The following is a 144,179-nucleotide window of genomic DNA, read 5'->3' as shown; positions in this document are numbered from 1 at the left end:
CTGGCAAATTTTTAAAAATTGTTTTGTAGAGTCAGGTATCCCACTATGTTGCCCAGGCTGGTCTCAAATTTGTGAGCTCAAGTGATCCTCCTGCCTCGGCCTCCCAAACTGCTGGGATTACGGCGTAAGCCAGCACAGCTGGCCAGGACTGGGTAACTTTTAAACAACAGAATTGGTTTCTTAAAGTTCTGGAGGCTGAAATTCCAAGATGAGGGTGCCAGCATGGTCAGGTTCTCCGGAGGTCCCTCTTCTAGGCTGTGGACAGCTGACTTCTCCCCATACCTTCACATGGTGGGAGCAGGGGGAGGAAGCTCTCTGGGGTCCCTTTTATAAGGGCCCAATCCCATTCATGAGGGTCCACACTTATGACCTAATCACATCTCAGAGTACCCACATTGGGAGTGGACTTCAACATATGAATTTACGGGGGACACATTCAGTCCCTAACAGAGAACTGCAGACAAGCATCCTGCCACACCTAGGTAGCTTCTCCCAGTCTTCCTCAATCTCCCCCTCTAAATATGCCGCCCACTGCTCCACATCCACCCCTCTCCTGGTCCTTTGCAGTCTAGCTCACAGTGCCCCATAAGACACCCTCAGCTCCAGCATCCTGTGGAAGGGACAGCACCCGCCTGCTTCCCGTGGGCACCCAGCATTAGTAGCAGGCACGTGCACCTGCTCCCCAAACACCCCCTGGGTGAGCAAGCAAGTGAGGTAGGAAGGCCCTTTCCAGTGTGGGCATTGGGTGCTCCTTTGATCTTAATCGATTTCATTGCAGAGGCAGGCCTTTTCCTGACCTTGTTAGCAAATTTCTTACTGCAGGCACCATAATTGGAGGGTTGTCAGAGCCTTGGAATCTGCAGACGCCAAAGGGACACTGAGAGGAGGAGGCAGGCATAGGATGAGAAGATGGCAGCTCCTGAGACCCGGCTGACTCACCCTCCTCTATGTTTTCTGCCTTTGGACTCTGTGGTGATGCCGGACATTACCAGCAGGATGGAAGAGAGAAGAGTATCATGTGCAAGGGCTGGTAGTGATCATTGTCACCTGCCTCTGGAGGGGCTAAAACAGGCCTGCAGGTTGTCTGGCTCCAGTGCAGGGCCAGGGTGCGTTCTGAGGCTGGAGGCAGGACCTCAGCTTTAGAGAGGGCAGGGGCCTAAACCTGGGATAAGCATCCATCTTAGGTCGGGCTGGACCACCTCAGTGGCCCCCCTAGCAATCCGATCACTGGGAGGCATCGTTCTCATTACAGCACAGATGCAGGCACCCATCCGTGGTACCCTCAGCCCAGGTAAGGTCTAGAGAGGCCTCTCCTGCAACCTGCAACTTCAGCTCCTGTGGGTTCATTCTTGGCCCAGTTATTAAGCTTGTCAGTTTCTTTCTTTCAGGTGTGGCTCCCACTAGACTGTAAGCTTGGTGAGGGCAAAGACCACATGTTATGGTCTGAATATGTGACCCCCTCAAATTCCTATGTTGAAATCCTAATCCTCAAGGTGATGGTATTAGGAGACAGGGCTCTGGGAGGTGATTAGGTCATGAATTGGAGCCCTTAAAAAATGGGATTAGGCGGCTGGACACAGTGGCTCACACCTGTAATCCCAGCACTTTGGGAGGCCGAGGTGGGTGGATCATGAGATCAGGAGATCGAGACCATCCTGGCTAACATGGTGAAACCCCATCTCTACTAAAAATACAAAAAAAAAAAAAAAAAAAAAAATTAGCCGGGCGTGGTGGCGGGCCCCTGTAGTCCCAGCAACTCAGGAGGCTGAGGCAGGAGAATGGTGTGAACCCGGGAGGCGGAGCTTGCAGTGAGCCGAGACCACACCACACCACTGTACTCCAGCCTGGGTGACAGAGCGAGACTCCGTCTCAAAAAAAAAAAAAAAAAAAAAAAAAAAAGAATGGGATTAGGCCCTTGTAAAAGGGACCCCAGAGAGCTCTCTTCTCCTATTTCCCCGATGTGAGGACACCAGGAGAAGTCAGCAGTCTACAGCCTGGAAGAGGGTCCCCGCAAGAACCCAACCATGCTGGCACCCTGGCCTGGGACTTCCAGCCTCCAGAACTGTGAGAAATAAATTTCTGTTGTCTATTGTAAGTGCTATAATAATCTATAGTGCTTGGTTATGGCAGCTCGGAGGACTAGGACACCATGCTGTCTGTCCTGGTTTGTGCTGCAGCCCCAGAGCCTAGCACAGTGCCTGGCACCAAGTCAATGCTCAGGAGATGCCCCAGTCCAGGAGTCAAAGGCAACACCAGTCCACGGCAGTGGGTGACTCGGGGCCCCAGGCGCAAACCCACTTCCCAGGGCTGGAGGAAGCTGACTCGTGTTTCCTCTCTTGGTGCTATAGTGACCCATCTGGAAGCCCCGGTGCTTTGACCAAACACACAGCACGTTCGGAGCCTGCCTTGTGGAGACACTTTGAAATTTTCCCAATACTATCGTAAAAATTAAAAATTCATCTCGTGAAAAATAAAAGGCAAGTGTAACTAACAGGAGAAATTTGGCTCCATTGCCTGAAGGTTGATGAGGAACAGCTTAATGTGCCACTGGAGAACGTTTCCACCGTCGTGTTGTGCAGAGAACACACTGACTGCAAAAGCCTCTTACCTGAAGCTCTCAGATCGATACATTTATTCATGTCCCTCCGCTGGAGAATAGCCCTCCGTGGAGACCTGGACTTTCTCCTCAACTGTGGGGATGCTTTCAACTCAGTTTGCATGGGGAGAAGTCCCTCAATCCTCATTTTCATTCCAACTTCTCTTCTGTGGCCTCTAAGTAATAGATTGCTGGGCTCCCTGTAATAGATTGGAAAGTTAATCCTTTTTGGCTGCACCCACCCCCTTCTTACAAGCTAGTGATAGGATAAAAAAATTCCATACCTTAGAGGTGATGGATACGTGGAGAGGCTTCATGTGGTTTATCGGCTTCTCTACCTGGGGCAGATTTTATAACTTTGCACTAAAATACCCACAGTGCTAACAGTCCTGCAGCCCTGGGCATTTCTCTCCTGTGACCCCCATCCATCATTTCACTAAAACAATTTTATCATGCTCATCTGGAAGTGGCCCGATCGTTGAACCAAAGGCATAAATGCACACAGGGTTGTTTCACCCACACTGAGACACATAACAACACACTTTGAAGCCCTCAGAACCCCCATGACACCCGAAGCCTCACATCCTGAGTGAGTTGCGGCAGATGGAGTTCCCGGTCCCAGCTCTCTACTACGCGACAGCCTCATGCTGAGCAGAGCATGCTTCCCTGACCCTTGACTTTGGTCTTGGACATGAGACTTGCTTTGACCAATGGGCTGCTGTTTTCAGTCCCAGCATGCACAGAGCCTGGAGTGTGCTTGGACAGTAAGATCTGCTCTCTCATGCTGGTGATCTACAGTGAGAACATGCTCCAGAAGCTGCTCTTCATTCAGCCAGGGCTCCAAAAGGAGACACATGGAGCTGACCACATGCCCTGGGGGGCTGCTGATCAAAGAAGGATATATGACATGTGGGCCACTCTGATCCCAACCTACAGCCTGGACCCTGGAGTCCAGAGTCTGGAGCCAAAACTCCAAGCTAGCCCAGTGGAGTTGCAGCAGACCCCAAAACCAATGGGACAGAGAAGAAGCCATTGTCGTTTCAGGTTTGGAGTGGTTTCTTACGCAGTGTTACTGTAGCAATAGCTGACTGATACAATATTCAAGCTCATACAAAGTCTACTCATATGCTCAGAGCACACACAGGCACTCATGGAACACTACCCCACCTCCACACACACCTTTGTAGTGAGCATATAAGGTCATTGTCCCAAGAGCTAGAATGGTCCCTCTCCCCTGCCCACCTATGGCCCACTTTCCCCAGTGCTGCCAGAACCACCGTGCAGGCACTGCCTGGTCTTCCAGAGGCCAGTTGTGTCTTTAGCATCCATCACTGTGCAGCTCAGAGCTCCACGCCCTTTATCTTGTCAAGTTGTTTTCATGTCCTTTCTGCCAAGAAAGTGTTGCTTTTGAAGCCCTGGCAGCTTGATCCTTTTTTCTACTCCAGGTGTTGAATGCCCGTCAGATTTGTGACATCCCATTCTCCCAAGGGGAAAAATTACAGCTGGGATGTATGCAAACGAATTCTCAGAACACGAATCTTTCATGTCCTTGCTGTTGGCGGCCCCTCTGCCAGCCCTGCTTCTCCTATTGCAGCTGCTGCTGCTCCAGCAATGAGCCGGAAACGGATCCATCCTTTCATCTGAGGGTAATGGGTAACCCCTGCTCTTGGTTGCAGCCAGCAAGGGAAAAAAGTCGGGACTGGAACACACTCAGCCTTTCCCTCATCTCAGAGCCTGGAGCAAGGGGGCTGGGGCCTGGGCAGGCTGGCTTGGGATGAGCAGCCTCACCAGCTTCCTAAGGTCAGAGCTCCAGCAGGCGGAAGCAGTGTCAGCTCAGGCAGGCTTTGGAGGGGCCTGAGAAGCCCATCAGCCTTACTGTGACCCCTTCTTAGGTCCCCCTCCTGCTAAGGAGGACTTGATGCTGTCTACAGAGTGGACGGTGTCCTGGCACACTCTGGAAGCAGAGGAGGTGCTGGAGGAAACAGGCCGAGAGGGTCTGCATGGTGGAGGCCGCCACAGTGCCCTGTGCAACATTGTGAGGACAGCAAGCGTGACTGGGTGTGCTCCCCCACCCCAGGAAGTTCAGGGAGTGTGTCCCTGGCAGAGAAGGTTTAACTTGAGTCTTGATGGATGAGTAAAAACTCCTGGATGAACGGTGAGAGAAAGGCATGCAGGGAGAGGGAACAGCATATGCAGACAGCACAGAGGATACAAGAGTCTGACTTAGAGACTCTTAGAGAACTGTGAGGAATGCAGGGGCCCCTGGGCTCCGGATGACCTGGGGAGGGTGGAGGGAAATGGGGCTCAGAAGTCAGCTGAGACTGGATCCCTAAAGGGCCAGACTGATGGATTTGGGTGTTTGCAGTCAGCAATAGAAAGCCACGGAAAGATTCGAAGGGGGAGAAGCAGGCCCAGGCTCGCTTTCACATCCCATCCAGCTAACCACAGAGTGGAAGCGGATCAGAGAGAGGCAGGCCTGGGCGAGGCAGGCAGCTGCAAGGGCTCCAGGAGGAGGTGGCCAGGTTCGGCCTGACAAGGTGGCCTCGGCTGTGGAGGGAGCAGATAGAGCCGCCTTCCCTCCTCCCTCAGCCTCTGCCTGCCTTGGTTCGCTCACCCCCAGTCACAGCTCTCGCCGCTTGTGAAGACAAGCAGGTGCCCGCTGCCTGCTGAACTATGAAATCGGCTCAGCCTCATCCTCAGCATCACAAGCGCCACATCCAGAGAATTGCCAGTTCAACACCTCTGAGATTTGTCTCTCCCCTCCTTTGGCTGACACCTTCACTGGGCCCCTCATCAGCGCCCATCGTCCCTGTCTGGGGTGACTGACTCAGGCCCCTGGGGTTCCCACTTACTCCTGGAACCTGATTCTTTTTCCTTCAGTCAGCAACTATTTTTTGAGCAGGCACAGCAGGCCAGGGCCTGGGGTGCTACGGCTGGAAATAGCAACCAACACAGAATGGGGCTATGTCCCCCTGGAGCCTCCCTCCAGGGAAAGGCGGGTGGTAAACACGTTGCTGCACAACTCTGCGTGCAGCCCCCCTAGAGGGGAGGGTGACAGAGGAGCGCAGCACATCGGGCTGAGCCGCATGGCACCAGGCAGGGCGAGGAGCGGCGTGCAGAAGGCTCTGCATGGAAGATCATAGAGAAGAAGGAAAGGCACCGAAGATAAGGCTGGGGGCCGAGACACGAACAGCATTGGGGCCACGCGGGGGATTGGAAATCTGCCTAAAAGCAAAGAAAAGCCACCAAAAGGCTTTAAACCACGTGGTGTGTCCGAGGGCCCAGGGCAACACGTACAGGCGTTGCACCTACCACTGGGTGTTAGGCCGGTCACCCCAAGCCTGCCCCCAGGAAGCAGAGAGCCCTCTGTGGGTCTGAGGCAGGACACGGTGACTTAGGAAAGATCTGGCACCTCCTGCCTAGGTGCTCAGGGTTGGGAGGGCAGAGCAGGCACTGGGCACCTCGCTTGCTCTCCCATCCTCAGGCAGGGACAGGCAGCCATGGGGAGCAGTGATGTGTGTCTGGCCAGCGAGGACATAGGACAGCCCAGTGCTCTCCAGCCCCAAAGGGGGTCAGAGAAAGGCAGTAATCAGGGAGAGGTGCAATTGACCCTGAGCCACTCCAGGGTTAGGAAAGGCCAGGACGAAAGCAGAGACGAGTGCACCACCCAGAGGAATTGAAATGAGCCAGGTCCCAACACAGAGCCCCCGCCCCACCCCAATCCCATACATGCAGACCTTGATCCCTCAGGCACCCAGTGTCCCCAGTGGATTGCAGTCTGGAAATCAGTCCCAGGGTCCTCCCATGCAGGCCCCGCAGTCAGGAATTCTCAGTCACCCACCTGCTGTCCAGTCTTCCCTCAGGACAGGGATAAGGGAGAGCCAGGGAGTCTGCAGGCCTTAGCCCGACCAGCCAAGACCTCCTCCAGCCTCAGTTTCCCCATCTGGGAGGTGACACAGGCATGCTGCCGTGTCCCTGTGGAGGCACAGTTTGCTCTGACCCCCCTGCCTCTCCTTCCTGGCTCTCCCTTCCCTGGAGCCTAGATCCCAACATCTCACGCCCCACAGCCGCACTGTCAATGCCCACTCCTGGCTCCCAGACCACAAACTTGAGATTCTTTAGAGTCTGGTCATTTTCATAGTTGGAAATTATTGAATTCAACAGTGTAATTATTTTAAAAATATAAATAGGCCAACCACAAACATGTGGCGGCAGCAGTATATTTTCCCCTGCCCCTTGTTTCCTGGAAAGCCTTCATTACCATTGCTAAAAATATTTGCCCAGGGTTCATTAAGGGTCCAAGAAAGAGTGGGGCCTGGGTCCCCAGGCCTGAGTCCCTCCACTGAGCAGTGCCCTCGCTCTGTCCTAGAGTTGCCAAAGGTGACAGGGCCATGGAGTCTGCTTTAATGACCTGCTGATGAGGCCACTGGCGCTGGGCTGGCAGTGGGGTTGGGATGAGTTGCAGTCCAGACGGTCCCTGCACTCACAACAGCTGAGATGCTGCCCAGGAAGGGACCTGCCCAGGACGCTGTCATTGGAGCCATCCCTTAGGATGTCATTCCAATTTCTCTTGCACTCCATCCTCTCATGAAAGCCGGTCTGGCCCCACAGAAACAGAGGCCCCTGCCCCTCTGGGGACCGCTAGCTAATAGCTGGGAAGGCCTCGCTACTCCCCTACTGCCCAGGGGGCACCCCTTGTCTTATCTTGCCTGAATCAACCTAAGAGTCTTCCAGAGTCCCTCTGTGAGGCCTGAGTGATCCATTCCCATGGGAGGGGCTCTGGGACTGAGGGATGCTGGCAAGGACATCCTCCAAGGGGGTCCCAGGAGGTGTTGCCTTCACTCCCACCCCCCTAGTTTTAGGGTTGAAGCTTCAGATGATACATAACACTCTCCCCGTTCCCAGGCCACTGTCTCCTATGTCCAGTCTCCCCTCCCCCAGCCTGGCATCCTGCCCCAACCCGGCCTCTGCCCCTCCCCACCATCTCTAACACAGGGGCCACTCAGCTTGTCCCTTCCCCTGGCTCCCTCCCAGTCCCCCATGCCCTGCCCCCAGGACCACCTGTGACTGATCTCCAGCACCCGCTTCCTGTGCACACAGCCACAGGCAGCCTGACTGTCCCAGGACCTCACCTATGCCAACACACATCACCATCTAATTATAGCAGCCCTGCTGTGAACGCCTGTCCCATGACAGACACCTTCCATGCATCATTTCTAACCCCCTCCACAGCCCTCACAGGTGGACGCCCTTATTATCCCCATTCTGCAGGTGAAGAAACTGAGGTCTACAAAGGTGAATTCACTCTCAAAGCCGCCAGCTACGAAGTGATGGGGTCAGGATGCAAACTTCAGACTTTGTGGCTGCGGCGCTGGTTCCACTTTGCTCTGCTGCCTCTTGGATAGCCTGGCCCGGTAGGTGGGTGCATGCCCCTGAGAATGGGACCTTGGGAACGACACTGGGACTTCTGCTTGTGCCTGAGGCCTCTGCAGCACCAGGATACAGTTCACATCTCAGGACAGCCAGCAGAAACCAGGCTGGCCACTCCCAGGCAAAGTGTAAATCCTAAATGCCAGCTGCTCTGGTGTAACAGAGGGCAATGGAGCAGGCCCCGCCTCCCTGAGCCTTCATCCTGCCATTCACCAGGCCAGGGTTTGCTCAATTTCACCCACAGCTCCAAAAGCCCAAATGCCTGGAGAAGCAAAGCAAAGATGATTTTGCTCTGGCTGCAAGGTCAGAGCCCAGCCCTCAAATATCAGGCAGCTCAGGGGCCTTTTGCTCCCAAGGAGAGGTAGAAAGGCGGTTTCCAGTCCATCACGTCATCCACAGTGACTGATGGAGGAAACAAAACAGACATGTTCTCACTGAGAGTGTGTCCTTTCAGATAACTTGTGGTTAGGATGTTGTTTTAGGCCGGGGCAGCATAAATCTCAGGTGTCTGTGAGCAAGAATCCTCCTTGAAGGTTCGGTGCATCTGCAGCTGCCCCGGTGTCTGTGCTTCTCAATCTGTCCAGAGCGAGTGGGCAGGAGGGACCATGCTAACTCCGGAACAGCTCTTTCTGCAGGGCTCCTTGGTTGCAGGGGAGAGTCGGAGGCCAGGAGGCTTGGTGCTAACAGCTGGGGGTGCTTCTCAGATCCATGGGTGGGCATCAGAGCAGACACAGTCACAGGGAGATCGTCCTGTGCTGGAGGAGAGAGTCCACCATGGCCTCATGGGTGAGCCACCACTGCCGGTCCCATGGCGATATGCAGGACATGGGAGCATGGATTGAGCACCTACTATGTGCAAGTTCTTTGTGTACATTCCGTTAATTAATCCTCACAATAACTTGGGAGACTGTTACCATTTTACAGAAAGAAAAGCTGAATTCAGAATGGTGACGTAACTGCCCCAAGGCCTTGAGGCCAGTAAGTGATGCTGTTGGTCAGGTTTGCATCCAGCTGCAAAGGAAAAGTCCAGCCCACAGTGGCTTAAAAAATAGAGGGCACATAAGTCTCAAATAAGCCTAAAGATAGCTGGTGGCATGTGGCAGAAAGGCTGGAGAATGTCAGCCCTGTGGGAGGAAGTTTCTAGGATTCTAGGCCAGGGCTGAATCTGCTTCCCCGTGAGAGGAAGAGGCCTCTGCGTAAGACCTAAATAAAGCGGGAGTGTTTCAAATGGCGGTAGTGCCCCATGACGGGCTCCATGTGAGTCACACTGAGGCAAAATCCACCCAAAAGGGGCAACCACTGTGGGGCGGAAAGGATGTCACTTACCCCGCACTTGGCAGACATTTCCCACCACCGTTCCTTGAGACCTGTCCATCAGTCAAAGACATCTGCTCTACAATTGCCCTGATATGCCCAGTTCTGCCACAGCCCCTCTCCAATCCGCTTTCCCCTCTACAGCGAACAAACATAGCCTGACACGTACTAGGGTTCCTCCTGGAAGGGTCTGCCTCCTTTCTAGAGTACACCCTCCTGGAAGTCAAGCATGGAGTCACACTTCTCGCCACACCCCAACAAGGCTCAGTAGACAGATGTGTAAACAGCTGGCCCCATTAATTGTTGATTTTTAAAGCAGTCTCACTAAAAAGGCAGTTCAAACGTTTGACTTACAATGCTGACCTCTGGGGAAGCACTATGGTAATCAGGGCATACTTTTTTACCTCTTTAAAAAGGTTTCACATGTACTATCTGGTAATGACTGAAATATTAAAATAAAAGCAAAAAACAGAATTCCATTGTTTACATTTTTATACATAGATTTCCAGTCTTTCTTTCATACATATACAGACAGAGATTTTCTTAGTTTATTTTCTGTTACAACAGGATACCTGAAACTGGGTAATTTATAAAGAAAAGGAACGTATATCCTATAAAGGCTGAGAAGTCCAAGGTTGAGGGGCTGCATCTGGTGGGGACCTTCTTGCTGTGGGAACTTTCTTGCTGGTGAGGGCTCTCTGCAGAATCCCCAGGTGGTGCAGGGTGTTACATGGTGAAAGGGCTGAGTGTGCTAGCTCAGGTCTCTCTTCCTCTTCTTATAAAGCCACCAGTCCCACTCCTGTGATAACCCATTAGTCCGTTAACCCATTAATCCATTCATAAGGACAGGGCCCTCATGACCCAGTCACCTCTCAAAGGCCCCACCTCTCAATGCTGCCAAATTGGGGATTACATTTCAACATGAATTTAGGAAGAAACACATATTCAAGCAATAGCAATTTTTAAAAAAGAAAACAGATCCTACTGCCTATTCCGTTTTGCCATTTTACAAAAACATAAAATGCATCCTAAGCATCTTTCCATATTAGTAATTGTTCTCCTTCAACAACATTTTGGGTGACTGGATAGGACTCTATTGTACACATGCTCTATAATTTATATGACCCACTCACAATTGTTGGTTTTCAATATATTTTTTTATGTCTCACTATTATAAACCATACTTGAACAAATGGCCTTGTAGATGCTTCTCTGAACCCATCTTGAATTCTTTCTTTTGGATAAGTTCCTAGAGGCAGAATTGTTAGATCAGAGGGTAAGTACCTTTTAAAGACTTCAGTAAGTGTTTTCAAATTGCCCTCCAGAAAAATGAAAATAGCTTCTCCTCCTACCAGCAGTAGACAAGACGGGGAAAGACATCTATTTAAATACCAGCCACCTTCTTGGTTCTTTCCTCTTTTAAAAAAAAAGACAAAAAATAAAACAGAATTTACTCTCCAGGAGCCCTAGAAGGTTAATTAACTTATTTTTATTTATTTATTTATTTTTGAGATGGAGTCTCGCTCTGTCGCCCAGGCTGGAGTGCAGTGGCACGATCTCAGCTTACTGCAAGCTCTGTCTCCCGGGTTCATGCCATTCTCCTGCCTCAGCCTCCTGGTAGCTGGGACTAAAGGCACCCACCACCACACCTGGCTAATTTTTTGTATTTTTAGTAGAGATGGGGTTTCATCGTGTTAGCAGGATGGTCTCGATCTCCTAACCTCGTGATCTGCCCGCCTTGGCCTCCCAAAGTGCTGGGATTACAGGTGTGAGCCACCATGCCCAGCCTAATTAATTTATTAATTTTGTGTAAATTACTTGCAAAATCAAAACATCACTGAGAATATTGTAATGTGCTCAGAACTGGGCTGAGGAGTGGTCCTGGTAGACAGTGGGTGGGTGAGATCAGGGATCAAAGGCACAGCACTTCTCCCGTAGACCTGTTCACATTTAGGAGGAGATTAAAGGTGGGATATGGGGACTGTTGCAACTTGGGGGCTTCCCTGGGGATCTCCCAAGTTTCTACAATGTTGGTCATATCTGTGGACCTAACTAATAGAGGCCTCCTCTGGCCCTACCTGTGCTCCAAGATTATGATCCAATGATTGGAGGGACCTACCAAGGGGCAAGGGGTCTAACTTCAGGACTCCAGAAAAGAGTACCTGGAGATGACAGACAAGGCTGCTTTGTTGTGTACAGTCCTGGGCAAATATTATTTGGGCTTCTGTGTATATAAACAATTTAAGTCATCTAAAACCAGTGGCCCAATCTCACACAGTCTTACAAAAGAAATGCCATGCCAGCCAATAGGAACAATCCCCTTATCAGGCTTCCCTCCTGGAACCAGGCCCTGGGCCCCAGAGATGACCTCATAGGTGGGAGTCCTATAGCTCCTTGGGACATCTGGTTCACCCAGCACATGGGTGACAGAGCAGAGGGTAAATAGTTGAAGCATACCTCAAAGGGAAGAAACAGGGTTCAGGGCCCAGGGCCCACATGGTTCCCTGTCCAGGCTTTAGGCTCCCTGCACAAACAGTACACACAGCCCCAGGTGTTCCCAAGCATTGGAGGGAAATTTATAAACTGTTGAAGAAGGCTCTCTGAAACTCTAGACCCAGGCAGGGTCCCTGCTTGTACAAGTCTAAGGACAATGTGAAAGACAGACTTCCCTAGCAGGCCCATGGTGGGTAAACCAACCATCCTTTATATATAATAGGCAAACACAGACATAAGCATAACCAATTACCATGTGGTGGATGTTTCCCTGGTGCCCCTCCCATTCTGTCCCCACCTCTGTGCCCCAGGAGGCTGGCCTCCGTGGTGTGCATTAACCAAGCACCTTTGTTCCAAGATGTCCCCTTCCAACAGAGACGGTAGATATTGGCTGTGTTTTTTCCAAAGCTGTAAATTCCCAAGACCCTTGAGCCAGAGAAAGCAATCAGGGGCCATGCAGAGTGGGAAGGGAGGGGCTAGCAGCTGCAGCCAAGAAGAAATCAGACCCCATTTCATCAGAATCACCATCATTTTTCCATTAGTGACTCCCTTGTTGATGCAGACAGCTTGGCCATTTCTGATGGGGTGGGGAGTGAGGTCTGCAGCTCTGGCTGTCGGAGGGTTCCCTCATCACACAAAGGTTGAGAGCAGGAAGACACCAGCCACCAGTGCTGCCAGGAGGACTGGCTCACATCCAGCCAAGGACTGCAACTGTCGAGGCGCTCTGAGAAATTGGCCAACTCGTCCACCTGGGACCCCATCACCATCTCTCCATCACATAAAGAGATTCTTTCCAAGACCTACTGACTCAAGTTGAGTAAATCCCAGAATGTGACACTAGAAGAGTTTGGAGGGGTGTAAAAGGTCCATACTATATAGTCCAACCTCCCCACCCACCCCAATTTACAGAGGGGAGGCTTTGCCCCAGCCCCCTCCAGGGCTTTCTCTCCTCACCCAGTTATTGCTGTGTTCTCACTTTCTGCCTTGGCCATAGTGTCAATGGCCACCAGAACCTTAGTGCTCCATGCCAGGTACTATGCTAAGGGCACTACACAATAACTCTGGCAGGTAGGTCACCTTACCTCTGGTGCACTCGAGAAATGTGAAGCTAAGTAACTGAGGCTCAGAGAGGCTACCCAACTTGCCCAAGATCACACAGCGACTCCTTGTTGCTACTGGGATTTGAGCTTTGCTTCAATGCCCACATTGCTTTCAATATGTGATACTTAGTGTTTTCCCATTGACTGTGACTCAGCACAGTGGGTTTCTAGAGAAGTGAGTCACTTGTTCTAGAATACTATCCCTGTATCTAACCCAAATCCCCTCCTGGGCCAAGGGAAATCCATCTCCTTTTGGGCCCTTGGCTGACATTAGATCTGCTAAGTAATCAACACGGACCATGGGATGCTTCCCTGCACACACATGTGCTCAGCCTTGGCCTCCAAAGTGTTGCTGTTCCATATCCTCGCCACTGTCCAGGCCTCCTCCACCCTCGCTCAGAACCTGTTACTAGCAACCAGTCCTGACTCTGCACTTCTGCAGGTAGGGTTCCATTCTACATGCCCCGCAGGTGAGACAGCATGCCACCATGAGGACACGGTTTCCGCCTTCCTTTCCTTGGCGTCTGAGGACCCCCGATCCCTGCAAGCTAGCTGTCCCGTCCGATTCCCTATCTTTCCCTGTGGTCCTGAATTTGCTCACTTCCTCTTGCCTGGGCCCAGCTTCAGGGGCTCACTCTCCTAACCTGGGGACCTTTCCTAGCAGCCCTTGGGGAACAGGGTAGGACAGAGGTTTGAGCACATGGGCTTTGGAGTTAGTCACCTGCCAGCTGCTGCTCTGCCAGTTGTGATTTGCTTTTGGAATTTGGGTGAGTGACTTGACCTCCCCAAGATTGAGTTCATGCTGCTAGCCACACAGAGCTGTGGTGATGGATAAATGAAATAGCACATGTAACAGGGCTTTGGCCCAGGGCAGGGACTCACCACGTTGAACTCTTGTTTCCTTTAATACGTGTCTCAGAGGAATGCAAAGAGGATTAAATGGAATCATAAAGTGCCTAGCACAGTTCCCAGGTCCAGCAGACACTCCATAAACAGAACTTCCTGCTTTCTCCCCACCACCTCCCCCTCCATTCTGGTGTTTGTTTTAGAGCAATATGGTGGAGCTATTTACTAAGGAGCGCCAGCTGGGGTGGGAGCAGGTGACGGAGGTTTGGGCTGGGCAGATCAGGGCTTCAACCTAGCTGGGATTCTGTGCATCTGGGCTCGGGGTGGCTCTGAGGTCAGGCCGGAGGCATTGGAGCAGTGGCCACCAGCCCATTTTCCATCTCTGCCTGTCCTCTGAGAAGCCTCCCAAATTTACCTCCACCCTGTGCTGCTCTTTAACTAAAGACTGTTTAGTGGATTCGGTAATCATGTACTCTCACTAAAAATAAACCGGGCCACACAGTCCCTGAGAAAGGAGAGCTCGGATTAGAGGTCAAATTCCTTCCCTCCTTGTAGGGTCCAGAGTACCCAGGGAGAGCAGCAGGGCAGGGAGTCCCCGTCAATCTCGCTCGTTGGGGAGGGCGCTGCAGGAGGAGCAGTGGACAGGCTCCCCACAGCCCACTGACTTCCATGAAGGTCCATAGCAAAGCAGTGGCGTTTTCTTCTCAGGGCTGGCTCTATCTCACAGCTGCTTTTCATCTCCCCACGGTCAGCTGCCATGAAAGACTTTTTGCTTTGGCCCAGTCCCTGCAACATAAACCCTTGATGGATATTGCAATGGTCACCTCACTTGGGATCCCATCGTTTTTTTCAATTTTCCGAGGGGCCACCTCTAGCACATCATGGTGCAGAGGACAGGAGCCACATAGGGGCATCTGAGCAGCGTATGTTCAGCACTGATATTTGTCATCATCCAGTTCTGGTCTCTCACAGCTAGGTGCACTTCTTCCAGAAGGCAGTTGACCAAAGAAGTTGAGCACGTCGGTTTGGGAATGAAACGAAACTGAACATGAGTCCGGCTCTGACATTTAGACACAGTACCATGGGCACCTGCCCCTCTGGCCTTAATTCTGCCATCTGTCAAATGAGAATTCTAGAGTAAAGACATAGAGAACCTACCTCAAGGGGTAACATACATGTCAGATGAGCGAATACATGCAAAAGCTCATCATGGCTCTGGCACTGGATGAAGATGGCAGTGTGCATTCATTATCACTGTGAAGACTCTTACTATTATAAAGTGGTTTTGAGTAGGGCTTGAGGGAGAGCATTCCTTTTGTTTTTGGATCCCAATTAGGAAGTTACTCCTTAGGCAAAGGGGGATCAGCCCCCGACCCCACTCCCGTCTTCCTACCTTGCATCTCTGTTGCATGGGGTTTCAGAAGGGAAATAAGAAGGCATTTCCAGCAACATGTGCAGGTGGCAGACACCATGCAGGGAGCACTGGAGCACAGCAGAGATGCTTGTGATGGTCACATCATTCGTGATGGGGCTGCCATAAGAGAATGACCTCCTGCACCTGAAGGCGAGGTCCCGGGGCAGGACAGGACACGGGGACACACGGGGAGAAGTTTCTGAAAACAACACAGCCAGAGGAGGGGCAGGGGCCTGAAGGAAGGAGGACCTGGCAGAGTAGTGAGGGCCTGAGGGACACAGAGCAGGATAGGCATGACCCACGTGAGGGAGGACATGGAGTATCTTAGTTGGAGCCCAGGTGCTGGAGGCAGACCACCCTCATCAACTCTCAGCTCCACCACCTACCGGCAGGACGGTTGGGGCACCAGTGTGAGCCTCCACTCTTTTTCTATGACAGGGTGCAATAATAGAGCCTTTCTCATGGGACTGTGGTCAGGATACAGGGTGCACAGCCACGGAAAGCCCCACAGCACCAGGCATGGTGGTGAATGGAGCCACGGGTACATCCAGGTGTGAAAAGCCACCAGCCACGGCCTCTTCTGCCTTTGATGGCAACCTCCTCCTGCACCCCCACGCTGCCTCCCTTGGGCTCGCCTGCTCTTCCTCTGTACCTTCCTCCTTTCCTCCCAGCCTCACCCAGGAGGTCGAGGCTGCAGTGAGCTGTGCTTGTGCCACTGCACTCCAGGCTGGGTGATAGAGTGAGACCTTGCCTCAAAAAAACAAAAACAAAAACAAAAAAATTACCCAGCCTCAGGTATTTCTTTATACTGATGCAAAAACAGACTAACATAATTAGTAAATGTATCCTTCAAATAAAGACACAGAGAAAGAATAAGCAGAGGCAATAACAGAGAAAAAGGCCCAGAAGTGAGGGGACCTGATATACCCAAAGCATAGAGAGAATTTCCATCGGAGTGGCTCTAAGAATAGAGCCATGAGAGCTCAGTCAAGAAGTGTGGCCGGGTCAGTTCACCCTGGCTCAGGTAAGCCTGGGAAGCCATCGGGCGTTTGCTATGAGCCTTGAGAGCCTGTGAGGGTTGCTGGCAGATGGGTGCCGGATCTGGTGGTGTTCAGAAAGAACACTGAGTCAGGTGGAAGGCACATTGCGGAAGCCACAGTGTCAGCTGGAGAGGAGCGGGGCAGTGAGCCTCTGCCGCAGTCGCGGCAGAAGACAGGGCTGTGTGGATGAGGATGATGGCCCAGGGAAGAGAAGCAGTGCCCGAGCCCAGCAACATGTGACAAGGAAACGTACAATTTGCTGCCGGCTGCTGCCACACAGAGCAAATCAGATTGCTGCTGAACAGCCAGGCCTGGGTCTGGGGACAGACAGCGCTCGGCCTTCACACTCCAGCCAGCACTTCCCACGGGGGCTGCTCAGCCCTGCCCTGCTCGGGCACAGTCCATTCTAGTGGGTGGGGCTGGAGCCGCCTGCCTTGACGAGATCTCCCTCTAGTTCCCCAACTCGTGTTGCTTCCCAGGGCCCCGTTGGAGCTGACGATTTTAATGGAAAGGATTGTGAGCTGCAATGTGAGCTGCAATGCACAAACAGCCATAGGCGCTTTGTGTTCCGGATCCGTTTGGAAAGGGAGCAGGCAGAGGAGGCCCAGTAATGAACAGGTTTTCAGTCACTTTCTGGACACCATACTGACGCCTCTCCTCCTGGATCAGGAGTCCATAGAACTAGGCCTCGATTTACCCTGGGGGTCTCTGCTGTGAGCCCGCTGCCTTCTCTAAACCTCAGCTGCCTTAAAATGAATCTCCAAGGTCCCATCCTGAGTGAATAACCCCACAACTCTCACTTAAGGGACAGCAAACTGGCTCCTGGATTCCACATCCCAGTTCCCTGACAGGGTCACTAGCCAGGGCTTAAGGACAGTCAGAGCTGCAAGGGTAAGGCTCAATTGCTCCAACTTCCACTGAGATGACCCTGGTGCCCAGGCCCCTCCCCTCCCCATCCCAGCAGGCTCTACGACTCTGCGGAATCTGAGTGTAGCAGGAAAAATGCAGCAGGCCTGGACCCGCCGCCCCACTCCACACATCCAGGAAATGGACCGTGATACTCATAATAGTACATTTTAATGGTCTGCCGCATCAAAGGCAGAAGGAAGAATCACTCCTGCGGCGGCAATGAATTAACTCCTTCTTTTCTGGTCTCTTCCAAGTCTTTCAGTTAAGTGAACTGGGGAGGGAGGGTGCAGGTCTTGGTGAGGAGGAATAAAGGGGGCAAGACAATAAGGTTCCAGAGTCTGTAGCTGCTTTACATTCAATCTGCTGGGAGTTTCTGTATTCTACTCTATCTATCAATATGTACGAATGACAGCTTTTCATCAAAGCCAACTCATTTTCCTTCCCTGGACTCCCTCCATGTCTACCAGGAGGTCAGCTTCACACCCTCAGTACTACCCAGACCCAGGATTAATAATCCTCCATCAGACAGGAAACCTGATGACTGACATTAGGAGTACAGTAAGGGAGAGCCATAAATTCTCTTAAAACGAAAATAGCTCTTGAGTGGATCCTAGGGCCCAGAGGGAACCCGGAGATCATCTGCTTCTCTTGAGGTCCAGAGAGGAGAGGACACTCACTCAGTTACTCACACATCAGTGTGGATAAGGGACCAGAGCCTGAGAGATACTATCCCTACCCAAGCACCCTCTTCCTGGGCAATGGCACCCTTTCGGTCTGATGGCCCTTCCAGTCATGTCCCACACAGTGGTGTGCTGCCAATGTACATCACATTGATTTGTTGCATTTGCAAATTTCTGTGGTGTAAATACTCCCTCCATGCCAAATTCTAAGCTATTAATGGGAGGTCACTGGAGCAGACTTGGGAAGAGAGGCCCATTACATAGAATCTTCATCGGGCAGATGCAATAGATGTAAATAACCTCAAAAGCACAGACCATAGTCAAATCATCAGGATAAGTTTTGAGTAGTTATTACTTTTGTTTTTAAAATAATTTATTTAAGTATGAGTTTACATAATTTAACTTTTATGACTACATTTAATAACCAGCTCTCAATATTTCTGATAGTTTGACAGTCAGTTCTCATGAGGCAGTAATGGGTTGACTCTGGCACAGCACTGTCTCCATCGCAGTAAGTCAGTGGCTGTATGTCACTTGTATTAGTCTGCACACCTAGGAAATGTCCATTGCGCTGACTTCCTGGATCCAGTAGGCTCAGCTGCAGATGGGCATTGGCCTGGTCTGGAAGGAAACGCCCCTTCGTCCAGCTTAACTGTTGGCAGATACTTTATGTTCTCATTAATTAGCCTAAGTAATTGCTCAGCTCCAATGCTATACTGTCTTTTGCCCCCTCTCCAAATGAGCTTGGGTCCTTGAATTCTATGTCCAGTTCCCTGCAGGAAGGGCGACTTGGGTTCTAACCACTAGTCTTTAAGACATAGAGTCTCTTCCATCTGATTATCTCTAAGGTGGTCCTTTATCAAATAATGGCTGCATCCCACCCGTCCAAAGGAACATAAGACTTTCTTTTAAGGGAAATAGAAAAAGAACCATGAGATGCCCTTCCTTCAGATGGGAAAGGGTCTCCAGGTCCAGATGAGGCAGGATCCAAGATGGCCCTCAATGATTCCAGCCTCCTGGTGGTAATACCCTGGGTAGCTCGCTTCTGAACTCAGTAGACTGGATGCAAATATTGTGAAAATGACAGAGGAGGGCTTCTGAGACTAGGTCATAGAAAACGTGAAAGGCATCCGGCTTCCACCTGCATCCTGTTGGGTCACTCTGGGAGGAGCCAGCATCATGAGGACTCTCCAGCAGCCCCATGGTGACGCCACATGATGAGGTGCTGAGGCCCCCGGCCCACAGCTGGCCCTGAGAGTAAGCTTCCTCAGAAGCGGGCCCTCCAGCAGCGTCCATTCAGCCCTGTGCCAAGCTCTTGTTTGGGGTGGATATAAAATAAGTCAAAGCATGACCCCTGACCTCCAGATACTGTCTCCACAGCGCAGGTGTCAGTTAGGAGTCGGTTCAGCTGTGTGGTCCCCACTGTTGCTGGCAACACATAACAGCTTAAACAAGATAGGCTCGTATGTCTCTCAAGTAAACAAAGTCCAGAGGTGGGCAATCTATATCTCGTATGACACTCCCCCAGGCCACACAGGTGCTCCTGCTTAGGGACCCAGGTTCCTTCTATCTTGTTACTGTACCACTGACAGCATAAAACTTTTTTTCCCGTAAGTTATTGGGGTACAGGTGGTATTTGGTTACATGAGTAAGTTATGTAGTGGTGATTTGTGAGTTTTTGGTGCACCTATCACCCAAGCAGTATACACTGCACCCTATTTGTAGTCTTTTATTCCTCAATCCACCCACATTCATCCCCCCAAGTCCCCATAGTCCATTGTATCATTCTAATGCATTTGCGTCCTCATAGCTTAGCACCCATATATCAGTGAGAACATACGATGTTTGGTTTTCCATTCCAGAGTTACTTCACTTACAATAGTCTCCAATCTTGTCCAGATCACTGCAAATGTTAACTCATTCCTCTTTATGGCTGCATAGTGTGTGTGTGTGTATATATATGTATGTATGTATATATGTGTATATATACTATATATACACACACATTATATATGTACATATATATGTATGTATATCATATGTGATTATATAGTTGTGTATGTATATCATATGTGATAGATATATCTCACAGTTTATCTACTCATTGATTGATGGGCATTTGGGTTGGTTCCATGATTTTGCTATTGTGAATTGTGCCACTATAAACATTATTAAATTTATTGAGGTTAAATTTATTAAATTTATTGAGGTTCATTTTATGACCTATCATATGGTCCAACTTGGAGAAAGTTCCATGTGCTGTTGAATAGAATGTGTATACTGTGGTTGCTGGATGAAATGTTCTGAACATATCTGTTAGGTCCATTTGTTCCAAGGTATAGTTTAAATCCATTGTTTCTTTGCTCTAAAACTTTTAGAATTCTCTTCTTCCTCAAGAATACTGACTATTCTTAAGTTTGGTTGTTTAACATAATCCCAGACTTCTTGGAGACTTTGTTCATATTTTCTGTCTTGATGACCTGCCTAGTGCTGTCAGTGGAGTACTGAAGTCCCCCACTATTACTGTGCTGCTGTCTATCTCATTTCTTAGGTCTATTGGTAACTGTTTTATCAATTTGGGAGCTCCAGTGTTAGGTGCATATATGTTTAGGATTGTGATATTTTCCTCTTGGATAAGACATTTTACCATAATATAATGTCCCTCTTTGTCTCTTTTAATTGCTGTTGCTTTGGAGTTTGTTTTGTCTGATATAAGAATAGCTACTCCTGCTCACTTTTGGTGTCCATTTGCATGAAATGCCTTTTACCACCCCTTTACTTTAAGTTTATGTGAGTCCTTATGTGTTAGGTAGTCTCCTGAAGGCAGCAAATGGTTGGTGAGTTCTTATCCATTCTGTGGTTCTGTATCTTTTAAGTGGAGCATTTAGGCCATTTACATTCAATGTTAGTACTAAAATGTGAGGTACTGTTGCATTCATTGTGCTTTTCATTGCCTGTGTACTTTTTTTGTTTTTGTTTTTGTTTTTTGCTTTTTAACACGTATTTTTGTTCTATTATGATTTATGCTTTACAGAGGTTCTGTTTTGATGTGTTTCCAGGATTTGTTTCAAGATTTAGAGCTCCTTTTAGCAGTGCCTGTAGTGGTGGCTTGGTAATGGCAAATTCTCTCAGCATCTGTTTGTCTGAAAACGATTGTATCTTTCCTTCATATATGATGCTGAGTTTCGCCAGATACAAAATTCTTGGCTGATAATTGTTTCATTTGAGGAGGTAGAAGATAAGGCCCCAATCCCTCCTAGCCTGTTAGGTTTCTGCTATGAAATCTGCTCTTAATCTGATAGGTTTTCCTTTATAGGTTACCTGGTGCTTCTGTCTCACAGCTCTTAAGATTCTTTCCTTCATCTTAACTTTGGATAACCTGATGACAATGTGCCTAGGCGAAGATCTTTTTGCGATGAATTTTCCAGGTGTTCTTTGTGCTTCTTGCATTTGGATGTCTAGGTTTTTAGCAAGGCCAGGGAAGTTTTCCTCGATTATTCCTCCAAATATGTTTTCCAAACTTTTAGAATTCTCTTCTTCCTCAAGAATACCAACTATTCTTAAGTTTGGTTGTTTAACATAATCCCAGACTTCTTGGAGATTTTGTTCATATTTTCGTATTCTTTTTCTTTGTCTTTGGTGGATTGGGTTAATTCAAAGACCTTGTCTTCAAGCTCTGAATTTTTTTCTTCTACTCATTGAATTCTATTGCTGAAACTTTCCAGAGCATTTCGCATTTCTAAAAGTGTGTCCAAAGTATCCTGAATTTTTGATTGTTTTTTCTTTAAGCTATCTGTTTCCTTGAATATTTCTCATTTCACTTCTTGTATCATTTTTTGGATTTCCTTGCATTGGGTTTCTCCTTTCTCTGGTCCCTCCCTGATTAGCTTAATAACTAACCTCCTGAATTCTTTTTCAGGTAAATTGGGGATTTCTTCTCTTCTTGGTTTGGATCCATTGCTGGTGAGCTAGTGTGATTTTGGGAGGGTGTTGAAGAGCCTTGTTTTGTCATATTACCAGGGTTGGTTTTCTGGTTCCTTTTTACTTTGGATAGGTTCTGTCAGAGGGAAGGTCTAGGGCTGAAGGCTGTTGTTCAGATTCTTTTTGTCCCACGGGTGTTCCCTTGATGTAGTACTCTTCCCCTTTTCCTATGGATGTGGCTTGCTGTGAGCCGAACTGCAGTGATTGTTGTCTCTCTTCTGGGTCTAGTCACCCAGTAAGTCTACCCATCTACCCAACTCCGGGCTGGTACTGTGAGTTGTCTGCACAGAGTCCTGCGATGTGAACCATCCATGGGTCTCTCAGCCATGGATACCAGAGCCTGTTCCGGTGGAAGTAGTGGGGATATGCAATGGACTCCGTGAGGGTCTTTAGCTTTGGTGGTTTAATGCTCTATTTTTGTGCTGGTTGACCTCCTGCCAGGAGGTGGCACTTTGCAGAAAACATCAGCTATAGTAGTAGCGAGAGGGCCCAGCAGTGGGCGGGGCCCTAGAACTCCCAAGATTATACACCCTTTGTCTCCTGCTACCAGGGTGGGTAGGGAAGGACCATCAGGTGGGGATGAGGTAGGCATATCTGAGCTCAGACTCTCCTTGGGTGGGTCTTGCTGTAGCTGCTGCAGGGGATGGGGGCGAGATTCCCAGGCCACTGGAGTTGTGTACCTAGGAGAATTATGGCTGCCTCTGCTAAGTCAGGCAGGTTGTCGGGGAAGTGGGGGAAAGCAGGCAGTCACAGGCCTCACCCAGCTCCCATGCAAACTGAAGGGCTAGTCTCTCCCACCACTCCCCCACCAATAACTCCAAGTCTGTTTCCAGGTGGTGGGCGAGAGGGGCTTGAAAACTTGCCCCAGGCTACCCAGCTGCCAGCTGCGAAAGAAAAGGGCTTGGTTCTTCCCCGGCCTGTGAAGTCTGCACACTGGATTTGCGCCCTCCCCCGAGTTCTGGCCACAAGGCCTTACAAAGTTCAGCTCGAGAATTCCTTTTCCCTGTGGAGTTTTGCTCCCTGCTCCTCTGGTCACCCTCCCTATGGATCCCTGTGGTGCCAGCAGGAATGACATGCTAGGGGACCCAGCAAGCTCCCAGGGCCTTTCTGCTGCTTCCTCTACGCCTGTATTTCGCTCGGCTCTCTAAATTGGCTCAGCTCCACGTAAGGTCGGAAATTTCTGCAAACAGACCTTCAGCTTCTCCACTTGGGGTGTGTGTTTGGGAGGAGAGGGTCTCTCTTTCCCACTTCTGCAGTTGGGGCACTCACAGTATTTGGGGTGTCTCCTGGGTCCTGCAGGAGTGGTCTGCTTCCTTCAGAGGGTCTATGGGTTCTCTAAGGATTGCTGGTTTGTGCAGCATAAAACCTTTTCCTCCTAGTCCAAGATGGCTGCTAGAGCTGCAGCCATTGCATCTTTTGGGCAGAAGGAAGAAGGAGGACATAAAGAATGTCTTCTATTAAAGACAACACATGTTGCACACACCCCTTTGGTTCATATCCCATTGGCCTGAACATAGTCCAAAGTCCAGTTTTTTGTTTGTTTTGTTTGTTTTGTTTTGTTTCATTTTCATGGCAGGCTTATACCCAGGTAAAACTTGGGGGTTCCAGTATTAAGAAAGAAAAGATGGGTTTGATGGGTAATTTGCAGTTTCTTTCCCAGAACCTGGCGGAGGCCTCACAATTAGTCGTGTCTTCCAACAGACACACCTAATGGGTCTCTATTCCTCTTGGCAGTTGGCTAAGAGGGCCAGTGTTCTCTTTCCAAACACTTCCTCTGAGGCACATTCCAGTATTATTCTCCAATACATCATTCTTCCTGTCTCTCCCCGTGAAACGCAGAGTCCACAAGGGCAGGGGCCTTGTCTGCCTGGCCCTGTTTTGAATTCCCAGCTTCTGAATATCTGCTGAATGAATGAATGAATGAGCCAAGGAGAGACGCTTTGACTCTGTGCTATGGTCAATAACAAGTTCGCACAGGTGCTCCTGCTTAGGAAACCACACTTCAAACATTTGCATGCCTATGGCCTAAGGCTGAGACCATTTTGGAGGCATCTGAAAGCCCTTTGCTGAGAGCAGTGTGCAAACATGCAGTGTCCTGTTCATCCCTGCTTTGGTACACGCAGTGCCTGACTCATAGGGATCTTCTCTGCCATATAAAAAGATGCCAGGTATTCTTATGAGGAAAACGAAACAAGAGCAAAAAAGGAACCTGGTTTTAAAGCTCTTTAACTTTCCCCAGGGAGCCAGTGTCTATTTCTATATAATATCCCAAGCCCCAGATGAAATATGCAAACCATACTCATCATGTCAGATAAGTGGTCTGAAGGGTTTTGCTTTTGCATACTCACTTAGAGGTCACAGAGACCTGGATAAGGAACGATGTCCAAAGAGTTGCAAACACAAACCATATTCTAAAAAAGAGAAAAGGAACCTCTGCAAGTTTCTGTAAAAAGTGTCCGTGTCTTGCAAGAGTAACCAAAAGTTGTGGTATTCCAGCACCACCAACAGAAAAGTGAGTGATTCACACACACACACACACACACACATGCATGAATAGCTCTAAAAAGTCCAAGAGGTAGATGAATAAGGAAATAAATAAAATGTATGAAAAACAGATAGACAAAAGACTATAATAGACGGAAAACCACTCAACTCCATTAGAAATCAAATTAATTATTTTCAACTTCAAACTGGCAAACATTTTTAAAAATAATACTCAGTGCTGGCAAATATGTAGTGAAGTGGTCAACCGCACAGCCGACTGCACACACTGCTAACAGAGTGCACAGTTGCATAGTTTTCTGGAAAGCAGTTTGGAAATGTGCATCCAAAACCTCAAAAATGTGCACAGTAACTTTGACTCAGTAGGTCTTTTCTAATAATTTGTCCTAAAATACTCATTTATTTATTCAATAAATAATTATTGATTGCCTGATGTATGCCATTTGCAGGGCTAGTTACTAAATATTGAGGGAGGAATTAACAAAACATATTCCCTGCCCCTGTGAACTGCCACTTGATCCAACAGTCCAACTCCTGGTTATCTACCCAGAGGAAAATAAGTCATTATGTGAAAAGATACTTACAGACTCATGTTTATAGCAGCACAATTTGCAATTGCAAAAATATGTAACCAGCCCACATGGCCATCAATCAACGAGTGGATAAAGAAAATGTGATTGATATATATATATATGTGTGTGTGTGTGTATATTATATATACACCATGGAATACTACTCAGCCATGAAAAGGAATGAAATAATGGCATTTGCAGCAAGCTGGATGGAATTAGAGGCCTTGATTCTAAGTGAAGTAACTCAGGAATGGAAAACCAAACATCGTGTATTCTCACTCATAGGTGGGAACTAAGCTATGAGGATGCAAAGGCATAAGAAGGATACAATGGACTTTGGGGATTTGGGGAAAGGGTAGGAGGTGGGTGGGGGATAAAGACTACACTCTGGGTACAGTCTGGGTACAGCGTACACCGCTCAGGTGATGGGTGCACCAAAATCTCAGAAATCACCACTAAAGAACTTACTCATGTAACCAAACACCACCTGTTCCCCAAAAACCTATTGAGATAAAATAAAATGAATTGTAACATTCAAAAAATTAGATGAGGAAACATACAATAAACAAATAAAGCAACAAATAAATAAGTATCCATTGCTATTGTTGCTGAGAAGGGTGCTGTGTTAACGTGGTGGATAGACAGAATCACTGGTGATGACGTAAGTTTTCTCTGAGAAGGTGATGTTTAATCCAAGTTCTGAAAGGTGGAGAACCAGCCATGAGAAAGAGTATTAGGGTTCCAGGTGCAAATGTTCTGAGTTTGGAAAGCTCTTACAGGGCTCAAGGAACCAGAGAGAGGTCAGGATGGCTGGGGTAGCAACCAAGGGAGCATGAGATACAGGCGGAGAGGAGTCGGAGCAGGGAAGGGAAGCTGAGATGTCAGTTGGACGTTATGCCATAGACAATGGGGAGCATTGGAATGTTCTTGAGCAAGAGAGTAACACAATCACAGTTGTACTTTGGGAAGCTCAATCTAGGCATTTTATAAAATCAAAGAGGCAAAGAAAACCAGACTGAAGGTAGGGAGCCTCACTGAGAAGCCATTGCCATCCATGGCTGGGAGTCTACAAGGGACAGATAGAAGGGGAGTTTTGAGGAAGAATCATGTGATTTGGCCATTGATGGCCCTGGGTGGCCAGGAAATGGGAGGAGCTGGAGATGTCCCCACCCGTGCCTAGTAGAATGGTGGGTCAATGAACAGCCAAGGAAACCACAGGATGAGATGGCTCCGGGGAAAGATGAAGAATCTCGATTTGAACATCTGGGACCCTTCCAGATCACTCCCCAGCGTGGGGCCTTCATCTTCCCTGGACTCACCCACCCAGGACAAAACTCAGCATTTCAAAGTTCAGCCCGACAGAAAGACCGAGAATAGAATGGGAAACCAATTTTCTTTCCTTCTCCACTCCCCATTTCTTTCTTTTCATGATTCCAATTAAAAATTCCAAAGTCAAATGTTTCCTCAGGGCATTTTTATTCTGGTAAAATTGGGAGAACCCTCCTCCCATTCCCCTTTTGCGGTTCAAGAAAAGCGACATTAATATGCTTATACCAAGATTGTCTTTTCCTGAGAGACTGCAGAGGCTCCGGAGCCCTCAGTGGGGAATCCCAGCTTGACTTAGCACTTTTCCCAAAGGGTTACATTTGTTGGCAGTGCTGTCTCAGAAATAACTCCCTCGCCGGCAATGGAAGTCTTTTTATAAAGGATGATGGCGGGGACTTTCCTGGAGGGGAATTATTCCTTGAGGCAAAGGTGACCCCCACGAGGCCTTCCGGTCCACTCAGACATCTCTGGGGAGGGAGTGAGGCTGCCAGGCCCGACTGCCTTTTGCTGCTTTCTCCTCATGTAAAACGGGGTGTTTAATGCCATGCTCATTTCTCTGGAAATCTTGTGTGGGCCCAGGCAGGCGGTTGTAATGTAGGCATGGCCGCTGCCGAGGATAGAAATGAAGCAATTGTGTCCCATGGCTGGGCCCACATTAAGCACACTTCAGAAAACAAACACAGCTCGCTGGGAAGGCCCATGCAGGCGACAGCCACGCAGGCCTCCTGAAGCGTGTTCCCTGCCAGGCCGAGAATTCTAAGGAGCACCAGTGCGTTGATTTGGGCCACTTTTGTCACGAAAACGTTTCGTCGTAGAGGAAGATGGTTCTGAACGGACCCACCGTGTAACTCAAGTCTAAATCTGCTTGCGGAAGTCCTATTGAAACGGGCAGTATTCGGGCTGGGCCATAAATCAGTTTGTGAAAATATAATTCCCTGCCGGCTGCTCTGAATAAGGCTCTTGTAAGACGATTGCGTAGTCAGGAGGAGAAATGATTCCCTCTTCCATTCGGAAGTTGTTGGGTTTTTTTTCCCCCTGGTGATTTTAAATCTTGCATGAGGGTAGATGTAAAGTAAGAAATGAGATGTTTACAACATCTTGAGAAACAGATTTTTAATACTGCAAAACCCTTCTGATCACAAATTCAGGTGATTGTGAGATTTCATTAAACTCCAAAACTCACACCGAAAACTCGCATCCTCAGCAGTTAAGGGAGACTGGTGCTAAGGATGCCCATTTAAAGAAAGGAAATCTTCCTGCTCCAGCTGCCGAGATGGCTGCAAAGCCTTAATAGAATTTCTTTCCGCGGAAAGAACTGGAGGCTTCCCCTGACAGAGGCCCAGCCAGCAGGCGACTTCTCCAGAACCACATAAAAGGAAATTAAAATGTGTTATTTTCTGGGGAGCACCCGTAAGCGGTGGAAGCAGATCTTTGCTTTTTTCTTTTGTTTTTAATTATGAAATACTTCAAACAGAGAAAAGTATAGAAAAATAATATAAGACTATCCTCCACCAAGATCAAGCATTTGCCATAGTTGCTTAAAATCAATATCTCTCTCTCTCTCTCTCTCTGTCTCTCCTAAATGGCTTTAAACCAGCTAAAACCACCCATTTTTCATTATTTCCCTCTTCCTCAGAAGTAACCCCTGCCCTGAAACGGTGCAGGTCATTCACATCCTGAATTTAGTCTGTTTACAACAAATATATGGCTCCATAGCTATATGGACTCTTACGTGTTTTTAAAAATTCACTTAAATGGTAATCATTCTGTATGTATTAATATCTTCTTGAAACTTATTTTTCCCCTCAAAATTATATTTTGGATGAAGAGACACACCATGTTCTTGACTAAAGGACCATAATCATAAAGATGTCAGTTCTACCTAACTTAATTTACAGATTGAATACAATTGTGGTTTTTAAAATACCGCTAGGTTTTTTTTTCTGGACCTCAGTAAGTTGATTATGAAGTTTATTTGAATGAACAAAAACACAAAGCTAGCCAGGAGAACCTAGAAAAAGAAGAGCCATATGGGGCCAGCACTACCAGACATTAACACATACTGCAAAGCCTGTAATTAGGAGTTTGGTATTGGCACATGAATAACCAGACAGACCAATGGGACCGAAAGAAAGTCCAGAAATAGATTCAACTGCATCTGGAAAGTTATTATATGAGAAAGCCAGCCTCACAAATCTGCGTGAAGAGATGATTTCTTTTTAATAAGTGGGCTTGAGATAATTGGACAGCCATATGAAAAAAGTCAGCCCTGGAACTCACATCACACGCTGGGGTAAAATCTAAAATGGGTCAGACATTTACATATAAAAACAGAAACCCTCTAGGTGTGAGAGAAAACTACGAGAAAGGCTTATACAACCTGAATGTGGGGGAAACTTTCTTACCAGAAAGACTATTACATTTGAGTGCACTGAAAGAAAACCCTTTTGCATGGCAAAACCACCCCCAAGCAAAGTAGAAAGATAAACCATGCCTGGGTGGAGATCCCTGGGACTCCTGTCTCTAGGTGGCATCAGAGAGGGTCTGGGTCACCCCTGGGTCAGTGGGCAGTTGGGTTCACTTTCTAGGCTGGAGGCCACGGAAGTGGTCTAGTTGAGCACATGGGTCCTGGGGCCCAGTTATCTGCATTGGAATCTGGCTCCCCCACTTTTTAGCCATGTGACCTGGGGGAAATTATTTAAGCTCCCTGGACCTATTTTCCCACACATAATGAAAGGCTAATACCAGTGCCTAGTCCTAGGGTTGTGAGGAGGAATAAATGAGTTTATCTGCATGAAATGCTATCAACACTACTATCAACACTATTCTAGAACTCAATGTTAGCTCTTACTTCCTGAGGCCCACAGCTTCCTACGAAACCAATGTCCGGGCAGTAAACTAGCTGCAGGGTTCTTTTCCCTCCAGCCACTGGTTTCCAATCTCAGGACTCTGGAGACGGGTAGCTGTGGAAGATCTCTCAGGTCGCCCCTCCAGCAGCCTGAGTTGGCCAGGGCTGCCTTTCTCAGTCATGGACTCCTGAGGATCTTAGGAAAGCTAGGAGCCCTCTCTTTAAAATCTGTGCATGGCCGGGCACAGTGGCTCACGCCTGTAATCCCAGCACTTTGGGAGGCTGAGACGGGCGGATCACAAGGTCAGGAGATCGAGACCATCCTGGCTAACACGGTGAAACCCCGTCTCTACTAAAAATACAAAAAAATTAGCCGGGCGTGGTGGTGGGTGCCTGTAGTCCCAGTTACTTGGGAGGCTGAGGCAGGAGAATGGCGTGAACCTGGGAGGCGGAGCTTGCAGTGAGCGGAATTGCACCACTGCACTCCAGCCTGGGCGACAGTGCGAGACTCCGTCTCACCAAAAAAAAAAAAAAAAATCTGTGCATAAGATTTCAGGGATTTCCCTTTTCCCTGAAAGTCTGACAGCCCCAGGATGGAGGTTTGGTGACCATTATTTTTGAGCCAAAAATGATGACTCGTGGCCTGCCGTATGAGACACAGAGAAAAGGACAAAGAAAATGCTTTAAATCTGGACCACATGGCCACTGCATGAGCTGGGAGGATAGAGCCATGCAGGGAGCTCACCCTCTCTCCAGGGAAGGCTGTCTCTAACCTCGCCCATAGCTCTGAGGCTTCCTGGGCACGGAAGTGATGCTGGTGCATATTTGAGCAGCTCAATCTTGAGAATGTTCGGGAAAAGTATTGAGAGTCCCTACTGGGGGACAGGGACAGGGCAGGAATGGGGACACTTTCCTGGGAACTTGGAAGGTTTGAGATGCTACCATGAGGTCCTATTGTCATTGTCATGAAAAAGACAATAACTACGGTGACAATGATGGGGAAGAAAGAGAAGGAGATAGGGAAGAAGGAGGAATCGGAGCAGGCAGTGGGCACCTGCAGAAGGGAATTTTCTGGGACATTTTGGAGCTAGATTATGCAAGGCAGTGGGGTCAGGAGGTCTTTAATGCTACTCTGAGAAGGCTGGGTAGGGTACCCCTGGAAGTTTTGGAGAGAGGACTCAAGGGCATAATGTAGCAGAAAGATAATCTGGCAGCATCTAGAGACCAAATGTGATATAAGTTGGAAATGGAGTGCTGGGCACGTGAGACTCTGTTTAGAGCAGCCAGGCAGGACTCGGTGCCCTGGTGGGATTGAGAAGGATGCAGGTGGAGGTGGGCGCCCTCAGGGGCTGGCCGTGTGCTGCAGTTACCAGGATCATAGCTGCCTTCCTTCAGACTTTAGGCACCCTGCATAATAGCTTACCAAGCAACTAATTCTCGAAATTGTACAGGGAGCACATTATTATTCATATTTTATAGATGAGTTAGCTGAGGTAAGAAGAATTTAGCATCAATTTCCTGCACCCAGCAGCTCAATAACATGGTACTTAGCAGACTGGGATCTAAGACTGAAGATCACCCCTGTAACTCCTTGCTGAATGACCCTGGGCAATTTGCTCCACCCCTCTAAGCCTCCATCTGTAAAGATCAAATTGAAATAACATGTGAAATGCTCAGCAAGTGCCAAGTACACAGTAACCACTCAAGAACTATTGCTTAGCCTGGTATGGTGGTGCACACATGTAGTCTCAGCTACTTGGGAGGCTGGAGGTGGGACTCCAAAACACTGAGGCTACAGTGAGCTGATATAGCGTCACTGCATTCCAGCCTGGGTGACAGAGCGAGGCTGTATTAGTCCCTTTTCATACTGCTAATAAAGATGTACCTAAGACTGGGCAATTTACAAAAGAAAGAGGTTTATTGGATTTACAGTTCCACATGGCTGGGGAGGCCTCACAATCACAGTGGAAGATGAAAGGCACATCTCACGTGGCGGCAGACAAGAGTAGAGAGCTTGTGCAGGGAAAGTCTCATTTTTAAAACCATCAGATCTCATGAGACTTCTTCACTATCATGAAAACAGCATGAAAAAGACCTGCCCCCCACAATTCAATTACCTCCCACTGGGTCCCTCCCACAACACATGGAAATTCAAGATGAGATTTGGGTGGGGACATAGCCAAACCATATCAAAGACCCTGTCTCAAAATAAAATTTAAAAAAAAAGCTATTGCTATTGTTATCATCAATATTATTCATGCTGAATGGACACTACCCAAGACCAAGGTCAGAACTCCCATTGTCACTTCCTAGCTGGGTGTCCTTTAGACATACTTGGGCCCTCTGAGTCAGTATCCTCCCAATGAATGGGAGCCAACTCCACCCCACCTTGCAGTTACCAAGGATAACATTCAGAGATCACTGAAAAAGAGGGCCCTTTAGTCTGTCTCCCAAAGATGAACTTGTAAAGCTAAATCTAGTTTAACATATAACTCCTGATTTCCCAACAGCCAGTAGCATGTGGCTGCTTCCGCCCTACAATGGAATTGGAAGCAAATCCTTCAAACAACTTTCCTGTTTGCTCTGCAGCAGGAAGACAATGAATACCACTTAAATAGACTGTGCCAGGCCTCAGGATTTTGCTGGGTGTCAACCTTCCTCCATCAGGACTCACTTCTGTTTAAGCTGATGCAGATTTCGGACTTTAAATAGAAATGATAAATTATTGACTATCATGGTGATTGATTCTCAGACTGTCTGCTGACCACCAAATTGCTCCGATTGTCTCCTGAATGAAAATTCCATAAGTCATTAGTGTGAGCCTGCACCAACATTCGTCATGTTAATGATGCGGCTGCAATCACTCCTTGACACTAATTACCTTTTCTGACTAATTTTGAATGCAGAATTTTGCTAATGACTGAGACCCACTGTAAAAGGCCCCATTTTCTCCAAGTGTTCCATAATCTATGGTACCTTCATGCTCATATCACAGTTATTAACACTGCACCCGATCCTGCCTGCTCCTATGTCGGCAGCCTTTAAATAGAGAGAACTTTATTCCAGGCTCCTTGACATAAACATAGTTTTATCTGGAGAATTCCCCAAAAGTGAGTTTCTGGAGAGGCAGGGTCTGCATGGATAGATTTCTAACTTGTAGAAACAATCACGAAAAATGTTTAAGCCATAGATCTTTCATGGCTATGGGAAGGGATGGGCAGCACAGCCTACTCACCATGTGCTAGCTCTGTGCTTGGATTTTTCACACACACTGGTGTATAAGGTCCTTGCTATGACTCTGTGAGACAGCTGTTATCAGCTCATTTTACAGATGAAGTACCTGGGACCTAGAGATTTTAAGTGACCACCCCAATGACACACGGCTTGTAAACAGTGATTACAAGAGACTGGAGTTGTGGCAGGCAGTGTTGGCTATCAGTGATCCCCACCTCCAAGTAGAATCTCTTCCCCATGAGTGTGGCCAAGATCTGGTGACATTTCTGATGAATAGAATGTGGCAAGACTGATGGGTCATCATTTCTGAGATTCAGTCCCAGCAGACTGCTGTCCATCTTGCTCCATTTTCCTCTGTCCACATGCTCAGTCCCTCGGAGGGAAACCATGTTGTGAGCTGCTCCATAGAGAGCACTGTGTGACAAGAACTGAGGGCAGCCTCTGGCTAACAGCCACTGAAGAACTGAGGTTTTTACTACAACAGCTTGTGTGGAATCAAATCCTGCTGAACATGAGTGGCCTTGGAATAGGATCCTCACTGGCAGAGCCTTCAGATGAGACCACAGCCCCAGCCAACATCTTGATTCCAACCTTGTGAGAGGCCCTGAGTCACAGGACCCTGGTTCTTGATCCATAGCAACTGTGAGGTAATAAATGTGTGTGATTTTATGCACCTAGGTTTTGGGATAACTTGTTTTTACTGCAAAAGATAACTAAAATAAGGATCAAACGTAGGTTGGAATGATACCAAAGCCCTTGTTTGCTTCCCTCTATAAATTTTCTTAAATCACAGCAATATTATTATATAATATATGACAACCATCTGTATTGATTTTTTTTGGTTCAGAATTCTAACATAAGTAATTAAAATTAGAAGCCCATCTTCACCTTGCCTTCAACCATCTACTTCTTCCCCAGAGGAAGCACTGTTTACAGTTTTGCATATCTTCTCTGATCTTTCCTATATATCTACATACACACACATAATTTTATTAAAACATAAACAGGGTTCTATGCATATTTTTCTGTGATTCACTTTTTTTACTTAATAATGTATCCTGAACATCTCTCCAAGTTCGCGTATAAAAAGCTCTTCCTCGTTCTTTTCAACAACTGCAGAACATTCAGGAGGATGGATTTGCTATCATTTCTTTAAACACCATCCCTACTGATGGACAATTGTTTCCAACAAACTGCAACAAATATCCTTATACATAAATGTTTGTGCATGGTATAATAATTTCTGCAAAAGAGATTTCTAAAAATGGAATTGCTAGGTCCCAAGATATATATTTTTTAAAGTTTGGGTCACTTCTTATGCATCACATTGCATCCTCAAATGAAAAACAAAACTAAAAAGTCACCAGGTCTCATCATTGCTCCAAGATATATGGCATATATACTCTGTGAATCTCAGATAGTGCACCCACGGGAGGTCTTGGGACAGAGGCTGGGCATCCCAAGCCTTGCAGGCAACAAAATTCACAGGGTCAGCCCTCTTTCTCCTTTAGATAGCTTAGAGCATCCTGAAAATTATCCTTCTTTTGATTTATTTTTTTGGGGGGCGGTGATAAATCAAACAGAATCCAAAAGGTGAAAGGGGCAGAGACCTACATCATGGCAGCCAGCCTTCAGGTCCAGCTGTTCTCAGACTTGCTACAGAGCCTGGGCTGAGTCATTGTCCCTACCTAGCTTCAGTTTAGCAACTCATTGAGGGGTTGGACAAGAGGGCTTCCAGGCCCCTCCTGCATGAGGTTGTAGACTCGGTTCAGGAAAGTTGTAAAGAATTGCCCTTCTGTATCACTGGCCATGGGACCATGTGCAAGTCTCTTATCCCCTCAAGCAGGGAGATTAAAAAACAGCTATTTGAGAGGTATACATTTAATCCACACATTTATTAGGCAACTGGTGAGCCAGGCACCAGAGTTGCAGAGATGGGTATATGTGATCCCCATCCCTAAAATACTCAGAGGCCAGGGAAAAGGTCAGACTCTAGTAGCAGGAGCCTGGGAGCCCAGTGCTGTTCCCCATCAAAGCAAGGTACAGAGGTTGTGGGGTTGGGCACAAAGGCGTTGAGCTCTTTGCTAAATCCCCTGCACTGGCACACAGCCAAACAGAAGGAAATGGCATTGTTTTATCCAGTTCTCTGGTGCCTTACATTTGAATGTGCAATCAGGATGGCTTTGATGTTGATTCTTGAAGAGAAGTCCTAGGGAATCTGCAGAAGGGGACATTGTCAAATCCACTCAAAATCTTCAGCCTAAAAGATGAGAGTCAAGAGCAGGTGTGGTCTCCAGGAAAATGACTCCAGTTGATTTTCTGTTCTAGGCAAAATGGAGATTAGATATTTCCCAATGAAGTTTCAAATGCAAAAACCTTAGCAACAACAAAATCATGAAAACAGCATTCCACACAATGGAAATGTAGAATCTTGAGATTTGTTTAAGCTTTGCAGAAAGTGGCCTAAAGTTGAAGCACAACAAATACTCAAACCAGTGAATTCGGTGTCTCCAGATTTATCCTACTCAAAGTGTGGTCTTTAGCTCAGCCACATCAGCACCACTTGGGAGCTTGTTAGAAATACCATCAGGCCCCACCTCAGACCTACAGTATCAGCATCTGCATTTTAACAAGATGCCCAGATGGTTTGCATTAAGGTTCTGGTCATCAGGGTCCTGGTTGACCAAGGTAGAAACTTCTGCCAGATTCAGCCAGGCCTTACACCCTTGGAGAACTAGTGATCTGTGATTACTCTTTGGCAGTTAGTGACAAGCGGTGGTCCCGATACCTCTGGACTCAGCTACCAGGCATTCTGGGACCTCAGGTGAGGACTGACCAGTGGTAAAAACACAACGCTGGCAGCTGGCCCAGCCACAGAGGTGCGCACAGAGAGACAGTCTTCCACATATAAAGGGTCACGGCAAGCTCAGGCTTGGTTTGGGCTGGCATTGATTCGGATTGAACTTCCACACTCTGGGAGGAGGCCCAGTGCAGGTCTGGCTGTTGTTTGTTGGAACACCTTCATCTCTCATTGTTACTTCAACTCCCTATGCTCAGCCACATGAAGACCCACAGGGCACCAAAGCAATGCAGAGGAGGGCACGTTAGCTCATCTTCCAAGGTCAAAAGCCCATGAAGCCAAACTGGCACCAGCTACAACCAACAGGAAGCCCAGTTAAGTCTGAAAATACAAACTCCCGGCCAGGTGCGGTGGCTCATGCCCGTAATCCCAGCGCTTTGGGAGGCCGAAGAAGGTGGATCACTGATGTCAGGAGTTTGAGACCAGCCTGGCCAACATGGCAAAACCCCATCTCTACTAAAAGTATAAAAAAATTAGCCGGGCAAGGTGGTGCACACCTGTAATCCCAGCTACTCAGGAGGCTGAGGCACGAGAATCACTTGAACTTGGGAGTCGGAAGTTGCAGTGAGCTGAGATTGTGCCACTGCACTCCAGCCTGGGTGACAGAGTGAGACTCTGTCTCAAAAAAAAAAAAAATACAAACTCCTCTCCAAGGGATAATCTGCCCTTCTCTGGTCTTTGTTGGTCCAAGACTGATGTTCCTTCTTCTTCATCTTGCTCCTGAAAATTTACTGGAGAACAGGCACCCTACAGGCCCAACAAATTTCAAACAGGAAGCATGCTTAAATCTGCAGTTGTCATTCATTCCTCCAATTCCACAACTATTTACTGAACGGTGGAAGCAATCATAATAACGGAGGTGGCCATAGTTGCTACCATGCACTGAGCATTTGCTGTGAGTTACCTCCCTGCTCTCCTAGTGGCCTCTTAAATTTTGAGGGTAGGGTATTGGGTGTAAAATCTCCCACTCACCTCCTCTGGCTCCTGCCAAAAACAACACATATGAGGAATCACTGGCAAGGATTCTCATTGCCAAATGTGAAATACAGTATGCATCTTCTCCACAGCTAGGCAAGCACCCAGCAGTCCCTGGTGCAAAGCTTCTTGGGAAAGCCGAGCTAATGCGTGGGCTTGAGGCCTGAAAGAGGATTCCTGCAGTGCACTCCCTCCTGTGGAGAGTGGTTCAGTGGAACAGATGCTGAGTCCATGCACCCACCCTGGCCCGGGAACAAGGACGGCTGGGTTGCCAACCCTCCTGACTGCAGGTGAAACTGAGCATGGCTGTAAACATGTATCACCTTTCAAGAAAATGACTGTGTCTGCTAGTAAAACATGACCCAGAGAAGGCCAGACTCTTCCAACCAATTCAGCAATTTCTCCCTTTGTGGGAAAGAGGGAATCTGGATGGGCAGAGAGGCCAGAATCCTTCCCGTGTGGCCCCACCTCTATGAGCAAGACTGAGATATGTTGGGGATGACAGATGCCCTAGGAGATGGTGCCAGGACTAAGCATGGGACACGCTAGTGAGCAAGATGGACCTACGCACCTCCCAGAACCCATTGTGTGTTAGCAGACAAACGCAGTTCGGGTTAGCAGCAAAGCTTCCCCAAGAGTCTATGGAAATTTGAGCGGCATGAACAGAGGTTGGTGGGACAAGCACAGCATGGCAGCCACACTCTGTGGGTTCTTCTAGAGTTCCCACAGAAAAAAGGAGGAAAAAGCTCTAGTGAGGTATTGATCAGACCCCACTGATATTGGGGTCTTTCCTGAGGTCTGGGACTGCAAGTAGAGACAAACTTGTGTTTAGCTTTGTCTGCAAGAAAAAAGATACAGGAAGCACTGGGCTTTTCTACAAATGTGGAGAGATCTGTCCTGGGGGAAGAGGGGAGCTGGGAGCCATGGAATGAAATCCCAAAACACTGTATGAGTTTCTTGTGGCTGCTGTAACAGATACCACAAACTTGGTGGCTTAAAACAACACTAATGTATTTTCTCACAGTTCTGGAGGTCAGAAGGCCAAAATGGGCATCACTGAGCCAAAATCACAGTGTCATCAGGGCTGTACGCCCTCCAGAGGCTCTAGGGGAGAAAAATTCCCAGCCTCTTCCAGCCTCTGGTGCTGCAGCTATCCAGGGCCTGTGGCTTCATGGCTCCAGCCTCTGCCTCTGTGGCCACAGTGCCTTCTCCTCTTCTGTCTTCAAACCTCCGTCTCTCACAAGGACACACTCAGATAATCCAGTATAACCTCCCCCAGCTAAATGAGATGATTAACCTAATCACATTAGCAAAGACTCTTTTCCCAAATAAGGTAACATTTACAGGTTCCAGGGATGAGGACCTGATATCTTTGAGGGGCCATATACAGCCTACCACAGAGACCAGTTTGGGATCTTGAGAAAGGGCTTTCCTGCAACCTGGGCTGTCCAAGGTCAGAATGGGCTACTCCCCAGCAGTGGGCCCTGCAGCAGATGCACTCAGCCACCCCCTAGGTCCCTTCAGCGTTCTTCTCTGGATGCCAAATGCTGCTTACTACAAACCTACAACTCTCTGCCTGAGGACTTCTTGCTGCTATAAGAGCTCACTTAGCTCATGGACTGTATGTGCCAGAAGGGCTAAAGAATAAGTCTCCAGAGGCAGCCCTCAAGCCATGAATGATGAGACATGGAGGATCAATACTCCAGATTCCACGCCCCTCGGGTGCGGTAACTCTGAACTGGGTTCCATATTGATGCTCAGAGTTTTTCAGTGTGAGCTCCAGTTGCCCACAGCTAGAAAATGGCTTGATAATACAACTTTTACTGACTTATTTACCTTTCCTCACTCACCTCCCTACTGAAGTTACCTAAGACCACCTCCTTAGGAAAAAAAAAAAGAAAAAAGCTACTTATGAGGGTCTTCTCTCAGGGGATCCCAATTTAAGACAGTTTGTGTTAGAAGTGGTCCTGAAATTGGATCTTTTGCCATTGTGATGGCAGAAGGGTGCCTCTGTGGGTAGTCAGGTGACCCCTGGCATGCTGGGCATCACAATTGCAGAGACACTCACTCTGCTGAGTTGGGATAGGGGTATGGGTGGGACTGGATGCACTGGCTAGCAAAATAGCTCTAGCATAATAGCTGTAGCTCCAGAGGGCCATATGGCAATGACAATATAAGGATTGCTAACTGTCACTGACTGCTATCAAAATTCTAAAGGAAGAAAATGACAGGCTCAGGCCAGCCATCTAGCTACTCAGGGCATGGTGCAAAAGTTAGGTGTCCTCCAGAAGAGCATTAGAACTATCCTTACCCTGCATAGCCAGGGGCAGGCCGTGGTGAAAATCAGGCTAAGAATCTGATGGTGGAGGGGCAGAGTTACAGAGGCTGGATTCATGGCCCCAGCAAGCTTCCTATGCTAAAGCCAAGGCCATGATGAGGAAGAAGTGGGTCCTGGAAACCTAGAGTTGGGGCACATGGGAGGGAGGAACTTAATCCTGCATATGCCCCTGAACTGTTGGGGCCAGCAGAGGCAGTGCCCTCCTTTTTGTCCCCATCTCCGGGGAGACCATGCAGGGCCTCATTTGACTCAGGTGCCTTGTGCAATGATGCTTGCCCTTATCAGTAGATGCCCCCTCCCCTCACGGCTTCTAGACTGCTAATGAAGGCCAAGACTCAGGGGTTCAACTGGGAAGCACTGACCTGCCCTGGGAGGAGAGGGCTATCTCATCATGGTGGTGTAGGACCTGGCAGAATGAACCAACATGAACAACGAGGACACGTCTAGGAGCAGATAATGAAGGCACTGGGCCAGGAGGGGGTAAGCGTAATGCTGGATAAAAGAGAGTTTATCAATGTGGGGCACTGTCCCATGACTTGGGATCTAACATCATGGTACGGACACCAAGAGATGGTCTTAGTAACCTGCTGGGACTGCTGCTTGAGGCTTAGGAAAAACTGGGGAGGAGATGTGAGAACTAGCTTGGTAGAGAGTCTAGGAATGGGTTACAAGGCTCCCAGAGGGGAGTACGCTAGACTAGATTAATTATGTAAGACGAAAGAACCCGCCTTCACTAAAGTGATAGTGAGAGAAGCGCTTCGTCCCTGAGAGGTTCAGTAGTGGTGACCCACCATAGGCCAGGGTGGATGGTAGGGGTGCTGTGATGGAACCAGGTTCTCCAGCATCTGTGGAAATGCTTGGATTCCAGAATCACAGAGGCCAGCTGGCGGCACTTAACCATCAGAAGTAGGAGATGATGTATTAACAGCAGGCAGCAAGGATGGAATGGCAAACAGGAGGCTTTGACCCACAGGGACCTGTGGGGAGGGCTAATAGACCACTGCACTCCTGAGGACAGGCCAGATGGGCAGCCGATGAGGGTACTGCTCAAATTCTAAAACCAAAAAGACCAAGAGCAGGTGTGCAGAAGCCTGCTGTCAGCTGTAATGGAGACTTGTGGTCTCTCACCTGCTCTGCAGACCTAAGCCAGAGTCCATTGATTGTAGGAGAGGCCAGATGTCTGTGGCAGGTGATGTCAATGCTCCAACCATATCCCCTCACCCATACCCCTGTGGTGCATACTGGCCAACTTCCAACGCATTTCATTCCTCCAGGGCTTCCTCTGCTCACCAGAACCTGATTTATTATTGCCTGCTCCACATGATTGGAGCACCATGGAATTATCGAGTGCAGCAGGGGTGGGAAATAAACCCTACAAAGAGTCAGGGATCTGGCACATCAGTGAAGTTGCCAGTTCAAGAACTACCTGTTGTGCCTTGCAAAAAAAAAAAAAAAAAGATAGAGGCACAATACTTGACAGGCCTTCTTGGAATCTGGAGACATCCCATATCTGGGAATAGTGTTCTAGCACATTCACTGGATGGGGCAGATGGCTGCCAGTTTGAGTGGGTCCCAGAGTAAGAGAGGACTCTACAGCACATTTAGGCTGTGGACTAAGTGGCTCTGCTATGTGGGCCAGTGATCTGGCACATTCCATGGTGCTGGAAGTACCCATGGTAGATCAGGAAGCAGGATGGAGCCTTCAGAAAGCCTCCTTCTTTAAGTTTCTGTTTGTTTTAAAAGAACTAGGACCAGCCACCACCTTGAAGAATCAGTGATAGATGAAACAAACCTACCATGAGGCCCAAGAGGATCTAAGCAGTGCAAGGGGTGGACTGTAGCAGACGCTCTTGGTGTCCCCAAAGAAATAGAACTAATTAGAGATATAAACATGTATACATTGACAGAGAGAGAGAGAGATTGTAGCAAAACCATCATGATGACTGACATTTGACTCATGCAGACCAAGGTATTCCACAGAAAGGCCTTTAAACAATGCCTGTAGCATAGATCGCCCCTCATAAAGATACTGTCTGACCTCCTGAGTGGACAAGAGTTTTGCAAGGAAGTCTGAGGCATGACCAGCTGCACATGTTTTACCCTAAAAGCTTGCTATAGGAGGGATATTTTCTGGAGGGTGGGTGCAGGAATCCACTGTCTCTCAGCCATCTGACATCACTTCTGTTCATAAGGCCCTATTAAATGTTTCTTTCTGAGAAATTGGATTTGTCAGCTCTTTCTTCAGCCTCTCAACTCCCTTGGCCTTTGGGGGTAGGTTTGCATAGACCTGCTCACTGTGGCACAGCGATTTATTTTAAGGAATTGGCCCATATGCTTGTGGGGGCTGGCAAGTACAAAATTTATAGGACAGGCCAGCAGGCTGGAATATTGGGCAGGCGTGCTGATGGTGCAGTATGGAGTCTGAAATCTGTAGGGCAGGCCAGCACACTGGAAGGTCAGGCAGGAGTTAATGCTCCAATCTTGTGGCAAAATTTCTTCTTCAGGAAACCTCAGGTTTTGCTTTTAAGGCCCTCTGCTGATTGGATGAGATCCACCCACATTATCAAGTATCATTTCCTTTATTTAAAGCCAACTGATTGTACATGTTAACTACATCTACCAAATACCTTCGCAGAAACGCGTAGATTCGTGTTTAATAACCTGGTGCCATTCTCTGGTGAAGCTGATACATGAAACTAACCACTGTAGACCCTGCCCTCCACCCCCCTTGTCTGTGGCATTCACCTCTACCTCTACATGTCAACAGCTGCTAACCTCAGATACCTGGGATGCTCTGCCTGCATTAGTCAGCTCCAGCTGTCAGAACAAAATACCACAGACTGGGTGGCTAAGATAATAAATATTTACTTCTCACCATTCTAGAAGCTAGGGAGTCCAACATCATGGTACCAGTCAATTCGGTTCCTGGCAAGGGCCCATTTCCTGGTTCACTAATGACACCTTTCTGTGTCCTCACATGCTAGAGAGAGAGCAAGAGGGCTCTCCAGTCTCTTTTGTGAGGTCACTAATGCCAGCACAAGGGTTCCACCCTCGTGACCTAATCATCCCAAAGTCCCCACTCGCTAATACCATCACCCTGGGATCAGGTCTTCAACATATGAATGTGGGGGGTATGCAAACATGCAGTTTGTAATCCTTCCTTCCTCTGCCCTTTTTTTTTTTTTTTTTTTTTTTTTGAGACAGTCTCTCTCTGTTACCCAGGCTGGAGTGCAGTGGCGCTATCTTGGCTCACTGCAACCTCCGCCTGCTGGGCTCAAGCAATTCTCCTGCCTCAGCCTCCCAAGTAACTGGAATTACAGGCGCCCGGCTAATTTTTGTATTTTCAGTAGAGATGGGGTTTTGCCATGCTGACCAGGCTGGTCTTGAACTCCTGACCTCAGGTGATCCACCAGCCTCTGAAAGTGCTGGGATTACAGGCTTGAGCCACCATGACCGGCCCTTCCTCTGCCTTTCTGTTCTACTCAGTTCTTCAACAGATCGGCTGACACCCACTCACACTGGAGAGGGCAGTCAGCTTCACTGAGGCCGCTGATTCCAGTGCTAAGCTCAGCCAGAAACACCCACAGACACACCCAGAAATAATGCTTAGCCAAATACCTGGACAGTCTGTGACCCGGCCACATTAACACATAAACTTAACCATCCCAGGCTGGGCACGGTGGCTCACACCTGTAATACCAGGACTTTGGAAGGCCAAGGCCAAAGGATCACATGAAGCTAGGAGTTCAAGACCAGCCTGGCCAACATGGTGAAACCCCATCTCTACTAAAAATACAAAAACTAGGTGGGCCTGGTGGCACATGCCTGTAATTCCAGCTATTCAGGAGACTGAGGCAGGAGAATCATTTGAACCTGGGAGACGAAGTTTGCAGTGAACTGAGATCTTACTACTGCACTGGGAGACAGGGCAAGACTCTGTCTCCAAAAAAAAAAAAAAAGAAATTTAAATAAAATAAATAAAAATAATAATAATAATAAAAATCACAGTCCTCAAGGCACAGAACATTCGACCTCTAAAAGTCTCAGTGATCCAAAAGGCCAGCGCTCATTTCACAGGGTGAGAGGGTGAGGTTCGGAGAGGGTGACACGTGGCCCCAGATGTCCTTAGCTCCTGGCCAGCGCCAGTTGGCCTCACCTGCCTGGTTATTTATTCCAGAGTGGATGCACAATGACAGGAGTTCTGGTCTCTGGTCCAGTACTTACGATGCAGCCCCAGGTGAGTGACAACTTCTTGGAGCCTCAGTTTCTGCATCATCAACGTGAGAATAGTAGCAGTTCCTCTTTCATAGAATTATAGGGAACATTAATACATGGGACTCATCTATGAAAAGGACTCCACATGGTGCCTGAGGTAAGGAAGTGCTCAAATAAATATTAGACATTTCTTAAGGATTGATGTAACATGCCACAGAGAACTTCAAAAATACTACCAGGAACCATGCTTTTAATTTATAAGGCTTTCTAACCCACAAATACAGCTAATCTCCGCCCCCCATAAAATTCATACAATTTTCCAAAAATTTCAAGATTGATGGTACCCTTGGTCAAAGCGTCACCCGGGGCAGCCATCAAAATCCAGCACTTCCTGTCTATTTCATCCTGGGCTGATAGCCGGCTGCAAGACTGTGTGATTTGTTGGCAAGGGTCCTGGAGGGTCCATAAAGCAGAGGAGGCTGGGCAGAAAGATCTGTTTAATTCCCACATTCCAAGGGGTTGTTATTCAACTCACCCTCCTCCCTTCCATCCAAGGGTAAATCAAAAGCTGCCATCATTGGCTTCCATTCACCAGGAGACCCATAGATCAGCGGCCGGCACTCTGCACCCAGCCTCACCTCTGTCCCATGGTACTCCACACCCAGGAAGCAGCAGGCAAGTTTAATTAGTCCTCGAGGCTGTTCCTCATTAACAATCCATCCCCTCCTGGTTCCCAAACACCTTGAGATCTGTCTCCATTAAAGTCTGGGAGGAATGACCCCAGTTTGAGCTTCACGCTCATTAGCTGCTGAGACCAGCTGGGGGTGAGCTGCCGGCTATGAGATGAGACCTGTGGTTGGCTGTGAAATTAATGAATTTTTCTTCCTTAACCTCCTGAGCCTGCATGATCTACCCATGGCCAGTAAATAATCAAAGGCCCAAAGGACACGTTATTGCAATAAACACCCAGGGTTTTCTAGTTAATAAAGTATCATGAATTCTGCATTTTATCCAGAGGAACACATTTTTTAAAATACACTGAACAATAAAGCGGCACAGAACAGAACTGTGTCTTTCTGGAGAAGTCCAGAGGCTAAGCTATACATCTCAGGGCCTCGGCAGCAAAATCCTCAGTTGAGTCCAGGCAGAGCAGGAAAGAGGAGGGTTAACCAGGACTGCTGAGATTGAGGGCGCTACAGCGCTGCTCTGGCTGAACACACTCTCCAGTTGTTTTGTAACTGGTGGGCATAGCCAAGTTTCCCCAGACCGCACAAAGCCCCCAGTCTGCAGAGAGAGTCCATGGGTGGGGTAGGGGTTCTCAGAGTGGCCCCCGTGCTGGTGACTTCAGTGGAAGCTTTGTCTGAGATGGGGGGACATGAGGCCAACCCAACCACGCTAATGGAGGCCAAGAGAACAAGAAGGAAATTCATTTATTAAGGACCAGTTTGCACTGTAAGATATTAATCCTTCCCTTTTTAAATTCATTCCTTACCTGACTTCCCTAATAAAGACAAAGTGTTTGCTTCCTTGGGTACTTAATCTATGTCAGACCCTAGGGTAAGCATTTTACATATTTCCTCCCCAAGGCCGCATGGCGAGTCCTGTGAATTTGCTGCCTGGAAGGAATCCACAACCACCTTCCCTGGCCTTCCTCTACTAAACACTCTAAGTGGTCCATTGTCTAGACCTTGTTGAAATTGGGGTGATCATCCACCATGATTCTGGCCAAGAAGATGTAAGTCAAAGGCCCTAGGGAAGGCTCCCCTCCTTCCTGAGCAGAGTTGCTTATTCTTCTTTCTAACTGGAACATAGATGAGAGGCTGGAAGTAGAGCAGTCATTTTGAGGCCGTGAGGCAGCATGAGGACAGACCCAATATGCTAAAAATGGGGGACAGGGGAAAGACAGAAGGAGTCTGAGCCCTGTGGGGAAGACCTGATAGGCCATTGCAAGAACCCCAGACCTGCTGCTCTGGATTTCTCGCTAAGTGAATGTTTTAAAATAAACTTCACACCTATGCCAGCTGAGTGCTCTGTTATCCCTAGTGAAAAGCAGTTTTTGTTTTGAGTTTTTTTGTTGTTGTTGTTGTTTGTTTGTTTTTTGAGATGGAGTCTCTCTGTCACCCAGTGGAGTGCAGTGCTGTGATCCCAGCTTACAGCAATCTCCGCCTTCTGGGCTCAAGTGATTCTCCAACCTCAGCCTCCCAAGTAGCTGGGACTGAGGCACACGCCACCACACTTGGCTAATTTTTGTATTTTTAGTAGAGATGGGGTTTCGCCATGTTGGCCAGGCTGATCTTAAACTCCCAGCCTCGAGTGATCCACCTACCTCGGCCTCCCAAAGTGCTAGGATTACAGGTGTGAGCCACCACCACCATGTGAAAAGCATTTCTAACCAATACATCCCCACTCTCTAGATGCGGAAAGTCAAACCGGTGGGGTGACTGCTGAAGGCCACCTGGGAGCAAGCAGTGGGACTAGGATTCACTGTGACTGTGCATTTCTTGTCGCTTAGTCCTCCCTGCCATCACCCAGTGCCCCAGCAAGGAATCATATGCATACAATTTGCAAGTGTTTTTGATTGTCACCTGTCTCGAATGCATTATCTCAGAGACAAGGCTCAAACAATCCACGTATATAACTGACAGCTAGAATTAAAGCAACTGATAATATTAATCCTAATAATAGCTAACCTATCTCATTTAACCTGACAACAACCCTATGAGGTCATTACTTCTCACCAGGGGAAACTGAGGCACAGTGTGGTTAGGTAACTTTCCCAAGATCTCACAGCCAGTGAATAAACCGAGTTTCAAACCCAGGCAGCCTGGCCCCGAGGCCCCCATGCTGACCACTGCCATTGTGGGCAGGAGCAGATCTCAGTAGCTCATGGTGCACGCTCCCTTTGAATGTCACAGATGAAACCGCCTGCCCCACCACCCCTCCCCAGGATGCCCAGGGTTCTATCTGTCCCCCCGCACTCCTGTCAGTGAGGCATAGAGGCAGGAAGGGTGCAGACGCTGGCTGGACCATCTTTGGTCCCTTGTTGGGCTCTTTTCCTGAGGCTGACAGGTGGCCTTCTCACTTTGCTTGCCCTCCACTTATTCATCCTGAGCCAGCCTGCTTGCCAGACTGACTTGTCCAAAGTTGGGACCACAACAAGAACAGACAACACATTGATGCAAAGTCTACAGAGTCTTTATTTCACTCCAAAACAGAGAAACCGGAGTCCCCTTCCCTCTCTCTTGTTCTTTCTCTCCTCTTCCCTCCCCTTTCCTTTGCATCTTTAATATGCTATCCCATTGCATCTTTAAAAAGCTACCTCTGCAGGGCCACCCATTTATGTGACCTGGAGCTGGGAGGGCACTGGCACTGGCCGGCATCCGATCCAAGCTCCTCTTGGCGGCCATGAGCCACGTGACCTCAGATGAGAAGCCTCCTGCCTCACTTTCCTCAATGGGAAACTTCTTTCCATGAAACAGAAAACAAATAGATCGAAAAGCCAGCAGGGAAGGGTCCGAGGGAAGCCAAAGGGGAAGTGCAGCCAGGAAAACACTGCCAGCTCCGCAAGATCCACAGCAAGATCCTGGGTTCAGAGTGTCAGCCAGGGTCCCTTTCCAATCTCACAGTGGAAGAGCGAGCAGCCCAGAGGCCAGCCAGGCACTGTGCTCCGTCACCACTGACTGTGGACCTCTCACCGGGGAGCAGGTGCTGCCACGCTCATCAGCGCAGACTCGCAGCCATGCTGCCCACGTTCAGACACTGGCGCTTCCTCTTGTAGCTGAGATGCCTCAGCCCATGGTGTCACCTCTCTGCCTCAGTTGCCCCTTCTGTGAAATGAGATTAAAAAGAGTACCTTTCCCTGCAGGTTGGGAGGACCCATGGAGAGGACATATGTAAATACATTTGAACGCTGACGTGCACACAAACGTTCTCAACAGAGGGTTAGTATTTGTGTTGGTTTTAGTGGAGGATCTCTGAGATATAGGCACTGCTTACAATCTTACTAGGGGAAGGAAACAGGAACGCTCTTAATGTTAACAAGAGGAAGAAGGGAGAAATCGTCATCCCTACTTTGTAAAGATGGAAGCTGGGACTCAGAGAGGTTGAGCTGCCCAAGGTCACACAGCTAACAACGCAACTGTGACTCAGACCAGGTCTTCTGACTTGGGTATTGTTCACACTACTTGGACAGAGTTGAGGACCAGGGCCCAGGGCTTCTGGCTGTCTCTGAGAGGACCACCCAGGTCCTAAGGACTCAGCCCAAAGCTCAAGGAAAGATGACAAGTTTTCCAGGAAACCTCACAGTGGACTTCTCTGCCCCACACTGGTCCCTTCTAGAGCTCCTAGGTTGGTCTTAGTGAAGGCGGCTCAAGGTGGCTTCAATGGCTTCATCACTCTCAGAGGATAGTCAAGGAGGTAATGATGTGAGATTGGCTCCTGAGAGGGGAAAGCTCTGAGTTCCTACTCTAGAAGCCCAAGCCTCCTCCCCTCCCTGGTATGTTTTGGCAACTTGGGAAATAGATGTGGGTTATGCAACCCTTGCCATCCCCTGCTCTCTACAACATAACAGGTGTCCTTTGTGGTAAAGAGGAACACTTCTGACACAAGGCCCCAACTCTGCTGCCTGAGGCTATGGAATGAGACAGCTGACCTGCATCAGGTCAGGGCTGATCCAGGGGAAGCAGACTGGAGCCGTGAGGAGTGACAGCCTTCAACAGTGGCATGTCCCGCCCCAGCTGTGTTTTCGCCACCCTCCTCTATCCATGAGAGAGCACCATAATTTATGCCTCTCTGCAACCAGGGCCATTTTTCAAGTTTTGCTCTTTTTGTTTTATTACAATAGAATTTTCTCGGATTTCCAAATATAAGGTCATGTTTCAGTATTAACTGACTGGTTCATGGAGCACCTGTCCCAGGTCCCGACTCCCAGGTCCCAACACACACTTCAGCTGCACGTCTCCACCCAGAGCCTAACTTGCTGCCATGAGCAGGTGGCGCAGAATGTGATGCGGCCCCCACAGACCTGTGTAATGCTGCTTGGAATGCCAGAAGACCAGGGGCAGGCTCAGCCTTGCTGAGGAGCCCACGCTATTTCTAATACATGTCTCAGCCAGAACCAGGTCCCAGGGTGCCATAGAAGGCGCCATTCTGTACTCGTAAAAAGCAAAGTCTGACATGCGCTGGCTGAAGGCGCCAAAAGAAATGGGTGCCAGCCCATTTCCAAGGATTTGGCTTCTAATATGCATCCAAGACACAGACACAGCATGTGGAGTGGTGTCTGAGTACCACACCAGGCCCACAGGGAGCCAGGAAGGGCCCATCCCACAGGGCTGCCTACCCACCACCCACCACTGCAGTGGGCTTGCAGACTGCATGGTCAGCCTGTTTCTCCCCACATTCTGACCCCTCTGAGCTTCCTTGACTCGGGGATTCCAGCTCTGGTGGCCAATCTCACGTTTCTACCTCCTTGACTGACCTCTGAGAGCAATGAGACCGTCCAAGCCACATTGAGCCTCCTTCCCCAGGACCAACGTTCAGAATTGAACAGTAAGGAGCTAGCAGTATCCACTGCGATCGGGGGCAATGCACTGTGCCAGTGTGAGCTCCACTGTCCTTACAACAGCCACATTCGCCAGTTGTGATTGCATCGGTTTTCAGAAATGCCAACTGAGGCTTAGTGAGATTTCAGAAGTCTGTCCTGAATGCCCCCCGAGCCAGCCCCAGCACGCCATCTTGAACATGGGGAGCATGTAATAGACATCTGAAGAAGGAATGGCAAGTGGACCCCTGGTGTGTCTGCCCTGAGCAGAAGTGGCAGCAAGGAGAAGAGAAGGGGGTCCTCCCAGACATTTGGGGCCATCAGAACAACATGTGAGCTAGCCAGGTGCCACAGCCCTGAGAGCATAGAGCTGGGGAATATTCGGGAGGAGGTGTTTGGTTGCAAATGACAAAACCCCAGATCAGTTACCTCGGCCAAAAAGGGGGGCCCTTGATCAGCCACTGTAAAGGGTGGCCTAGGGAGTGCATCCCAGGCATGGCTGGATCCAGGGTCTGAAGTGACTGATGCCCGGAGCCACCCTTCTGTCTCTTGATCCCTCATTCTCTTTTCCTTGACCCTCCTACGGGGACAGGCTCTGTTCCTGTGCCAGGACGTTGCTGGCCTGTGGACCCTTAGTCTCATCTTCCATCCCACGTGCCTAGCCACAACATCCCGCTCCATTGGTGCCAGCCAGTATGCCCTGAACTGGAACTGAAGGAGGAGGGCAGTCTTTGACCAGGATGGTGCCATGCAATGATCCTGTGGCCAAGTGGGCACTTTGACCCTTGCTCTCTCCTCCTGCATCCTCCCAGTCAGTGGCCACCCCATTTCTGCCCAGGGACCCTTCTGTCCTCCTCCCTGTCCCCCTCTGGGACTCCTGCTCCTTCTCTCTGCCCCTCCTCCATTCTTTCTCCCCCACCATCTCCCTGCCTTACAGAAATTGTTATTTCCTTATGCATTAACTCAAACACCAATTATGACTTCACCCACAAAAACAGTACTGGATGGAACCCGTGGCTGCTCGTGGTGGTAGAAGCTGTGATTAGTAGTTTGATATGGACAAAAAGTGATTTAAGAAGCAAATCTCTGCTGTAAGATTCTAAATGCAAAAAAAAAAAAAAAATGATCCCTATGAAAATAATTTCAGCAAAATGGAAATGGAAACATCGGGAACGGCTTAACTGCGCTGTATAGAAAATTGATAGAGGGATTACATCAGCTTAATGGGGTCCCCGCTGGAATTCTGATACTTTCTAGATGAAAACTCATCACTGTTGGGTAATTCTGGTTAAAATGCTGACATTCAAAATGTCTTTGGGGTCAAAATGTCCACAGAAGCAAAAGAGTTAGGTCAAATGTCCCAATCTCTGACCAAGGAGTTGAGGTTTTATACTCAGCAGCCCCAGCAGAAGTAGCAGATGAGATAAAGCAGTGTCCTTAAAGACAAAGCGGCAGGGAGTGGGAATAATTCCAGAAAAATGGTGGAGAGAAGGAGCTGGATTACAGAGCAGACACAAATGCTGAGCTTCCCTCCTGACTGCCTGCTGAGGCATGGGTGCCTCTCGGTCCCTGCAGGCTCAGATCTCTGCAGATCCTATCCCTGCTGGGGAAGGCCGCCTTCTGCCTCCTGCCAGCCGTGCACCCAGCTTCTGCAGCCCAGGGGCTCCCACCTACCACGTGGTGGCCTGAAGCCCCCACCAAAGCCCCAGCAGCCTGATGCCAAGACCTCTGTGAGTCCCAAACACGATCAGAAAGCAAAGTGCTTAGCAAGTGCTATTTTTTCTAAATGACATTTATTGTTTTCTAACCACAAATACAGCATAGTTCCAGGCAGAAGCTTTGGAAGATGCAGAAAAGAGAAGGAAAAGTATCCACTCCAGCCCCCTGCTCACAGAGGAGTGCCGCTGACCACGTGGAGCCTGCCACCTGCTCATCAGGAAGGAAAGGCAGGCTCCGGAACCTGTGGTCATAGTCGTGCCTGTGGGAGAGCCCAGCCAAGGAAAGGGCTCCCTTCCAGCTCCTTGCCAGGCTACGCAGCCCTAAGTGTGTCCTGGGCTGCTCAGAGCTGCCGTTCCCACCTGTGACGTAGGGACCACATGCTGGCTTCAGGAGGGCCGTGAAGACCTGGGGCTGTGGAGATGGATGGAGCCCCCCACGGTGATTATCCAGCATAACCGTCTCAGCCTCATTCTCCCCATGGGGAAAATCAGACTAACCATCCTACCGGCCTGCTGGGGGGTGAAATGAGCAATTTTAGGGCCTGTGTTTGTATCCTCCTGGCAAGCACCCTATCAGGCCAGTGTGCTTGTCATTTCCACTTTACAGATAAAGGAAATGAGGCCGGGAGAGTAAGTTATCCCTGACCAAGACCTCACGGCTAGGAAGTAATAGGACTGGGACTCACACCTCAGCTTGTGAGAGCCTGGAACTCTCTTAACCACGTGGCTATCCAGCGGGAGGGAGGAGAGGGGTTCCCAAGGCCTCCCTCACTGAGGAGAGAGGAACCACATGGCCCTATCAGCAACCAAGTCACTCTGTGGGGACCATGGCATTCCCCCTCGAGGAGCCCCCAAAGTCAGCAGCGCTGCATTCATCCTCCCATAAATTCTAACTTCCAAGTCTCCGGAAAGAACAAGATGAGTCATTTCTGACCAGGGAAACCTAACAGTTAAAAAGGGGGTCTGTTTCTCTTCCAGTTTCCAGGTGCGAGGGTCAGAGGATGTGGTCAGAAAGGATTTTTTTTTAAGTGTTCCACGTGTCACTGGTTACCGCACACCACCAGGGCTGCACATTGAGTTGGATGTCCAGCTCCTACATGGTCCCCCAGGACTCCCCCCAAATCACAAGGAGCCCCTGGGCCCCTGGCCAGAGCGCCCACCCCCGCCCCGCGGCACCCAGCCCCTCTCTCCCCAGGCTGCACAAACACTTGTCTTTCGAAATCAGGAAGCTGCACTCCGCCGCCTTTCAGAAGCGAAGTAAAAACAGCTGCTATTTTTGAAAGGGTATTTTTGTAAAACAATCTCTGGTTTCCTTCAGGAATTTCAACCCCAGACCCCCCTTGGTGATGTGGTTTCTGTAGGAGTGAACATACATCCGACCGTGCAGGCAGGAGGACTGCCGCTGTCCCCTCCACCTCTCCGCCGAGGCACACCAGCATGTGAGGGTCCAGCAACCCTCACAGCCCCAGTCATCCATTCGAGTCCTTTTCCACCAGCATCTCTTAGCCTCTGCCTTCTGTCAGAAGATGTGGGGACTCCAAAATACAGGGAAGTAGATCTCTGCCCTTTGGGGGCTCACAGCCCAGGACAAACACACAGATCAGCGTCTGCGATGCACTGTGGTCTCTTGTATATTTCATGCAGCCTCTTACGCCCAGTCTGTCGGGGTCCCTGCACACTAGGCACCACACCCAAGGCTTGAGGAGGAGTTGGCCCAGTTCCAGCAGCCCTCGGCTGCTCACAGTCCCGGGGGGACACCTGAGCGTAGGGCCAGGTGGCCCAGAGAAGGGGGGATTCACAGATTCACCCTGTGTAGGGCCCAAAGGGAAGCCTCATGGGGTCAGGGCATTTGCATGAATGGACGCGGCTGAGTTCACCAGGTTCCAGACAAGGAGACAGCAGGACAGAAAATATCAAGAGCTCTGGGTGGTTTAGCTTGTCCGGGAGTGTGGGCAGTGAGCCCAAGGCGTGTTGGCGGGAATTACCCAAGACACCATTTGAAAGGGTCAGGGTCGCCCTCCCTCCCACTGCTGGAGGCCCTTGGAGGTCTCCACCTTGAGCTCCATAGTCAGGAGACCTCAGAATCTTGTGAGGCATGAGCTCTAACAGTGTGTTCAGGGCCCTGCCCCTCAATGCCCCAAGCAGCCAGGATTTGCCCATTTTCAGAGCTTCATAATAGCAACTCCTGAACATATTGAGTGCTTAATTTATGCAAAGCACCGTTCCAAGCTAATAAGTCACAGAGCTGGGATTCAAGCCCAGGGAGCCCGTTACCTGAGCCTGTATCAATAACCCAGGCAGGCCTTGCAGTGGGTTCAGGGAGCTCCTGGGAGTGGCTTTCAGGCAGCCCACTCTCCCGGTCAGAGCTGGTCCATCCCATCCCAGCCTCGGACGAAAAGCAAACCCTGAGGCGAGAGAGGATTTGGGGAGATTGATGACACAGCAGCTGCCAGCAACATCCCTGGCACCTAACATGCATTAAAGCTCATTATGTGCCAGGTTTCATGTGAAACCCTGTAACTACATTAGCACATGTATCCCTCAATCCTATGAGGTGAGAACCACTTTATCCCCATTTTACACTGGAGGGAACTGAAGCCAAAAGCAATTAAGTTTCCTGCCTGGAGTCACAAAGCAGTCAAGGCTGGGCCAGGAGTCCAACCCAGGCGGTGTGACAGGCAGTCCGGACACTGTCCCGGCCACTTGGGCATCCTTGCACAGGTGAAGAGCCTGGAGAGGAGGGGGATGTACCACACAAGGGCAGTGATGACAGGGCACAGCATGACCCTGACCCCCTTACCCAGGCTTCTCTTTAAAGATGCCCAGATTTGGGGCAGAAGTGCCTGGCTGACTTTCCTGCATCAGTGACATGTGACACCCGACCTGGGAGGTTTTGAAGCGAGCAAAACTGATGACACATTTCTGCACATTCCCATTGTTCAATGCCAGCAGAGAACACTCTTGGGAAGTGCAAGGGGTTTGGCTAAGTCTCCTGCCTGGAGTGGGACAAGGGCAGGTTAAGAGGCAGCCCCGCTGTACGCAGAAGCATCGGCAGGCAGGGTCATATGCATTCGCAGCAGGTTGTGCAGAGGCAGGCTCCTGGGTCGGCGGGAGGAACGCAAACACTGGCGATGACAAGGACATGCCCAGGCCTTCCTGTGCACCTCCAACAGCCGGGGTCTGGAGAAGGGAACATGTAAGCCAGGCCCACGAGGCACTGAGAAGTCTGTTTAACTACAGTGGGCAGGGATGCGCAAGGACCCACCAGGAGATGGAAGGGGCTGCAGTCAAACACTCTGACGCAGAAGGTTTTCAGTCTCACCCCCTCGTTTCTGGCAGTAGAGGAATTCTGAGTGTTTCCCATTGCTTCCACCTCCTCATTTGCTGCTGTTTTCCAACCCTTACTTTAAATTCCTCATCAACATACACATGCACACACAAACACACACACAGACACACACACACACACACAGCTTCTGGAGCCCCATCTCCATATATCAAGTGAAAAGAGTGATTTTCGTGGGAAAGCCTTATTTCCCAAGGATGCAGCCTGGCCCTTGGTCAATGTGAGGGGAATTGAACCACCTCCTCCAAGACTGAAATGTGGCTTCGAGTTCAGCATGGAGCTGGGACCCCCAGGGCTGGTCAATGACAGTGAGTGGAGCTGAATACCAATTGGGCTGGGGTGGAGTGGGTCCAGGGCACACGCCACAGCCCTGGCTCTTTCCACGCTGTGGTAGCCACCTCAGCCCCAGCCTGTGCCTGGAATGCTGTCGAAGCCGTGAAGTGCTTCATGCACCAGCATTATGTGGCCATGATCAGGCTATGGGTTTAATGCAGCATGAAGATGGGTGGGGCGTGGGGTCACCTCTCTGCCTGCATCCCCCAGACCCTGGAGTCTGCTCCACAGAAGCCAGAAACTGAGTGAGTGCGGCCAGAGACCCGGGAATCATATCTCCAGGGCCATTCCCAGCCTGGGCACCAGCTTCCTCCACACCCTGCGGGCTACGGGTCAGCCCCTGGGCTCCAGCCTCCCACGTACGATGCCTATTTGGAAGTGAAGTAGGATAGAATTTCTAAGGGTCGAGCCACCTTCCTCGGATCACTTGCTGAGTCAGATGCTGCCACAACCACAGAGTGTCCCCAAAATTCGCAAGACACCCATACCCTTTCTCAGGGCACTGGCTCATTTATGTGCAGGCTGAAGACATTCGGTTTGTTCTAAAAAGCACGGCACCAGTAGCTTCAGTTACAGAGATCGCAAACTTTGCAGACACAAACAAGTCGAAAAATAGGTCAAATCCTGTCTCGTACATCCACAGGGCTGCCTTTTCCAACGTTTCTCCCTAAAATCAAATCAGCAGTGTATGTAAATGAGTTTAGAGAATTCATTACATTAATTTATTTAATTTTGGAGGCAAACCTGAAACAAACAGCGCCTCATTTTCTAACACTCAGGCCCTCATAGCATATTGATTCCCGAGTTTTATTGGCCTTGCACGAAGGCCTTTTTATAGCCCCAAAGGAATGGGATCATCAGTTTCCTCATGCATCCAAATGTCCTGCTCAGAAGCCCTGAGACAGCATTCTCCAAAGTCATTTCAAGAGGTGGCTGGCATGGTAGACCACCCAAAGCCTGGATTCGGGAGTCTATGGGACGTGCATGCAGAAGCACCGTGCCTGGGGTCACCGATCCCAGCAAGATCAACAGCTACAAATGGCAGGTGGTCCCAGCAGAGGTGGCGGTGAGGTCCGTGTTATTTCAGGGTCCTGGTGGTGTTCATGGTAGTAAGCTGTAGAATTAAGAATATTTCCAGGGCCGAGGCTGCCAGCAACAGAGCTGTGATCATGGCAGAAAGAAGCCCAGGCAAACGGATGGCTTCATCACCTCCCGCTTCTCCGTGGGCCAGTGTGATATCCTCAGAATGACACATTTCACTGTGAAGAACCCCAAATTACCATGTGACCTCAGAGCCAGCCATTTTAGCAGAGTAATGATGATTTTCATCTAGCTTTGTGAACAATGATTGCCACTGCTGGCCAATCCCTAAAGGCAGACAAGTAGGTGCAGGACTGTATTTTATATTAGGAGGAACACAAGGAGCTCTATCTGACCCCAAATGTCTCTTTGCAGCCTATTGGAAGCTGGGGCCAAGGGTCTCCTGCGGCTAGGATCACAGGCCTTCAAGATGGGTGCAAGGCGGAGCACACAGAGCTCAGGACATGCAGTGGACTGCTGTGGAGTCCTCGCTCTGACTCGGAATACTGTGTGGAATATTGTGTGGAATACTGTGTGGAATAGCATGTGGAATACTGTGTGGAATACCGAGTAGAATACCATGTGGAATATCGTGTGGAATACCGTGTGGAATATCGTGTAGAATATTGTGTGGAATACTGTGTGGAATATTGTGTGGAATACCGTATGTAATATCATGTGAAATATTGTGTGCAATACCGTGTGGAATACCATGTGGAATACTGTGAGGAATGACATATGAAATATCATGTGGAATACATGTGGAACATTGTGTGGAATGCCATGCAGAATACCACATGGAATACTCTGTGGAATACCATGTGGAATATTGTGTGAAATACCATGTGGGACATTGTGTGGAATACCGTGTGGAATATTATGTGGGATATGGTGGGAATATTGTGTAGGATACTGTGTGGAATAATGTGTGGAATATTGTGTGGAACACCGTGCAGAATACCGGTGGAATATTCTGTGGAATACCATGTGGAATACCATGTGGAATATTGTGTGGAATATGGTGCGGAATATTGTGTGGAATACCATGTGGAATAATGTGTGGAATACTGTGTGGAATACCATGTGGAATACCGTGTGGAATATTGTGTGTAATATTGTGTGGAATGCCATGTGAAATATGGTATGGAATACCATGTGGAATACTGTGTGCAATATTGTGAGGAATAACATGTGGAATACCATGTAAAATATTGTGTGGAATACCATGTGTAATAATGTGTGGAATACCATGTGAAATATGGTGAGGAATACAGTGTGGAATTCTGTGTGGGATAGAGTGTGGAATACCATGGGGAATATTATGTGGGATACTCTGTGGAATACTGTGTGGAATACTGTGGGGAATATTGTGTGGGATACCATGTGGAATGAAGTGTAGAATATGTTGTAAAACACAGTGTGGAATACGATGTGGAATATTGTGTGGAATACCATGTAAAATACAGTGTGAAATATTATGTGGAATACCATTTGGAATATTTTGTGGAATACCATGTGGAATATTGTGTGGGATACCGTGTGGAATAGTGAGTGGAATATTGTGTGGAATACCATGTGGAATAGCATGTGGAAAACCATGTGGAATATTGTGTGGAATACTGTGTGGAACACCATGTGGAATATTGTGTGGAATACCCTGTGGAATACAGTGTGGATTACTGTGTGGAATACAGTGTGGAATACTGTGTGGAACACCATGTGGAATAATGTGTGTAATACCATGTGGAATACCGTGTGAAACACTGTGTGGAATACTGCGTGGAATATTGTGTGGTATACCATATGAAATACAGTGTGGAATATCGTGTGGAATGCCATGTGTAATATTGTCAGGAATACCATGTGGAATACCATGTGAAATACTATGTGGAATACTGTGCCGAATACCATGTGGAATATTGTGTGGAATAGTGTGGAATACCATGTGGAGTACTGTGGAAATATCGTGTGGAATATCGTGTGGAATACAGTGTGGAATATTGTGTGCAATACCATCAGGAGTACCATATGAAATACAATATGGAATATTGTGTGGAATACTGCAGGGAATATTGTGTAGGATACCGTGTGGAATAACGTGTGGAACATTGTGTGGAAAACCATGTGGAATATTGTGTGGAATACCATGTGGAATACCATGTAGAAAATTGTGTTGAATACTGTGTGGAATATTGTCTGGAATACCATGTGGAATATTGTGTGTAATATTGTGTGGAATATTGTATGGAATACTATCTGGAATGCCGTGTGAAATGCTGTGTGGAATAACATGTGGAATACCATGTGCAATACCATGTGGAATATTGTGTGGAATATCAGGTGGAATACTGTGTGGAATACCATATGGAATATTGTGTGGAATACCGGCTAGAATATGATGTGGAATATTGTGTGGAATATGGTGTGGAGTATTGTGTGGAATACTGCATGGAATACCATGTGGAATATTGTGAGGAATACCATCTGGAATACCGTGTGAAGTATTGTGTGGAATACCGTGTGGAACATTGTGTGGAATACCGGCTGGAATACCATGTGGAATATTATGTGGAATACCATGTGGAATACTGTGTGGAATATAATGTGGAATATTGTGTGGAATACCATGTGGAATACTGTGTGGAATACCATGAGGAATACCATGTGGAATACTGTGTAAAATATTGTGTGGAATACCATGTGGAATACCATTTGGAATATCGTGTGTTATACCGTGTGGAATATTGTGTGGAATACCATGTGGAATACTGTACTGTGTGGGATTCCATGTGAAATACCATGTGGAATTCCATGTGGAATACCATGTGGAATATTGTGTGAAATACCTTGTGGAATACCATGTGAAACACTGTGTGTAATATTGTATGGAATACTGCATGGAATATTGCGTGAAATAATGTGTGGAATACCGTGTGAAATACCATAGGGAATGTTGTGTGGAATACCGTGTGGAATATTATTTTCAACACCATGTGGAATACCCTGTGGAATACCATGTGGTATTATTATGTGGAATGTGGTAATATTATGTGCAATAATCCACATAGTATTCCACACGGTATTCTACACAATATTCCACACAGTATTCCACATAATATTCCTCACAATATTTCACATGGTATTACACATGGTATTCACCACGGTATTACACATGGTATTCCACACAGTACTCCACACAGTTTTCCACACTGTATTCCATACTGTATTTCACATGGTATTCCACACAATATTTCAAATGGTATTCCAAACGATATTCCACACCTTATTTCACACAGTATTCCACATGGTATTCCACACAAAATTCCACCCAGTATTGCACACAGTATTCCACACAATATTCCACACAGTATTCCACAGGGTGTTTCCCACAATATTCCACACGGTATTCCACACATTATTCCAGATGGTATTCCACACAATATTCCACACAATATTCCAAACGATATTCCACATGGATTCCACACAATATACCACACAGTATTCCACACAGTATTTCACATGGTATTCCACACAATATTCCACGTGGTATTCCACATGGTATTCTACACAATATTCCACACACTATTCCACACAGTATTCCATGCAGTATTCTGCATGGTATTTCACATGGTATCCCACACAATATTGTATATGGCATTCCACACAATATTTTACATGGTATTCCACACAATATCCCGCTCACTATTCCACATGGTATTCCACACCATATTTCACACAATGTTCTACATGGTTTCCACAGTGTTTTCCACACAATATTGCATGTGGTGTTCCACACATTATTCCACACAATATTCCACATGGTATTCCACAGAGTATTCCAAACACTATTCCACATGGTATTCCTCACAGTATTCCACACAATATTCCACATGGTATTCCACACAATATTCCACACGGTATTCCAAACAATATTCCACATGGTATTCCACACAATATTCCAAATGGTATTCCACATAATATTCCATACAATATTCCACACCGTATTATACATGGTATTCTACAGAATATTCCACAATGTATTCCACACAGTATTCCACACAATATTCCACATGATATTCCACATGGTATTTTACACAGTGTCCAACAAAGTATTCCACATGGTATTGTGCACAGTAGTCCACATCGAATTCCACACAATATTCCACACGGTACTCCACAAAATATTCCACAAGGTATTCCACACAATATTCCACACAATATTTCACACTGTATTCCACACGGTATTTCAGACAATATTCTACATGGCATTCCACATGGTATTCCACATGATATTCCACATGGTATTGCACATGGTATTCCACATGGTATTCCACACAATATTCCACACTATATTCCACACAGTATTCCACACAGCATTCCACACAGTATTCCACACAGTATTTCTCACAATATTCCACACGATATTCCACACAGTATTTCACACAATATTTTACACAGTATTCCACATGGCATTTCACACAGTATTGCACATGGTATTTCACATGATATTCCACAAAATATTTCACATTGTATTCCACATGATATTTCACATGGTATTCCACATAATATTCCACACGGTATTCCACATGGTATTCCACACAATATTCTACACGGTATTCTACAGAATATTCCACATGGTATCCCATAAAATCTTTCACATGGTATTCCACACAGTATCCCACAAAATATTCCACATGGTATTCCACACAATATCCCACATGGTATTCCACATGGTATTCTATACTATATTCCACAAGTTATTCCACACAGTATTCCACACAATATTCCACACGGTATTCCAGATGGTATGCCATGCCCTATTTCTTTTTTTTTTTTTTTTTTTTTTTTTTTGAGATGGAGTCTCGCTGTGTCTCCCAGGCTGGAGTGCAGTGGCGTGATCTCGGCTCACTGCAAGCTCCGCCTCCTGGGTTCACGCCATTCTCCCGCCTCAGCCTCCCAAGTAGCTGAGACTACAGGCGCCCGCCACCACGCCCGGCTAGTTTTTTGTATTTTTAGTAGAGACGGGGTTTCACCATGTTAGCCAGGATAGTCTCGATCTCCTGACCTCGTGATCCACCCACCTCGGCCTCCCAAAGTGCTGGGGCCATGCCCTATTTCACACAATATTCAACACGGTATTCCACAAAGCATTCCACACAGTATTCACATGGTATTCCACACAGTATTTCACACAATATTCTACACCATGTTCCACATGGTATTTCATGCAATATTCCACATGGTATTTTACACAATATTCCACACCGTATTCCAAACAGTATTCCCCAAAATATTCCACACGGTATTCCACACAACATTTCACATGGTATCCCACACAGTATTCTGCACAGTATTCCACACAATATTCCACACGGTATTCCACACAATATTCCACATGGAAATTCCACACTGTATTTCACACAATATTTTACATGATATTCCACAGTGTTCCACATGGTATTCCATACAATATTCCACAAGGTATTCCAAACGATATTCCACAAAATATTCCCCACTGTATTCGACATGGTATTGTACATGGTATTCCACACATTATTCCACATTGTATTCCACGCAATATTCCACACAATATTCCACACGGTATCTCACATGGTATTCCACACAATATTCCACATGCTATTCCCCACAGTATTCCACACCATGTTCCACACAACATTCCACACTGTATTCCACATGGTATTCCACACAATATTCTACACAGTATTCCACACAATATTCCACACGGTGTTCCACATGGTATTACACACAATATTCCACACGGTATTACACACAGTATTCCACATCGTATTCCACACAGTATTTCACACAGTATCCCACACAGTATTTCACATGGTATTCCACACAATATTCCACACGGTATTGCTCATGGTATTCCACACAGTGTTCCACACAGTATTCCACATGGTATTCCATATGGTGTTTCACATGGTATCCCTCACGGTATTTCACATGTTATTCCACACAATATTCCATACCATATTCTACTCGGTGTTCCACACAGTATTCTACACTGTGTTCCACACTATATTCCACATGGTATGTGGAATAGATATGTGGAATATTCCACACAGTATTCCACAAAATATTCCACACGGTATTCCACATGGTATTTCACACATTATCCCACACAGTATTCCACACAACATTCCACATGGTATTCCACTCAGTATTCCACACAATATTCCACATGATATTCCACACAGTATCCCACATGGTATTCCACACAATATTCCACATGGTATTTCACACAGTATTCCACATGGTATTCCACACAGTATCCCACAAAATATTCCACATGGTGTTCCACATGGTATCCCACAAAATATTCCACACAGTATTCCACATGGTATTCCACACAGTATTCCACAAGGTATTCCACACAATATTCCACATAATATTCCACACGATATTTCACATGGTATTCCACACAATATTCCACATGGTATTCTACACAATATTCCATGCAATATTCCATGCAGTATTCCACACGGCATTCCACATGGTATTCCACACAATATTTCCCATAATATTCTGCATGGTATTCCACATGGTATTCCACACAATATTCCAAATGGTATTCCACATAATATTCCATACAATATTCCACACCATATTATACATGGTATTCCACAGAATATTCCACAACGTATTCCACATGGTATTCCACACAATATTCCACATGATATTCCACATGGTATTTTACACAGTGTCCAACAAAGTATTCCACACAGTATTGTGCACAGTAGTCCACATTGTATTCCACACAATATTCCACACAGTACTCCACAAAATATTCCACACGGTATTCCACACAATATTCCACACAATATTTCCCATAATATTCCACATGGTATTCCACATGGTATTGCACACAATATTCCACATGGTTTTCCACACAGTATTCCACATGGCCTTCCACATGGTATTCCACACAATATTCCACATGGTAGTCTACACGGTATTCCTCACAGTACTTCACTCGGTATTCCACACAGTATTCCACAGGGTATTCCACACAGCATTCCACACAGTATTCCTCACTGTGCTCCACACAATATTCCACACGATATGTGGAATATTCCACACAGAGTTAGAATTGTAGTTGTAGAGTGTAGAGGAATATTGTGTGGAATAATGTGCAGAATACCATGTGGAATATTGTATATAATACCATGTGGAATATTGTGTTGAATACCATGTGGAATACCTTGTGTAATATTGTGTGGAATACCTTGTGGAAAACTGTGTGGAATATCATGTGGAATACTGTGTAGAATATTGTGTGGAATCCTGTGTGGAATATTGTCTGGAATACTGTTTGGAATATCATGTGGAATATCATATGGAATGTTGTGTGGAATACCATGTGGAATATTGTGTTGAATACCTTGTGGAATACTGTGTGGAATATCGTGTGGAATACCTGTGGGCCAGCATAAGCTGCCAACCACTCTACAACTCAGTGTCTTCAGCTGGAAAGTGGAGTGGTAACACCCACTTGGGGCTCATTTGAAGCCTGGCTGAAATGCAAGTGGCTCACAGCAAAGGTAGAATGGGAGCTGCCATTTTTATCACTAGAAACTCTTAGAGCCACCTGGCAGTGTGTCCCTGGTTTTGTAAAGAGAAGTTCTCGGCAGGCTTGGACACTCGCTCTAGTGCCTGCTGACTCTGCATGGGTCTTGAACACAGTGGTGGCCTGGATTATCCTGCAGTGATCATTCACTCCCGTTCCTCTGCCCCCTGCTCAGGCCCATGCACTTCCCTGCCCCATTTATACTGGCCTTGGCCATGTGACCTGCTCTGGTCAGTGGGGTTTTGGCAGAAGTGATAGGGTGCCAATTCTGAGCTTAGGCCTTAACTGGCAAGGCCTGATTTCACTCACACCTTAGGAAGCTCTGACCCCCCACCTTGAGGGGGGCCACTGACCCTTCATCCCAGACCCAGAACAAGCCCAGCATGCTGCCGAAACAGTTGTCCAGCCCAGCACTGTGGTTCGCCTGCAGACCCTCCATCTGGAGGATGAAGACTTGCAGCTGGAGGCCACTGAGGTGGAGAATGGCTGGGTTTACAGCATATTGAAGAGACAGGTGGGTGCCCTGGGTTATGTGTCCAGCCTCAGCTGATGTCTCCATTTTGCCTCCAACACTGCTCAGCTCACAGCACCTGCCTGGCACCTCTCCACGATGTGACCTTATCCACTGTCCCAACCCTACCCTAGCTCCTCCCTGGATCCTAGACCCAGTGCTCTGCCCCTTCCTGCTCCTCCAGCTCTTACCCTACACATTCCAGCCTCAAACCCACTCAATCCTTCACACCAAGTACAATGGAGACCCGGTTACAGACCAAAGACCCTCAGCAGAGAGGAGGGCAGGAACCCCCAACGGGCAGGCGCCACAGTTTGCATGCTCCTTCCTGAATCTCGGGAGTGGCAGGGTCAGGATTTGAACTTAGGGCCTTCTGACCCCAGAATCGGAGCTTGTTTCACTAGGCACTGTGGCGGCTGAAGTTCACATTCCAATGAACAAGCAGACTTTCACAGCAATACAGAACCCTTGTGTGGGAAGGGAAGTAGATGGTTCCCTAGTCCAACAAATAGTAGGTGGAACATATGAAATAGCCATTTTTGTAGATTAAACCAAACATTGACAATTGCATGGGTTTACCAGATTCACTGCTGGTCAGACAACCAAACCCAATCCTACCTTAACTGGCCAACATTCCGTTTGTATTTTCACTCTGCGGTTCACGAAGATTTCAAGAACTCTCGGATGCCCTGCCAGATGCTAAAATAGCCTATGCAGAGAACATATTCCTAGGATGCCCGTAGTAACCCTACCATCAGAAGAAAAATGGTATCACTTTGAACTACAGTCAGTTCACTTTCAGGGGCATAGATTAGATGCCAACCCTCTGCTCAGCCCTGTAAATAAATAAATAACAAAGTAATAACAAACACACTGAACTTCTCCATAATCTCAGTTTTCTTCACTAATTGTTTCATAATGTGTCCCAGAATTCAGGCTGAGTTTGAATTCCAGCAAAGATACTACAATCCATTGTCTTAGATTTTGAAGCTGATTCTTTTTCACTTCTTAAGTATCAAGAGAGTCGTCAGTAACCACTCTGTTCTGTTGGGTTTTTAAAGACCATCCTCACCCAAATTCCTTCCTGCTGGCCCACCCTCAGGTCTGTGGATTTCCACACTGGCTGTACACCCTAAAGACCCTCCACTCCACCCTAGTATTGCCTAGCGCCATCCCCTTTTCACCCTGAGATGTCTTTATTAAGGAAGGAAGGAAGAGACAGGGGTGCCCACCACCATTGATGGATCGTGTGTTGTGTGCCCAGTACCAAGTTGGCCCTGGCCGTGTAGTTATTTCCAAGGATTGTCACACCACCCTGGGAGGGACAGAGGTGCTGTTGGTCTGGGTCTGTTGGACCCCAAGCCTAACCCCCTCTTTACACAGAACTCAGTGGGTACCCAGAACTTGACAGTTACACAGATCTCAATGGCTCTTCTGCAAATGCACTTTGGTCCCTTGAGTCTAACAAGAAGCTTCCCCTCCCAGCTAAGCCAGCTTCCCGCCACGAGCTAGAATAGGTGGCAGCAGAATAGCTGAGCTGCCAGGAGCAGCCTGTTCCTAAGGGGCCATGGTTGGAAAAGTCACGCGGCCAGAGTTTCCCTCCTGCTCCAACTTCCTCCAGGTCCTTCCTGCCTTCCTTCTCACGCCAGGAACACAGCATCCACAATTAAACTGCCAGAAATAGTCCAGCTTGGACCAGGATGAGAAGATGTGCTTCAGGCCTTCTGAACCCCTGCACAGCCTGGCTCACCCGCAGGGAACTAAGAGGACTAATTACGGTCAGCTCAGACAAAAGGCAGAGGATGAGATGAGCCAGGTGCTCAGCCAGAAATGAGTCTCTGTCCCCGACATCTCTCCCATCCCTGCTTCCCCTCCAGACATGCTGGCACTCTGTGTCTCTGCACCAGGTCTACTTCAACACCCAGGCATCCCGTGGCTTCAGCAGAACTGAGAGTTGGGGTCTGGCTGCCTGGTACCTGAGCCGTTCTGTGCTCCCTTGAAGCCCCTGTTTACAGCATCCCACCATGGGACCTCCCGATCCTGGTAGCACACACCTCGACGCTCCCTCCGGAGGGACTGGCCCGGGTCAGACAGTTGGAAAGAGACTCTGGCGATGAGACTGGAGAGGTGAACAGGGGCCGGCCACTGTGACCCTGTCACACCAGCCAAGGTTGATGACCCAAACCACCCAATGTGTGCTTCTGAAAGACTTCCCTGGCTACAGGGTGGAGGGGTTTGGGCTGGAAGGCAAGAGGCAGGGGCCAAACCGGAGGCTGCAGGGGGTGTGGCAGGGCCTTGCTGGGCTCCCCAGGCACTCTGGACAGCCTTGGTGTCGGTCACAGGAGAGGCCCCCGCTCCAGTCAGGCTCCCCCAGCCCTCTTTCGGCCAGGCCTTTCCGCAGCCCTGGGTGGGTGGCAGCCACAAGGCAGGTGGCCTTGCCTACAGCAGTGCTCCTAGAGCAGGCCCACTGCCAGGCCCATTGGCAGGGGCCCTGCATTCCCAAAGCCAAGCATTTAGCTCTGGGGGACCTGGAGCTATGGGAGAGCAGTGGCAGAGTGGATGGGGGCAAGAGGAGGAGGATAGGAAAGAGTGGGGTACAGGGATCCCCACACCCTACAAATGACAAAGGGAGACACAGGACATGGGCACGCGTTGGGCGTTCATGCAGTTTCTCCATGGCATATCTTGTCACCTGGCCATCGGTGACCTGTACAGTCGCACAGGGCCCCACTCAGAAGGGCCACGCTTTTGGTTTCATACTCTCCTGTTGCCATCTTGCAGTTATTAATAATTGCATATTCAAACTTACGTTTTGTAAATGAAGTCCAGATGGGTCAAGCACGCGTGGGAGCAGAGGAGGCACGTTCGAGATGCGTGGCGGCCTCGGTTTCTGCTGTCTCAGGCTCACCACAGGGCGTCCACAACACATGCACTTTGCACGTGAAGCCCCAGGCTCAGGAGGGACCCAGGTTTGGTTTACTATTCCGCTGTCACCGTCTTGAAATTCTTAATTTCATCTTTGAACTTGTGTCCTCTGTTCCTTGTCGCTTGGTAAGCATCAAATTCTGGTGAGCCCGGGACGGGAGTTCAGTGAGCCTTGCCTGGAACACAAGGACACGCTGCGTGAGCAGGACATTTACGGACTTAAGAGGCCACACTTTCCCTTCAAACCAGAACCGGCTTCCATCTTAGAAGAAAACAATGGCATTCTTAGAAACGCGAATAACCGAGGAGACTTTATCTTATCCTTTCATACTGTCGCTTCCCCGAGTTAGCCAACCTCTCGGGCTGAAAATGACGACTCAGAGGGAAGGCAAAGGCAGTGCAGCCCTAGTTTCTTCCCTTCAATTCTTCCTAACTCATCAGTAAGGTGAAGGCAGTGAGTGTTGGCAGAATGTGATTATATCAAAGAGCAAAATAAAAACAGTCGAGGGTCTCCACTATTCTTGTAAGAATGAAACACATATGAATGCAAGAAATACAGAAAGCAAGTTGTGCCATTCAGGGATTCTGTGCATGAGTTAGATGCTCTTATATTTCTATTCAAAACTGACATCATGCAATGTAAAGAATGAATGGTAAAATTCATGCTAACAATTTAAATTTTTAATTTTCTTTATTTAGAACATCATTAAATAGCAAATTTAAAATACCACGGTAAGTCTAGAAAGAGACTGGAAGAAAGGAAAAGCTTTATATTTTAGTATCTTCAGAGGCACTTTTTTCCTGCTTTGCACTGAGCTCTGCAAATTATCTACCATTTCTGCCTGGCCAACTCCTATTCATCCTTTAAAGCTCTACTTAGAAGCCACCTCCTCCAGGAAGGCCACCCTAACCCCAGTGAAGCATTAGGTTCCCTTCCTGCATGTTTCCATAATCAATAGCACTATCCTCACCCCTGTGCTGTAATTGTCAATCTGGTCAGCTTTGCGGCTGGACATGATTGCCAGATTTACAGCCGTACAGAGGGCTCTCCCTGTCCTCAGAGCTAGCCAGGGCCTCGCACATAACAGGCGCCATTTCCTGTTTGCTGAATGAACAAATGGACTAATGAAAATAAAGTGCCATATTCCAGACACCATTCTCAGCATTTTGCCCATACAACCGATGAAATGAATGGATGATGGCATCAGAATTTCTGAGAGGCCACCCCTCAGGTCAGCACTGCCCTGAGCAGCAAGCTTTCCTATGTAAACATGTGTGGTTCAACACAACTTGGGTTCTCAGCCACAGCACCCTTCCTGGCCCCCTCCTGCCCTTTCTCCCTTATGTGTAGACACACATATTGGCCAGTTGGCAAGTTCCTGGAGGACAGCAACCCAACACGCCTGTGCTGGGGTCCCAAGCGCAGCCCAGAGTTATGCACAAAACCTGTGCTCATGGCTGTTAATGAGTGGGTTTATGAAAAAAAACCTAAGAGAAGTCAACCTGACCAAGGCAATTTCAACCCTGCCTATACATGTCAAACCATGCTACAGGGAATGCATCTCTTAAAGATGTACAAATTTTTTAAAAAGTCTTACTATTCTTTAAAACACACTCTTGGGAAATGTCAGTATCACTTTTCACAGGATTAAAAATTGGCAAGGTGAACCTCAGATGCAGACGACAGACTGACGATCATCAGGCCCAGCTCAGCCACTACGCATTAAGCCAGTCTGGCTCGCCAGATCAGGAACACCATTCCCAGATGGGTCTTTGGCAAATTGTCATGTAAACATGTTCATCTTTGGGATTTTTCCCTTTCAATGAGTGTGTAGTAGAGACTGGCTACCAGCTCACTAATCTCATTTCTTCTTCCTGGGCACACAGGAAGACTATGTCTTCCAGCCTCCCTTGCAGTGAGCTGGAGGCGATATGCCAGGGTCTTGGCCAAAGAAATATCAACAGAAGTGACACATACTATTTACAGGATTGGCCATAAAATCGTGTGCATGGTTGTCCATGGCAACCCCAGAGACCCTGTGTTGAAAAAGATAAAGTCGTAAGATGTAAGGTGCCTAGATTCCTGAGTCATTGTATGGACCCTCCTCAGACTGTGACGAATGTGAGAAATAAAACTTTATTGTGTTTAGCCATTGAGATTGGGAAGTGTTTGTTATAGAAGCTAGCATTACCTGTCCTGATTAATACCAGGAATGCATTAAAATGCAAGTAAACAAAAAGCCAACCAAAGTGGCACAAACAAATATGAGGTTTATTTTTCTATGTAACAAGAAGTCTGAGAAGAGGCAGTCGAGGAGTGAATCAGCTGTTCAGGGACACAGGCTCTATCTGTTTTTCTGTTCAGCCGTTCTTGGTGTGTTGGCTTTTGTCCTAACATTCATCAAAACATAGTCACAAGGTGGCTGCTATACCCCTGGCATTCCATTTGCATCCCAGGCAGGAGGCCAGCTGAGTCTGTCCCACACAGCCAATTTTTTCTGACATTGCTTTGGCCAAGACTGCAGTCACCAATGATTGGCCAGTAGGGATTATATTATAATGCTTGCTTTAGTCCAATCATGATTCATCCTGTAGGGCTGGGGTTGGGGCTCTCCTTCCCTGAGATCAGTGAATCCACACAACTGCCTAAACAAACTGCAGTTCTCCTAGTGGGAAGAAGACAGTAGTAGAATAGATGCTGTGTGGTTGACAATGGCCTTCCCCAGTGGCTGGAACCTTCATATTCCTTCCTTCCTTCTACCAAATCTGTTTCTCCAGAAGGGACTGCAATTAAGAGAAATCAAAGTGATGCCTGGCTGGATTCTTTGGCCTTTAAATGTCTGAGTCTGGGCCTCAGTGCTGCTGACGCTGGAACTACATGTCATCCTCCTGCCCAGGGGCCTGGCTAACACACAGTAAAATGATAACAGGCTAGTAATCAATCAGATCACAGCATAACTACTCACACTGAAGGATAGAGCTTTCCCAGGACCTAATATTCCAGGATGGCTCCTTTCCTGTTTAAGATACCACTGATTGCCTTCAACTGATCATCAGAAATTAGCAGAGCTATTTAAAAACTAGACTACTCAATGCTTGTAAGGGTGCAGTGAAATGGGCTTGATCACAGGTTGCCTGCAGTAGGGTAAATCATTGCCATATGTTTGGAAAGCATCCTGGCTGTATCATGAGCCTTAAATATATGCAAACCCTTTGATCTAATAATGTCACTTCTAAGAATGTCTTCTAAGGAAATAATTTGAATATTGAAAAAGCTTTATGTACCGAGTTATTCCTGGCAAGATTATTTATAATAGTGAAAGCCTAGAAACAGCCAAAATAGCCAACCCTTGGAGGACAGCCATTGACATATTTTTATTTTCTGTATAGAATATAGTCTATGAAGGGGAAGTGACACAGATGGATGGATAAATAGATGGATGGATGGGTGGATGGATGGATGGATGGGTGGATGGATGAACTTTACTCAATGACTGTTACACATTCCAAAAATATGGCAATTGCAAAGGGTTTATAATGGGAAAATGTGCTTGGATAAAAGACATCAGTTAAAGTAATGGGTACAATCTGATTATCAGTATATGAAAAAGACTGAAATAAAATACTCCCAAATGTAACCATGAGTGGTGAAGGCATGGATGATTTTTATTCCTTTTTTCTACTTTATGCATTTTTTATTTTTTCTTTTATAAGCATGTACTGTTTTGTAATAAAAATTATTTTTGGAAATATGAGTGTTGCTAGGTGAGCATGGAAATTGGATGGGTTGAGGGACAATTTGTTCAGCTGGGGCGGTATTTGGAGAACCTTCCCTGCCCTGCTCTGGACCTACTCTCTGGTGACCGCAATCCTTGTGCAGCCAACTTCAGGGTCTTTCTCTCGCCAGCCTATCCCAGGGGAGCCAGTTTCCCTGGCCAAGGCTCCTGACACACAGGTCCGTCTGGCCTCAGCTGAGACATACCTTGCCTTTCTACAGGTAGTCAGCTCCGGCCACCTTGACTCATTAGTCAGGCTTGGCCCTTTCTCCAGCTCAGAGCCATGCCTTCGGGTGGTTCTCCTGCAGAGACTCACTGTGTTCTGTTGACTTTCGTCATTTGTGATGGCCTTTAGCTGAATCTGCTCCAAACTCCAGGACAGCTTTTTCAAGTCCCTGTATACTGAAGAGGGAAAAGATCTTAGCCATCCCTTCATTTTCATTCAAAATTAAATTGGTAAGATTCATCTCTATCTTTGTTGTCTGCTGTTACTCAGTTTTACTGCTCTACAATATCCCAATGTATAAACATATCACAATGTATTCATCTATTTATTTCTCTTGACGAGATCTGAGCTATTTTCAATGTTTTGATTCTAGGAACAACACTGCTAGGAACAGCCTCATACACACCTAGGACAGGAATTGCTGGGTTTCCTCCCAACAAGGCTTGTGAAGGCACAACTTTGCAATCCATGCCAAACTGTTTTCCAAAATAGCAATAAAATTTTGAGAGAAAAAAGTCCAAAAGATTATACAAGCTCTGTACTATCTTCTCAATTTTTCTGTAAACCTAATATTGTTCTTTTAAAAACTTATTTTTAAAAACTTTATGGCATAATACCTTTTTCCAAAGTTAAAAATGATGAAAATTAAAAGTCTTTTCAGAACTGCATTGCAATGCGATCAAATGGAGATCAAGGGAAGCATCAAGAGGAGTCTGTTCCCTTGGGTGGGGGAGGACCACGCACTCAGTCACTGTCAGAACACTCATTGGTGCTTATTAGAGTGAAATAAAGGGAGAGAGGCAGGGAGAGAACGAGGGAGGGAGGGAGGGAGGGAGTGAGTGAGGGAGGGAGGGAGGGAGGGAGGAAGGGAAGGAATGGAGGAAGGAAGGAAGAAAGGAAGGAAGGAAGGAAGGGAGGGAGGGAGGGAGAGAGGCAGGGAAGGGGAGAGGAGAGGAGGGGAGGGGAGAGAGAAAGGAAGGAAAGGAAAAAGGAAGAGAAGAAAGGAAGGAAGGAAGGGAAGGAGGGAGGGAAGGGGAGAGGAGGGGAGGGGAGGGAGAAAGGAAGGAAAGGAAAAAAGAAGAGAAGGAAGGAAGGAAGGGAAGGAGGGAGGGAGGGAGGAAGGAAGGAAGCAGCAAGGGGGAAGGGAGGGAGGGAAGGAGAAAGGGAGAAAGGAAAGAGGAAAGGGAAAAAGAAGAGAAGGAAGGAGAGAGGGAGGGAAGGAAGGAAGGAAGAAAGGAAGGAAGGAAGGAAGGAAAGGAGGAAGGGAGGGAGAAAGGAAAGAGGAAAGGGAAAAAGAAGAGAAGGAAGGAGAGAGGGAGGGAGGGAGGGAAGGAAGGAAGGAAGAAAGGAAGGAAGGAAGGAAAGGAGGAATGGAGGGAGAAAGGAAAGAGGAAAGGGAAAAAGAAGAGAAGGAAGGAAGGAGGGAGGGAAGGAGTAAAGGAAGGAAGAAAGGAAAGAAGGAAGGAAGGAAGGAGAGAAGGAGGAAGGGAGGGAGGGAGGGAGGGAGGGAGGGAGGGAGGAAGGAAGGAAGGAAGGAAGGAAGGAAGGAAGGAAGGAAGGAAGGAAGGAAGAAGGGAGGGAGAAGAAAAGGAGGAAGGGAGGGAGGGAAGAAAGGAAGGAAGGAAGAAGGGAGGGCAGAAAAGGCTCCTGTGTGGACCAACACTGAGAGGGTCATGAACAAGGATTGTGTATAATCTGGTTCTGCACACCTAAAACCCATCAAACAACAGGAGAGAAGGGGTGTGAAAGGCACTCACACTGGTTTAAGAAAAAGAGGACCCACTTCTCAGACGGGCAGCCGGTGTGCTGGAAAGCATGAAGACCCAAAGGCCAGCCCCCACTCTGCAAGGCAACCCCCACCCACGAGGGGAGTGTCTGCTCTCTGGGCCTCGCCTCCGAGCTGTGATGCAGCTGTGCAGTCAGGCCACCAGGTTTGGGATCCAGCTCTGCCGTCACCAGTGGCGCCCACAGTGCACTGCATGCTCTCACCAAAGTTCAGTGTTCTCATTTGTAAAATGAGGAGGGGAGGATTAAATTCGTGCATGGAAAGTACTCAGAAAAGGGAAGCGCCTCACACAAAGTAAACACTCCATAAATGTCTGTTATTATCCCCCAACTGTGTGCACTTGCATCTGCACACTCGTGTGTGCGTGTGTGTGTGTACATGAGCACATGTGTGTATTTTTACTTCCCAGGCCCTTGCCCCGGTACCTGCACAGGACCCCACTCTCAGGGCCAAGATGCGGCTTGTCCCAGCCAGCTGACTGCAGCCCAGAGCCCTGGCCTGAGCTCCCGGTGGAGTCTGAGGTCCGTATGCCTCCCTGCTCCCACACCGCTGCCCACCAGAACACACAGTGCCCTCACTTGTCCCCTTCACGACCCTGTGTCTTCCTGACCTGCCTCCATCTAGGCCCACCCACCTCTCACCTCCACTGTCACCTCCCGCTGCTACCCCTGCTGCCAGTCTGCTGCCTCCGGCTGCCTTCTGTCTGAGTCCTGAGTCTGACTGCATCACACCCCGCTCAAAATCCTTCAGGAGGCCGGGTGCAGTGGCTCATGCCTGTAATCCCAGCACTTTGGGAGGCTGAGGTGGGCAGATCACTTGAGGTCAGGAGTTCGAGACCAGCCTGGCCAACATGGTGAAACCCCATCTCTACTAAATATACAAAAATTCACCAGGTACGGTGGTGCACGCCTGTAGCCCCAGCTACTCAGGAGGCTGAGGCAGGGGAATCACTTGAACCTGGGAGGTGGAGGCTGCAGTGAGCTGAGATCACACCACTGCACTCCAGCCTGGGTGACAGAGTGAGACTGTATCTCAAAAAATTTTTTTCAAAAGTCCTCAGGTGCCACGGTAGGCTGCACTCAAGGCCGGCCTCCAGCCCCAGCTCCACCTGGCCTCCTTTGCCCTGTGCATCGAGTCCAGCTCCTCCCTTTTTCCCGCATGACCCACTTCCTTGCTCTTCTGTGGCTTGGGGCACGTGTCCCCCGCATGGAAACCCTTCTCCTCCCCACTCTCCTTCTGCTGCTAGGGAACGTGTGATTCCCCTCCCAGACCCCTCCTGGGAGCTCTTCTCCTTAGCTCCTGTCCCTCTTTACCTCAGTGCCCACCCCCCAACTTTGGCCAGGAGGCCACTCAACAGCGCCCACCATCCATGTTCTTCTTATCCTTTCCAGCAGACTGTGAGTGCCTTGAGGGCAGGGCCCTCAGTCTTCATCAAATCCCAACACAGCACACAGAAAGTGCTCACTGAATAAACGAACGACATGTCTCCTTTAAAGGTTAAAGATGTTTGACTTCTCTCTGCAATTACATTTTCCCTCCTCTGATTCAAAACCTTGTTGGCCTGGTGGGAGGAAAGACAAGTGGGAAACATCTGCCGGGTGAGTTGACACGGGTGGGGACGGAGGACGGAAAGAAATCTGGCGTCTCCTGTTTACCACGGAGGCTGAACTTGGAAGAAAAATGTGCAGTCCCAGCAGAATGGACGAGAGGACAGCAGCTTCCCCGGGGCTGCCTGTAGGCTGAACAGCAGATGGGGACTCAGGCGGGAGCCAGGGGTCTGCAGGCCCCAGGCCTTCTAAAGGATGTTTAATTCCTGATCCGTTTCAGGGAGGGATGAAGAGAGGCGCCCCGTGGTGAGTCTCTTTTGTGTCCCTCAGTAGGAGAAGCTGGGGGCAATGTTCCTGTCGGTAAACAACTGCATTTTTAAAAGAATAATAGAAGGTTTACTCAAGGACAGCGTCTGTCCCAAAATTACCTTACAGAGAGAGAGACATGGAGAAGATGAGGAGCAAAGGGGCCTGGCCTGACCCTCAGAGCCCTGTTGGGCAGCTGGTTAGAACCTGGAATGGGCTTGGGAGGTGCACCTTTTTTTTTTTTTTTGGTCACTATTTGTTCAAACTGAACTTTTTTAATAGATATACTTTAAGTTCTAGGGTACATGTGCACAACGTGCTCCCCACCCTGTGTCCAAGTGTTCTCATTGTTCAATTCCCACCTATGAGTGAGAATATGCGGTGTTTGGTTTTCTGTCCTTGCAATAGTTTGCTCAGAATGATGGTTTCCAGCTTCATCCATGTCCCCGCAAAGGACATGAACTCATCCTTTTTTATGGCTGCATAGTATTCCATGGTGTATATGTGCCACGTTTCTTAATCCAGTCTATCACTGATGGACATTTGAGTTGGTTCCAAGTCTTTGCTATTGTGAATAGTGCCACAGTAAACATAAGTGTGCATGTGTCTTTATAGCAGCATGATTTAAAAACCTTTGGGTATATACCCAGTAATGGGATGGCTGGGTCAAATGATATTTCTAGTTCTCGATCCCTGAGGAATCGCCACACTGTCTTCCACAATGGTTGAACTAGTTTACAATCCCACCAATGGCGTTAAAGTGTTCCTATTTCTCCACATCCTCTCCAGCACCTGTTGCTTCCTGACTTTTTAATGATCGCCATTCTAACTGGTGTGAGATGATATCTCATCGTGGTTTTGATTTGCATTTCTCTGATGGCCAGTGATGATGAGCATTTTTTCATGCATCTGTTGACTGCATAAATGTCTTCTTTTGAGAGGTGTCTGTTCATATCCTTCGCCCACTTTTTTATGGGATTGTTTTATTTTTCTCTTGTAAATTTGTTTAAGTTCTTTGTAGATTCTGGATATTAGCCCTTTGTCAGATGGGTAGATTGTCAAAATTTTCTCCCATTCTGTAGGTTGCCTATTCACTCTGATGGTAGTTTCTTTTGCTGGAGGTGCATCTTATTCATAGCGGTTCAGGAGCCCTCCTGAAAGGTAGAGGGCCCAGGGCTGTGATGCCCCAGTGTGGCTGGAGGTCATTCTTAAATACCTTGTTTGTGCCCTCCAGTGCCCAGCCAACCTGTTGCCAAGTAGCAGCCAACAAGTCCCCCAGTGCCCGACGGTGACCACTTTCCTTCCCTCTCTGATCATTTAGCAGCCAAGCCATGGCGGGTGGGGGCAGGGGGCGCTTTGGGGCCTCCCTGCTTCACAGCCCTATAGAGAGCAGGACTGGGAAGGACGCAAGCTCTCATGCAGATGAATGATGCCGTTTTGCGCAGGGGAAACACAGGGGGAAAGGACTTGCCCAAGGCCACCCAGCAAGCAGGGGCTGAGACCCAGAGGGGCTCCTTTCGTAGCTGAGCCAAGAGCCCAGCACCCTCATCCTCACTCAGGGTCAGCAGAGGCCTCCTTGTCTGCATGTGAGAGTCCAAAGGCCTCATATCCGTGAAAGCGCATTCACAGCAGTGACCCCTTGCCTTTACTTACTGATACTTACTACCGACCTCACTGTGTTCTAAAGCACTTGACCTGCATCCTCGTGCTGAACTTCATAATAATGCTGAGGAGGGAGAAACAGGTGTACCCATTTCACAGATGAAGAAATTGAGGTTCACAGAGGGTAGGTGGCCTTTCCACAGCCCTTTGCAGTTAAGCTGGAACTCAAGCCCGGACAGTGAAAACACTCAGACACGGCCTCCCAGCTGACCCAGGAGTGCAGTGAGGCCAGGGCTCTCGCAGTTCTCAAGGCCGATCCTCGCGGCCTCCCTTCATCTCAGGTCAGCGAAACACGCGAAGGGTGGGTGTTGAGGCTCTGGAGATATGTAACCGGTGGTGGGGCTCTGTCCATACTTGGCCAAATCTCGTGACCCTGCTGTGCCTCAGTTTCTTCATCTGTAAAATGAACATCCTAAGAGTACTGACCTCACAGCATTGTTAGAAGGACTGCGTTAGTTAGGACCACGCCTGACACAGCACATGGGTGGACAGAATGCTGGACCCGAAAGACGTCCACATCCTAATTCCAGATCCTGTGAAGATGTTCCCTTACATGGCAAAGCAGACTTTAGAGATGTGACTAAATCAATGATCTAGAGACCCGGGGGCAGGTTATCCTGGACTAGCCAGTGGGCCCAATGTATCCCGTGGGTCCTTACAAGAGGGAGGCAGGAGCGTCACAGTAGATAAGGAGAAGTGAGGACGAGCAGAGGTCCAAGCAAGGCAGGGTCACGAGCCAAGGAGGGCCACCTCTAGCAGCTGGGAATGCCAGGAATCGGATTCTTCCCTATAGCCCCTAGAAAGAACCAGCTCTGCTGACACCTTGACTGTAGCCTACTGAGACCGATTTGGGGCTTCTGGCCTCCAGGATTGCAAGATAACAAAATCATGTTGTTTTAAGCCATTACATTTGTGGTAATTTGTTCCTCACATGATAGGAAGCTGACGCAGGGCACTGGCATTATCATTATGATTAACTACGGGAGCCCTAGTGTGGGCTGGGCCTGGCACTGTACCCCGGTGATAAGCCAGGCGACCCCTGACCCTAGAGGACCCTTCAGGCCAAAGAAGGACAGAGGCGCATCCTCGGAACAGCTGAGCGCAGGGAAGTTGCGACTGTGACTGGCAGGGCTGAAACGGTGGGGCTCAGAGTAGGGCAGCTGCTCCGCAGACAGGCTGGGGAGGAGCCTCAGCTCTTCTGCTCCGTTCACACCATACCACCTGGCCTGGAATTGTACCCGCCTCTGTCACCCAGTTGACCCAAGACACAACCCAAAGCCCCACCCGATGCTTCTTTGTTCCCAGGCCCTGCCAAATGACTGTCTCCTCCATGTCCTCCACTGCCTTCACACGCCTCTGGCCTCCTGGGGTCCCTTCCTGGGATGGGCTGAGTTCTTCCTCATTATGCAGCCATCATGCATTTGACCATGACTGAGCAGCGCCTGCTGGGAGCTCGGTGGAAGGGGACCTGGATTCAGGTCCAGCTCTGCCCTGGGAGGGTGGGCTGGGCAGCTCCACTGCTTGTCTAGAAGGCAAGGTGAGTGTCCTTGCTGGCCTCCAGCACTCCTGGAGCTGTGGCCTCCTGCAGGACAGAGTCTAAGCATCCAGTGTGGTTTACAAAGATCCCCCCTATGCCCGGCTCACACCCACACATCTGCCCTGGGCAAGGGCTTGCCTTTCTGCTAACACGTCAGGGCACATGCCCACCCTGTCATGCTTGGCCTCGCTGCCTGCCAGCCCCCGCCCATCTCCTGTCCCCCTTCCCCACTGTAGTTAGGTGACCCCATGGAGTTCCTGCAGGCCCCTGCATCTCAGCACTCACCACCCAGGCTGTCCTGGACAGTTGACCAGAGACCCCCACCAGCAGCGGGGAGCTCCCCCGCCTAGACCCCTGGAGCTCCGTACAGCAGCAGGCACACGGGAAGTGCTTTGGAAATGGTGAATGAAGAGGCAGGGGTCAGGCTTGGATGTCCCCATGCACCACGGTGCCAGCACTCATCCTGTTATCCCTTAACACTCCAAAGATGGGACCAGAGGCCCCACCTCAGAGCTTAGCAGAGACACGGAATCTCAGCCCCACCCAGACCAGCGGAATCAGAATCTGCACTTCAAGAAGAGCCCCGGCAACTCCCAGGCAGGCTCGAACTGGAGAAGCTCTGTTGCTGGATGGGAAGGACGGATTCCCATCAGGACATGCGGTCCCTGAGCTACTGGGGGCTCGGAGAGGGGAACCTGCCAAGGTCATCCAGCAGAATGTTGCTAGCTGGAGCCAGAAACCTGGTCTTCAGGTTCCAAGTGCACTGCACCTTCGAGGAAGGTGACCCCAGAATACAAACAGGAAGCTGCACTGCCCAGCCAAGGGCCTCCTCTTCCTCACCAAGACTTCTCTGATCGACTTGGGAGCTGGGGAGAGCAGGCAGACGGTGGGCCCAAGGAAAGACAGTGCTCCACAGCCCAGGTGACCAGGGAGGTTCCCTGCCGATTGTCTCCCTAAAATGGAAAAGACACGGCTGGGCGCAGCGGCTCATGCCTGTAATCTCAGCGCTTTGGGAGGCTGAGGTGGGCAGATCACCTGAGGTGAGGAGTTCGACACCAGCCTGACCAACATGAAGAAACACCATCTCTGCTAAAAATGCAAAATTAGCTGGAAGTGGTGGTGCATGCCTGTAATCCCAACTACTCTGGAGGCTGAGGCAGGAGAATCGCTTGAACCCGGGAGGCAGAGGTTGCGGTGAGCCAAGATTGCTCCATTGCACTCCAGCCTTGGCAACAAGAGTGAAACTCCATCTCAAAAAAAAAAAGACAGCCAACAGTGTGGGGCCTCCTCCCTCTGCCATTGGCTGCTCTCAGAGCCAGAGGATGGACAGATGCAGGGGCCGCAGGAGGATGCTAGGGGGTGCAGGGGCTTCTGCAGGAAGCACAGGCTGAGCTCCAGGCTGTACCAATGGCAGCGCCAAGAGCCTTCCCAGACAAACTTCCTCCCCTCGGCCGAGCCAGGGGATGTGTGCCTGACAGTCACTGCCCAGGAAGGCACCTCAGCTGCAGAACTAGGACCAGAGGATGTTTCCAGGCCGAAGAGCACGTCCTCAGGCCAAACAGGATGGCTTCCTGTGTTTGTTGATGCAGGATATGCGCCCCTCATTGTTGGGAATATCACTGACTCGTCACAACAGCAAAACAGCAGATAAATCCAGCTGCTGTGCAATCTGGAATGACCTTGGAGAGGTCTGCATTCAGCTGTGCTGTGCTTGCAGATGCACTGAGCGGGGCTGTCCCCAAGTCCTCCAACCCTGTGCCAGACCTCAGGGAGCACCCCCTCTGGTGTGCTCCACCCGGAGTCCATGGGCTGGCCAGCTCAAGCGTGGGCCCAGTTCTTACATCTGCCCCAGAGGAGGTGACAGTGATTTCAAAGATCACACCAGCACACACCCAGCCTCCCGCCCAAGCCAGCATGCCCCGCCACCAGCACGGTCAGTGAGAGTCCCCAGGGCAGGGCCCAGAGGGGTAGACAGGAGACAGCTTTCTTGCTGGATGTGTCTGTCACTCCAAGTGTGGGCTCCTTCTGGTAAGGAAGGACAGCTCTCCATGCCCTGGGCAGGCACCGAGTGGGTGAGAGAGAGAGAGAGGAGTGAGCGGGCAAACCGACAGATGGACGGATGGACAGGTGGTGGGACCACAGACTGGATTCCTCTATAGACACGCCAGGCCTTCAGCTCAGGTGCAGTACAGCTTCCTGGCATGAGTGCTGGACTAGGGACTGGGTCCTCACATCCACATCCAAGACCTGCTCCCCAGGGACGCTGGGCAAGTCCTCTCCCTGTGTGTGACGTGGCCAGAGGAAGGGCTCCAGTGCCACACTCTTTGACACACGGCGTCAGGTCATCCCACAGCACCCCCAGGACTTGCCCTTTCGCAGACAGGGAGAGTGATGTGGACGGAGGCTGAGCAGCTTGTTCAAGGTCATGCACATGGTACAGCTAGGAATCCCTCCACGGCCACGTGGGCCCCTGACACTAGATGCTGGCCAGGGTCACCCGGCTACCTGGACATCCCTCAGCCTTTCACAGCAGCACTGGAGTGGGTGGAAGGGTGATCCCCAAAAAGACACGCCCATGTGCCAGCAGAACCTGTGATTGTGACCTTATTGGGAAAGAAGGTCTTTGCGAATGTAGTTTTAGGACCTCGAGATGAGATCATCCTGCGTTAGGATGGACCCTAAATCCAGTGACACACGTCCTTATGAGACACAGAAGACACACAGAGGGGAGGGCCAGGGGAAGACAGAGGCAGAGACGGGAGTGAGGTGGCCACAAGCAAGGAAGGGTGGCGGCCCGCAGCCACCCCAAACTGAAGAGGCGATAAGGGGTTCTCCCTGCAGCCTCCAGGGGGGTGTGACCCCACCGACACCTGGAGTTTGAACTTCTGGCCTCCGGAACTGTGAGAGAATGGATTCCTGCTATTTTCAGCCACCAACTTTATAGTGATTTGTTGCCACAGCCCTGGGAAAATAATGCAACAGCTTACGTAGAAAATGGCCGTTCCTACAGCACACTCAGGTACACTGAGGCTGCTTGTGCTGGACACTCCTGGCCTGGGGCTGTTGGCTGCCACCCCCGCAAGCCTCACCAAGGGCTGAGATGTCATAACACCCGGTTTTGGCACCTGATAAAACACATGTCACCCGAAAAGCCCTGGCTCAGAAACTCCGCCAGGAGCATCCTGAAGCGTCCATGTCCCTCTCGCCCATGTTTTTGGTGCGCTGTGACTCTAACATGCTTCACTGGTAGTTGATTTTCCCCCACTGATTTTAAGTGAGGGTTTGGTGGAAGTGACAGCCATGACCCCCACCCCGATCAGAGTGGACAGCTGGCTCAGAGTACCCTGGGGCTTGGCAGAGTTTATGCAGCAGCGTGTGACCTGGGGGCACGGGTGCAGAGATGGGGTGGTGAGTCCTCTGAGGCTTTGGGCGGAACACTGGCCAGGGGTCGTCCAGCCACAGTCAGCCTCAGTCATTTCCTGCCGTCCAGCCCTGTCCCAATTAACCTCCCAGGGACAGATGGTTTCTATCTGTCGTGGACATTGTCGTCAGATATTAACTGAGGTGGTCTTAGGAACTCCAAGTTCCTGAGAACTTCTTGAGCCCTGAAATTATTTCATACAACTTCCTACACCCTTCACAGGGGTGGCTGGTGGTTTATTTTGTCTTGTTTTGTTTTTTACAGCAGGCTTACCATGGTTTTCTTCCATTTTAAAGAGAAAAAAAGGAAGGGAACTGAAAAGTCTTGATGGGACATGTTTATGAATCTGAACTTGGCTCACCTTGTGATGGATACAGCAGACACATGGCTGACCTGCTGGAGAGGCCTCGAGAGCTGCAGTGGTATAGACCTTGCTTGTGGGGAAAAGTAGGCGCCAGCAATTCCAGCAGGACAGAGATGAGACCACCTGAAAAATCCTCCTTCCTGTCTTCAGCCTTGGAAATGCAAACCCAGCCAGGACAGCTGGTATCTGGTCAGAAGCCAGCCTGCCCTCTACGACAGCTGAGTAAACCTTCCCAGAGATCCCGGAGACAAGGACACAGGGACAGCTCAGAGGACTCGGGAACCCAGCACCCTGTGCTGTTAGCCCATCAGTACTACGGTTATTTTTGCTTGCCAATTTCACAATAGTGACCGACTCAGGTCCCAAAAGTGTAGGTATTTTATTAGTATGAGATCTGCTCTTTCGTGTTCCTCCATATCGGCTAAGGTATATAAATTGTAAATAGCGCCACCTAAGGCAAGTGCTGTGGGATCATTGCTATCATCATCCTTGGTGTCTGCAGGACACCAATAACCATGTCGTGAAGACACTCAAGAAGCCCTCTGGAGAGGTGCACATGGCAAGGAACTGAGGCCTCCTGCCCACAGCCACACATACACGCCAGCCACATGTGGAGTCACCTGGGGAGGAGAGTCTCTAACCCCAGGCCAACCTTCAACAATGGCAGCCCCATCAATACCAGACTACAGCCTCATGAGAGACCTCAAGCTAGACCACTTACCACTCCCAAATTCCCGACTGCAGAAACCGTGTGTGTTAGCAAGTGTATATTCTTGTTTTAAGGCACTAAATATGGGGTCATTTGTTACCAGTAACAGATAACTAGTGCAGCCCTACATAACAATGATCATGTGAGGACAGGGAGTGAGGAGCCTCTGATCACTCCACGGCCAATTTCAGGGGATCAAACCCCCCATGAGAAGGCTGGCTGAGCAGCAGCACCAGGTGGAGAGCGCAGCCGAGCCAGGGCCACTGAACTGCCCAGGAAGGAAAGCAAAGGCAGGGAACGGGCCAAGACGGTCCCAGAAGACAAGCAGAGGCGTGCTGTGAGTGCACACCCAGCCGATTATACTTCATTCTAGCAGGTGCAAGGTAGACTAGCATTTAAAAATAAGAATTCCCGAGAGCTCTCACTGTGTTTGCAAAACCCAGCCAGCTGTCTAGGGCATTGTTCCAAGGGAGGAAGGAAAAGTTCTGCAGGATGTTATAATTTTACCCCAAAAGAATCACTCAGGAAGTAAAAGAGTCTGAACATTGACTCCGGGCCAAGGTGGGACTGAGGCACCTGGCCTCTGGGGACAGAAGACCCAGCACTGCCCATCTCTCAGCCTTGGTTTCCTCCTTCACAGCACTGCCTTTAATAGCACTTGGCTGTGATGATCAGATTAGATGAGACATATGACTGTTTCGCAGACTGTAAGATACTTTGCAAATTATAAAGTACCTACAACTAAATATATAAGGCCATTGTTTTCAGAGGAAACATCTCTCTACCCAGTCCTAAGGCACCAGCTGTCTCAGAGACAACACTGAACACTAAAATAAAATACAACACCAAAAGCAGGGCAAAAACACAGACTTCATGCCCTCACCAGACTCTAGGAGACCCGGATTCAGCTTCCAGACCCAGAACTTGACAGCTGTGCCACCTTGGACAAGTCATTTTCTCTCTCTCTCTCTTTTTTTTTTTTTGTTTGTTTGTTTGAGACAGAGTCTCACTCTGTCCCCCAGGCTGGAGTACAGTGGCATAATCTCGGCTCACTGCAAGCTCCGCCACCTGGGTTCACGCCATTCTCCTGCCTCAGCCTCCTGAGTAGCTGGGACTACAGGCGCCCGCCACCACGCCCAGCTAATTTTTTGTATTTTTTAGTGGAGACAGGGTTTCACCGTGTTAGCCAGGATGATCTCGATCTCCTGACCTTGTGATCCGCCCGCCTCAGCCTCCCAAAGTGCTGGGATTACAGGCTTGAGACACCACGCCCGGCCTCATTTTCTCATTTGTAACACAAGAAATTGGAACAGGAAAACCTCCAAGGTCCCTCCAAGGCCAAAAGTTTTATTAATCTGTATGCCCTGCTACCTAGATAAGCCTCTGAGAAAAATGTACTAGGTAGTGTTTTCCATGAAATCACCATGAGCTCGCTGAAATTGCTTTGCAAATTTGCCTTGCAAATTTGCCTTGCTCCTTCTACCTGTTTCTGTCTATTGGAGTACTGCTTACCACAGACCTAGAGAATCATAACAATATAATCAAGTTAAAATAACAGGTAGATTCTGAATTTTGTGCCTACAAGCGGAGAATATACCTTTTTCTCATATTATCAATGGAGATTTGCAAAACACCAAATACTTATACAAAAAATAACTTCTTTAAATTACAAAAAGCAGAAATTGTGCAAGCCATTCTCCAAACCACAAAATCCAACAAAGCTAGGCTAAAATGCTGAACGTCTGAAGAACCTAAAATAGACAATTCATTTGGAAACTAAAATATTTTTTATATCGGCTTCAGAAAATAAATAAAAAACACAGCAGAAAATTAGAATATGACTTGTCAAAGCTTACTGCCTACTACAAAAGCTGTATTAGGAGGTACATTTATAATATTAAGATGCCCTCATTGTTAAAATAAAACAATACAGTTTTCGCTTCCAGGATGACAGCATGAGTACCTCCACAGACCACTTCCCAGTGAAACAAACAAGGCTGGCAGAAACTACCTTTAAAAACTACCTTTAAAAAAAACAACCAACCATTTAAAAATCTCTGGAGACTGGGAACTAAGGGCATACAATGAATAAAAAAACACTTATTCAAGAACAGCTACTAAAACTCGGTAAGAACAGTGAGAATCCGCTGTATCTCAGCCGTAACCCACTCTCTCCACTTCTGTTTGACAGAAGCTTAATTCCAGGTGGGTGTGGCCAAGAAATCAGGGTTCCCTCTCCCCTCATCTCCCAATTTTTGTTTTGCTTTGTTTTGAGACAGAATCTCGCTTTGTTGCCTAGGCTGGAGTGCAATGGCGCCATCTCGGCTTGCTGCAACCTCCCCCTCCCAGGTTCAAGCAATTCTCGTGCCTCAGCCTTCCGAGTAGCTGGGATTACAGACGTGCGCCACTACGCCCAGCTAATTTTCGTATTTTTAGTAAAGATGGGGTTTCTTCATGTTGGCCAGGCTGGTCTCAAACTCCTGACCTCAAGTGATCCACCCACATTGGCCTCCCAAAGTACGGGGATTACAGGTGGGAGCTACCCACCTAGCCCTCCTCTGCCAATTAAAGCTCAGCATATCTCACTAGGAGAGCCAGGCCACCATCCTCTCTCATCCCGTCCAACTCGAAGTTCCAAAGGCTAAGTTCCAAGTGAGGGTAGCTGGAAAATTGGAGCTACCTTTCTCCCAGACACTATCCATAGAACAAAGACGTGGCAGGCCAAGAATACTGAGATCCCAACCACCCTCACTCCAGTTTGCTCATGGACAGAGGTTATGAGGTAGAAGCAAACTGAGAAAATCTTGCACAATTTCTGCTTTTTGTAATTTAAAGAAGTTACCTTTTTGGATAAGTATTTGATAAATTTTTACAAATGCTCCATCAATAATTTGAGAAAAAGATATATTCTGGCCGGGCGCGGTGGCTCACACCTGTAATCCCAGCACTTTGGGAGGCCGAGGCAGGCGGATCACAAGGTCAGGAAATTGAGACCATCCTGGCTAACATGGTGAAACCCCGTCTCTACTAAAAATACAAAAAATTAGCCAGGCGTGGTGGCGGGCACCTGTAGTCCCAGCTACTTAAGAGGCTGAGGCAGGAAAATGGTGTGAACCCAGGGGGGCGGAGCTTGCAGTGAGCAGAGATCACGCCACTGCACTCCAGCCTGGGCAACAGAGTGAGACTCCATCAAAAAAAATGAATAAAATAAAAAAAAAAAACTTTAAAAAGATATATTCTCTGCTCGTGGAGCATCAATCTGTTAATTTAACTTGATTATATTATCAGAGGCCACCATCCCTCAGTGCCCAGACTTATAGCTCAGGGAGTTTACCCAGAGGAAAAGGTAATTCATAAGAAAAAAGGGAGCTCTGAAGCTTTTCCCAAAGGAACTGACTTTATTTGAAAAAGGCTGTGGTAAAGTTCAAGCCTAAGGGCACTCTTGAAAACAACATCTCCTTTTAATTAAGAGCAAGCTAAACCAAAGACCAGCTAATTCACCAGAAAGAACAAGGGAAACAGAAAAAACAAGAAGAGCCCTCCTGAGGCCCTAACAAACCTCAAAGACTGGCCTCAAAATCTACTTCTGCCTGGATTTACTTGAATCAGACTCTGGAGCAATTTATACCCCGGGACATTTTCAAAGACAATAGAGTGGCTGGGCACAGTGGCTCACACCTGTAATCCCAGCACTTTGGGAGGCCAAGGCAGGCAGATCACTTGAGGCCAGGAGTTCGAGACCAGCCCAGGCGACACGGTGAAACCCTGTTTCTACTAAAAACATAAAAATTAGCCAGGCGTGGTGGCAGGCACCTGTAGTCCCAGCTACTCAGGAAGTTGAGGCAGGGAGAATTGCTTGAACTGAGGAGACGGAGGCTGCAGTGAGCCGAAATCATGCCACTGCACTCCAGCCTGGGCGAAAGAGCAAGACTCTGTATCAAAAAGAAAAGAAAAAAAGAAAAAAGAAAAAGAAAAAAAACCAATAGAGATAGAGCAATCATCAAGTAATTAGTGGGATCTAATGGGCTGGATATATTCTCAAATGAAGCAGGCACCCTAAGGAGAGATCAGGAAAAGAAAGCCCTGCTGAAGCCAGCCATCCCAGGGTGACTGTGCACACACCCCAGGCTGCACCCTCTGAAGATGATGAAAATATTCTAAAAGCAATAGTGGTAAGGAATGCACAACTCTGTGAAAAGAGCAAAAACCATTGAATTATTCCCTTTAAATGAATGAATTGGACCCGTGAATTACACCTCAACAAAACTGTTAACAAAAGTAATAATGCAGAAAACAAAGGGCCTACCTATTCATCTCAATATTCATTTTAAAAAATTGAGTCTCGACCAGGCGAAGTGGCTCATGCCTGTAATCCCAGCACTTTGGGAGGCCAAGGCGGGTGGATCACCTGAGGTCAGGAGTTCAAGACAAGGCTGACCAACATGGTGAAACTCTGACTCTACTAAAAATACAAAACTTAGCTGGGGCATGGTGGCAACCACCTGTAATCCCAGCTATTCCAGAAGCTGAGGCAGCTATTCCAGAGGCTATTCCAGAGGCTGAGGCACTTGAACCCAGAAGGAAGAAGTTGCAATGAGCCAAGATTGTGCCACTGCACTCTAGCCTGGGTGAAACGGGTGAAACGAGTGAATCTCCATCTCAAAAACAAAAAATGAATCAGTCTTAAGAAAGGAAATAATGACAATAAAAATAAAACTAACCTTGACAGCAGAAAATACAATGGGATGAATTAATAAATTGATTTTTGGAGGTCTCACTACTCCTGTTTCTGTTTGCAACAGTCCACATTTCTGCAAAGTGCTTTCAAGCCCTCTCATTTCCAACAACGGTCTCTATTTGACTCTTCAGCCTTTGAATGGAAAAAGAATTTTCACCAGATGCTGCCAGGAGAGTGTCCCTTCTGAGTTTTGCAGCCCATACTCAGATGCGTTGCACATGTAGCTCCCAGCCAGCCAGTGAGAAGGCAGCACTCAGCTGCAAAGGTTTCCGCTCAGATCCCGAGCCCGAGGAAGAAAGCGCATTATTGGACTAGGCCACTCCTCACCACGGAGTAATCAGAGGGCTGTGGAAACCACCTGCCTGAAGGAGAAATCCTCTATTCAGGAACCCTGGACCTGTTCAGCTCTGCCACTTATTAGCTAGGTAACCTGGGCACATCACTTGGCCTTTTTGGGCTTCAGCCTCCTCATCTGTGCAGTGGTCATACAGATAGCTATTGTGAGGATTAAGTAAAATATTGTAAATGAGAGTGTGATAATGGTTTGGCTGTGTCCCCACCCCAGTCTCATCTTGAATTGTAGCTCCCATAATCCCCACGTGTTGTGGAAGGGACCCAGTGGGAGGTAAATCATGGGGGCGGTTCCCCCACACTGTTCCCGTGGTAGTGCATAAGTCTCACGAGATCTGATGGTTTTATAAGACGCTTCCCTTTCACTTGGCTCTCGCTCTCTCTTGCTTGCCACCACGTAAGATTTGCCTTTCGCCTTCCACCATGATTGTGAGGCCTCCCCAGCCACGTGAAACTCTGAGTCCATTAAACCTCTTTTTCTTTATAAATCACCTTGTCTCAAGTATGTCTTTATTAGCAGCAGTGAAAACAGATTAATACGAGGGCTTGGCACTTATCACCTTTCTTCCTCAACTGTCATGTGTCAGAGGCTTATCCCAACCTCCTATCCTCATCCTCAGCTGCTTTTGTTCCAAACTGACCTGCTCCCACGCTTAGAGGCAGCCTAGGCTTGGAGGAACCCCAGGGTCTCCATTTAAAGGCTGCTTAATCTGTGTTAAAGTAAACTTAAATTGAACCAAAGGTAAATGACCCAGAAAATAACAACCCCATCCAATGGGAATGGACAGGGATTACTGGGACTCTGCCTCTTTGGTCTGCTGTCTGGGTAATGGAATCCAACACGCTATGGCCATAGCTGGGCTAATGGAGGATGATGGAAACCAGAAGGAGGACCGGCCTTGACAAAATGCAGACATCCACTGGTGTTTACAAACTCAGAGAAGCTAGGAGCCTTCTCTGAGAGCCAAATTCAGCCCTTCTCTCCCTCAGCATTAATTTCCAACACAAATATTTGGAAATAAAATCATTAATCCTTTTTGCCAAGTTTAGGGGGTAGGGTTGGGGGTAAATAATACCATGTCCACATCAGACCCAGCAAACAGCCCCATGCATCACTCCCCACAGGAAACGGCCTTGTGCAGCAGGGCACTGGCACGGTAGATGCTTAGCCAATGCTGGCCGGTTCTCCAGGTGACCAGCAGAGCTCAGAGGACTTCCTAGAGCTCACCCAGAAATGCAACCCAAGCAAAGCCCTAATGCTTGAGAAGAATGAGGGGAGAGGGGAGAAGAATTGGGAGTCAAGATGGAGTCACAGAAAGACCTCAGGAATCACCAAGAGGCTACCTCTGCTACCAATGGCAAGTGGACAGCTCTGCCCTCACACCCGGCTGCTGGGATGAAATGGAAAGCAGCTGGTCTCCTGGGGAAGGTCCTGTCCCCGTTTGACGTGGGTGAGTCCCATAGCTCAATTTGTTTCACATTCCTTTACTTCTATGTGAAAAAACAGGTTTCCAGGCACACACCAGAGCCTGGCACATGCCTAGCAAGGTCCTGTTTCAAAGCCTGGGGACAACAGTCATTCAGGATAATAAAGTACAAATGTGTTGCTGGGGAAGCTGGGGGCTCTGCAGGACGTGACCCCTTTGGCTTCTGATGCTCTACTCTGGGACCTGATCACTGGGGGCTCCTCCCTTCTCTGACCCTGTGATGGGCAGAATTGTGTCCTCCAAAAAGATACGCTGAAGTCGTAACCCTTAGTACCTTGTTTGGAAATGGGGTCCCTGCAGATGTAATCAGCGAAGTGAAGATGAGGTTGTACCAGAGTAGGGTGGATCCCAAATCTAATACAACTGTTGTCCTTATAAGAAGGGGGGCCTGGACGCAGATAGAGACAGGGAGAACTCCATGCGACCGTGGAGATAGAGATTTGACCTGTGGGCCAGAAGCATCAGTCACCTTGGGGAGCTGGAGAGAAGCAAGGAGCGGTTCTACCCAGGGTCTCAGAGGCCCACGGTCTGAAGACCCGGGCATGCGGGAATGGGTTTCTGTTGTTTCAAGCCACCCAGTTTATGGTGCTTTGTTGCAGCTGCCATTGGAAACTAATTCAGGGCCGAAGCCCTAAAGCCTGATTCCATCCCAGACCTTTCTCCACGCCCCGTGGGGGCAGAGAATGGTAGGCCTGAGAATCCACCTGGAGGAGGGGTCAGTTGCCCTGGGGAGTTACTATCAGAAATTGCAGAGGCTGAGCAAGGCCTGGTGTGTGCCGGACAGAAGTGGGTGGACACGAGGAAGGACAAGGTGGACACTGTCTCCTGGCAGGCCCCTGACCTGGGGAGGGGTTCAGGGAGGGTGGAATCAGGTGAGCAGAGAAAGGCTGACATCTTCTCCAGCTGTGGACTCTGAAATGGCTGAGACTAGAACAGAATCCAGCCTCTTATATAGACTTTTCGTGAAAACCTTGAAGTCTCTGCCAACAGAAAGGAGGGAAAAGAGCCCCAAACACACCTGCTTCCCATTTCTCCATTACAGTGGGGGTAGAGACTGCATATATTATCATATATTTGAGCAAGTACAGTTTTGGGGTCAGGACACTGGGGTCAAATATAATTAGCATATATTATAACAAATATGTGTCAACTGTAACATAACAAATATATGTTAATTACATTTGACCCCAGTGTCCAGGCTTGACCCCAAAACTGTAATTGCCCCCATCCCCGACCCCAGCCAAGCTCATGCTGTGCTCAACTCTATTTTCTCATCCGGCCACAGCCACGCACCTCTGAGTCCAGAGACTTCCAGTTATTTCTACTTTTCTAGCAGCAGGAGGGAAAAAAACAACTTGGATCTGAAAAGCAGAGGGGGAATTAAGAAAGTATCTCAGCCCCAGGCAGCTTTTTTTTCTTTTTTTTTTTTTTTTTTTTTAACCACTAACTGGGCAATGAATAATTTATAGCCAAGAATGCTTGTTGGGGGATAAAATGTTGACAAGTCAAGAAAAACCTCTTAGCAGCCCAACGGGCAATCCATCTTTAAGAAACAGGTTTCCAATGCACAGCTCTTGAAGAGGCTGGTTGAGGTTGTTTTCTTTCTCTCTTTTTTTTCTTTTTTATCTATATGGAAATTGGTGAGTGCTGAAATATGCCTCACTTCAGCACGAACTTGGGCTGAATGATATCCCAGGCAAGAATTAAATCATCGCTTCATACAGCAAGAAATAAACAGCCCAGTGAGGGAGACCCTTGGCGCGTGCAGTGGAGGGGAGCTGGGGAACATGGTGGTGTTTCACGGGGCCTTCATATTCCAGGCAGGATTCAAAGCTCAAGCTCAGCCTCACCAGAGCAAGGGGGTGACTTGGCCCAAAAGAATATTCCTCAGGGAAGCTCCAAGTGAATCCTCTGTGATTGCACGACTGAGACCGTCTTGTCCTTGAGATGTAGGCATCATCGTTAATATGCCGGGGTCTGGCCAGGAGCGGTGGCTCACGCCTGTAATCCCAGCACTTTGGGAGGCCAAGGCAGGTGGATCACGAGGTCAGGAGATGGAGACCACCCTGGCTAACACGATGAAACCCCGTCTCTACTAAAAATACAAAAAATTAGCCGGGCATGGTGGCGGGCGCCTGTAGTCCCAGCTACTCGGGAGGCTGAGGAGGAGAATGGCATGAACCTGGGAGGCGGAGCTTGCAGTGAGCCGAGATCACACCACTGCACTCCAGCCTGGGTGACAGAACAAGACTCCGTCTCAAAAAAAAAAAAAAAAAAAAAAAAAAATGCCCAGGTCCAGGAACCAGGATGGCATTTTAAGGTCTTCATGCCAACAGTGGCTGGGGTGATGCCTATGGTGCCAAGTGCCCCGATAATACAAGGCCAAGTTCACATCAAGCACCTGCCGTGTTCCAGGGCTAAGTTCCTTACAAAGAACCTCTCTTTTCATCTTCGTGTCAGCTCTGTGGCTGGTGCCAGTTAAACTGTCCACATTGTGGCTTGCTTCTCTGCTTCAGGAGGGCCCCTGAGAAATGGGAGCTCAGGGAGGACCTGTAACTCTATTAAAGGAAAGAGGTGGTAGAAGCTGGCTCTGAACCTGTGTTATTCCCCTATGCTTAACAACTATGCAACGGCCATCTCCTGTGGTTGCTGACTTAGTTTCGGAGGTTGAGTTTTCCAGAAAGAAACAGATATTGGGGTGTGCCTCTTCATATCTCATTCCCTCAGTGCACCCCCTCCTAGTCTGAGCCCCAGATGACCAAGGTTATAGCTGTACGTGGAGACCCACGTCTAGACCAAAGCTAAGCTAAGCATATCTAGGAACAGGAGAGGTGAGGCTGGTGCCATTAACCAGAACTGTATTTGTTATCTGCTGCTGTGTAACAAATGGCCCCCAAACTTAGCAGCTTTAAAACAACAAATGTTTATTGCCACACAGTTTCTGCGGGTCAGGAAGCCAGATGCATCTCAGCTGTGTGTTCAGCTCAGGGTCTCTTACAAGGCTGGCACCATGGTACCTTCTGGGGCATCTGTTATTTCAAGGTTCAGCTGGGAGAGGATCCACTTCCAAGCTCAGCCGCATGGTTGTGGGCCGGTGCAGCTCTGCACCAATTGTGGGACTGAGGTCCTTAGGTCCTCACTGGCCACTAGCAGGAGGTCTCCCTCAATTCTTAGCCACATGGGCCTCCCCATAGAGCAGCTTACAACATGGCAGCCAGTTTCCCTCAGAGCAAGGGAGACAAGAGAGCAAGAGAGGGAGAAAGGTAGAAGCCAGAGGCTTTGCTGTGCAGTCTCAGAGTGACATCCCATCACAGCGCACACTCAAGGGGAGGGGGTACACAGGGGCAAGAACACCAGCAGGTGGCAGCCATGGGCAGCAACTGCACTCGTAATCTAGCGTTATGTAAGAAAGCTTCCCACAATAAGCACTTCACATCTCTCACAGTTTCTGTGGTCAGGAATTCAAAAGCAGCGTGAGTGGGTCTTGAATTCTTAGGGTCTCTCACGGGACTGCAGTCAGAGGTCAGTGAGGGCTCCCGTCCTCTGAAAGCCTGTCTGAGGCTGGAGGACCCACTTCTGGGTGGTGCACTCACGTGGCTGTTGGCAGGAGGCCTCAGCTCCTCTCCACGTGTGCCTCTCCTTAGGCTGCTTGAGCCTCCTCACAGTATGGTGTCTGGTTTGTCCAGTGTGCAGTCCAGGAGACCACGGCAGAAGCTGCAGTGCCTTCTGTGATGCAGCCTTGGAAGTCGTCCCACCCCATCACTTCCGTAGTATTCTACTGGTCCTGCCCCATCACTTCCACAGTTTTCTACTGGTTACATAGGCCAGCCCTGTTCAGTGTGGAAGGGGACACCACAAGGGCATGAATACCTGGAGGTAGAATCATGGAAGCCATCTTGGAGATCAATTCCCACACTAACTAAGCAATCCCATCACGGGATGGAATCACAGGGTGCTGGAGTCAAGCCAAGAGGATACTGGACCCCAAGCCCATCCATGCACACCACACTCTCTGCAGTCCCCAGAGTGTGATAACCATCTGGGGCCCTTGTCTTTGCGACGTTACTTCTGCTTGGCAGGCTCTTCTCCCACAGTGGGCTCCTACTCAACCTCCAAAGTCCAATTCAAATGTTACCTCCTCTAGTCCTCACCCTATCCCCTCACCTCACCCCATTCACAACATGGATGTCTCCCTCCACAGGCAGCTCTTCACATGCCCTTATTATCAGCCTTATCTCAGAATCTATCTGCTTACCCCACATGTCTGAGGCTCCACATGGCCAGGGACCTGGAGCTGCCTGTGTCACATGAGCACCTGGCCAGGGTCTGCACATGGCAGGTGCATGGTCACTGTAAGATTGAGCCAAGTCAGTCTCAGTGAGTTTCAGGGCTGGGCTGAGACCAGAGTGAAGGTCCCAGCTTCCTGAGCCCTTTCCTGCAGTTGCAGTAGGAACTTTAAACACACATCTGGGGTGAGTGCCTTCCCAGAGTCCCCCATCAGGCCTTAGCCAGTGGCCCTCACACATGACACCAGGAAGGAGCCTCAGCCCTGGCTGGGGACACCCCAGAGACGCCAAGAGGTGAACGTCTCCATCCGCTCTTCATCCGCAGATTCAGTACATGTCCCCAGATTCCTGCCTGGCTCCCTCCCTGCAGCTGGGCCCATTGTAGACAGTTCCCCCAACGCTCCTCTAAAGCTTACTGTGAGCTCTAACCCATGGAAGGTCCTCGTAGGTGCAGGCAGGGAGAGGCGAAGTGCCCAGAATGGGGCTGAATGGGATTGCTGGGCATATCTCACACTGAAGGAGTTTCCGCTGCCAAAGAGTGCCTCACCGCTCCGGGGAGGGCGTGGCCTCTCCCATGCACAGGTGCATCAGTTACCTGAGTGTGCATCTGATGCACTAAAGGGTGCATCAGTTACCTGAGCAGCACTGTCACCAGGACTCCTTCAGCCCTGCCTCATTAGCCCTTCACTCTAATGGAGAGGGGCCTTTTAGCCCTATACCATGGCAAAGTGAGTCTGGGGGGCCCACTCACATTCGCAATGGGACAATGGCTTGTCTCGAAGCTGCTCCTATCCCAAGAACAAAAGGTGATAGGGCTGGGACACAAGGGCGCCCGTAGGCAGGACAAGAATAGCCCAAGGGGCAAGGGCAAGATAGAGCCAGAACACGGAAGAAGGAGGAGCTAGAGAGGGAGAAAGAGGGCAAGGGGCTGGACCTGAGGGGCCTCCAAAGGCTACCCAGTGGCCACTGGCATTGGCAAGCAGTACTTGGGCTCTGGCGTGTTTTCCATCAAGGGCAGCTTTGGCACTGGTCTCTTTCCACACACCCTTCCACATCTTTTCAGTACATATCAGGACATACCACATATTATGTGACTTGAGGTCCCTGTATTAGTTTGTTTTCACACCACTACAAAGAACTGACCAAGACTGGGTGATCTAGAAAGGAAAGAGGTTTAATTGACTCACACTTCCGCATGGCTGGGGAAGCCTCAGGAAACTTACAATCATGGTGGAAGGCACCTCTTCACAGGGCAGCAGGAGAGAGAATGAGTGCCGAATGCAGAGGGAAGACCCTCATAAAACCATCAGATCTCATGAGAACTCACTAGCACAAGAACAGCACAGGGGAAACTGCCCCCATGATCCAGTTACCTCCACCTGGTCCTGCCTTTGCCACCTGGGAATTATTACAATTCAAGGTGAGATTTGGGTGGAGACAGACAGCCAAACCATAGCAGCTCCCAAGCCCCAGAAGTCTGGAGTTCAGTAGATCTGTGGGACTGGCATTGTTGTTTTAATCTCCCTCCAGTCATTCTGATGCAGCCCAGCTTTAAAAGTCCTTACATTGATGGTAAAGCAATTATCCAGCCCCAATTTTCTGACACAATCCCTATTTCCTAGAGCTTAGGAATGAGGGTAATTTGTACTAAAATGTGAATCATTCCGTTTTCCACCTATTAAGTCCTTGCAAGTAAATTCATTTCTGTATTTTAGAAATCTGTTGACCAGTCTTATCCTCCAGTTTGGAATTTTGCAAAGTTCCATTACTGTACCCTTGATTGTTGAAAAGAAGATAGAGAAGGGCCTCGTCAGAAGAATTTCCTAAATGAAGCATTTTTATGGCCTCTTCCAAATGAATTTGCACTGATCCGATTCATTTATTGCCTCTAACTCCCTTCCTGCATAATGGCTTTCAGAGTCTAAGGAACAAGCTGGAGAATTAGTCCTGAAGATCCAATCCTTTATTAGTTCCCATGGCCTGAGTCTGGAGGCTCAACAATGCCTTGCTGGTCCTGGTCACATCTCAAGATTTATTACGGTCTTTCCTTCTTAGCAAAACCCCACGTGCAAGCAAGGGCCAAGCCTGGGTTTCCTTAGCAATGTGCACCCCCTGCTGAGCACAGTGCCTGGACACAGTAGGCATGCAGCACTAAGGCCCTTTGGGACCCTGCCCAGGGCCTTCTGGATGCCCGCTGCCCACTTGCTGTGTGGCAGGGCAATGCCTCATTCCTGTCAATGCAGGAGGCCCTCAGAGAGAAGCACGCCTGGGAGCGAAATCCCACCATGCCCCATGAAGCAGCTTGGAGCACAGAATACCCCCACCATCATCACCCCAAACCCTCAGCTGGCAGATGCCACCCAGCAGGACACTGGGCAGCAAATATTGGGTCACCAAAGGCGTGTGAACCAGTTCGGTTTCTCAGGTTTAGTCCTGGGAGGATCCATCCATCCTCACTAGCAGTGTCTGGCTCAGAGGCCTCGCCTGCCTGTTCCATGGATCAGGGGCCCTCATATCCTGCAACGGGCCCATCTTTGTGGGTCATGGGCTATCTCTGAAACATCCGGAGGTAAAAGAGCAACCGTAGCCCAAAGCGAAAGACAGGGCAGACCCTAAATGAATCTACGTCCTTGGTCTTCATCTGACCTTCTTCCAAGCAGCCAAGCTCACTGCCCCCTCAAGAAAAACAAGGACCTTGATCATTTCTCCTAGCCCTAAAGCCCACGACTCCAGACCATGCCAGCCACACTCGTCCGCCCACCCAAGGAAGGGCCCGGGTGGCCTGCCTGCCTGTGTGTCTCCCGAATCCTGCAGACAGTTCCAAGCCAGGCTCCTGGCTTCCTCAGATCTGCTTCTGTGAGAAACTTCTGCTTTCCTGAAACGCATTTGCCATCGTCAGGGATGCCGGCCACAAGCAGATGCCTGGCACGGTCTCACCGAGGGAGAGCCGCTCCTCACCCCTGACGCCTCCCGACTCAAATGTTCTCCTTAGAGTTCATCAAATGAAAACCCTAGTCCTGACGTGGAAAAGCCTCTTAGGAGGTTAATAGCGAGTGGATAGAGCAATAAATGTAATGACTTAATTCTTCAAGGATGGCTAAACAGGCTGCTGTTTACCAAAGTCTTCGCAGATAATTACTAACAGATAATTACAAAAACCTGCCGAATCGGGGCTGCCCCAGAAATGGCCACAGCCCCAGTCCGCTTTGCCAAGCTCAGCTAATGGGTTCATTCCACAGAGAAATTCCACACAGGTCACTTTCTGGGAAAGACACCAGGCAAGAATTTCCACTGCTCGCTTCCTCTCTCTCTCTCTCTCTCTCTCTCCCTCTCTCTCTCCCCACCCCCCACCCTCCTCTCCCTCTCTCCTCGCTCCATCCCTCACTGAGGCCCGTTTCTGTCACCCCTGGAACACTCTCCCAGGTTGTGACCCGTCTCCCTGGAGAGGGACCACAATCATTTTAGGCCAGTTTCTCAAAGAGCCTTCTTTCCTTCTCTATCTCCAGTTAGCAGACACGGGCAGTGGGACATTCACTGCAGAGGAACAGCTCTGGGTCGGGTTTGGTGAAGGGGTTCGCAGGGGCACCTGTGGCTTGAGTCTTCCCGTAGCTATCTGGCAAAGAGAAGGGCATCCTGAGGTTGACAGGGAGGTGACCCACAGAGACCACCTAAAACCACATGGACAGGAAGTTGGTCCCAGACGCTGAGAAAAGAAAGGAACAAGGTGTGTAACCCGTACAGCATGTGAGTCTCCTTGGGCCTGTCCTGCTCTCCCACTAAGAGTCACTGGGTTTCCCACCCAAGGGCCCCCTCCTGCTCCAAACATACCCACTCCCAGAGAAAAGTCCAACTCCAGTAGCACTGGCGAGTCTGGCAGATTTCACTGGAATTTTCATGGGGAGGTAAAAGAAGAGATGACCCTGCACGTCTCAACGCAAAATGTCTTTAAAATCCCTTGTTAATATCTCTGCGTATTCTCCGAGCTCCCCTCCTGCTGCAGCTGCCTCATCCCAGAGACACATCTCTGCTCCTCCTCTTTCTCAGCCTCTGCTACTCCATGGGCTCAATCTGGATCAGGGGCTACACCTGCCTGTCCTGTGGGCCAGGGGCACGTCTGATTCTGCCGCTGACTCACATTCACCGCCATGGCCTGGGGCCGTCTCTGCCCTGGCCTGGGTCCTCTCTGCAGGTAAAGGTGTTCTTTATGACCGTCCAGTCCACACATCAATGCCACACTTGCAGGCCCTGTAGCACCCTTCGGAGTGGTCCTTCAGCGCAGAAACGGAGAGCTTCCTATGCCCAAGGCCTCCAGTGCTGTAGCAGGCCCGCACAGGAGAAGGTTTCCCCTACACTGAGCCGAAAGTGGACCCTCGACCTTTGGAACCCATCTAATATCCTTGGAGAGCACAGAACAGTCTCCTCTTTTCCTCTAACAAGTCTTCAAACATCAAACGTGCTTTTTCCGTCCTTCACTAACTCAGCTTCTCTCCAGGTGGAAGGTGGGACCCTGTGGTCCTTCCTCGCTGCCAGGGTGCAGGTCCCCTCGACACCAGGGCCACCCTCCACTGAGCAGTCACCAGCTTGGGCTGCCCTTCTCCAGAGCTGGTGCCAGGTGGGCTGCTGGGATCTAGTGTGGTCCTGCCACACAGAGGGCAGCAGTACCGCCCACCCGTTCCCACCCGGGCCCTGCTCCTGCCCACTTCTCCTCCCGTAGACTTCTGTCCCACCATGGCAGTGAGGTCCCGGCTCTCCGGGGCCTGTTCAGATGCAGTAAATGAAGCCTACTCAGATCAGCTCACAACAGTGGACTTTAACCAGGGGCATGGGAACACACCAAGGAACCCAGGAACTGAGGCAGTGTGGGTATGGGCAGTGGGGACCAGACACTGGCTGGAAGAAGCCACTGCCTTCTCCAGCCCACTCACCCCACCTGGGGCTGTGCAGATCCTCACCCCCTCTCGGGCCCTCAGGCTCTCATCCTCCCTCTCCTGCAGATCTTCCGCTCTGCGCTGCCTCAGACACTCTGATGTGCATGGCTGTCTCCATTCCAGTGCCACCAGCCAACCAGCCAACATCTCTGATCCAATCCCAAATTCCCTGGAGATGAATCTGATTGGATCCCCTAGATCAAGCCCCCTCTCTCATCCAGTCAGTGGGAGCCCAGGAGGGGCATGTCCCAGACATGGCCTTGGAGCCCCCCCAGTGGAGGGTGTGGGTATGCAGACCCCCAGCCATGCGCTGTCTAGGCTGCTGTCTCCATCCCTCCACCTCCCCACCCCAGCCCACTGCACTCACACAGTAGACCCCTTACAGGGCCTGTCCCCTTCTTCCTGAATCCTCTCCTCTGCCAAGATTGTCCCCCTTCCCAGCCAAGGGATCTTGTTTTCATCCTAATTCTGGCTTCCAGTATAAATGATCTCTGTCCATCCTGTGCTGTTTGTAAATCTGATGCCTGTGTCTGCTGGGTCCCTGGCTAAGCTGAAAACCACAGGCCTAGCCACGGCTGGACAAGGCCTCGGTGGGGCGATGGTGGTTTCCCGCCCAGGGCTTTGGAACCTGGAATTTGACCCACTAGACTGGGGACCTTGTTCCTGCCTCTGTTGCCCCCACCAGCTCTGCCCTTCCCACCACAGCCCTGCTCTCCACTACCCACCCCTGCCTGACTCCCAGCCCCAGCACAGTGCCCAGAACATCTGGGCTCCCCAGTGGCTGCCCTAGGCCCTGTCGCTTTCAGGTGATTCTCTTCCACCCTCCCCCAGAGGCTCCGGGACACACCCCTGCCTCGGAGCCTCCCTGGGGAACCTTCCCAGAAGACAGCAAAGGACATTCACTTCCACTCGAGTTATCCTGACCTCAAACCTGGCTGTGCAGAACGAGCAGGCTCCTTCAGCTGGGAACAGCCCTGCGTGACAGACAGAATTAGTGCCACTCCATGGGGCCTCCTGAAACCATGCCCACTGCCCACTGAGAGCCACGAGGAGTTACCGGGTCCTGAGAACACACGTCCTCTGCAGCGCGGCTTCCCCAGCCAGGAGCTTCCCACATGCACATTCCAGGTACACCAGACGGGGAGGAGGAGCTCTTCCACCAGCCCGGCAGCCCCCAGGTTTCAGGAACCATTGCAGCCACCTTAGCAGGGCTCATTTTCAAGTTTAGACTAACAGTTTCATGACCACATGTTTTAAAATTCTATTACTAATTAAGCTTCTATGGGGGAAAATAAAAGCCCAGCTTGATTTTCTAACTTAGTTTTTCAAGAAGGTGGGTAAGACTTCCCTATCTGACAGCAATGAGTAAATCATTACTCAGCACCTTGGAAGAACATTCTAGAGCTCCCGAGAGTTTTCGGGCCAGGAAGTTGTGCTGGGGAGCTGGACTCCTCTGACCACATTTTTCAGAAGTAAGCCCTTTACCCTGGTATGCTCAAGGTAGCGTGGTGTCATGGAAGGGTAATGAAGGGACTGCGATGGAAGCCGTACGGGAGATACGCCCTGGGACAGGAGGCTCAGGCCTCACTCTGTGCTCTCCTCTCCACCAGCCAGAGGCCTTCCAACCTCACCATGCCCTGGGGACAGACAAACGGCATGTGCCCCTCAAGGCACCCACCCCTGAGCCCACCTCTGCCTCAGCATCTTGGTGGCAGGCGCTGGCTGGCCTCACACTCCCTGGCCCTGAAAGCGTTGGCCTCACACCGGCCTCGTGCGTGTCTGCAGGCACATGGGAGTCTGCCCAGGCCCAGCATGCACAGCTCGGAAGTGTGGGGTTGAAGTCCCCGAGGGCAAACCTCTGACCATAAGGGTCGCGAGCCAGTGGGCGAGCTGTCTTCTGCCCTTCCGGTGGACAATTCTGTCCCTACCCAGGAGGTCCCAATGGTGTCGAGCCTCAGGGCCCACAGCAGCAACCTCAACAGCCCTTGTGTTCATGTCTCCTCCTCCTATTCCTACTTTCCCCACTCCCACACCTCCACTTTTTGGGATGTGCTCTGATAGCCCCCCGGCACCCAAGTCTCAGGCCTGGCCTTCCAGGAACCCAAACTAAGATGCCACCTCTCTGCACACCACAGGGCCACAGGGTCTCACACGAGGCTGCCGCTGGGTCCGCTCTCCATAAAAACCTACGAGAGGGGCCGGGCGTGGTGGCTCAAGCCTGTAATCCCAGCACTTTGGGAGGCCGAGATGGGCGGATCACGAGTTCAGGAGATCGAGACCATCCTGGCTAACACGGTGAAACCCCGTCTCTACTAAGAAATACAAAAAATAGCCGGGCGAGGTGGCGGCGCCTGTAGTCCCAGCTACTCGGGAGGCTGAGGCCGGAGAATGGCGTGAACCCGGGAGGCGGAGCTTGCAGTGAGCTGAGATCTGGCCACTGCACTCCGGCCTGGGCAACAGAGCAAGACTCTGTCTCAAAAAAAAAAAAAAAAAACCTGCGAGAGGAATCAAGGAAGCTCCCGTGCCATGCCTGGGAGGTGGTCCATACACCTGTGTGCTGAGAGTCACACAGCAAATCTGTCATATGAACAGGTTTTCCTGACATGCAGGCCTCTCTCTGCCAGCCCCAAACTTCACTTCAGCGAGTGCAGTCCCCCTAGGCCAGCGACACTGAGCCCTTCCAGCTGTCAGAGCCCATGGCATTGGCTGCCATCTATGCTGCAATCCACAGGCTATTAAGTGAGGCCCAGAGAGGCCAGAGCTGGGCCTTGTCACTGGCCCACAGAGTTTCTGTTACTACAGTCACCACCCAGACACCCATTATTCCCCCTCTGAGGCCTGCAAATGGGCCTGCCAGGGAATGTGGGGGTCATGATTGCTTTTTACTCGGTATCCAACTCAGGGCTAGGACATGGCTCCCTCTGAGGCTGGAGGTGGGGAAAGGAAGGTTCCCACAGGTCCACATCAGAGGCCTGGACACAGATGGGGGCACAGCCCAGACCGGTGCACCCTCCCAAACCCCTTCCAGAAGAGCCCGTTGGAAAGAAAAATCAGTCCCTCTGGGGACCCAGGAATTTGGACACAAGTGTCCCTGAGCAGGAGGCAGGGGCACCAGGACGCCTGTACAGGAGAAGGGAGCCTGGCCAGAGGACCTGAGCCCAGGGAACCCCTGGTGGTTCTGCCCGACAATTCCTTTCTCCCTCCCAACATGAAATGAGGGGCTTGGGCAAGACCCCCAGAGGTGAGCCCAACTCTGACAATTGTTTCCAAAAACACAGCCCCAGAGCACCAAGTCTGGCAGACAGAGATGAATGCAGCATATCAATTAGGAATGCATTTAGCTGCAAGTAACAGAAAATCCAACTAATGGTGGCTTAAAGAAATAGGGGTTATTTTCTTACATTAAGGAAAAACCTGAAGGGAGGTGTTCCCTGACATGCATCTCATTGTTCAACAATCACGACTTCATAGCCTCCTCCTCACAGTCACAACATGGCCATCATAGGTCCAGGAACCAAGAGCACATTCAAAGCAGGAAGAAGAGAAGGGAGCAACAAGCTGGCCCGAGTTTGCAAGGAGACTGGAAGAGTGGGTATTGAGATTTTTCCATCCTCTATGGTAGAGACGGACAGGCCTATGGGGTTGGGACTGGGTGTCAGGTCAGCCACAAACACAATGGGAGGTTCCTGGACCTGTGAAAGGCTTTGAAATCAGAGCAGATACATCAAGGGCACCCCCTGGGCACAGGCACAATGCATTGGGGGAAGGAGGAGGCCTGCAACTGAAATAAGTTCAGCTGCATGAAAATGCCATTCTGGGTGGTGTTGGGTCAGGAGGTGTGGCAAAAGGAGAGCAACCAGGATAGCAGGAGGACCCTCAAGGTTGGGTGACAGGTGGCTGGAGGACGCAGGACTGTCCTACCCAGAGAAGACTGTTGTGGGGAAGGGAAATGATCAACCCTCTCTTCTGGAGCCATGCTGTGGTCCTGGAGGCCAGTGATGGAAGAGACTCTGGTTGTTTCACCCCATCTCTCAGCCCAGCACAGATGATCAAGACCCTGCCATACGGAGCAACTCCAGTCCCTCTGGGTATGTGGTGCCCCCAGAAGAGCTGGTTCAGAACCTGGGGAACCCTCAGCACTTCTTACCACACCTCCAAGGTTGTTCCATGGCCCAGAAGGCTCATCTCCACTGCCTGCCCCTCTCCTGAGTTTTGCAAGAACTTCTACCCCACCCTGCCCACCCCTCATCTCCCTCTCTCCTTCCCATTCTCCTCTCCTTTCCTTCTTCACAATCAAGAGCTATCTTCAAACACCCAAAGGACAATTGCTCAGAAGATCGTAGAGATATATTAGAGATGAGACAGTAAACTAAATACACATGCTTACTTTTGTTCCTTTTTTAAAGGCATAAACCCTGAAAAACAAAAGAAAAACGGGAAAAAACAGCCACAAAATTTGGAAGCTTGGAAGCAGATGGATGAATAGTCAGTAATTTGGCCAATCCAAAAGGCCTGAACCCTAAGCCCCCTGGGAAAAAAAGGTAAGAACTCATTTTACACCCCATAAACCTCAAAGGCTCACAAATTGGTGACAATAGTAGCCTATGAAAAACAGAAAGATGGGGCTAAAATCTGAAGGATTTGTTAAAAGCCCAGTTAAAGAGCTGTTAGATGCTGTCCTCCCCGACTCCACATATCTTAGCTATTGCCCTTCCCTCCTGCTGGAAGGTCATTCTTTGGAGTGAGGTAAACTGGGGGTCTCTGCAGTAAAGGGTGCCAGTCACAGGGCCTGAAATGAACTAGGCATGCTTCATGCTAAGACAGCCCCACACACAACCTATTCTTTGTCTCAGTTCCCAGAATATTGAGAGGAGATCCAGCCTCCAAGCAGGAGATTAGAAGGTCCCCATGTTGGAAATTTGATAGGTCTAAAAACTAAGACCTAAAGATTCCAACATCTGGAGTTTTCCAAGGAAACAGCCCAACTAGATCCATCAGCACTGAAGTCTTCAGTGGTCAGGCCACACCCAGGTTCCCAGAGCTTCCGGTCAGCATTTTAGTCCCCAACTCTTAACCGTGAGCTAATGGCCAAAGGTTGCCAGATATCAGAATAAAATCTCTAACAAGGAATACAAAGAACAAAACAAACAAGGAAAAGCAACTTGGGAACATTAGAGACTAATCAAGGAGAAAAAATTTTGAAACAATCATTACTATCACCAGTAAATTAAGAGAAGGTATTTCATTCCTTAAAACAGGAACAGAACGCCATTTAGAAATGAAAAATAGAACATTTAGAAAACAAATCAAAGTGAGAGCTCTTGGAATTTAGAAATAGAATAGCAGACCAGGCACAGTGGCTCACACCTGTAATCCCAGTGCTTTGGGAGGTGGGTAGATCACTTGAGGCCAGGAGTTCAAGACCAGCCTGGGTAATGTGCTGCAGCCCTGTCCCTACAAAAACACAAAAATTAGCTGACCATGGTGGCACATACCTGCAGTCTCAACTATTTGGGAGGCTGAGGCACGAGAATCACTTGAACCGGGGAGGCAGAGGTTATAGTGAGCTAAGATCGTGCCACTGTACTCCAGCCAGGGTGGCAGAGTGAGACTGTCTCAACAACAACAACAAAAAGCTGAAAAAGTCACTCAGGAAGTAGGGGGTAAAGACAAAGGAAAAAAAAAAAAAAAAAAAACAGAGGAAAAGAGATTAGAAATGGTTGGGAAGGTCCAACATCCAAACAATAGGAGTGCCAAAAAGAGAGAACAGAGGAATCTCTGGAGGAAATTATCTAACCCAATATGAAGGGCATTTCCCAGAGCAGAAGGATAAAAGTTTCCAGATTGAAAGTGCTTGTGGAGATTACAGCACAAAGGTTAAAATTAGAGCCACACCAAAGGGCACAACTGTCACATTTCAGAACAGTGAGGATGCTGAAAGCTTCTGGTAGTCGGACAGGAAATAAAGCATACAAAGGATCAGGAATCAGAAGAACTTCTGTCACATAGATGAATTCACATTTTCTAAAATTTTATGGAAGTGGAATCCTACATTATGTACTCTTTTTTTGTCTGGCTTCTCTCACTCATCATAATCACTTTAAGATTCATCCACATGGTTGCACATAACAACAGTTCATTCATTTTTATAACTAAGCAGTATTCCATTGTATGAATGCACAATAATTTGCTTACCCACTCACCTGTTAATGGAAATTTGGGTTGTATGCAGTTATTGACTATCACTTCAAATATTTCACACAAGTCTCTTATGGACACATGCTTTCACATGGGTATGTACCTAGAAATGGAATAGCTGAGTCATAATGTAGCTGTGTTTAACTTTTTAAGAAACTGCCATACTGTTTTCCAAAGCAGTTGGGCCATTTTACATTTCATCAGCAGTGTATAAGAGTTCTGGTTCTTTCAATTCTCACCAACATTTCATACAGTGAATCTGGGGAGTGGTATCTTATTCTTGTCTTGGTTTACATTTCACTAATAGCTAATGATGTTGAGCATCTTTTCATGTGCTTATTTGCCATCCAGATATATTCTTTGGTAAAGTGTCTATTAAAAAACCTTTTTCATTTTTAAATTAGATTTTTTTATTATTGAGCTTTTAGAATTATTCATATATTCTAAATATAAGTCCTTTATCAAATACATGATCGAAAATACTCTTCTCCAATCCATGGCTTGCCTTCTCATTCTCTTAACAGTGTCTTTTGAAGAGCAAAAGTTTCTTCTATTTGAACTTTAAATTATCGATGTTTTAGTTTTATGGATTGTGATTTTGGTGTCATATGTAAGAAACCTTTCCCTAATCCAAAATTGCAAAAATGTCCTCCTATGTTTATTTAGAAGTTTCATAATTACAGGTTTTTCACTTGGGTCCATGATCCACTTTAATGCTCTATATAGTATAAGAAATGTTTCCCTTTTTTTCCATATGGATATCCAGTTGTTCCATTACCTTTTGTTGAAAAGACTCTTTTCTACACTGAATTGCCCTTTCATCTTTATTGAAAGTCAATTGACAATATATGCATGGGCCAATTTCTGAGCCCTCTATTTTTGCCCTTGACATTTATGTCTATTTTATTCGAATATTCCATATTTCAGATTTCTATTGCTTTATGATAAAGTTTAAAAGCTGATACCATAGTTCTCCAAATTTTTTCTTTTTTTCAAAATTGTTTTAGCTATTCTAGATATTTTGCATTTCCACATGATTTCTAAATAAGAGTCAACCTATTGATTTCTATGGAAATGTCACTGCGATTTCGATTGAGATGGAGTTCAATCTACAGATCAATTTGGAGAGAACTGACATTTCAACAATATTGAGTTTTTTTAACCCACCAGAATGATATACCTCTCCATTTATTCAGGACATTTAGAATTTCTCTCAGCAATGATTTACAGATTTCAGCATACTGGTCTTTCATATATTTTGTAAAATGTGCTCCTGTGATAGGAAGAATATGCCCCCAAAGATGCCTACAACCTGGCTCATGGCCTGGCATCACTGTGATCCCTGCTTCCAAAGTCACATCTCCATCTCTCTGAGTCTGACCCCCTGCCTCCCACTTATCTGGTCCCTTGCAATGATATTGGACCCACACGGATAATCCAGGATAACCTCCCCATTGCAATATTCTTAATCATATCTTCCAGGGCCATTTTCTTATGTGATGTAACATATTTACAGATTCTGATAATTAAGCTCTACACATCTTTGCAGGCACAGGAGTAAATCTTACAAAAGATATGAAAGATCTGTGCACTCAAAACTGTAAATCATTGCTAAGAGAAATTCTAAATGACCTAAATAAATGAAGAGCTGTATCATGCCGGTGGATTGAAAAACTCAATATTATTGAAATATCAGTTCATTTTTACCCTATTGTAAATGGAAATATTTTTAACCTCAATGTTCATTTGTTCATTTCTAGTATATGGAAATAAAATTGATTACTGTATATTGATCTTTTTCCTGTAACCTTGCTAAGCTCAACGGTGAGTTCTAACAGCTTTTTTGTAAATGTCATAAGATTTTCTACAGACACAAGCATGTTGTTTAGGAGTAAACACAGTTTAACTTCTTCCTTTCTGAACAGGATGCCTTTTATTCTTTGTCTTGCCTTATTGCACTGGCTAGAACTATTTACCTGAATCTAACATCAAATGGAAGCGATGAAAGTAGACATCCTCACCTTATCGTTGAATTTAGGAGGAAAGCAGCCCATTTCTCACCACTGGTAGGAATAATGTTGGCTGCAGGTGTTCTGTGGATGACCCTATCAGGTTGAAGGAACTCTCTTGTTTTCCTAAGTATCTGAGGGTTGTAATCAAGAATAGATATAGAATCTTGAATTATGCTTTTTATTAATCCATTAAGATGGTCATATGTTGTATTTAACCTATGAACAGAGTAAACTACAATTATAGGTTTTCAATTTTAAAAAACCTCGCCCAGCCACATGGGAGGTTGAGGTGGGAGAATCACCCGAGCCTGGGAAGTTGAGGCTGCAATGAGCTGTGATTGCACCACTGCACTCCAGCCTGGGTGACAGAGTAAAACCTTGTCTCAAAAACAACAACAATAACAAAAAACAAAACAAAAAAGACAACAACAAAAAAAACCACTTCCTAGAAAAATCTTGTAATCCTGTGCCTTTTCAATATATTGTTGGGATCATTTAATTATTGACAATTTTTGCATATATTAGGAATGTTGGTCCGTAGTTTTCTTTTCTTATGATATCTTTGTTGGGTTTGACTTGAGGGCAATACCGGCCTCATACAATGAGCTGGGAAGTCTGCCCTTCTCTTCAGTTTTCTGGAAGAGTTTGTGTAGAACTGGTTTCCTGTTGTCCTTAAACACTTGGTGGGGTTTATTTGCTGTGATTATTGGTATGGGTTCTTTTATCTGGGCGAGAAATGGATGCCCCCATGCATTTGCTTTTCTAGCCCTCTCGGCACAGACTTTTTCACCTCCAGCTCACAGCCCCCAGTCTCACTCAAGTCCTACAAGTTGGGGCTCCACATGGAGGATATGCAATGGTGGTGGGCAGCCTGAGAGACATGACAGACCCAGCCTCTAAAGACAGAAAGTTTCTGAGCACTCGGGACTCTGTTTTGAAAAGCTGGACGTTGAAAGTGGCATCACAAGCACCCACTCTTCTGTTTTTTTGTTGTTTTTTTTTTTGTTGTTTTTTTTTTGAGATGGAGTCTTGCTCTGTCGCCCAGGCTAGAGTGCAATGGTGTAATCTTGGCTCACCACAACCTCCACCTCCCAGGTTCAAGCCATTCTCCTGCCTCAGCCTCCCGAGTAGCTGGGATTACAGGCTCTTGCCACCATGCCCGGCTAATTTTTTGTATTTTTAGTAGAGACGGGGTTTCACCATTTTGGCCGGGCTGGTCTCAAACTCCTGACCTTGTGATCCACCCACCTCAGCCTCCCAAAGTGCTGGGATTACAGGCGTAGCCACCACGCCCGGCCCCCTCTTTTAATCCTTTGGTCCAGCTGCAAAAGGCAGGGGCCCCTTCCTGCCTGGCACACCGGGGACCACTCTAACATTCTTGTGGGTTGGTGTGACTTGGAGACTTTTAGGCTGAAATAAGTATGTATTGCTTCATATAGAAAGGAGATACCTAAAATACTCTGTGTCATCTCTTGGCCTCAGAATGAACTCATGTCCCATTGACAGGAGCCAATGGCTCCTGTCACGTGGCCAAATGCATGACAATTTAAGAGGATAAAAATGTTCACTCCCTGGCACATAGTAGGTGTTCGATAAATATTTGTTAAATAAACTGAGGAACAGAAAAATGAGTAAATTAACAGAAGGATCACCTCCAAGATGTCCCATCAGTAGGGGTGGAAGAATCCATGAACTTTCCAAGGGGGGCGTGAATAGGCCCAGGAAGACTGCCACACCCACACCCAATCACCCCCAACACAATGTATAAGATCTGTGTGGCTATCTGGATGTGTGCAGTTTTTATGTTTTCAGTGGGGTTCAGAAAAAGTTAAGAATTGCATCCTTAGGGCCTTCAGATGTGCTGATGAATAAAGAATATAAACAATATTAATTTGCTTCCCATAGCCAAGTTTCCAGCTTATAAGGAATTGAGCCAGAATCAGACTCTCAGGATAGACTTGGTGTCTACACAAGAGGTCTCCTCATCTCAGAGTCCCACAGCAGAGCTTCATTTGCCATGTCTCCAAGTGCACGATTGGCCTCCCCAAGCAGCAGGCCCTAATGAAGCAAACTGATTATGGATCCATCAGAGCCTTCCAGAGGGCCATTCATCCTCACCACAGCCTGGCCAGTGAGAGGACGCCAGGGGTAGGCGTGGAGCTCTCCTGTGGAAGGGCCTGAGCCTGAAGATGGTCATTCATTCCCTTCAGCCCACTTGGTGCAGGGTCTCACCTTCCCAGAGGAGTGGAGTGGGGTCAGGGGAGCCATACTGAGTATTCCTCTGTAGACATCAGAGCAGTGAAACAGGGAACAGAGTGGGAAAGAGGTTCAGAGTTGGCCTCCCATATCCCGTTGCTCTGCTCATCACCAAAAGGGACAGTGTATTTCTGGGAGGCCATGGAATTTTCTTCATTTCTATTAAATTCCAAAATTATTGAGACTGCAAGAAAGTACCCTGGGCTCTAAAAGGTATTTAAAATGCAGACACATTAATCCAAACTGAAGAACCAAACTGTGTTCTCTTACAGTTAAAATAAAGGCTATAGACCATGGAGACTGATAAATGGCTCTCTGGGATGTGTTCAGATGCCCTGGGAGTCCATTAGAGAGAAAAGGCACCCGGCCTGACCTCCTCACCCTTAACAAGCCAACCAGAACCTCAGCGAAGATGGCAGGACCCAAGCTCCAAGATAGTTCACTGGAAACAGGCCTGGGCATTGGGGAAACATCCACACTCCCTAGACAGACTTCACTGGAGACAGAGGCTAGGCTGTTCAGAACAAGAGGTCCAAGCAGTGGCCCTGGCTGTCAGCAGTATCCCTTCCTGAAAATTCATCCATTAACACTCCTCTCTGCTGGAGAAATGGGTGGGAATTGGAGTTAACTTTCAGGAAGGCACAATGGAAATATACATTTAAAAGAATGTGCATTTCCTTTGTGTAGTTAGTCTATTGCTGTGTAACAAATCACCCGAAAACTTACAGAATTAAAACAACAAACATCATCTCACAGCTTCTGTGGGCCCTAAATCCATGTGCAGCTTGGAGGAGTACTTCCCCCTCAAAGTCCCTCATAAGACCTCAGCAGGGCTGCAGTCTCACCTGAAGGCATGACTGTGGGAGAATCCTCTTCCAAGCTCACTCACATCGTTGCTGGAAGGATGCATTTCCTATGCGACTTTGGACCTAGGGCCTCCGTTTCCCCAGGCTGTTGGCCAGACCTCCTTCAGTTCCTTGCCATGTGGACCTTACCATAAGGCAGCTCACAACATGGCAGTCAACTCTCCCCAAGTCAAACAAGCAAGAGAGTACAAGCAAGATGCAAGTCCATTTTTTGTATGCTAACCTTGAAAGTGACATTCCATCACTTTTACCTAATTCTGTTCATTAGAAGCAAGTCACTAGATCTCAGCCCACACTCAAGGGGAAGGGATTACACAGCAGGAATGTGTATAACAGCAGGTGGGGGTTACTAGGGCCCAATTCATGGCTGCCTCCATACCCTACAGCCCCTGAGCCCACTTATTGGAAGGTATCCTAAAAGAAATAACCACACAAGTACAAAGATGTACAATGAACACTAGTGTTTAAGACTGTGTACAGCTGAAAACCATCTGGGCTGGCTGATTCGATTATAACACATCCATGTGACAAAATATCAGGCAGTCACAAAACCATGGCATGGAAGAACATTTAGAACATGAGAAAACACTTGTAATATAATATTAAGTTTAAAAAGCAGAACACAAAACCATATGCAATATGATTCCAATGCTCAAATATGGAGAGAAAATAATACAAGCAGAAACAACTACTTTTCAACATTTCAGAGTGTCTCTAAGTAGTGGGACTATGCACGATTTTCATTTCCTTGTTTATACTTCCTTGTGGTTTCATAATTTTCTACAATAAGTATGTATTACTTTTACAATCAGAAAAGAGACTCTTTTGGGAAGATTTACATTCCCTGAATGGTGATGGTATTAAGCTTCCTCCCCATACCTAAGTGGCAGAATAGGGTGAAAGATGGCATAAGCCAGGGCCCTATGTGTACAGGGCAGCTAAACAGTGCCCCTGGAGACTGAGGGAGAGAAGATCAGGCCTCGGGCCACTGATGGTCCCTATCTTGCTTACTCTGCACCGAGAAGACACAGCCCTTCACCCCTGTAAAGACACCATGAGCACACAGCTTGGCAAACAGACTCGGCCTGTGTTAATCTAGAATATGGTGCCCCATCTCTGGACAGACACAGCCCCAATTCAGGATGCACTGCCAGCCAGCACAGCAGGGGCCGGACTTCAGCCCCATTCACCTCCTCAGCCGGGGCCTTTGTTTTTGCCTCACCAGTCCTTACCTACCTTGGGAGAACCCCACCTAGATGGGCCTCAGACCCTGAGTGTGAGCCAAGTGGGCAAAACTTGAGTTCCAGGCATGAGGAGCTCACACATCATCTCCCCGTGGCTCACGGGTCCCCACTCCTGCCCCGTAGGCAGCCATTAGAAATGGTCTCATTCATAGAAAAGGACACACCCATTAAGTGGCTGACCTCAAGCCAAAAAGCAAGGAAGTAAAGGGTCAGAGCTTGCAAACCGGTGTTTAAGTCGTGCTCCAGGGCGCTCTGCACTCTGAGCTGGACTCATACTTGTGTCTGACCTCAGAAGACAATCCTCACTTGCATGTCCTGCCCCTCGCCACCCAAGCACGTGCCCGGCTCTGTCTGCAGGGCTTCGCTGACTCTGCGTCGGACCCACGCTTCCTCTCCTATTTCTTGCTTCCTCTGTGCAGAGGACAAGTTGCAATTGGGCAGGCTGCTCAGCCATTCACTGTCTGACATGTCCCACGTGTCTGTATGCACCTCTGTGCCAGGTGCAATGTGAGCTTCTCACACTTGTTATTTCAGGGTCATCCTCAGCGGGCATTATTAGCCCTAATTTGTCAAGGAGAAACCGAAGCCTCAGGAAAGGCTGTTTTCCCCATTTTCTAGAAGAGGAAACTGTGACCCTGAGACAGGACAAAGCCTTTCCAAGACTACACGGCCAGTGGGAACTGGGCCTAAATCCAGGGCCCTGAGGGGATGCTCCTTTCCCAGCAAGCCCATCGCTCCATTCTGAAGAAAGATTTCCAAATTCCCTCAGGAATGATCTTCAAATGTGAAATATGCTGAGCCTGCCCTTGAAAGATGCTGCTCAGGCTTCACTCACCCATCCCAGTGCCCCCACAGACCTTGCTTCTCAGCTATTTCCTGGTGTGGGGCCCATGCCGGGTCACTGACCCCAGAAAAATCCACAGTAGCCACCCCTCCAGAGGACTCGGCTTACGGGTGCCAGGTGCAGGCAAAGGCATGGGCAACAGCTTCCAGCCAAGGATCACTGTATGAGGCTGTTCTTGCATTGCTATAAAGAAATATCCAAGACTGGATAATTTAGAAGAAAAGAGATGTCATTGGCTCATGGTTCTGCAGGCTGTACAGGAAGCATAGCAGTATCTGCTTCTGGAGAGGCCTCAGGGAGCTTCTAATCACGGCGGAAGGCAAAGGAGGAACAGGCACTTCACATAGCAAGAACGGGAGCAAGACAGAAAGAGTTGGGGGGGGGACGTGCCACACACCTTTAAATGCCCACATTGCAGGTGAACTCAGCGAGAACTCACTCATCATCAAGGGGATGGCCCAAGCCATTCATGAGGGATCCACTCCCCCAGTCCAAACACTTCCCATCAGGCCCCACCTCCAACACTGGGGATCATATTTCAACAGAAGACTTGGAGGGAACAAGCATCCAAACTATATCATTCACTAGGTCCATCCTCCAGCTGAAGAGAGGAGGCTGGGGTTCGCCACAGCAGTGCCATGCTGCTCCAGGGAGGCCCAAGCCCTCGCAGGATCCCCCAACGCTGCAGCCCCTCAGTGGCCAGCGCTTTCACACGCTGGGCACAGCCATTCCCTCAGGCCCCCTGTGTTCTCCCACACCTCTAGGTTTTGAAAGGCAACTGCAAGTTCATTTTTTAAGAGCCTGTTGGCTGCGGTATCTCCAAGGATTTGATAAGAGGAGCTAAAGCCACATGACCCTTATTTGGTGAACTCTGACTCGCTAAAGGAATGCAATGCCCGTCCGTGGGTCACGCTTCCATGGCCTCCTCTCTTAGCGAGCTCTGAGGGGTGCTACGGCGACACTCAGAGCTCAGTACCCGGCCCCCGGAGTCATAGCAAAGCCCAGTTCTCTGCTCTCCAGGAAAGCAGTGGCTGCCTAACGGAGCTCACTTGGAAGCAGCTACTGGGCTCTCTGCATGCAGTGTTGCTGGACATCCTGCAATGACCCTATGAGGTAGGTCCTAATGATTATTTCCATTTTATAGATGAGGAAACTGAGTCATAGAGAGGGGCCAAGTACTTGCCCAAGGAACTCAGCAAGCCAGGATTGTGCCCCCAGCAGTCAGAGCCTGTGAACTTAACCCCTGGATTCTGGTACTTCCTGGTGCCCTTAGAGCTGAGCCAAGGAGGCTCAGAAAGAGATTGGCTGCCTGACTTCTCCCAACTAGCCAGTGACCACGCTGGGCCTGGGACCTGCAGTCCCTTCTAGATGAAGATCTGGGGGGTACAAGGGAAAAATGAGGGGTACAAGGGCATCAGCAACACAGACCTAGCAAAGAACCTAGTGTCCCATTTATGAATCCTCATTACAGTCCCATCAGAGGAAGCTGAAAGTGCAAAAGGTGCCAGGTAAACTCTGAACCAGTACACCTTGGCTCATGTGTAAAGTGGCAGTTTGCAGGGGCAAGGTCCTACCAGCAAGAGCTAACCTTCAGGGAGGCAGAGGATGTGACAAGCTGCCTGGACTCCTCCTTGCTCCATCTTGTCTTTGCACAGATGGGGAAGCTGAGCCCCAGAGCATCCAATGCCACACAGCTGGTTAGGACACGGCCCACTCTCTCCTGTCACCTAATAAGGACAGCTGAGGCAGGGCCTGAGGCGGATGAGCTTGTCTGACTGCCCAGGGCTCTGGTCCCTGCTCAACCTTCAAATGGTTACAGGGCCTCAGGGCACTCCTCTCTCCTCCCCACCCTTCATTTCTCCATTTGTAAAATTATTCAGGTTAAACTAAATATTATTGCAACCTTCAGCCTCAGCATCCACGATTCCCTTTCAGTCTAAAAGGTTGCTGGCTCTGGACCCAATTAGGATAAATCAATTTCAGACCGTACCCATCTCCCTCAGGCTCCACTCTCCCCATCCCGCTCCCATTTGCCTGTCAGCCTCCAGAGTAACCAATTACTGAATTACCAAGAAGGCCATCAGATCAAGAGCAGAGGAAATGGCAGAAACCAATCTTAACAGAATGTATTTGATCTGCAAATAAGACTCCATCCCCTTCCGGCCGCAGAGTTTATCATTTTTTATTTAAGCCCAGTGCAGCCGAGCATATGGACAGCAGCTTGCTTCTGTCTTCGAGAGAGAATAACAGGGCCCAGACACAGGTCGACCCCAGGACAATGGAGCACCCTCAACTCGCCGTGATGGGGGCACAGGCATAGAAGCCCCTCCTGCTCTCCTTCCTGCAGGACTTCATGATGCCTGAAAACTCTCTGTGGGAGTGAGATTTTGTGAAAATTACATTGAAGTCATAGTAACGACAGAAGCAGTTCCCAATTCTTGCACACTCACTATGTGCCCAAGGCAGTGCTAAGCATGTCACATGCTATCTCATTTAATCTCTAGGCTGTGGATGCTGTGGCTATCTCCATTGTACAGATTAACAAACTGAGGCTCAAAAGGATAAGTACCTTGCCAAGGCCACCTAGCAGCCAATCAACAACAGAACTGGGATTTAAATCTGATCTGACTGTGTACCCTGTGCTCCCAACCTCACCGCCACCTGTCTCGCGAAAGACTGATGGGGTTAAGAGTCTCTGGACAATATTAACCTTAAATGTAAATGGACTAAATGGTCCAATTAAAAGACACAGACTGGCAAATTGGATAAAGAGTCAAGACCCATCAGTTTGCTGTATTCAGGAGACCCATCTCACATGCAGAGACACACATAGGCTCAAAATAAAAGGATGGAGGAAGATCTACCAAGCAAATGGAAAACAAAAAAAAGCAGGGGTTGCAATCCTAGTCTCTGATAAAACAGACTTTAAACCATCAAAGATCAAAAGAGACAAAGAAGGCCATTACATAATGGTAAAGGGATCAATTCATCAGGAAGAGCTAACTATCCTAAATATATATGCACCCAATACAGGAGCACCCAGATTCATAAAGCAAGTCCTTAGAGACTTACAAAGAGACTTAGACTCCCACACAATAATAATGGGAGACTTTAACACCCCACTGTCCACATTAGACAGATCAACAAGACAGAAAGTTAACAAGGATATCCAGGAATTGAATTCAACTCTGCACCAAGCAGACCTAATAGACATCTACAGAACTCTCCACCCCAAATCAACAGAATATACATTCTTCTCAGCACCACATTGCATTTATTTCAAAATTGACCACATAGTTGGAAGTAAAGCACTCCTCAGCAAATGTAAAAGAACAGAAATTATAACAAACTGTCTCTCAGACCACAGTGCAATCAAACCAGAACTCAGGACTAAGAAACTCAATCAAAACCGCTCAACTACATGGAAACTGAACAACCTGCTCCTGAATGACTACTGGATACATAATGAAATGAAGACAGAAATAAAGATGTTCTTTGAAACCAATGAGAACAAAGATACAACATACCAGAATCTCTGGGACACATTTAAAGCAGTGTGTAGAGGGAAATTTATAGCACTAAATGCCTACAAGAGAAAGCTGGAAAGATCTAAAATTGACACCCTAGCATCACAATTAAAAGAACTAGAGAAGCAAGAGCAAACACATTCAAAAGCTAGCAGAAGGCAAGAAATAACTAAGATCAGAGCAGAACTGAAGGAGATAGAGACAGAAAAAACCCTCCAAAAAATCAATGAATCCAGGAGCTGGTTTTTTGAAAAGATCAACAAAATTGATAGACCGCTAGCAAGACTAATGAAGAAAAGAGAGAAGGATCAAACAGACACAATAAAAAATGATAAAGGGGATATCAGCACCGACCCCACAGAAATACAAACTACCATCAGAGAATACTATACACACCTCTATGCAAATAAACTAGAAAAACTATGAATAATTTCCTGGACACTTACACTCTCCCAAGACTAAATCAGGAAGAAGTTGAATCCCTGAATAGACCAATAGCAGGCTCTGAAATTGAGGCAATAATTAATAGCCTACCAACCAAAAAAAGTCCAGGACCAGATGGATTCACAGCCGAATTCTACCAGAGGTACAAGGAGGAGTTGGTACCATTCCTTCTGAAACTATTCCAATCAATAGAAAAAGAGGGAATCCTCCCTAACTCATTTCACGAGGCCAACATCATCCTGATACCAAAACCTGACAGAGATACAACAAAAAAAGAGAATTTTAGACCAATATCCCTGATGAACATCGATGTAAAAATCCTCAATAAAATACTGGCAAACCAAATCCAGCAGCACATCAAAAAGCTTGTCTACCATGATCAAGTGGGCTTCATCCCTGTGATGCAAGGCTGGTTCAACATACACAAATCAATAAACGTAATCCAGCATATAAACAGAACCAAAGACAAAAACCACATGATTATCTCAATAGATGCAGAAAAGGCCTTTGACAAAATTCAACAGCCCTTCATGCTAAAAACTCTCAATAAATTTGGTATTGATGGAATGTATCTCAAAATAATAAGAGCTATTTATGACAAACCCACAGCCAATATCATACTGAATGGGCAAAAACTGGAAGCATTCCCTTTTGAAAACTGGCACAAGACAGGGATGCCCTCTCTCACCACTCCTATTCAACATAGTGTTGGAAGTTCTGGCTAGGGCAATCAGGTAAGAGAAAGAAATAAAGGGTATTCAGTTAGGAAAAGAAGAAGTCAAATTGTCCCTCTTTGCAGATGACATGATTGTATATTTAGAAAACCCCATTATCTCAGCCCAAAATCTCCTTAAGCTGATAAGCAACTTCAGCAAAGTCTCAGGACACAAAATCAATGTGCAAAAATCACAAGCATTCTTATACACCAGTAACAGACAAACAGAGAGCCAAATCATGAATGAACTCCCATTCATAATAGCTTCAAAGAGAATAAAATACCTAGGAATCCAACTTACAAAGGATGTGAAGGACCTCTTCAAGGAGAACTACAAACTACTGCTGAGTGAAATCAAAGAGGACACAAACAAGTGGAAGAACATTCCATGCTCATGGATAGGAAGAATCAATATTGTGAAAATGGCCATACTGCCCAAGGTAATTTATAGATTCAATGCCATCCCCATTAAGCTACCAATGACTTTCTTCACAGAGTTGGAAAAAACTGCTTTAAAGTTCATATGGAACCAAAAAAGACCCCGCATTCCCAAGACAATCCTAAGCCAAAAGAACAAAGCTAGCAGCATCACGCTACCTGACTTCAAACTATACTACAAGGCTACAGTAACCAAAACAGCATGGTACTGGTACCAAAACAGAGATATAGACCAATGGAACAGAACAGAGCCCTTAGAAGCAATACCACACACCTACAGCCATCTGATCTTTGACAAACCTGACAAAAACAAGAAATGGGGAAAGGATTCCCTATTTAATAAATGGTGCCAGGAAAATTGGCTAGCCATAAGTAGAAAGCTGAAACTGGATCCTTTCCTTACTCCTTATATGAAAATTAATTCAAGATGGATTAAAGACTTAAATGTTAGACCTAAAACCATAAAAAAAACCCTAGAAGAAAACCTAGGTAATACTATTCAGGACATAGGCATGGGCAAGGACTTCATGTCTAAAACACCAAAAGCAACGGCAACAAAAGCCAAAATTGACAAATGGGATCTAATTAAACTAAAGAGCTTCTGCACAGCAAAAGAAACTACCATCAGAATGAACAGGCAACCTACAGAATAGGAGAAAATTTTTGCAATCTACTCATCTGACAAAGAGCTAATATCCAGAACCTATAAAGAACTCAATCAAATTTACAAGAAAAAAACAAACAACCCCATCAAAAAGTGGGCAAAGGATATGAACAGACACTTCTCAAAAGAAGACATTCATACAGCCAACAGACACATGAAAAAATGCTCATCATCACTCGCCATCAGAGAAATGCAAATCAAAACCACAATGAGATACCATCTCACACCAGTTAGAATGGCAGTCATTAAAAAATCAGGAAACAACAGGTGCTGGAGAGGATGTGGAGAAATAGGAACACTTTTACACTGTTGGTGGGACTGTAAACTAGTTCAACCATTATGGAAAACAGTGTGGCGATTCCTCAAGGATCTAGAACTAGAGACACCATTTGACCCAGCCATCCCATTACTGGGTATATACCCAAAGGATTATAAGTCATGCTGCTATAAAGACACATGCACATGTATGTTTATTGCGGCACTATTTACAATAGCAAAGACTTGGAATCAACCCAAATGTCCATCAGTGACAGACAGGATTAAGAAAATGTGGCACATATACACCATGGAATACTATGCAGCCATAAAGAAGGATGAGTTCGTGTCCTTTGTAGGGACACGAGGATATGTCCCTGCGGATATGGCATCCGCAGCCGGAAACCATCTTTCTCAGCAAACTATCGCAAGAACAGAAAACCAAATACTGCATGTTCTCACTCATAGGTGGGAATTGAACAATGAGATCACTTGGACACGGGAAGGGGAACATCACACACCGGGTCCTATTGTTGGGGGGGCGGGAAGGATAGCATTAGGAGATACACCTAATGTAAATGACAAGTTAATGGGTTCAGCACACCAACATGGCTCATGTATACATATGTAACAAACCTGCACGTTGTGCACATGTACCCTAGAACTTAAAGTATTAAAAAAAAAAAAAAAAGAGTCTCTGGGCTCAGACACGGATCTTCTAGAAGGCCCCTATGAAAACTGAAACAATGCATTTTTAAAACAATCAGGGAGATTTAATTATGGACTAGATATTAGGTGATACCAAGGTAACACTTAGGCTGATAGTGATGCAGGCATGTAAGGAGATATCCAGGGTTTTAGAAACGCCCACTGGATTCTGTGGCAAAGAGACCTTGTGTCTGGGGCTTGCTATGAAATCATTAAGGAGACAGAGAAAGCAAATAGGGCAAAAACCTTACTAACTGTTGAATCTGGGTGGCGGCTCTATCTCTACTTTTGAGTGTATTGAAAATATTTATAATTATATCTTTTAAACCCCACGTGAAACAAGACTAACCATTTAGGAAATGCAAACCAAAACCACATGAGATAACCACCTCACACCCATCATAATAGCTACTAGCAAAAACCAGAAAATAACAAGTGTTGACAAGGATGTGGAGGAATTAGAACCCTTGTCCACTGCTGGTGGGAATGTAAAGCAGTGTGGCCACTATGGGAAACAGTATGGCAGTTCCTCCAAAAATTAAAAATAGAACTACCATATGATCCAGCAATTCCATTTCTGGGTACACACCCAAAAGAATTGAAAGCAGGGTTTAGAAGAGCTATTTGTCCACCCATATTCATAGCAGCACTATTCACAATAGCCAAAAGGAGAGAGCGACCCACATGTTCATCTGCAGATGAACAGATAAACAAAAGGTGGCATATCCAGACAATACAATAATATTCTGCCTTAAATAGGAAGAAAGCACCTGGCGTCGTGGCTCACGCCTGTAATCACAGCACTTTGGGAGGCTGAGGTGGGAGGATCACTGAGGTCGGGTGTTAAAAAAAAAAAGGAAGAAAGCTCTGACACGTGCTACGACACGAATGAACCTTGAAGACACTCTATTGAGTGAAATAAGACAACCACAAAAAGACAAATACTGTATGGTTTCACATGTATGAGCTCTCTAGGGTAGTCAAATTCAGAGAGACGGAAAGTAGAATGACGGCTGTCAGGGCTGGGAGGAGGTGGGAAGGGGAAACTGTTGTTTCATGGTTATAAAGTTTCAGTTTTGCAAGATGAAATAGTTCTGGAAATTGGTTGCATAAGGATGTGAATGTACTTAGCACTACTGAACAGCACACTTAAAAATGGTTACGATGATACATTTTTTTGTTATGCATATTTTACCACAATTTTTAAAGGAAAACACACACACAAAAGCGAGCCTTGCAGCAGAGCCGGAAGCGCCCGTACGAAGGCTCTCCAAAGGCTATTTTCAGTTGAAAGAAGCAAACGCAGAGCCGCATGGTTTTGCCGAGGCACAGCAAAAATACCCAGGAAACTGCAAGCTGTGGTTATCTCTGGGGAATAAGACTGGGGTGGCCAGGAGGTGAGAAACTTGTATTTTCTATTTTTACATCCTTTTATGCTGTTTGAACTTTTCAAAACAAAAAACTATGTCTGTGCACTACTTTGGTGCTAAAAATGAGTTTTCATTTTTTTAAATGCAACCGCTGTCTCTGGGACGGAAAGTCATCACCAACCCCAACAGGTTAGCAGTGACTGTGGGGTGGCTGTGCCCTGGCCCCTGCCCTGCAGGAAGGGAAGGGGAGCTCTCTTTTCACTGGGGGCTGCAGAGGTGGGCATGGGAGGGATGAGGGGACTGGGTCTGAGTGAGAAACTACTCCAGGCCTCACTGGAGCCTGGAACTGCATGTGAAACGAAAGGGCTCTGGTCAGGGACAGGAGCATGAACAGAGAGGAAGGAGGAGCCCCTGGGGTGGCCCCTCACAGATTTGAGCATGAAATCTGCAAAACTGGGGCACAGAGAGATGGAATAACTTGCCCAATGTCACACAGGTAGTAAGTAGCAGAGCTGGCCATGGTTCTGAGATCTTCCCTAACCACCATGCTCTGGGGCCTCTCAGTGGAAACTGAATGACTGGACAGAAGAGATAGAAACCCAAACCAGCAGCCTCAAGCATAAAAGAAAATATGTTGTTTCATGAAGCTGAAAAGTCCATGATTCTACTTCAGGCTCAACTGGACCCAGGTGTTCCGGTGACGGGTAGAGCTCACCTCCCTCCACCTCACTCTGCTTTCCCCCTAGGTCAGCTCTGTTCTCAAGAAGACATCCTCCAGCAGATGGAAAACATGGTCCCCAGCACTCTAGGCCTAGTTTCTACCAGCCTGGCAGCCCCCACAAAGCAACAGCGACTCTTTCCAGCATAACTTCCAAGACGGAGTCTCACTGGTTGGGCTGGGCCACGTCCCTATTCCTGAACCAATCTGTATGATTTGAGGGAGGCAGAGGAGATGGAGGCAACCACACAACCCCAGTCAGAGGAAAGGAGGGTGGTTTCTTCAAGGGAATATTAAGGGGCCATTCCCAAAGAATGGATGACAGCAAGTTGGGCAGGGCAGGCAGAAACATCAGTGTTTCCTCTGAAATGGAAGCGCTTTGAACTCTGCCAGGCAGACGCCACATGGAACAATTATTACTACTGCAGGGAGGCTTGGAGAGACCTAAGTTTACAGAGAGGTTGGCAGGATGCCACTAACGTGCCTTGGTCTCAGAAGGAACCAGGAAGGAGTGTGGCGTTATAGCCATGAGGTCTAAATTCCTCCCTGATTCTGGTACTCACTGGCCATGTGGCCTTGGGAAAGTAAGCTACCGGACTCGGCACCAGCATCCTCATCTGAGAAATAGAACAACAAAGCCTTGCTAGTGAATTGCAATAAAGACTGAAAGAGGAAGGTGTGGGGGGCCTGGCCCGGTCCTTGCACACATTAGGGCTCCATCAATGTGTTTTAAGAGGTCTCCTGTCACCAGGTGCCTGCACTCCTGGACAGCTCTGTGGGCATCTGAACTGAGGACCGGAGCACCTTCAAGAAGGCCATTCCTCTTTGCTTTAGTTGTTGGCAGATGTGGACAAAGGAAATTAAGTAAAAGCCAATGGTGGAACTTTCTTTAACCTTTTCCAAGGTACTTGACTCAGCAGTGGTAAAAATGCGAGGAGAATCAGTCCCACCAAACCCCTCGATGTCAAAGATTAGCTCGAAGGTCCCCAGGCCTGGAAGCGCCCTGCTGCAGGGCCCCACTGAGGCTTCCTGGGATGCATGGGCTGAAGGCTAGAGAAGGCCAGGGAAGAGGAAGCCATTCCCACTGCAGCCACCACTGCGAGGGCTTACCCAGCTCTGGGCCCAGCACTCGGGCCTTGCTCAGCTGGGAGATTCCTGGTGCAGGGGTGTGATTTCGCAGCGGCTGCCCTGCTGAAGCGCACTCTGGCACTGTGAAAGGCCACACCCATGGTTCCCAAAGTGGGTGTCATGGGACCCACAGCCCTCAGGATGCTAACAGGTGTGTGGTACACTCCAAGTGATTTAAATTCTTGAGAAAGTGTGGCTTAAAAATGTCAAGAGCCTAGGCGCAGTGGCTCACACCTGTAATCCCAACATTTTGGAAGGCTGAGGCAGGAGGATCGCTTGAGCCCAGGAGTTCCAGACAAGCCTGGGCAACATAAGGAGACTCTGTCTCTACAGAAAAAAATTTAAAAATCAGCTGAGTCTGGTGGTGCATGCCTATGATCCCAGCTACTTGGGAGGCGGAGGCAGGGGGATCGCTTGTGTCCAGGAGGTCAAGGTTGCAGTGAGCTATGACACCGCTGCACTCCAGTCTGGGTACCAGAGCAAAACCCTGTCTCAAAATAAAAATAAACAAAAATTTAAAATTTAAAAATAAAAATGTCAAGGAAGCCTCCCTATGCACAAAATACTAAATAATGCAAATCTCTCCTCTTAAAACGTTCAAAACATATCAAGAATCGTTAATTGCCAACCTGCTGGCTGAATGAGCTCTGATCGGGGCTTGCTGTTCCCCCTGTGTCAGCAGCACGAAGCTGGTGAATAATCACGCCCTGTCCTTTGTCTGTGCTGCAGGAAATAGGTCTTGAATTATTCAAGTTGTGAATGACACAGTAACTTAAAGAATGGATCCTGTGCGTGAAACACAAGCACCCTGACTTGAGAACAAGTGGCTGAGTGCAAACGTGCTCTCAGCACGTCACTGGCCTCCATAAAACATTGCAGGAGGGAAGAGGAGCGGAGGGAGGAAAGGGAGAAAGACGATGGTTCTCATCAGGGCCAGCAAACTGCAGCTCACAGGCCAAAGGCAGCCCTGCTCCCGTGTATGTCAATGCAGCCTGATGGGGACTTTGGTGTAGGTGCGTCCGAGGCTGCCTTTGACACCACAACGGACAAGCTGAGCAGTTGTGATAGAGCCTCAAATATGTACTAGGTGGGCCTTTACAGGAAAGTTTGTCGACACTGGTTTAAATAAAGCCCAATAAGCTTCTTCTCTGCAGGACTTCTCAGGAGCCTTTGAAGGGCTATTTATTGGGGAATATGAATCTCCGCAAAAGGGATTTTCCCAAACTCCTTGGATGACAAACACTCTCTTCCCCAGGGTGACTCACAAAGCCTGGCATGCGCAGAGCGCCGGCCACACAGGCCCTGCTGTGATCTGAGCAGGGCGCCATGGAACAGGGGCTGGAGTAAAGGGAGGCTCTTGGGGAGTCCCTCCAGCCCCGGTGATGCGGAGGAGGCTCTCAGATTCCTGACCTGCACTTCCATCCCGCTTCTCCCAACCACGAGCTCCAGGGTGCCTCCAACTTTGGCCCCACTCACTGAAGGCAGAAGGAAAACGCAGCCCGTGGCAGAAGGGCACAGGCCAACTGCTTGGAGACTGACCAGAAGCAGTGTCCCCTCAGAGGAAGCTTGGCCCTCAGGGTCAGTCCTCCTGCCAGGGGATGGTCACAAAACTGGCAGTGTTCACCAACAGCACCCTGACCACGTAAGTCATTGCTCCTTTCAAGAAACAAATGGGGACACAAACCCAGACACAAGCTCTCTCCGCTCAACACTGTTCACCCAACCAGGGTCTCAGCCCTGAGGCACTGAGCTGGCCAAGGACCAGCCCAGCAAGTGGAAGCAACTGCTTCTTCCTCTGGCCTTAGGCCTCCGGCTGTCCTGATACCTCCTTGCCTCCATCCACACCCTGCTGTGACCGCTGCCAGTGTCCGGCCATCCCCGTCCCAGCCCAGGCAGGGTCAGCACTGCAGGAGCCCCTGCTTACACCATGCACAGGCTCAGGAAGACCCAGTATCTGCCCTGGAGGGCTTCTCAGCCCAACTGAGAGGAACCATGGAGGGACAGGCAAAGTGCTACGAGAGAGGAGAAACCCAAGAGAGCTTCCTGGAGAGTGTGGCTCCAGAGACATGCCTGGACAGAGGGTGTTAACAAGGGAGAGTGCAAGGGCAGAAAGGCATTTCAGAGTAGGAACAGCCTACCCCAGGGCAGGGAACAGGAAAGCCTAGAGCATATTCCAGGGGTATTTCCTTTTCCATGTCTGCCTGTTGGGAGAGCCTCAGGTGGGTGGCCTGGTTGGGGCCAGGTGGCAGCAAAGGGCCCTGCATGGCAGGAGAGGAGTCCCCCCGCAGCGAGCCTGCTGGCACCTCCAAGATGGGCAGCAGCATGATCAGAACCGGGAGATCGCAGGAAACCGCATTCTTCAGGGGCAGAGGGTACAATGCAAACAACAGTCATTGCCAGCTGGTGTGTGCACACCGTGTGACAGCTGCGTGCAAACTGCTTTATGTGCAGTTGCCCTTTATCCTTGTGAGGTAGATATGAAAGCCCTATGTTTCTAAAGAAGCGGAGGTGCAGAGAGGTTAAGTAATTTGCCCAAGGCCACCCAGCCAGGAAGTGGCAGGGCCAGGGGTTTAAATCCAGGCTCTTAAACACTCTCTCTAACCCTCTTTCTGGCGGGGCAGAAAGAAGATACCTGACCCACGGGCTGACAGCTGTGCTTTAACGCAGTTGCTGAGTCATTTCCTCCAGATGACCCCACTGCACGTTGCATTTGAGCATGGGGAAGGACCCAGCTGGCCCTGGTTGGGATAGTCCTCAGCCAGGTGGGGGCCACCAGGGCAGGCATCAGAGTCAGTGTCTCTCAGTCCTCACTGCTGGGTGCACAGCCTGGCACACAGTAGGCATTCAGCTAGTAACTGTCAAATGGAGAACGGTTGAATGGCCATTTGTAAATGACTGGAACCTTCTCCATGGTAACCAGTGTCTGTTTAACCCATGTAGAAAGACAAAATGAAGCGCTCCAAGTATTTCCATGATTATAATCCATCTTGATATTGAAATGTGTTCCCCCAAATTACCCACTGTGTCTGGTTTCAAAGAGTTTATATTCTTGTAGAGTTTAGCATCAAGATGGAACACATCAAATTCTGACAGTAAGAATGAGAGGAGTGCCCAGGATGTTCAAAGACAGCAGCCAACCCCTGCCAGCTCCCCCAGCCACGATGGGGAAAGCCGTGTCCTTCATCCCGGCTGAGGGAGCTGGACTTATGGCACCAGCTGCCCAGACTTCCCCACGAGGCCATCATTCTTTCCACTGACCCGGGAACTGATGCAATAAATCTTGTGATTATTGATGGTTCCGCTACTCTGGGTGTGGGTTTCCTGGCCAGGGATTAAACATCTTACTCAAGATGATCTAACTACATATGTTGAGAGACCCACAGATAGACAAAGACAGAGTAAGAAGAATGAAAGGCACATGCCACAAAGTGGAGGTCCATGTCCCTGAAGGATGGGCTTGTGGGTGATTTGGGTTGCAGAAAGCAAAAGGTTACGTGTTGTCAGGGCCCTGAAGCTGCCCCCACTGGGCAGGGCCGTTCAGTCCAGCTGCAGGGATGGGAACAGGAAGGTGATTATGAAACAGGGATGAGCCAGTCAGCTGAGGTCCCATCCTTCAGGGCATGGGAGAGGCCTCAGGCAGGAGGGGAGGAACACAAGGCAGAGGTGGGAGGCCATAGGAGGCATCCCTTTGCTAATCTAGCTGGGGTGGGGGCATCTGTGACCTGGTTGCCACCTCCCCTTGGTGACCACCACTCATGGCTCTGGCCCCACCTAGCCTACAAGCATTTATAGGGCTAGAACTGTGTCGACAATCTCCCTTTCCTACACACATCTCAGAAGCTAGCATGGAGAAGGTGCTCAGAGAAGGCTGCTGAATGGAATGATCACTGCTGTGTGCTAAGAAGGATCTGCCCTCAGGAGGCCTCTGGTGCAAAGCCAGAAAGTAAATATTTTGGTGGGCTTAGAGGTAGACTCCACGGTGAGGTGTTTAAGAGCATACACTTCAGAGCAGGATGGCCTGGGTTCAAGTTCTAGCTGCATGCATGCTGGCTGTGGACCTTGAGGAAGGCACTTAACCTCTGAGCCTCAGCTACTTCATCTGTCAAATGCGAATAATGGCCAGCCACGGTGGTTCGGTGGTTCGCGCCTGTAATCCCAGCACTTTGAGAGGATGAGGCCGGCGGATCACTTGAGCTCAGGAGTTTGAGACCAGCCTGGGCAACATGGTGAAACCCCGTCTCTACAAAAAATACAAAAATTAGCCAAGCTGATGGCACATACCTGTAGTCCCAGCCACTTGGGAGGCTGAGGTGGGAGAATGGCTTGAGCCCGGGTGGTAGAGGTTGCAGTGAGCCGAGAGTGTGCCACTGTACACCAGCCTAGGTGACAGAGCCAGACCCTATCTCAGAAAAAAAAAGGGGGGGAATAATTATGAAACCCACATCAGAGAGTTGTTTTGAGGATTAAAAGATTGATCTTACATAAAATGCACAGAAAGTGCCCTCTTTTGTGTGGGCACATAGTCTGCTATCATACAGGCCACTGCGCCATCTCACCTGCTGTCACCCCTCCTGAAACCTCCTTTGTTTAAAGAAAAAAAAAATGGGCTGGGTGCAGTGGCTCACGCCTGTAATCCCAACACTTTGGCAGGCTGACGCAGGCCAGTCACTTGAGTCCAGGAATTTGAGACCAGCCTGGGCAACACGGTGAGACCCCCGTCTCCACAAAAAATACAAAAATTAGCCAAGCGTGGTAGTGTGTACTTATGGTCCTAGCTACTTGGGAGGCTGAGGCAGGACTACTCGAACTCAGGAGATGGAGGCCGCAGTAAGCTGTGGTATCACCACTGCACTCCAGCCTGGGCGATGGAGTGAGACCCTGTCTCAAAAAACAAAAAGAAAAAATATGCTTATATAGCTGAGGGTCCAATAATGCCTAGGCAAAAGGAGATTTGTCATGCAACATCTCAAGGTGTCAGAGAAAATTTCATGGACCCGAGGGAGTGGGAGCTCCATGGAGGGAGCACAGGGACCCCATTGAGACAGCCTGCCTGTCCTCCATTCTTTCAGCAAACAGTGGGGAGTTCACACAAGGCCAGACCCCAGGTGGGATACAGCAATGGCTTTGACCAGGTTCCTGCCGCAGGCAGCACACAGCCTGGTGGGCACAGGGTATTGGAACCAGTCATCCCTGCTCAGCGCCAGGGCCTGTGATGAGGCCCAAGAAGGCCCCCAGGGTCCAGGCCAAGGCTCAGCCAGGGGGCTACTAAGCCTGCCCAGGGCTGGAATCATGTCCGGTGTCTCAGAGAGCTTTAATTTAAGGCCACGCATTTAAAACAGCAATGCTTTCTCTGCAAAGAGAGTACCATCTAGGTCTAATAAATCCCTCCAAACCTGGAATTCTAAGCAGCAGATAAACAGGAGGTATCGTGTTTCTTTGAAAATACATTGAAATGTTTTCTCAGAAAAGACACTTATCCATGCCCAGAAATCCTGCACCATCTTTCCTGCCTCCCGCAGGCCACTGGGCGTTGGGGTTTGCATCCTCTCGGCTCCCTGCTCAGGGCATCCGGCTGGTCCCGTGGGATTCATCATGTTTAACAAATTCTTCAGCAGTGCTTCATGAGTGCAGGACTCTGTGCCAAGAGCTTTTCAATAGTAATGCGTCTGGTCCCAAGACAACCCTGGGGGTGCAGGCCCCATGCCCACCCTCTTCTGCTGGTGAGGAAACTGAGGCATACAGGAGTGAAGTGACTTGCCCAAGGCTAAGGTGGGACCCACCCTAACCCTTCTCTCCAAAGGAGCCGGGCTACTGAATGACAGCAAAGAGGGGTTTGGCCAAGTCGTGGCCAGAAGGGCCAAGTCCATGTCCATCTGCAGAGCGTCATGAGAGGCATCTGGCACCCACACCTCCCATCTGTGGTCCATAGTCTGTCTAGAGAGATAAGAGCAGGCTCACAGCCTCCCTCGAGGGCATGGAGGGAAGACTGGGCAGGCCAGGAAAATGGGTCCTGCTGTCCTGGCAGTGAGAAGTTCTAGGGCTGAGAGGGAATGACTAGCAAGAGAAGCACCTCCACCCTGCCACTTAGGGTGCCCGAGTTAGCAGGCACAAATACAGGGTGCCCAGTTACATTCGCATTTCAGAGAAGCAAATCCACTTTAATATAAGTATGTCACATGCAATAGTTGGAATATACTTATACCAACAAAGCATTCACAGTTTGCCTGAAATGCACATGTGGCCAGGAAGTCTCCATTTTATCTGGCAACCCCACCCCTGCGCCCCCACTGCTCCCGGAGCGCTGTTGGGAGTTCAGGGAAGGGTCTGGTGTCCAGACCCACTCCTCTTCCCATACTAGTCCTAATGACAGAATCTAAACGCACAGAAGGAGCCCAGCAAGGATCAAAGGTGGCTTTGTTCACAGTGTCATCAGATTGGAGGACATGGCCCAGATGTGGAGCCGACTGACCTGGGCACATGGTGGCTCCTCTGTCCCCCGTTGTTTGTAAATCCCTCAATATCTGAGTGTGTTTCTTTTCCTACAACTTGGGCAATAATAATAAACCACCCCCTACCTTCCCCCGGAAATAACTGCTGGGAGGACCAACTCCCACATTACACATAGACGTGCTCTATTAAAAGTAAAGTGCTCCCACGTCCTACCGAATTTTAATTTATGAATATAATTTTAATAATAATAAAGGAAGAGGTTGAATTCATTGCACGACTCTGAGGCCTTCTGGCGTTCTCAGCAAGCCTGGTTTTCTGTGTGTACACAGAGTTAATGCCAACACTGCGCTCTGGAGGTGCTTAAAAAAAGAAAGAGATCCCGCAGCAAATTTGATTTAGGTGTCTAATTCCATTTGAAATGACTTCAGCAATAAATAAACCCCTCTCTTTGATTTTTTTAAATCAGCACATTTCAGTGGCAAAGTGACATCTTGGAAGCAGCGGTCCTCTCCACCCTGCTTGGCTGGCACAGGTGGGCCCACAGTGCAGGGACACTAAGGCTGGCCCGGTGCCTGGCAGTCATGCCACTGCAAGTACAGAGAATATCCACTGCCAAGCACTTAGATCCCTGGCTCAGCGGGGCAGTCAATCTCACCTGCATGGATCTGCCTCACCCTGTTCACCTGTGGATCATGCAGGCGTCCAAGGTGGTTCTGAGTGTCCTATTTGTGAATCTATAGGGAGTGTCCTGTTGGACATTAATGAGTGACAGAGAGGCTTTGGGAGGCAGACAGGAGTCCGGGACTGGAGTTTGGGCAATGGATCCTACCCTTTGACCTACAGCAGTTGCCCAGGGGCACTTCCTGGGGCCCAGGAGCACTGCTAGGTCTCAAGGGCATGGCCAAGCATTCATCTCCAAAATCAACCTGCTATGGAGCCACTTGCTAATCAGGAGATGCTGGTGAGTTCTGAGCCCCCTGGAGCTCCACCTCCTCACCTGTGTAGTGGAGATAGGAGAGGCAGCCCACCTAAGGCTGTCTCCAGGACGCTCTTTCTCCATCTATCATCTACCCTCATGTAGGGTGGGTAGCACAGCCTGACAACTGCAAGCCCAGTGCAGCAAACAGGAAGGGCTTCTGACCAGCGATCAAGGCAGCCTCAGGAGCTCAGAGAAGCTACACACGTGTGCATGCACACACACACGCATGCATGCACACACACACACACACGCTGACATCCACTGAGTCACAGACACACACAGACTCCCACGCCCCGCGGGCAGAGCAGGCTGCTTGCTGCTTGGATGTGGCCACGGAGTGGGTGCATCCAGCTCCACCATCGACAGTTCACGTGGACTCTTGTTCTGTCCCAGTCCCCGCCCCACATTGAGCTGCAGGGATCAGGGGAGGATTTCACCTTTCACCTTTCACAGCACTTGATCATAAAACAAAGCTGAGCGTCTACCCATTTAGGTTTCAGGCCTCTTCAAAACATCTCTGGGTCAAATGGCTGCAGGGAAACAGGCCCTGCAATGCTAAGTGTCTGCTCCTGGATTGGGAAACATCCCCCGGGCTGTCTCTTCACCTGGAAAAGTTCCCAAAGGCCCCCAGGCTGGCCCTTACACGCAACCAGCAACCAGAGGCCTCACCTGCCCTGGAGCGGATAAGGCCCCACCACTAGGAACCACGGAAAGGCCACAGGAGCAGACGCTGCTCCTCGACTCCCTGAGGCAAGAGCCCTGAGTCCCCGTCGTGGGCTCCACTCTGTGAAGCTGCCCCTGGGCCCACAGCAAGGCATCCCATGCCAGTTCCCAGTCAGCCCCTGTGGCCTGTGGCCCCAGCACCTCCCTGTAAGTCAGACACGCAGCTTCCAAGGCCTGCCCAGGGCTCTCAGTCAGTGGGCACGAGCGGCAAGGCCCTGGCCCATGGAGGTTTAACAAGCTCCCAGGTTGCTCTTGACACCAGGTGGGGCCTGAGGGCTACACTTCTAATGAGGCCCAGGGGATGCTGAGCCGGCTGGACTGTGGGCCACACTTTAATGGGCGACCACTGCAAGCTGTAAGGGACACGCATCGCTCTTTGAAGAGGGACCCGGAGTGCATTCATCTGTCTAAATGGTTTGGGGAAGGACGTGGACCTTGGTCACCACGGAGCTCCTCTACCCCCTCCCTGGAAACCTCTAGCCAGTATCCCACGGGCCTCTCCACTCCAACAGGTGCAAAGACAGCTAGAAATATGGGGGCACCCCCTCTGCTTTGCCCCTGCATCGAGCCGGCCACCAAGTCCCAGGGCTCATCTGTTTGGGTAACTATTCCTGTACAAAAGATACCCCAAAACTTCACAGCATAAAACAGCTCTTTTGTTGTGTTCTTGGGTTGGATTCTGTAAGCCAGGAGTCCAGGCAGGGCACCACAGAAACAGCCTGTGTCTGCTCCACAGTGTCTGGGCTCTCAGCTGAGAGGACTCAAGGACTAGGGTTTAGAATCATCGGAGGCGTCTTCCCTGACCTGTCTGACAGATGATACTGTCAGCTGGGACCTCAGTGGGGACTGTCAGAACACAGCACATACACAGGCCCTTTTGTGTGGCCAGGGCTTCCTCCCAGCATGGCAGCCACAGGGCAGTCAGATTTCTTTAGATGGATGTTCAGGATCCAAGGGTGAAAGTCCCACGAGAACCAGGGCCTAGCCTCAGAAGTTATGTGCCGTCACTTCCACTGCCTCTGTCCCCTAGAAAGTCAGCCCAAATCGAAGAGGAGGAGACACCAACACCACCTCTCCATCGGAGGAGTGTCAAAGAATTTGCAGACGTGTTTGGAAATCACCTGCCCTCTCAGGGTGTCTCCCACGTGCATGCTCTCCCTTTGCCTCCTGACCTCTGGCTTGGTTCAGGGCCTCCCTATCTCCCATCTGGGCCTTTTAACAAGCCCCCTGTTGGTCTCCCTACCTCCAGCCCTGTACTTCAGAGCCACCCATCACCAACAGGGATGTCCATGACACAAGCAGGTCTAGTAGCTTCCTACTTGGACACTTCCAGCCATTCACCATAGAAGTAGGAAGCAGCCAAGCTGTCTGACTTGCAGCATTCATTTATCCTGACCCCCGCCTCTGCTCCAGTTTAGTGGACTGCATACAGCCTAAGCATGAGAAATTAAACTCTAAGAACTGCTGGTATCAGCTGGGTGTGGTGGCTCACGCCTGTAATCCCAGCACTTTGGGAGGCCAAAGCAGGTGGATCACTTGAGGTCGGGAGTTTGAGACCAGCCTGGACAATATGATGAAACCCCGTCTCTACTAAAAATACAAAAATTAGCAGGGTGTCATGGCTACGCCTGTAATCCCAGCTACTTGGGAGGCTGAGGCATGAGAATCACTTGAACCTGGGAGGCAGAAGTTGCAGTGAGCCGAGATTGTGCCACTGCACTTCACCTGGGTAACAGAGTAAGACTCTGTCTCAAAAAACAAACAAAACAAACAAACAAACAAAAAGCTGGTACAGACCAATGATTCACAGAGCCCAGCACAGAAAACCACCTGGGGATGTTTCAAAGCACCCCTTTTCCCCAGAGCCCCACTTCAAACTTGTTAAATCAGAGTCTGCAGGCATGAGGCCAAGACAATGGCATGGCCACTTTATGAAGTCTACCCAGATGATCCTAATGTGCAGTCAAGGGGGAGAAACGCAGGGGTAGAGTCAAGCTCTCATATTTTTATATGATGTTATGGAGCATGACTCAAAGCCTTCATCTAATTTCTAGTTTATGAAAGATAATCTTTATCCCAGAAGTGAACAAGGTCACAAATCTGTTGGGTTTTTATAGAACACATATCGCAAGCCACTTTCCAAGTCTAAAACTAATAAATGAATGCAAAAGATGACTAATTTAAATATCAATTTCATGCACATAGTAGATGCTCAATAAATATTCATTAACTCAGTTAATCAGCCAATCGATCAATTGGCTACAGCTACCCAAAATACTTCTGCATCTACCCTAGTAACTATGAGTTCCCTGAGGGCAGGTATGGGGACCCCAGCTCCCCTGCAAACAACATTTGATGAATGAAGCAATGCCTTGATGTGCAAAGCAAATGACCCTGAAGGCTCATGGCTATCTCTGTATTTTCTAGGTGTGCAATGGGTTTCTAGTTGAACAGAAAAATGCTAGTACGTAACGAATGAATCCATCCGTTGTTGGAAGGATGATGATGTTATGATTTAATTATAGAAAAGATCCTTATTAGTCAGCTTGTCCAGGTTATTGTGCTTCTTTTGGAGGCTTTTCAACTGAACATTAACCCAGAAGCTCATGGCCAGCTCCCAGCCACACACGGACTGGTATGTCACAGCTCCCAGCCACACACGGACTGGCATGTCACAGCTCCCAGCCACACACGGACTGGCATGTCACAGCTCCCAGCCACACACGGACTGGCATGTCACAGCTCCCAGCCGCACACGGACTGGCATGTCACAGCTCCCAGCCGCACACGGACTGGCATGTCATAGCTCCCAGCCACACATGGACTGGCATGTCAGGTGCCCAGTGCTGCTCTGTGCACTGCCACCCAAGAAGCAGGCCTCAGCCTTGCCTAAGCAACCCTCACAGGCACATGGCCTCTGCCCAGTGACCAGTGGAGGGTGGAAGGTGTAACCACGGCCTATGCATCACCCCTGTCTTGTGATCTCAGCTGCTTTGGCCTCTTGGTTGCAAGAGCTGCAGCTCAGTGATAAAGAACAAGGGCTCTGCGGTCAGACAGGCCAGGGGTCTAGAGCCTGGTCCACCACGAGCTGTGTGACTAGGGCAAATCACTGCACCTCTCTGAGCCCCAATTAAGATGATGTTAACAGCAGTTCCTTCCCTGAAAGTCATTATGAGATAAAAATGAAATGATGCCTGTGGAGTCTGAATGCCAGGCCTGGCACAGAAAAAGGGCTCAGGATGTGGCAGGTGATGGCGCAGAGATCAAGCCTCAGGACCCTGGGCTGCCACTTAGTGACTATGCCACCTGGAGCAAGTCACTTACCTTGTTAAGCCGGGTTTTTGCACCTGTGGAACAGAACCAATAACAGCGCCCATCATAAGATCATGGTGATGAGTCAGTGCTGAGAAGGACCAATCGTGGTGTTCACCGTGGCTGTTACTATCACCTTTGCAGGATCAGGGTTGATAATGGCTGCCATTTATTATTAATATAATCCCCAGAAGCTGACTCTTCTCCCAGCAAGGGTGCGGTCATGGTTCACGTGCTGACAACATTCCAGAGACTTGGAAACAGTTCCCTCCCACCAGCACCGGCCCCACCAGAACCTGCTGCAACTGTTTTTCTAATCAATGGAAATGTGCACGGTCCAAGGGAGGCGGGGCAGAGAGGGAGCAGGCATATCCCAGGCCTGCGTCCGCCCAGGCATAACCAAGGTGCCAGCCTCCTGCCACCCACCAAAGCCAGGGGGAGGAACAAATTCAGGTCCCCATGCGGGATGATGGCCCCCTCCCCACATAGCCTGAACCAACTCAGTAACTGATTTCTCAGCCCTGGATTTCTAGGTGAGCAATGGATTAAGACTTTTCTGGTCTTAAAGCTTGAAATTCACCTCATTTCCCCAAACCCTAGAGGGGAGCAAGTCTGTGTGCAGCCTTCCAAAACAAATGAGTCTGCTTCTAGAACCATCCCAGCCACCACCTCTGCCGCTTCCTCCCTCTCTTCCCAGGACCCTGAAGCAATCCGTGGGCCCAGGGTATTTGAGCCAAAGAACAAGGTGCTAGGCCAGGGTGATACAGGCTGGGCCAGCTCCAGCCCTGGCTGGACACAAGATTCCGTCTCCAGTGCACACACAAGTCCTGGTCCAGATGAGAAAAAGGAAGACAGAACATTCCTCCGGCAAAAAGTGCCATAGTGGCATTCACGACCAACTCCTTGGCACTCAGGTGGTGCTGCCCTTGAACAAATATCTGAGACCAGCCATCTTCCAGTACAGACAAGATCAGCTCTCATCCCGGGTCAGGACTGTGGATGCGTAGCTCTCCAGCAAATCACAAACTTCCTAACATAGCCAACCGATCAGTCTTGGTCAAGCCCAAACTCCCTCCGCCCCCAGGCAGCCGTGTGGCATTCTGAAAGGAGTAAAACTGACCCAATAGGCCCACAGACAGTTGTTGTTGTTTTTTAAATAAACATAGAAATTGACTTTTCTGGGCTTAAAGCTTGAAACTCACCAGATCCAGACAATGAGACACCAGGCCCCTCCTTCATCATGATTCCCTACTTAGCCCTCCTGAGTTCCTGTTTTCCCATACATAGTTACATTTCTTCCCTGCTATATAAACCCCTTATTTTAGTCAGTTAGGGAGATGGATTTGAGACTGATCTCCCATCTCCTCAGGTGCAGCACCCGATTAAAGCCTTCTTCCTTGGCCTTAATCATTGTCTCTGTGATTGGCTTTCTGTGTGATGAGCAGCAGAACCTAGACCAAACCCCTGGTGTTTCAGTAACAGACCTTGTCTGAAGACCTGGGAGCCACCTAGGTGAGCCCTGGCTGGCCGAGTCTTCAGACAATGTTGAACCTGTCTCTGCCTGAGATGAAGATAAAAGTAACCGATGCTGCTCACTGACCTCACTGCAAGGTGCTGCGAGACAAAAATGTGCACGCGCTCTACAAATTCAAGTTGTCGTCAAGATTAGTGACCATTCAGAGCCCTCCCTCTGGTCCCAGGGGAGCCCCCGGCAGAGGATGGTAAACTTGAATCCCCTGGGGCCCTCAGGAGCAGGAACTCAAAGCAGCCCTCTGAAAATCTGAAATTTCTGCAGCATCTCTTGTTTGATCTTCAAAGCTCATACAGGCTTTATGTTTCACTCATAATCCATTAATTTTTTTTCTTACTAAGAGGACATTGTAAATTAATTACCATCACTGATGCACCTGGTCAGTGAGGCCCCAGCAAGTTGTGACAGGCACACTTGGTGGCTGTCCCAGACACCAGCTCTCACGGCAGTTTGAGCGGCATCATGGCTATGGAGATCCTCACAGTTCCTTCCAAGAAGGGTTCAATGGCCAACGTGAGCCCCATTATTATAGGACCTCGCTGGTCTCTGTGTAGCTGAGATCATCTAGTAAATCCTTGTCTACGTTTGGGTTCCCCCAGAAGCAGAGCCTCAGACAAGGACTTGGTGCAGGTGATTTGGGGTGAGGGGAAGGTGAGCCCAGAAAGCAGGAGGGAGGGAGTGAAAGAGTAAGAAAAGGAAAGAGGAAAAGCCAATACCCAAAGGCTTTGGTGAAGCTACCGCTGTGGGTCACGGGGACCTGGTTCCTCTGGAAGGGACACACAGAACACCCCTGAGATTGCCCCACCCCATCCAATGCGAGTCAGAGCCAGCTCCTGCAATCAGTGCTGGCAGATTCCGGGGGGATGAGCTCACCCACACTCCCAGACTGGGCTGGCACCTGGCAAAGTGGGCTCCCTGGGGCCCTGGAGCACAAAGTGAAAAGATGCCCTGTGCTCCTGGAGTGCGGATATTGTCAGGCTGCAAAGGTCTGGGCACAAACAGAACCTTCCAGCTTCGGTCACATTGGTCCAGGCCTGACTGCTCCTACAACCCTCAACCCTCTGGGAGGCCTAGAGCTTGAGTCCTTCCTCACAGCAGAGTTCACCTTGGGCTGAAATAGAAACACACTATAACTGTGGGAGGGAAGCTTTCTAAGTCATATTACCCACTTAGCCTCGATCCAGCACCTCCATGGATGGTGCTTCCTTGATAACTCAGGCTCATCATGGATATGGCCACTGCCCAGAGATGAGAGGTGCACCCCGGAACCCATCAAGGCCAGGGCTGTTGGACCCACACTAGGGAACCCCCCAAATGCCCTGTTTCTGCATTGTGTGGCTGTTCTGATACCTGTGGTATCCTGCCGGTGGCATATGAGCTTTCTAGAAAACAATTTGAGACCATATCTCAAAAACTTTTAGAACAGGCAGAACATTTTCCACAATAATATATAGATATCCAAAGAGCTGTCATCCCAAGGAAACACCTGTAAATGTCAATGTCACCTCATTGTTTATAATAGCAAAGAACAAAGAATTTAAATGTCAAAGAAAGGGGGTTGATAAATAATTTCTGGCTAAGTTACACAATGGATTGTTATACGCAGAGTGTGACCTGAAGTCGTACAGTCCTGATTTCATAAATCTATCCAAATATACACTTTTAAAATCCTAAAATAAAATACACCAAAACTCCAAATGCAGTAACCCCTCAGTGGTGAGATTAGTCATTTGAATTGTCTTCTTCATACTTGTCTGTATTTTCCAAATTTTCTGTAAGCATGTGTGCCTTTTATCATCAGAGCCAAGGCTTTTTGCAATGACACGAGGGCCACCCTCTCAGACACTGGGCCCACTAGGACCGGAGGCCCCTCTGCACTCATAGCTAAGGCCATTCCTGGACATGAGAAATCATGATTCTGGGACCTGCCCACCTCCCAGGGTTCACTGGGCTCCCCTCCCATACAACCCAGTCTCTTGAGGAGTCAGGGGCTGTCTCTGGCAGGTGATCCCCGTTGTCCAGTCCTGAACAGAGCCAGCTGGCATTTTAGCAAAACGTTCTAAACAGTTTCTGACCCAGAGGAACCTGGAAACTTCAGCCTCTTGTCCCAGCCTTGAAAACAGCTTTGCCAGGCACATCCTGGTACAGGGCCTGGGAGATGATCAAGCCCATTGTCCAGGACAGAAAACCGAGGCCACCCAGGACTGTGCCGCATCTGGCCATCCCCTGGTGATCCCATTAAGCCTAAGTCCCAGCCTGACTGAGAGCCCCACATGGGCTGATCTGTGAGGTTACTGGAAAGAGGAAGCTGGCCTCAGGTTCAGGAGGGCTCCGCATCCTTACATCCCACTCTCCATGCCCAAGACCAAGATGTGTCCCAGTAAGAGCAGGGCTAGTCTACCACAACATGGCCAAGGCACCCTTCGGGGTTGCCAGGAAAAGTCCAAGAGGGCAAGAGTGCCCTCCCTGCCTGTACAGTGCCTCCTCCTTCAAGAGCTTAGGTTTGGGAGCCAGATAGTCCTGGGTTCAGATTCTAGCTTGAGAACTTGGCTTGGCCATTCATGTCTCTGTCTGGGAGGAGCTTTCAGGAAATTACCAGCTCCCTGGTTTGAACCCTAGTAGCCATCACCAGGTGAGCACCTCAGAGAGCTGTGGGCAGCCTACCCACTATCAAAGGCAGTCTCTACCAGGGCAGGGGGAGCGTCACGGCCCTCCTCTATAGGCTGCAGCCTGGTCTCTGCCTCCTCTCACGGAATCCCACCTCCCACTGGGGTAGGGAGCCACTCAGCAGGGAGCCCATGCCACAGATATGGGGCTCTGAGAAGGAAGCAACTTTGCCACCCCCCTCTACCACCCCCAAAAGCAGGACCTGATTCCAGATGTGGCCTGCCAGGGGGCCACAGCAGGCAGGGACCTCAATGTCATCCAGTCCAGTAGTATTATGTTACTTAGGTGTTAAGATATCACATTTCTTAGCTCACCCTAAATCAACATAAACCTGTCTAGGAGCCCCCATTCAACAAAATGGTTAAGTAATACAATGCCTTTGTGTTGGGTGATCCCTCCAGTGTCAAAGACCTCCATGAGATTCAAGGATGGGGTCTTGCATCATCAAGCCCCAGCAGTCCTCTCTAAGGGCTTGCCAACAGCTCTGGGAGTTCAGCACTTGGATCCAACCCAGATGATCCTACCCAGATGATCCAATCCAGGTGATCCTGTGAAGGTGGATGGCTCTGCTATCTTTGTGCCAAGCTTGGAAACAGATATTCTAGTGAACCAGGAGCCTGGGCACCTGCAGTCCCTCTCTCTGTGTGTCCCTGACATCCATGTCCTTCCAAAACCCTTCCCTCACCATGGCCCCTCCAGGGGATGTGTGTGAGTAGGGCCCAGGTTCCTGCCCCTTCTAGAACCACAAAACCCTGACCCTTGCCAGCCCAGCCCACATGCCTCCTTCACGTTAGTTCACATCCCCCCTTAGAGGCCTGCCACTATGAGATAACCAAGCCCGACAGCTCCTGGCTACCTGGCTTTTGAAGCAAATGTCTGGGTGAGGTCTGTGTTCTCTGTGTCCCACATCTTCTCCAAAGAAAGGGGGTTGATAAATAATTCCTGGCTAAGTTACACAGTGGATTGTTATATGTAGAGTGTGGCCTGACCTCCAAAAGCTGTCAGCAAAACTCATGCTGCACTCATAAAGGTTTGGCTACCTCATACATCTGAGGGAAGGAAAATACAAGGATGCAAAGAAAATAGCATCTTGATAATTATCCTGTCTCTGAAGTGCATGGAAAACGGTCTGGAAGGATGTACACCCAACAGAGAGGGACCAAGGAGGGCTGCAGGGAAGCAAAGCAGACTTTATAGCCACTTCGAAAAACTGTGTATTTGGGACGTTTTATTACTCATCATGTATTATTCTCATTATTCTTTTTTTCTCCCTTTTTGGGGCTAGTTCTGGCTAAATAACAGAAAACAAAGTAATTTGTTATTTACCAAGCTTTAGTTACGTGCCAGGTGACCAAAGCAAATGTGTATTTACAGTTATGATGTAAATTAAACAATGAGCTGCATTTGGCCAGGCAAAGAGCGATGGAAGTGAACAGTGTCACAGGCAGAAGGAGGAATATCAGCTGGTCCTGGGTGGGAAAGAGCTTAGCAGATTGGAGGAACAAAAATAGGCCAGTGTGGCTAGAGCACAGTGATTCAAGGAGCAGAGACAGAGAGGAGGGTGGAGAGAAGCCTTGAGGCAGATCACATGGAAAGTTAAGGAAGGTTGTGTTCAGGGAGTTTGTGTTTCATTTGACGGTGCTGGGAACCATCAAAGGCTTTTAAGCAGGGAGCAACATGATCAGATTTACATTTTTAGTAGACAACTCTGTCTTCTTGCTGTGTGGAGAATGTTGGAGGGCAAGACAGGAAGTGTTATCAGTTACAGAATGCCAAGAAGAGGAATCTCATGATGCATGATTTTAAAAGAAAAATAAATAAAATAAATGGCACTGTTTCTTACCAGGAGGAGCCTGACATCCAAGGAGACAGGGGCAAAAGAATTAGTTGTGTTACCCCAGCAGGCAGGACAGAGAGAAGTTGGTGGCTGAGGCTGTGGGTCCATGGTGATTGGCTGTGCTGCTTGCCAGTCAAGTGATGTGGGCAGGTTGTTCAACCTTTCAAAGCACCGGTTTCTTCCTCTGAAAAGTAGAAGGTAGTTATATCTACCTCCCAAGATTGCCAAGAATATGAGTGAGCTACTGCATGTGTCATATATCATGCTTAGCTCAGTAATGTTACTTTATAACCATCATCGTCATCACCATTAATGTCTTCATCATCATCACCATTATCACCACCACCACCATCATCATCACCACTACCATCATCATCTTCAACACCATCATTCATCATCACTGCCACCACCATCATCACCACTATCATCATAATCATCATCACCATCACAATCATCACCATCATCACCAGCACCGCCATCATCACCGCCACCATCATCATTACCACTACCATCATCATGATCTTCATCACCATCATTTATCATCATTGCCACCACCATCATCACCACCACCATCTTCATTATCATCACCATTATCACCACCACCACCACCATCAACATCATAATCATCATCACCAGCACCACCATCATTACCACTACCATCATCATCTTCTTCAACGCCATCATCCTCATCATCATCTCCATCATTGATCCTGCTCCTAGACTCCATCAAAGTCCAGAGTCCAGCATTCTACCCCAACTCACCTCTTAATAACTCTGGGATCTGAGTGGGCCTCGTATCCTCAGTCTCCATGCCCTCTGTCAGGCTGTTCTCACAATTGTGGGGCTCCTTGTTCAAACTGAAAATGTGGGACCTCTTCTTCAAAAAGCAGGAAAAAAGTGTCCTTGAAGTTACTAAAATATAGAGCTTTCTTCTTTCTTCCAGTCTCTCTCTCTCATCTTGTCGTGATACTTTTTATTTGCTATTTGATGCCTTGATGCCATTCTAAGTAAAGAAAAATTAAAATTTTTAATTACTAACATGAATTTTACCATTCATCATTACATTGCACAATACCAGTTTTAGATACAAATATAAGAACATTTAACTCATACGGGAAATCATCAGAATTATAATTTGTATCTGATATTTTGTACGTACAAGTATATTTTTGTCATTGCTAGAACAGTAGAAATGCTGTACAAAAAAAAAACTCAACTGCTTTCTGTTTTTATTTCACTCCTGGATAGAATCACATTCTACCAACACTCTCTGCCTTTGCCTTACTGATGGGTAAGGAAGAACTGAAGCAAAAAGGAACTATGGCTGCTCCGTCTTCCCCTTTCCTTCTGTGTCATCACTTTCGGTGTAAGTGCTTGGCTAACACAGGGAAGAGACATGAGTAAGAAAAGGCATGACAGGTTTCCTTGGTCGTTTGTGTTTCTTCCAACATCGCTGCCCTTTTTCTGCATTCTAAGCAAGTTCTGGTTTGAATGGAAAGTGTGGCCTGTCAGGGCTGTCTATGCCCTTGCTCACTCAGCTGTGCATACAACACGCATCCCTTGTACTCACTTTGAGTCACGCTTCCATGCATCATGGGTTCCCTGGAACACTCTGCTCATGGGGCATCAAGAATACCACATGCTGATGAGGCAGCAAGGAACAGCAGGCATGTCTATTGCACGAATCTCCAGCTCATGTGCCCACTCCATGGTCCCATTAGACTTCACCTGCAAAACACCAGTTCAAAGATAAAATTATTAAAATTTCAAGATGATGGCAGAAGAGCATTAACCCAAGAAGCTCAGGGCCTGATCACAGGGCCCTTTGCAATTGCACAGGCCTCGGGCCCATGAGGCTGGCCCTGGCTCTCCTGGAAAATGGGCACAGTTTCCAGCTTGTCCATCTCACAGGGTTATGGGAGGCCTATACACAAGCCAGCGGTGGAAACACTTTACTCACAGTAACTGTGACCATAACCGTAACTGGACCAATATTCAGCTGCCACACTCCCCCGAGCCTGCAGAGCAAGCATGCCACACCAGGAACAGCGGGCTCCAGCTGCAGCCAACACCAGTGGGGAGCTGGGCAGCGGTGAGCTGATTCGAATTCCAGATGAGTGTGAATGACACAAAATCTATTTTACTTGCAAATTCTGAACTGTGTGCAGGAAGCCAGCAAGCTCAGCATCACAACATGTTTCACCGAGCAGCCATTGGGCTGTAAAACAGACAATCGCTGTTTGCAGTCAAGCTCTGTCATGCTGGGCAGGTCAAGGCCAGCTCCCTCCTGCCAGGGCTCAGCAGAGGTGTGAGATCCCCTTGTAAAGCCTTGCCAGTGTCTGGGGAAGGTGTCAGGAATCGTCACACCTTCCCCATTTGGAAAGCGATTCTGCAACATGGGAATTCTGGGCTGTTCTGAGGCTCTGTCCAGCTCACCAGGCAAAACAGAAGGGGAAGCCCCCAAGATCCAGAGACCCGACTCTCTACCCACAGCCATGGAACCCGGGTCCATTGGTGATGCTGAGGGAGCCCCTGAGCCCTGGGTGAGCTTCCTCAACTCTAAAGTGGAAGCAAGAGTGTCACAAGGACATTACAAAGGCTTTCTGCCTATGACTGTTCTCACGCTCACATCCACCTAACACGTGGGCATCACAGCCCCCCACTTAACATCGCTGCACCTGAGGCTTTGCAAAGTTAAGTGACAAAAACTGTGATTGTCCCAGCGGTACATGACAAAATTGAGGCTTTGAGAGGTTAAGCAGTTTGCCTGAGGTCACCAGCAGGGCCACGGGCCACACCCAAGTCTGGGTAACACCTAGATCCATGCTCTGACTCAGGGCACAAGAGCTAGGAAGCAATAAGCTCATGTGTGTGACAAGGCATCATGACCTTCACTGGAGCACAGTGTGGGTGGCACCGCTTGCCCTAAACACAGAGGGCATCTCCTGGGCCACTGTCAGGGGAGAAAGGGGGTGGCCCTGGGGGAGGAATTATAGCCTATCTGCCTCCAGGGCCCCTTGGAGCCTGGCCCAGAGTTGGAGAGGCATTTTTCCCTCCAACTTGCCCAGTTCTCCCCTACCCCTCCAAACACACACATACACACACACACACGCACATTCTATATCTGTGATGGCCCCTCACCAGCTCCCTTCAGCCCACTAGTTTTCTCCATTCTCCCACCCAGCCTTCCTTAAACCCTCCTGCCCCTTTTCCTCACAATGCCATGGCCTGGCTGCAGAATCACCAAGGTCCTAATTCCGCACAGGTTTTATGCCCCCAGCTCTGAGCCCCAGACCCCATCTGATGATGATGGGGCTCCCTGCAGCAGAGGGTGGGGTGTGGTGTGTGTGTGCATGTGTGCATGCGTGCATGCATGCATGTGTGTGTATGTGTGTGTGAGTGCCTGGCAGGTGGGGCCCCACTGGCCTGCCTGTTCCTTGCCTGTTCACACCAGTATAAAACCAACCGGACAATAGGCCCTGCCCACATCAGAGAGCTCTAAGGACTCCCACTCTGAGCAGAAGGCTCTGGGGGAAACACTAGAATTTAGTAGGAATTCTAGGCGGGGGGAATGGAGAAAATGTGTAAAGTACGTAAACGATAGAAGAGCATTCCCAGGTGCCAAAGGAATCGACAAATGTTCAGGTTGTTAAGGTCCCCCAGATAGCAAACTGCATCTGCCCTAAAGACGAAGAAACCCCCACCAACTCCAAATGTTCATCACTCCCCCCTTCTCTCTTCATAAATACGACAACCAAACCAGGTAATGAAGGACACCAACCATGCAGAAGGTAAGAACAAACAAACAAAATGCAAAGAACAGGAAGGAACTTTTAAAAAGTTAGTGCTTTTAGAGAAAGTCAAGAAGGTATCGTGTCCCTAAAAAGAAAACAGGCTCTGCTTAAAATGGAGCGATGAGAAAGCAAGAAAGAATTCTCAGAAGTACAATTGCTAAAAGAAAAATTTCATGGAAAAAGATGTACAGTTGAAGAAATTTCTCAGAATATATATCAACAAAACAAAGAGAAAAATACAAGAGAAAACACCTGAGATATATAAGCTCAATCTATGAAGTTCTATATTCATTTACTATGAATTACAGAAAACATAAAATGGAGAAAATGTATACGTTATACAAATGAGAGTATAGCATCTCCCAAGTACTGCAGGAATCTACACATCTTCTGGTTGACAGGACCTTCTAGATACCAAGCAGAATAAATGAAGAAAGACCTGCCTCCAGATAAACTGTCATGAAAACTGGAACTCCAAGGACAAGGAGAAGATTTTAAAAGCTTCCAGATGGGAAAAACAGATTATTGGCAAAGGAATTACAATCATGTTGGAGTGTGACTTCTTATCAGCAACGTTGAAAACCAGACTAGAGCAATGATCCCAAGTTCTCATTAAAGAAATAAAACTCTAAACTTATAATTCTGTTTTTGAATAAAAACTATTAAATAAGTGTGGGGCAAAATAACATTTTCAGGCATGATAATACTTAAAAATCTACATCCCAAATATTCTTTTTGAAAAATACTCTCAGGATATTCTCCAGCAAAATGAAGAAGGTATTTAAGCGAGAAAAAAGATATGGGAATTCTAAAAACAGGGTAGACATATCCCAGGCATCCAAAGAAAAACTTCTAGATAACAGAACTAGAAAAAAAAATCTGTCCAGATCCTAACAAGGGGTAAGAGAACCCTGGGGGTGGGGGAGTAGGGGCAGACGTGGGGTGGGGAACCTTCAAGAAGAGAACATTTTCTCATTTTCTTTAACAAAAGGTAGGGTTGGAGACTAGATAGTTTAAAGACATAATAGAGGTATATACTGTAGTTCTCTTGTCAAAAAGAAAAAAACATAGCAAGATCCCATCTCTAAAAAAGGTTTTAAATTAGCCAGACATGGTGATAAGCACCTGTAGTCGCAGCTAATGGGGAGGCTGAGGAAGGAGGATTACTTGAAACCAGGAGACAGAGGCTGCAGTGAGCTATAATAATGCCATTGCATTCCAGCCTGAGCAACAGAGTGAGATCCCATCTCTTAAAAAAGAAAGAAAAGAAAAACAATTAAAAATTCCAGGAAGAAAAATAAAGTTCTATGCTATACTATTGTAAACTGCATTTAAAGGTTGACTTTGAGGCTAAATAGTACTTGTTTTGCAATGATAATAAAAATACAGCTTTTAGTGAAGCACAATGTCATGGTAAAAACAGTATTCTTACTAAATTAAAAAACCTATGAAGTGGAAATTTACTTAGAATTGGTGATGGTTCACATATAATTTATAATTGGTTCCAAATAGACTGTGATATTCTAACAATTTAAGTAAAAGCTGTAGTTGCCAACATTTACAAATTTTATATATATATATATGCTATGTAACAAAAATTCTGTGACAAAGCTGATTAAAGATGAAAAAAACCATGCTACAGCATGGGTTGTGTGCTTTCTCTCTTTGCTGCCTGCCATATATCAGATTTTAGAAAAGTTTGAGCTTTTGAAGTCAATCTGAGTATCCTGTGACAATATTAAACTTTTTTGTAAATGAGTCCTCTAAATTTTGGATACATGCTTTTCAAAAAATTGGAGATGCTTGATCAGATTATTCAACACATGATCTTTCAGTTTTTGAAGTTTTGAAAGAATTGCAGTAATTGAAAACAAAGCCTACAAATGAAAAGATGTTGGAATTTATCCCTAAAAAAAAAAAAAGGAGAAACTCAGCACGTTAAACAATTAGACCTCAACGTGGAAATTCTATAATGATATTTCAGAATATCTTGACTTGTGACAAGACTCTTTTGATGGAGCTTCTATTTTAATTAGAAAGAAATATGTTGTTCCAGGAGGGCACGAAACTGAGACAGCATACAACTTTGCAGCTTCCAAATTTAACGAAGCATTTGAAAGAATCACAAATAAATATGACTTATTTGATGAATTTTGTCTTGTAAAAATATTTGCTGAAGAAAGTTACTCTGAAAGGAGGCAAAAAGACAGGATATGGTAAAATATTTAGGCTGAAAGAGTTTCACATTTTAACGTCAAAAAGTTAGCATTGAAAATATCCTTCATTTCCCTTGAGTTGACTAGGGCCTCAACATCTGTAGAGAGAATATTTTCCCAATTCAAAATATTATGATCTATAGTGAAGAGCGGAGTACAGATGTCAATAATTTCAAATTCATTAACCATATGTTTCTCGAACTCCTGGCCTCAAGCGATCCTCCCACCTTGGCCTCCCTAGTGGCTGGGACTATAGGCAGGCACTGCTATGCCCAACTAATTTTTTTATTTTTCATTTTTTATAGAGATGGAATCTTGCCATGTTGCACAGACTGCTCTCGAAGTCCTGAGCTCAGGTGATCCTCCGGCCCTGGCCTTCCAAAATGCTGAGATTATAGGCGTGAGCCACCATGCCCAGCTGTTACTTTTTGTTTTAGAAA

The 144,179-nt window shown here is 48.4% G+C and overlaps 2 long non-coding RNA genes across 3 annotated transcripts; both read right to left on the bottom strand.

The window, feature by feature from the left end:
* Positions 1-34,161: 34,161 nt before the first annotated feature.
* Positions 34,162-41,460, bottom strand: LOC105470117 (uncharacterized). Of its 2 annotated transcripts, none has more exons than XR_980296.2 (2): positions 41,334-41,460; positions 34,162-34,604 (listed from the first exon to the last, which is right to left on the bottom strand). It is a non-coding gene; the product is annotated as an uncharacterized lncRNA (long non-coding RNA). The 2 variants fall into 2 exon arrangements; XR_980295.2 differs by having other exon boundaries at positions 34,162-34,609; positions 41,334-41,450.
* Positions 41,461-65,466: 24,006 nt separating this feature from the next.
* Positions 65,467-138,726, bottom strand: LOC105470109 (uncharacterized). Its single transcript, XR_980284.2, has 3 exons — positions 138,492-138,726; positions 137,736-137,913; positions 65,467-65,895 (listed from the first exon to the last, which is right to left on the bottom strand). It is a non-coding gene; the product is annotated as an uncharacterized lncRNA (long non-coding RNA).
* Positions 138,727-144,179: the final 5,453 nt, after the last annotated feature.

Source organism: Macaca nemestrina, chromosome 9, assembly GCF_043159975.1.
Source record: "Macaca nemestrina isolate mMacNem1 chromosome 9, mMacNem.hap1, whole genome shotgun sequence".
In the NCBI taxonomy this organism is placed as follows: Eukaryota; Metazoa; Chordata; class Mammalia; order Primates; family Cercopithecidae; genus Macaca; species Macaca nemestrina.
This window is presented reverse-complemented; position numbering and strand designations above follow the sequence as displayed.